This window comes from Moschus berezovskii, chromosome 3, assembly GCF_049115385.1.
Source record: "Moschus berezovskii isolate FMDL1 chromosome 3, NW_MosBer_1.0, whole genome shotgun sequence".
NCBI classification, from domain to species: Eukaryota; Metazoa; Chordata; class Mammalia; order Artiodactyla; family Moschidae; genus Moschus; species Moschus berezovskii.
Genome location: NC_142462.1, coordinates 60,676,973 through 60,821,151, shown reverse-complemented (window position 1 = coordinate 60,821,151; position 144,179 = coordinate 60,676,973). Strand labels below are relative to the sequence as shown.

Sequence of the window (144,179 nt, the reverse complement as noted above, 5' to 3'; positions counted from 1 at the left end):
GCTTTTTAATATGCTATCTAGGTTGGTCATAACTTTCCTTACAAGGAGCAAGCGTCTTTTCATTTCATGGCTGCAATCAGCATCCACAGTGATTTTGGAGCCCCCCAAAATAAAGTCTGACACTATTTCCACTGTTTCCCCATCTATTTGCCATGAAGTGATGGGAACAGATGCCATGATCTTCGTTTTCTGAATGTTGAACTTCAAGCCAACATTTTCACTCTCCTCTTTCACTTTCATCAGAGGCTTTTGAGTTCCTCTTCACTTTCTGCCATAAGGGTGGTGTCATCTGCATATCTGAGGTTATGGATATTTCTCCCGGCAATCTTGATTCCAATTTGTGCTTCTTCCAGCCCAGCGTTCCTCATGATGTACTCTGAATATAAGTTAAACAAGCAGGGTGACAATATTCAGCCTTGACGTACTCCTTTTGCTATTTGGAGCCAGTCAGTTGTTCCTTGTCCAGTTCAAACTGTTGCTTCCTGACCTGCATACAGGTCTCTCAAGAGGCAGGTCAGGTGGTCTGGTATTCCCATCTCTTTCAGAATTTTCCACAGTTTATTGTGACCCACACAGTCAAAAGCTTTGGCATAGTCAATAAAGCAGAAATAGATGTTTCTCTGGAACTCTCTTGCTTTTCCGATGATCCAGCAGATGTTGGCAATTTGATCGCTGGTTACTCTGCCTTTTCTAAAACCAGCTTGAACATCTGGAAGTTCAAGGTTCACGTATTGCTGAAGGCTGGCTTAGAGAATTTTGAGCATGACTTTACTAGCGTGTGAGATGAGTGCAAAATAGTGTGATAGTCTGAGCATTCTTTGGCATTGCCTTTCTTTGGGATTGGAATGAAAACTGACCTTTTCCAGTTCTGTGGCCACTGCTGAGTTTTCCAAATTTGCTGGCATATTGAGTGCAGCACTTTCACAGCATCATCTTTCAGGATTTGAAATAGCTCAACTGGAATTCCATCACCTCCACTAGCTTTGTTCATAGTGATGCTTTCTAAGGCCCACTTGACTTCACATTCCAAGATGTCTGGCTCTAGGTCAGTGATCACAACATCGTGATTATCTTGGTCATGAAGATCTTTTTTGTAGAGTTCTTCTGTGCATTCTTGCCACCTCTTCTTAATATATTCTGCTTCTCTTAGGTCCATGCCATTTCTGTACTTTATCAAGCTGATCTTTGCATGAAATGTTCCCTTGGAATCTCTAATTTTCTTGAAGTGATCTCTAGTCTTTCCTATTCTGTTGTTTGCCTCTATTTCTTTGCATTGATCACTGATGAAGGCTTTCTTATCTCTCCTTGCTATTCTTTGGAACTCTGCATTCAGATACTTATCTTTCCTTTTCTCTCTTGCTTTTCACTTCTCTTCTTTTCACAGCTATTTGTAAGGCTTCCCCCCACAGCCATTTTGCTTCTTTCCATTTCTTTTTCTTGGGGATGTTCTTGATCCTTTTCTCCTGTACAATGTCATGAACCTCCATCCATAGTTCATCAGGCACTCTATCTATCAGATCTAGTCCCTTAAATCTATTTCTCAATTCCACTATATAATCATAAGGGATTTCATTTAGTTCATATCTGAATGGTCTAGTTGTTTTTCCCTTCTTTATTCAATTTAAGTCTGAATTTGGCAATAAGGAGTTCATGATCTGAGCCACAGTCAGCTCCTGGTCTTGTTTTTGCTAACTGTATAGAACTTCTCCACTTTGGCTGAAAAGAATATAATCAATCTAATTTCAGTGTTGACCATCTGGTGATGTCCATGTGTAGAGTCTTCTCTTATGTTGTTGAAAGAGGGTGTTTTCTATGACCAGTGCATTCTCGTGGCAGAACTCTATTAGACTTTGCCCTGCTTCATTCCGTGATCCAAGGTCAAATTTGCCTGTTACTCCAGGTGTTACTTGACTTCCTATTTTTGCATTCCAGTCCCCTACAATGAAAAGGACATCTTTTTTGGGTGTTAGTTCAAAAAGGTCTTGTAGGTCTTCATAGAACCATTCAACTTCGGCTTCTTCAGGGTTTTCGTTGGGGCATAGGCTTGGATTACTGTAATAGTTGCCATAGTTATTTCTGTTCCCTTCTGTTCCATCACTCAGTCGTGTCCAACTCTTTGCGACCCCGTGGACTATAGCCTACCAGGCTTCTCCGTCCATGGGATTCTCCAGGCAAGAATATTGGAGTGGGTTACCATTTCCTTCTCCCGGGGATCTTCCCAACCCAGGGATCGAACCCGGGTCTCCTGTATTGGAAGCAGACGCTTTAACCTCTGAGCCGGTGCTAACTAAACATCAAGACCATCCCCGTGGAAAAGAAATGGAAAAAAGCAAAATGGCTGTCTGGGGAGCCCTTACAAATAGCTGTGAAAAGAAGAGAAGCAGAAAGCAAAGGAGAAAAGGAAAGATATAAGCATCTGAATGCAGAGTTCCAAAGAATAGCAAGGAGAGATAAGAAAGCCTTCCTCAGCGATCAATGCAAAGAAATGGAGGAAAACAACAGAATAGGAAAGACTAGAGATCGCTTCAAGAAAATTAGAGATTCCAAGGGAATATTTCATGCAAAGATGGGCTCGATAAAGGAAAGAAATGGTATGGACCTAACAGAAGCAGACAATATTAAGAAGAGGTGGCAAGAAGACACAGAATAACTCTACAAAAAAGATCTTCATGACCAAGATAATCACGATGTTGTGATCACTGACCTAGAGCCAGACATCTTGGAATGTGAAGTCAAGTGGGCCTTAGAAAGCATCACTATGAACAAAGCTAGTGGAGGTGATGGAATTCCAGTTGAGCTATTTCAAATCCTGAAAGATGATGCTGTGAAAGTGCTGCACTCAATATGCCAGCAAATTTGGAAAACTCAGCAGTGGCCACAGAACTGGAAAAGGTCAGTTTTCATTCCAATCCCAAAGAAAGGCAATGCCAAAGAATGCTCAAACAACCGCACACTTGCACTCATCTCACACGCTAGTAAAGTCATGCTCAAAATTCTCCAAGCCAGGCTTCAGCAATACATGAACCGTGAACTTCCAGATGTTCAAGCTGGTTTTAGTAAGGCAGAGGAAACAGAGATCAATTTGCCAAAATCTGCTGGATCATCAAAAAAGCAAGAACTCTCTAGTACTCTCCAGAAAAAGCAAGAACTCGCCAGAAAAACATCTATTTCTGCTTTATTGACTATGCCAAAGCTTTTGACTGTGTGGGTCACAATAAACTGTGGAAAATTCTGAAAGAGATGGGAATACCAGACCACCTGACCTGCCTCTTGAGAGACCTGTATGCAGGTCAGGAAGCAACAGTTTGAACTGGACAAGGAACAACTGACTGGTTCCAAATAGGAAAGGGAACACGTCAAGGCTGAATATTGTCACCCTGCTTGTATAACTTATATTCAGATTACATCATGAGGAACGCTGGGCTGGAAGAAGCACAAATTGGAATCAAGATTGCCAGGAGAAATATCCATAACCTCAGATATGCAGATGATACCACCCTTATGGCAGAAAGTGAAGAGGAACTAAAAAGTCTCTTGATGAAAATGAAAGAGGAGAGTGAAAATGTTGGCTTGAAGCTCAACATTCAGAAAACGAAGATCATGGCATCTGTTCCCATCACTTCATGGCAAATAGATGGGGAAACAGTGGAAATAGTGTCAGACTTTATTTTGGGGGGCTCCAAAATCACTGTGGATGCTGATTGCAGCCATGAAATGAAAAGACGCTTGCTCCTTGTAAGGAAAGTTATGACCAACCTAGATAGCATATTAAAAAGCAGAGACATTACTTTGCCAACCAAGGTCCGTCTAGTCAAGGCTATGGTTTTTCCCGTGGTCATGTATGGATGTGAGAGTTGGACTGTGAAGAAAGCTGATCACCGAAGAATTGATGCTTTTGAACTGTGGTGTTGGAGAAGACTCTTGAGAGTCCCTTGGACTGCAAGGATATCCAACCATTCCATTCGAAAGGAGATCAATCCTGGGTGTTCATTGGAAGGACTGATGCTGAAGCTGAACCTCCAATACTTTGGCCACCTCATGCGACGTGTTGACTCACTGGAAAAGACTCTGATGCTGGGAGGGATTGGGGGCAGGAGGAGATGGGTACGACAGAGAATGAGATGGCTGGATGGCATCACCGACTCGATGTACATAGATTTGAGTGAACTCTGGGAGTTGGTGATGGACAAGGAGGCCTGGCGTGCTGTGATTCATGGGGTTGCAAAGAGTCAGACAGGACTGATCCACTGAACTGAACTGAATTGCACTGAACTAAACATAGCCATTATTTTCATTACCTCCAGTATAGTTTGGCCTCAGGTCAAATAACAGGGAGGCAACACAGCCACACCCATCAATAGAAAATTGGATTAAAGATTTCCTGAGCCTGGCCCCAACCATCAGAACAAGACCCAGTTTCCCACTTGGTCTCTCCCATCAGGAAGCTTCCATAGCTTCTAATCCTTATCCATCAGAGGGCCAACAGAATGAAAACCACAATCACAGAAAACTAATCCAACTGATCACATGGACCACAGCCTTGTCTAACTCAATGAAACTATGAACCATGCTGTGTCGGGCCACCCAAAATGGACGGGTCAAGGTGGAGTGTTATGACAAAATGTAGTCCACTGGAGAAGGAAATGGCAAACCACTTCAGCATTCTTGCCTTGAGAACCCCATGAACAGTATGAAAGACAAAAAGATAGGACACTGAAAGATGAATTCCAGAGGTCAGTAAGTGCCCAATATGCTACTGGATATCAGTGGAGAAATAACTCCACTGATGAAATAACTCCACTTAAGAAAGAAGAGATGGAGCCAAAGTAAAAACAACACCCAGTTGTGGATGTGATTGGTGATGGAAGTAAAGTCTGATGCATAGGAACCTGGAATGTTAGATCCATGAATCAAAGCAAATTGGAAGTGGTCAAACAGGAGATGGCAAATGTAAATATTGACATTTTAGGAATCAACGACCTAAAATGGACTGGAATGGGTGAATTTAACGCAGATGACCATTATATCTACTACTGTGGGCAAGAATCCCTTAGAAGAAATGGAGTAGTCATCATGGTCAACAAAAGAGTCCAAAATGCAGTACTTGGATGCAATCTTAAAAATGACAGAATGATCTCTGTTCATTTCCAAAGCAAACCATTCAATATCACAGTAATCCAAGTCTATGCCCCAACCACTAATGCTGAAGAAGCTGAAGTTGACCATTCCTATGAAGACCTACAAGACCTTCTAGAACTAACACCCAAAAAAGATCTCCTTTTCATTATAGGGGACTGGAACGCAAAAGTAGGAGTCAGAAGATACCTGGAGAAATGGGCAAATTTGACCTTGGAGTACAAAACAAAGCAGATCAAAGTCTAACAGAGTATTGCCAAGACAATGCACTGGTCATAGTAAACACCCTCTTCCAACAATACGAGAGAAGACTCTACACATGGACATAAACAGATGGTTAATACCGAAATTAGATTGATTATATTCTTTGCAGCCAATGATGGAGAAGCTCTATACAGTCAGCAAAAAACAAGACCAAGAGCTTACTGTGGCTCAGATCATGAAATCCATATCAAAAAATTCAGACTGAAATTGAAGAAAGTAGGGAAAACCACAAAGCCATTCAGGTATGACCTAAATCAAATCCCATATGATTATACAGTGGAAGTGACAAATAGATTCAAGGGATTACATCTGATAGACTGCCTGAAGAACTCTGGAATGAGTTTTATGACCACTGTACAGGAGGCAGGGATCAAGACCATCCCCAAGAATAAGAAATGCTAAAGGGCAAAATGGTTGTCTGAGCAGACCTTACAAATAGCTGAGAAGAGAAAATAAAGGCAAAGGAGAAAAGGAAAGATACACCCATTTGAATGCAGAGTTTCAATGAATAGCAGGGAGAGATAAGAAAGCCTTCCTCAGTGATCAGTGCAAAATAGGAAAATAATAGAATGGGAAAAACTAGATATCTCTTCAAGAAAATTAGAGATAACAAGGGAAAATTTCAGGCAAAGATGGGCACAATTAAGGACAGAAATGGTATGGACCTAACAGAGCAGGTGTTATTAGGAAGAGGTGGCAAGAATACACGGAAGAACTATACATAAAATATCTTCATAACCCAGATAATCACAATGGTGTAATCACTCACCTAGAGCCAGACATCCTGGAATGCGAAGTCAAGTGGGCCTTAGGAAGAATCACTACCAACAAAGCTAGTGGAGGCGATTGAATTTCAGTTAAGCTATTTCAACTCCTAAAAGATGATGCTGTGAAAGTGCTGCACTCAATATGCCAGCAAATTTGGAAAACTCAGCAGTGGCCACAGAACTGGAAAAGGTCAGTCTTCATTCTAATCCCAAAGAAAGGCAATGCCAAAGAATGCTCAAGCTACCGCACACTTGCACTCATCTCACACGCTAGTAAAGTCATGCTCAAAATTCTCTAAGCCAGGCTTCAGCAATACGTGAACCTTGAACTTCCAGATGTTCAAGCTGGTTTTAGAAAAGGCAGAGACACCAGAGATCAAATTCCAACATCCACTGGATCATCAAAAAAACACATGAGTTTCAGAAAAACATCTGTTTCTGCTTTATTGACTATGCCAAAGCCTTTAATTGTGTGGATCACAACAAACTATGGAAGATTCTGAAAGAGATGGGAATACCAGACCACTTGACCTGCCTCCTGAGAAATCTGGATTCAGGTCAGGAAGCAACAGTTAGAACTGGACATGGAACAACAGACTGGTTACAAATTGGGAAAGGAGTACCTCAAGGCTGTGCATTGTCACCTTGCTTATTAAACTTATATGCAGAGTACATCATGAAAAATGCCAGACTGGGTGATGCACAAGCTGGAATCAAGATTTCCGGGAGAAATTTCAATAACCTCAGATATACAGATAACACCACCCTTATGGCAGAAAGTGAAGAACTAAAGAACCTCTTGATGCAAGTGAAAGGGGAGAGTGAAAAAGTTGGCTTAAAACTCAACATTCAGAAAACTAAGAGCATGATATCTCATCCTATCACTTCATGGCAAATAGATGGGGAAATAATGGAAATAGTGAAAGACTTTATTTTGGGGGGCTACAAAATCATTGCAGATGGTGAATGTAGGCATGAAATTAGAAGACTCTCTCTCCTTGGAAGCAAAGCTATAACCAACCTAGATAGCATATTAAGAAGCAGAGACATTAGTTTACCAACAAAAGTCCATCTAGTCAAAGCTATGGCTTTTCCAGTAGTCATGTATGGATGTGAGAGTTGGACTATTAAGAAAGCTGAGCACTGAAGAATTGATGTTTTTGAACTGAAGTGTTGGAGAAGACTCTTGAGAGTCCCTTGGACTGCAAGGAGATCCAACCAGTCCATCCTAAAGGAGATCAGTCCTGGGTGTTCGTTGGAAGGACTGATGCTAAAGCTGAAACTCCAATACTTTGGCCACCTGATGTGAAGAACTGACTCATTTGAAAAGACCATGATGCTGGGAAAGATTGAAGGCAGGAGGAGAGGGGGACAACAGAGGATGAGATGGCTGGATGGCATCACTGACTTGATGGACATGAGTTTGAGTAAACTCTGGGAGTTGTTGATGGACAGGGAAGCCTGGCATGCTGCAGTCCATGGTGTCGCCAAGAGTCGGACAGGACTGAGCGACTGAACTAAACTAACTAAACTAAACTGAACATATACATGGTGTTATGCTAAATTTCTTATGCACTTTCTCTGTTTTAGTCCTCACTAACAACTTAATGTTACACTCAGTCACTCAGTTGTGTTCGACTCTGTGACCCCATGGATTGTAGCCAGCCAGGCTCCTCTGTCCAGTGGAATTCTCCAGGCAAGAATACTGGAGTGGGTAGCCATTCCTTCTCCAGGGGAACTTCCACACCCAGAAATTGAACCTGTGTCTCCTGCATTTCAGGCAGATTCTTTACCATCTGAGACACCAGGGAAACCCAGCAACTTAATATGGTGGTTATAAGAATAGTTGCCAATTTATGCATTGCACAGAGAGATTAAGTGAATCCTCAAGTTTATACAACCCTTAAATTGTAGAGCAGAGACTGTTGCAGAAACCAGTACTGGAGAAACCAAGCACCACACTCGGAGAATTGTAGAACTCAGATTTATTACATCAGTGGCCCAGAGGAGTCAACACTCCAAGCTCTGAGCCCCGAACAAAGGGATTGCAGAGTTTTTACAAACAGACTGTATTGGGTAACACTAGCTGCTAATCGGAGAAGGCAATGGCAAGCCACTCCAGTACTCTTGCCTAGAAAATCCCATGGATGGAAGAGCCTGGTAGGCTGCAGTCCGTGGGGTCGCTAAGGGTCGGACACGACTGAGCGACTTCACTTTTACTTTTCGCTTTCACACATTGGAGAAGGAAATGGCAACCCACTCCAGTGTTCTTGCCTGGTGAATCCCAGGGACGGGGCAGCCTGGTGGGCTTCCGTCCATGGGGTCACACAGAGTCGGACACGACTGAAGTGACAGCAGCAGCAGCTGCAGCTATTAATAGGCTAGTTTAAACTAGGGGGTTTCACGTGCACAGGAACAGCACTCAAGATGGGGAGGGGGATGCCTGGCCTGGACAGGCATGATTAAGCAGGTTTGCAGGTGCTGGGCAATTGCAAAGAGCAGGACAAGGATGAGTGAGATAAACTCCAGTTCTAGTATTGCAAGTCCCCACTTTCTGAGACTACATTACCGACGTGATCGAGACTTTGCAAGGGGCAAGCTGAATTACAGAGGCAGAAGGAGGAGATTCTCTAAGACCCTTCTCAGTTTCTTCTCTACTCGATGAATGAAACCTGTCTGGAAAAATACCTAAAGTGACTGTGCACGTGCTCAGTCACCAAGTCATGTTCAACTCTTTGCAACCCCATGGACTGTAGCATTCCAAGTTCTCTGTCCCTGGGATTTCCTAGGCAAGAATACGGGAGTGGGTTGCCATTTCCTTCTCCATGGGATCCTTTCTGGCCAAGGGATCAAACCCATGTCTCCTGCTAAGCAGGCAGATTCTTTACCACTGAACCAACAGGGAAGCACCCACTTAAAGTGACTAGGGTTACTCAAAAGAGTTACTGAAACTAATAGGACCTAGTGGGGAGAATACAAATTGAAAAAGTAAAGTCATTCAAAACCTCAACCTGAAAATGGCGGAGGAGTAGGTGGATGTGGAGTGAATCTCTCTCCACAGATACATCAGGAATACATCTTCAGACACAGAAGTGCCTGCGTAACACAAGCTGAAAGCAGACAGAAGTACCTGAACAGAAGAAAAGAATATCAGTTCAGTTCAGTCGCTCAGTCGTATAGAACCACAAAAAACTCGGTAGGATGAAGGAACTAGGGGGAAAAACAGGAATGTTAGTAGGATTGGACCTGCCCTCAGCGGGTGGGGGAACAGAAGCAGGGGTCGGATCCCCATATCAGGGCAATTGTCCTAGTCACAGGAGAAACATTTAAGTCTGAGAGTGAAACAGCTGATCTGTGACAGCCTAAATAGAATGAGAATCAGACAGTCCTTGCAGCAACCATACATACCCCCGACAGGGTCCCCAGGAAGGCGCAGCAGCTGGGAGCTGGAGTTTGGGGAGTGTGGAGCGATCCCAGGGCGAGTGCTGCTGTTGACTGCAGAGAGACAGATCGAGGGGAGGTGAGGGAGGAGACTGATGGGAAATGCCTGTAGAAGAAAACCGGGCAGCCATGGAAGCAAGGCAATACTGCTGAGTCACATGTAGGAGGTAAAGCCATCACCATAGCCTCTCTCCCCCCACACGCCAGCACCAGCAGCTGAACAATAGAAAGTCTGGCCCATCAAACACTCCAGGCACTGAACTACAGAGCACCCCACCCAGGGTGCTCCTTTAAGTGCCTGACTTGAGAATCTACAGAGTAGGACCCCAGTAGGGGCGGCTCTATGTGCCTGACACACCGAACAACAGAGAAGGACCCCAGCAAAGGAGCCCTCTAAGTGCCTGAATGGGCAGAGCAGCAGAGAAAGACTGGCCAAAGAGTCCTTCTGATCGCTAGCTACAAGAGACTTGGAAAAAGACTCTGATAGGGCCATAATTCTTGTGGTGGAGGCAGTCCATGTCCTTGCACACTTGGTGCCGGCATGGTCCCCGCAAACTAAGCAGCTGCGCCACCTTCACACTCAACTCTCACTGGGGCAGAGCTGCCACAGGCAAAAAATGTTTTTCATCTATGCGCACAGGGTTGCTTCAGTAGTGTCCAACTCTTTGCAACCCTATAGACTGTGGCCTGCCAGGCTTCTCTGTAAGGGAGGGGGTTTCTCCAGGCAAGAATACTGGAGCATATGGGCCAATACTGGTTGTCAAACCCTTCTAGGGCACTATATTTCCTGCTGCCCTAGCCGCCAACTCCCCTGAGTGCCTGGTGCTGCCAGAACCCCTGCGACCCAAACAGCTGCACCACCTCCACATCTGGCCCTCACAGGGGCAGACCAAGTCCTCCAAGGCAGCCTCAGGAGTAAACCCCAGTGGAAAATCCACATGCAGATGTGGAAATAAAACCATAGTTGAAACCCAGGGGGTACTGCGGCTAAAGAAGCCTTCCCACAAAACTTCCCACAAGCTGTACAAGCTGCATATTAAATCCACATAATCAACTAGGCAGATTCTGTGTCTTTGGAATATAAAAAGGTCACTGAGAGCTCCCACAAAAGAAAACACACTAATTCTGATAGCTGTGGACATTGGAGGCAAGAACACAGAGGAGTAGGACCAGATTAGAATCTGAGCTGCCCCCACAGCAGCTCCAAAGATCAGCACAGTGTTGGAGGGCTTCCTAGGGAGGTGAGGTGGACAGTGACTCCCAGCAAGGGAAAGGACTCTGACAGCGGTGACTCAAGAAAAACATTTATTATTCTTATGTTTTCACTTGCTCTGTAGAGTCTTTTGGATTTTTTTCTTTTGTTTTTCCCTTTTCTCTCTCCTCTGTTGTAGTTGTCAATTTTATTGGCACTATGAAATCTAATTAAGCTTTTGAATTTTTTTTCTTAGTCATATTTTTTATTGCTGTTATAAACCTCTACCTCTATGTTGGGCTTTTGCAGTTCTGTGGAGTTTTCCTTTTTTTTCTCTCTCTCTTTTTTTAGTTTTAATTTTTTAAACCTATTATTATTTATTTCTACATTTATTCCTTTGGGTTTTTTCTATGGTTCTTTTCCCCTTGCAGTTAATCTTTAATATATATGTAAATCTTATTTATCTACCTCTATTTAACTTTGCATATCTATTCTTTCTTTTTCTTTTCTTTCTTTCCTTTCCTCTCAACATATTTGTTACTTTCATTGTCATTGCTGTATTCCCCAATTGGCACCTAGCTCTAGTTTTGTTTTCCAGTTTGTGCTTTAGTTAGGTTTGTTCTTAACTGATAAATACAAATTTAGATTTACTTTGTTCACCAGGTCAATCTACTGGACTTTATTTTTGTTGGACTGTTTTCACTTTGATCATGGGTGTATATGTATATATTCCATTATTTTAATTATTATTTGCCAGATTTTGTAACTGTCAGTTGTCTGGGGTTCATCTTTGGTTTCTTGTTTTTGGATATTTGTTTTAATCTCCCTTAATGCCATAATAAACCACTTGTGGAATCTTCGTTCCTGACCAGAGATCAAGCCCTGAGCCTTTAGAGTGGGAGCACTGACTCCAAGACCCCAGACTACCAGAGAACTAACCCTGCTGCTGCTGCTGCTGCTAAGTGGCTTCAGTCATGTCCAACTCTGTGCAACCCCATAGATGGCAGCCCAACAGGCTCCACCATCCCTGGGATTCTCCAGGCAAGAACACTGGCGTGGGTAGGGAGTATCAAATAGTGAGAACTCACACAAAGGAAACCACCTGAATACAAGACGTGGCATCACCCAACCAAAAGTAGCACCCTGTGCAGGACTCCTCATCTAAGCAACAAACAAAACAAAAATACAAGCCAAATCATCAGCAGACAGGATTACCACCTCACTCAGCCTTCCCCATTAAAGGAAAAATAAACAAAGAAACAAAAACTCAGTACAAATCTCACCCTATGTGAAGCTTACACAAACCATTGGACCAACTTAGAAGGGCAGAAACCAAAAGAAAGAAAGAATTCAACCTTGAAGCCTGGGAAAAAGACACCTCAAACACAATAAGTTTAAAAAAATTGAAAAGATAGAGATATGCTACACAAATGTAGAAACAAACTAGAAACATGGAAATCCAAGTAAATGAAGAGGAAATAGGCAAGCTACCTGAAAAAGAATTCAGAATAATGATAGTAAAGATGATCAAAAACTTTGAAACCAAAATGGAGAAAATGCAAGAATCAATTAACAAAGACCTAGAAGAACTGAAGAATAAGCATACAGAAACAAACAACACAATTACTGAAATTAAAAATACTCTAGAAGGAATCAATAGCAGAATATCTGAAGTAGAAGAATGAATCAGTGAACTGGAAGATAAAATGGTGAAAATAACTTCTGTAGAGCAGAATAAAGTAAAAAGAATGAAAAGAACTGAGGATTGTCTCAGACCTAAGGGACAACATCAAACACAGCAACATTCAAATTATAGGGCTCCAAGAAGAAGAAGAGAAAAAGAAAGTTAATGAGAAAATTTTTGAGAAGATTATAGTTGAAAATTTCCCCAGCATGGAAAAGGAAATAATCAATCAAGTTCAAGAGACAAAGAGTCCCATACAGGATAAACCCAAGGAGAAACACACCAAGACACATACTAATCAAACTAACAAAGACTAAACACAAAGAAAGAATATTAAAAGCAGCAAGGGAGAAGCAACAAGAAGCAACGAGTAACATACAAGGGAAACCCCATGCACTTAACAGCTGATCTTTCAGCAGAAAATCTGCAGGCCAGAAGGGAGTGTGGATATATTTAAAGTATTGAAAGGGAAAAATCTACAACCAAGATTACAGTACCCAGCAAGCATCTCATTCAAAATTGATGGAGAAATAAAAAGCTTTTCAGACAAGCAAAAGTTAAGAGAATTCAGTACCACCCAACCAGCTTTACAACAAATGTTAAAGGGACTTATATAGTCAAGAAATACAAAAGAAGAAAAAGATCTACAAAATCAACCCCAAACAATTCAGAAAATGGAATATATATATCAATAATTACTTTAAATGTAAATGGATTAAATGCTCCAACCAAAAGACACAGACTGTCTGAATGAATACAAAAACAAGACCCATATATATGCTATCTACAAGAAACCCACTTCAGACCTCAAGACAGGTATAAATTGAAAGTGAGAGGATGGAAAAATATACTCCAAGCAAATCTGAAGCAAAAGGAAGTTGGAGTAGCAATCCTCATATCACACAAAACAGACCTTAAAAGAAAGAAGATTATAAGAGATAAGGAAAGACACTACATAATGATCAAGGGATCAATCCAAGAGGAAGACATAACAATTGTAAATATCTATGCACCCAATATAGGAGCACCTCAATACATAAGACAGACACTAACAGACATAAAAGGAGAAATTGACAGTAGCACAATAATAGTTGGAGACTTTAACACCCCACTCATACCAATGGACAGATCATCAAAACAGAAAATTAATAAGGAAACACAAGTCTTAAATGATACATTAGACGAGATGGATCTCATTTATATCTTCACAACATTCCATCCAAATGCAGAAGAATACACCTTCTTCTCAAGTGCACATGGAACATTCTCCAGGATAGACCACATCTTGGGTCACAAATCAAACCTCAGTAAATTTAAGAAAATTTAAATCATATCAAGCATCTTCTCTGACCACAACACTATGAGACTAGATATCAATTACAAGAAAAAACTGTAAGAAACACAAACACATGGAGATTAAACAACACGTTTCCAAATAACCAACAGGTTACTGAAGAAATCAAAAGGGAAATAAAAAACTTTCTAGAAACAAATGACAATGAAAACACAACAATTCAAAACCTATGGAGTGCAACAAAAGCAGTTCTAAGAGGGAAGTTTATAGCAATACAATCCTACCTCAAGAAACAAGAAAAACATTGAATAGATAGCCTAACTTTACACCTAAAACAACTGGAAAAAGAAGAACAAAAATCCCCCCAAATTAGTAGAAGGAAAGATATCATAAATATGTGAGCAGAAATAAATGAAAAAGAAGTGAAAGAAATAATACTAAAGATTAATAAAACTAAAAGCTGGTTCTTTGAAAAGATAAACAAAATTGACAAGCCTTTAGCCACACCCATCAAGAGAAAAAGAGAGAAGAATTAAATCAACAAAATTAGAAATGAAAAAGGAGAGGTTACAACACACAATGCGAAATACAAAGGATTATAAGAGACTATTATGAATATGGCAATAAAATGGGTGACCTGGAAGAAATGGACAGATTCTTAGAAAAGTTAAATCTTCCAAGATTGAACCAGGAAGACATAGAAACTATGAACAACCCAATTACAAGCACTGAAATTGAAACTGTGATCAGAAATCTCCCCCAAAACAAAAGCCTAGGACCAGATGGCTTCACAGGAGAACTCTATCAAACTTTTAGAGAAGAGCTAATGCCTATCCTTCTAAAACTCTTTCAAAACATTGCCGAGGAAGGAACACTTCCAAACTCATTCAACAAGGTCACCATCACCCTGATACCAAAACCAGACAAAGACAACACAAAAAAAGAAAACTACAGGCCAATATCACTGATGAATATAGATGCAAAAGTCCTCAACAAAATTTTAGCAAACAGAATTCAGCAACACATCAAAAAGCTCATACACCATGATCAAATTGGGTTTATTCCAGGAATGCAAGTATTCTTCATTATGCACAAATCAATCAATGTGATACATCATATTAACAAATTGAAAGATAAAAACCATATGATCATGTCAATTGATGCAGAAAAACCCTTTGACAAAATTCAGCACCCATTTATGAGTAAAACTCTTCAAAAAATGGGCATAGAAGGAACCTACTTCAACATAGCAAAGGCCATATATGATAAACCTACAGGAAACATTATTCTCAATGGTGAAAAACTGAAAGCATTCCCCCTAAGGTCAGGAACAAGACAAGGGTGTCCACTTTCACCACTGTTATTCAACATAGTTCTGGAAGTCCTAGCGACAGCAATCAGAAAAGCAAAAGAAATAAAAGGAATCCAGATCAGAAAAAGTAGTAAAGCTCTCACTGTTTGCAAATGACTTGATACTATACATAGAAAACCTTAAATATAGTATCAAAATTACTAGAGCTTATCAGTGAATTTAGCAAAGTTGCAGGATACAATATCAATACACAGAAATCACTTGCATTTCTATATACTAACAATGAAAAATCAGAAAGAGAAATTAAGGAATCAATCCCAATTCACCATTGCAACAAAAATAATTAAATACCTATGAATAAACTTACCTAAGGGTGTTCATTGGAAGGTCTGATGCTAAAGCTGAAACTCCAATACTTTGGCCACCTCATGAGAAGAACTGACTCACTGGAAAAGACTCTGATGCTGGGAAGGATTGGTGGCAGGAGGAGAAGGGGACGACAGAGAATGAGATGGCTGGATGGCATCACCGACTCAATGGACATGAGTTTGAGTGAACTCCAGGAGTTGGTGATGAACAGGGAGGCCTGGCTTACTTTGATTTATGGGGTCTCAAAGAATCGGTTCTGACTGAGCGACTGAACTGAACTGAACTGAAGGAGACAAAAAGCTGTACACAGAAAATTATAAGACACTAATGAAAGAAGTCAAAGATGACATGAACAGATGGAGAGATATTCCATATTTCTGGGTAGGAAGAATCAATATTGTGAAAATGACTATACTACCAAATGCAATCTACAGATTCAACGTGATCCCTATCAAATTACCAATGGGATTTTTTACAGAACTAGAACAAAAATTTCACAATTCATATGAAAACACAAAAACACCAAATAACCAAAGCATTCCTGAGAAAGAAGAATGGAGCTGGAGGAATCAACCTTCCTGACTTCAGATTATACTACAAAGCTACTACATCAAGCCAGTATGATACTGGCACAAAAACAGAAATATAGATCAATGTAACAAGATAGAAAGCCCAGAAATAAATCCATGCCTATGGGAACCTTATTTTTGACAAAGGAGGCAAGAATATACAATAGACAAAGACAGCCTCTTCAATAAATCATTCTGGAAAACTGGACAGCTATATATAAAAGAATGAAACTAGAACATTTCCTAACACCATACACAGAGATAAACTAAAAATGGATTAAAGACCTAAATGTAAGACCATAAACCATAAAACTCTTAGAGAAATACATAGGCAGAACACTTGATGGCATAAATCAAAGCAAGATCCTCTATGACCCACCTCCTAGAGTAATGGAAAGAAAAACAAAAGCAAACAAGTGGGGTATGATTAAACTTAAAAGTTTTTGCACAGCAAAGGAAACTATAAGCAGGGTGAAAAGACAACCCTCAGAATGGGAGGTAATAATAGCAAATGAAACAACTGACAAAGGATTAATTTCCAAAATATACAAGCAGCTCATACAACTCAATGCCAGAGAAACAAACAACCCAATTAAAAAAGTGGGAAAAAGACTTAAACAGATATTTCTCCAAAGAAGACATACAGATGGCTAATAAACACATGAAAAGATGCTCAACATCACTCATTATTAGAGAAATGCAAATCAAAACTGTAATTAGATATCACCTCACACCTGTCAGAATGTAATCAAAAAGACTACAAACAATAATTGCTGGAGAGGGTGTGGAGAAAAGGGAACGCTCTCGTACTGTTGGTGGGAATGTAAATTGATACAACCACTATGGAAGACAGTATGGAGATTCCTTCAAAAACTAGGAATAAAACCACCATATGACCCAGCAACCCCACTCCTAGGCATATACCCTGAGGAAACCAAAATTGAAAAAGACACATGTATCCCATTGTTCACTGCAGCACTATTTACAATAGCCATAACATGGAAGCAACCTAGATGTCCACTAACAGATGAATGGATAAAGAAGTTGCGGTACATATACACAATGGAATATTACTCGGCCATATAAAGGCACACATTTGAGTCAATTCTGTTAAGGTGGATAATAGGTTAATAGGATAATAGGTGGAACCTAGAACCTATTATACAGAGTGAAGTGACTCATAAAGAGAAAGATAAATATCATATTCTAACAAATATACAGAATCTAGAAAAATGATACTGAAGAATTTACTTACAGGGCAGCAATGGAGAAACAGATGTAGAGAATAGACTTACGGACATGGGGAAAGGGGACAAGAAGGTGAGATGTATGGAAAGAGTAACATAGAAATATATTACCATGTGTAAAATAGATAGCCAACTGGAATTTGCTGCATGGCTCAGGAAATTTAAACAGGGGCTCTGTATCAATCTAGAGGGGTGGGACGGGGAAGGAGATGGGAGGGAGGTTGAAAAGGAAGGGGATATATATATATATATATACCTATGGCTGATTCATGTCGAGGTTTGACAGAAAACAACAAAATTCTGTAAAGCAATTATCCTTCAATTAAAAAATAATTTAAAAAACCCTCAACCTTCTTTCTTTCCTCTTCTGAGTAATTTAAAAGAAAATAGACAGTCTTTGCTTTTTATTGAAATGATACATCTTCATCTTGTCATTATCCTTGTTTGCTTCCTCTCCCCCTTTCCCCTTCTCCTTGGCCATCCCTCTTCTTTCTCCGTCCTCTTTTACTTCCTCTTACTTTTAGCTCTTCCATCCTTCTTTTCTCTTTTTTCCTTTTTCTGAGACCTCATTCATATCTATAACTTCGAATATCAAGTCTACTACAAGCAGTGTTCATCTCCTTGATGCTCTATTCAGTGATCTAAAAAAACTATTCCTATTTCACTGTGCTCACTGATGATCTATCCGTACCACTCACACTACTCTAAGTTGAACACCTTAAAAATCCCAGTTTACATAATTATTATTATTTCCTCATTTTTAAAATGTAAGAGCTTGAACTAATTATTTACTGTGTATACCTTCATGTACTGACAAATTCCAAGTCATATTCATCCAGTAAACTTTTATTGAGGAAATAATTGTATTGCAAGCATTGCATCGGTTGCTCCTGTAGCTAGACTGGGATTCTACAATATGAGTAATAGTACATTGGTCTGAAATCAACTGACCTGGGATTCTAACCCTACATTTGGTTCTGTGATGTTGACTGGTAACACAACTTCTATCTCAGTTAAGTACTGTTTGTTAAGAAAATGATGAAGTCTCATCTCCTTCTGACCATAGCTTGGAAAGGTTCTCTGGTTTAAAGGATCAATATAACTAATCTGGGTCCACTTAGAAAGTGATCTACCATTTTAAGATCCTTAATTTAATCATATCTGCACAGTCCTCTTTGTCATTAAGATACTCACAGGTTCCAGGAATTGGAATGCGGACTCTTTGGCAGGAGTGAGCCATTATTCTGCCTACTGCAGGGTCTTAGCTAATGTTTATATCAGGGTGGAGATCTAATTACTTCTGAGAATATCCCTCCAAATAAGTATACATATCTACTTCTGTTTTGCTTCATTTTGCCTTTCTTGTCTTCAAACAGGAAAGTAAGGACTGTCCCTGACCAAAGGGATTGAAAACCAAGATTGCCAACAGTGCTATGGGTGAATGAAGAGAACGAAAATAGAGACAACTGGGTCAATAAACTTTTAATATAAACATACCACATGTCTTAAATTGTCGACTAAATGCATTTATATGCTTCACAATATAGAAAAAAATAATACAAAGATATGTAGTGAAAGTACCCCCAGAGCTGCTCCACCTTTAACACAGGCATTAGGTTCTTTTATGTCCTTTAATGGCTTATTTTCACATATAGAGCAAATATAAATACATATTCCTATCTTTCTCTTTATCACCTAAAGGAGAACATTTCTATGCATGCAATATGTATATAATACACACGCACATATATATATTACTAAGTAAAAACTGTTTCCTTTATATTTAATACCAATATGTACTTAGGCTTATTTCTATGCTTTGGATTGTCTGTTTACTCATGTCCAAGACCACAGAATTTTAAATAATCAGACTGAAAGATATGTTTTAATATCTGGTAGCCATTGTCTTCCAAAATTGCTCTTTTCTCAGATGTTTCCCTTTTTTTTCTTATTTGTTTATCTTATAAAGTTTAATATCAACCTGCTTGGTTAACGAAAACCTATTTGGTTTGATGAAATTTATAAATTTGTTTAGGGAGAATTGAAAACATTATTAAATTGAGTCTTCCTATTCAAGGATATAGTATACCTTTCTATTTATGTGTCAATAGTTTTTGCACTAGGTTTCTTAAATAAAATGTATAGAGTATTAAGGGTATTAAGGGCTTCCCCAGTGGCTCAGTGGTAAAGAGTCTACCTGAAATGAAGGAGACATGGGTGTGATCCCTGGGTTGGGAAGATCCCCTGGAGAAGGAAATGGCAATCCATTCTAGTATTCTTGCCCGGAGAATTCCATGGACAGAGGACCTATGTGGGCTACGGTCCCTGGGGTTGCAAAGAATCAGGCACAACTGACACGACTGAGCACACACACACACAGATTAATAGAAAGAGGCATGGTGTTATTGGGGATTGTTGGGCATTCATAAACAGTATGGAAAAAGTATTAAAAAGGTAAACATAGGGGCTGCTATATGTTTAAAACTAATAAGAAAAAGATCCCTCTGGAAGCTATTTGAGAACAGTATGCCTCAGTTTACCATCTCAGTATACTTCTTCCTCCCACAACTCCTCTTCACATAAACACACAGTAAGTGCTTTCTTATACTGGGCAGAGGAAATGTCCTCTGACCAAATGCCTGAATAACTTGTGTCCTGCTTGATAAAGAAGTAAGACTTTAAGGCTAATTACTCCAAATAAATCTAAATTGTCTAACCTCAAAGAGTTATAGCAAAAGCATTTATGAGTTCTCTAAACTAATCATAGGAGTCTGACTGATTGCCTCTACTTAACGAATCCCCCCGCTTCTCTTTCTCACTTCCCCTTCTTGAACAAGGCCAGCCCCCACATTGCCTTTAGATCTCAGGTTTCCTGAGGCTGGTGCAGATACCCTTACTGCATGGGGTGCAAATAGACAAGCAACTGAACTGAACTGAACTTTGCTTCCATAGCACACTTAATCTTGCCAGCACAGCACATACTACACCTTATTGAAAGATCATCTTTTATAGTCCCCTTATCAACAACCACTGTTCTTTGGGGAGATATTTACTAAAGAAAGAGTGAATAAGTAAGTGGATGGATTCTAGAGTAGAACATTTCTCTATATCCATTGTTGTAGCTTTTGATATTATTTTTACTTCTGGAACACATTTTTTAATAAACTGAAAGAACACACATACTTATCTCACTGCAATTGAAAGAACTGACAAAGAGAGATTGGAAGAGATGCACTTCAATGGATGGTCACAGCTTTGAGTGAGCACCATATCATTATCTGAAGAATCTGACACTTGCACACTTTCTTTACCTACAGTTAACCATCACTTAATCATTTATTAATAAAGCAGCATGATAAGCAAGACACTGTTTTAAATAATGTGAGATACAGAGAAAGCTAAAGTATAATTTTTGCTTTCAATGCCCATTCATCTACTGAAGAAAGCAATATATGCATGGCTATGAAAAGCAGCAATACAAAGATAGATTTTAAGTAGCAGCTAGCTGCTATAGCCAGCAAGGACCATGACAATGGCAACGGTTGATTGGGGTGGTGAGCAAAACTCTTGAAGTAGAAAAACCTTTCTGCAAACAATACCATAGTCAAGATTATTTGCTGACACAAGAGAAAGGTGATGCTATAGAAGTTGGAAGAACTAACTTTATTGATTTGAAGGCCTAGGTAGAAAAGGCAATTCATGTACTCAGAAAAAAATATTAAAGAAAAGTTAATACATATGTATCTGCTTTTTATATCTACCAATGAATAAGTAGAAATTTAATGCCAGAATGAATAAAGTCTCAGGGGTCCCCTCTTCCTGTCCTTAGGAATATTAGAATGGGTTTTATACAACTACATACTACTTCTAACATAGAGTGATTATAAAGTCTTAAAGGACTTAGAAACCTACTTGTTCTATGTAATTATATGAAATAAGTATTTTTGAAGAGAGAATCATATAACTCAAATACTATTTTTCTCCACAGAAACACACAGCATCACCTTTCACTTGTGTAAGCAAATAAATGATAATCTTGACTATGGTATTGTTCGCAGCAATTTAATTTTTTCTGAATATAGTTCTTATTCTATTATAATGCTTGAATGATTCACATGCACTGTTTCCAATCCAGTTTTCTTGGCTTGTGAAACTTTTTAAGGAAATGTTAGCATTTGCAGGCACCAGATGTTTTGACATAAGGGGAAGCAATATGTAAATTTTAATCCATGCTAGGAACAATAGCCTGCAGGCACCTTTTTCTTATTACATAAATTATATACTTAACCACATTGTGGTCGATCCTATCAAAATCATCACTATCTAGAATGCTGTACTCTTGTCTTAATGGTCTTGCCAATTAATTAAACTGATATATATTTAACATGATGTGTATCCAGTGCTTAACCAATAAACCTTATTGTATTTTACCACTTAACCAGCCCACAGCTAGAACTCTGCAGGTGATGATAATAATAACTTTTTAGGTAGGTTTCAATATTCCTTTTGGTGGTCAACAAAATCAATGCTTGTATTATATCTAAGTTGTTTGAGCCGCATATCTCACTTAACAAAAATGTTAAAACATGTTACAAATTTCTTCATCTTTTCCATCTTTTTTGATTCAACTCTGCATAAGGAGTGTGTGTGTGTGTGTGTGTGTGTGTGTGTGTGCATGTGCGCGTGCGCACGTGTGTGTGCATCCCTTTCGAGAAGAAATCTGGGGGGCTTCCCAGATGGGGCAGTGGTAAAGAATTTGCCTACCAATGCAGGAGATACAGGAGACACGGGTTTGATCCCTGGGTCGAATGATCCCCTGGAGAAGGAAACAGCAACCCACTCCAGAAATCTTGCCTGGAAAATTCCATGGACCGAGGAGCCGGGTGGGCTGCAGTCCATGTGGTTATAAAAGAGACAGACATAACTGAGTTGCACTACTTTTCTTCTCTGTCTCAGCTGTTGCCTAGCTGTAGGCTCCAATAAAAAGTAACAGGGGGCTAGTGATAAAGAACCCGTCTGCCAATGCAGGAGACTTAAAAGAAGAGGGTTCAATTCCTGGACTGGGAAGATCCCCTGGAGAAGGAAATGGCAACCCACTCCAGCATTCTTGCCTAGAGAATCCTGTGGACAGAGGAGCCTGGAGGGCTGCTGTCCGTAGAGTTGCACAGAGTTGGACATGACTGAAGCGACTTAGCATGCATGCATGCATTGGAGAAGGAAATGCAACCCACTCCAGTATTCTTGCCTGGAGAATCCCAGGGATGGAGGAGCCTGGTGGGCTGCAGTCTATGGGGTCACACATAGTCAGACACGACTGAAGCGACTTAGCAGCAGCAGTAGCCTGGAGTAATGACAACCCATTCCAGTATTCTTACCTGAAAAATTCCATGGACAGAGGAGTCTGGTAGGGCCACATAGAGTCAGTCACAACTGAGCACACACACACACACACACAAGAATAAAATGTTCTTATATGTGGAGTCATTCCTAATATCAAGAGATTAGAAAACTTTTTTATAAGCTCCTACATAGGCAGAGATGCACTTGTACTCAAATACACTGCATATGTACATATACATACAATAAACAATCAAGTATAGAACCCATTCAGTTATCCTTTTTTCAGTCTATACAGTGTCAAAAGATCATCCTAAATTACCTTTACCTCATTAGGTTGGTTATTACTTTCTACACAGAAATTATTATATTTTTGATCAGTATTTTTAGCATTGATAAGGCATTAAAAAATCTTTATTTGATATAACATTTTTTAAAAAATCAATGCATATATATTTGAACATAGAATAGCATTTTTATAGTCAACTCAGAGCCATCCTGTTTTATTATTTTTTAGGCAGGTATGTAGAAAAAATTTATAAACATGGTATTAAATATTAGAAGTCTTAACATTTAACTGAAATTCTTATTAATTTCATTATCAAGGGATAGGTCTAGTCAATACCAATTAGCAGTTTTAAAATGTTTTACATATTAAAGTACAGTATTCTATTTATCCTAGATTGTCTGGGGACTATCTAGTATATTAAAAGATTTTGCCGGGTTTTTTAGTAATTTCATTGCTGCAATTATGCCTGCTAGCAATTTTGCAACATTTTGATAAATATTTTCTGTAAATCAAAACCATAACAGCATGAAGAAGCAGATGGTAGGAAACTATATTGAAAAATGTAACAATTACTTTCATTAATAAGGAAATATTGGCTTACTGTTTTCAGCATGGACTATCAAGTAAGCAGTTGCCAGTTGTGAAGTCTCATGGCTGCTAAGTATCCTTTTAGATGATTACATGCAAATAAAATATTGGTTCATTTTTTACAGTATGTATACAAAGATTCATGTACATATCAGAGAACACCAGTACTATTTTCTTAGAAAATAAGACATATTACTTTGCTATTAAAAATGAAAAATAGCAATAGTTATAAATTCTAGTCTTATTATACTAACAATGTTTTCTTGATCTAACCAATGTTAGATCAAAATTATAGGACTATTATTTCAGTTATTCAAATATATAAAATCCTATTAAAGTCAAAGATTTTTAACTACATTGTTATTATTAAGATTAAATAGCTGAATTAATTTTAGCATTTTACGCCATAAGCAACTTCAATGCTCTTAGGTAAGATCCTTGAATTTAGTTAGCTTTTAAACTTCAGTATTCATGTAATAAAGAATAATATAACTGATTGCATATAATTCTTTCAGCACATTTTGCATATTTTCTATTTTATCTGTTATATATAATCACCAGCTTTAAATGTCATACAAATAAAATTTATTTCTGTGGAAAAAACAGCATTGAGAATACAGAATTTTTTGAAATAAAATGGTAGTGCAGGAATAGGAGAGGTAGAATTGGAAACACAAAAGTCTTTAACTTTAATCTTGAAGCATTTAGATAAATGTAGGGAAAAAGACAAGTAACTGAAGATTTCATCAGTAGAAAACTTAATAGAAATTTGAATATGTAGAAATACCTACACAAATCCCTTTACAACAAAAAGATAAAAAGTTCCCTTTTATGTATAAAGCAGCAGATAAAGTATTTCATCATTAAATTGGTTGAATCCAGTGGGAAGTTTTTTAATGAAAATAATTATTTTTAGATAATCTCTTATATACTAAAATACTCTATGACTCTCACAGAAAACAAAGTAGCACAGAGAAATTTTAAGAAAATCATTTTTAACAGGTTTTAATTACTTCATATACAAATTAGAAATCATACAAATGATAAAATATTGATGTATACAATGAATAACGATTACAGGAAGGTTGTAAGATGCATTAGATATGCAACACTCTAAATTTTGTGTTAAGTATTTATTAAGTAAATGTAATAAAATTGCTGTATATGTAATTTACACTAAATCAAATTGATATCTTGTACTTATCAACAAGCTGGGCATCAGAAGGGCAAATGATGTAATTCCATGTAACAGATATAGACTGTGCCATAATCAATACCAAAGCAAAATTCAGTTCTTAGGTATTTTCAAGAGATCCAGATGGCTGATCTAATGTTGATAACATAGCAAAATGATTAATTGATTCCAGTTTTCATCTACATTTTAGACCTTATAAGGTAGGTAAATATCAGCCTAGAGACATTATAAAATATCAAAATTCCACAATATCATAAGAGTAAAAAGTATTTTCATGATAGTTTGAAGTATAAGAAAATTCCAGAATGACTCAATCTATCAAAACAAAGAAAAAATAAATTATATTTTACCTTGTGAAACCTAACTTCTCCCTTGACATGAAGGTAAATGACCATACCAAATCAAAAAACTCATTTGTTTATTTTTTAAAGAAAGAGCTACTATTTTATTTACAGTGATGTGAGTGGCAAAGAATGAGTTTAAAAAATAGAGGAAGGCTGTTTCTCAATGTTCCCAATCCATCTGGCTAATTATTATTTAACTTTTGCACTCACACATAGAAAGCGATAGTCACTGACTTCACATCTGTAAACTGAGGAAATATTATCTGTATATATATATTCTCCAGTTATGGGGAAAATTCAAGAAGAAAGGACACTAAAAAGAAAAAACATACAAAAAGCTACATCTACTTATAAGCGGTCCTTGTTATTTTAAGAAAATTAGGAGTTGGAAAGGTTGTTTAATGTGATTTCAGGGAAAGGAAGCCAATACTTCAGAGAAAAAAGATTGCATGGGACCTTATCTTGAAACATAAATAAAAATAATTTTTAAATTGTTTTATTTCATTTTAGCAAAGTTTTTTATTATGATAGCAATTATATAATTATTTGCATGAACAAGACTTGGTTAAGTTGTGCATTAATAGTCCATTGATAGCTGATGTTTATTGTGATAAAATTATTTTAGACAATATATCTGTTTTACTGTTGTATATGGGCTTCCCTGGTGGCTTAGAGGGTAAAGGGTCTGCCTGCAGTGCGGGGAACCTGGGTTCAATCCCCAGGTAGGGAAGATGCCCTGGAAAAGGAAATGGCAAACCACTCCAGTACTCTTGCCTAGAAAATTCCACGGATGGAGAAGCTTGGTAGACTACTGTCCATGGGATTACAAAGAGGTGGCACACAATGGAGCAACTTCACGTCTCCTAAAGCAGACATACGATTGTATGTCTCATTTCTGCAAAAATATTATAGGCATCAATTTTCCCAAGGATCATTTTTTTTGATTCTTAGATAGTCAAATAATTTGCCTGTGAATTAATATTATCTCTGCTTTGATAAATATATACATATATAACCTTAAAATATCATTGCCAGATACTTGCAACATCTAATTATCACAGAGAAACTGTGAGCCATAATGTGTAAATATATGACAGAGGCATATATATAACAGGAGTTGTTAGAAAGGGTGTATTTTATAAATGAATTCACAACTTCTTTAGTGAAAGCAGCTAGTGTTTGGTACACTTTCACTTACCAATGCAACTTTATCATTTCTGGAGCTTGGATAATGATATTCAGATAACTAGGGCTCCCTCTTCTCTCATTACATATGACATTACACTTTGCTCTTGATGTGAGAATTTTTCATCTGGGATCCAAGGAGATATACAGGAGGTCCCACAAAACTCTTAGTGCATATAAATTTAGGGCTGCATATATAAACTGTATTTTTTGAGGGGGGGAGAAGGTCTATAACTTTCCATAAATTCTCAAGGCCTTCAAAAGTTAAGAACTAAAATTAATTTTTTAATCTACTTTAGTTGACTGTGAAAAAACACTATCTTTTACTCTGCCTTTAAAATTCCATTACCTATTTCACAATCCCCTAATAGCTATTATAATCTGCAAGCAGCAGCAAATATTTCCTCTAACAGAACTCTCTCATCCAGACTTTACCATCTTGTGTTAAGCCATTCACTAGCTGAGATTACGAGAAATGGCTTTCAGGGCTGAGTAGGAGTAGTTTAGCAGAATGGAAAATGGTGACAAATAATGACATCAATAGTGTAATTTTTCTAGAATATGAAGAAATTAGAATAACGTATAAAATTATACAGAAATTAGCCTCTGTCTAGAATGATGTGTTTTGCATTGACTCTAAGATATATTCCTTCTCTATGATTTGCAATGTTAAATTATCAACTCAGATAATAAAGTAGAATTTTTCAATAAAGTATATAATGGCATCACCAATTTAATGGACATAAGTTTGATCAAACTCCGGGAGATTGTGAAGGACAGGGGAGCCTGGCTTGCTGCAGTCCATGAGGTGACAAAGAATCAGACATGACTTAGCAATTGAATATAATGTTCTCAAATTCTTGAGGAAATGTATCTTATTCTTTCTTTCACATGACCTATTTCAGATGAATTTATCCATCTGACTTTGATGACTATTCCTATAATTAAGAGTTTTTTCATGTCAAAAAGTGAAAATTATATCAAATCTCCAAACTCTGAATTGATGCTATAAACCAAGCCTGAGATAATTACTTCACCATAAGGATTTAGTTTGTCCACTTTAATTAGCAATGTCTCAAATTTTGTGATGACGTATTTTTCATGTGAGTAAAACCTGAAACACCCTTTCAAAAATTTATCCCAAAGTTAATATTCATGAAAGACTACATCTCAATCATAGTAATACACAGAAGCATTTTAATTTTTAGACTTATTCCTCCTGGTTAAAAAAAATATATATTTCTCCTACATTATTTCATCTTGGTTTTCAAAGAAACTTTCATAAGTTTTTGTCAATAGTTTTCAAAATTCCCAGTAGACATCTTCTAGATCTCTCTAATGAATGTCTCATGAATATACTTTCCCAACTTATTCTCATTTTATAATTTAGTTGATGTTATTCTCCTGTATAGCCTCCACACCACCAAACATATGCTTTTTAAAAGAAGTTTTAAATTCTGCTCTTCCCACACACTTTGGGGATTCTCCAACCTTCAATTTTATTTTTTCTGAACTTCGGTATTTGCAGTTTATACCGCACCATGTAGACTTTAATTTTAAAAGTCTTCTATCTTTTGTTGTGGTTTCTTACGCAGTCTCGTTAACTCCCTGAGGAGTAAGACCATATCTTGCTCATCTGTTCTATATTTTCATAAAACTTATTGCAGTTCTCAATATCTCTCCCTAAATACCCATTGATCAGATGATTATTCATGAAGGTCTAACACAGAGCAATATTCCTGGTGAGTCAATTCCCAAAGCTTTGAAGAAGCTCAAGAGAGAAAAAATTGAGTAAATCACCATAGGTATAAATGTTCTTAATAAATGCTGACAAAGGTCATAAGGTACTTTAAGTACTTATAGGAATAGCACTATATCTTCTACTCAGAGCTGAATGTAATAAGAAAGCTTTTCTGTTTTACTAATTATTTTGTCAGTTGGTAATCCAATTTTCAATATTTCATGAATTCAAAGGAAAACTATCAACTAATTAATTTAAACCCAGTTTTTGAAACAGTGATAAGTGTTATTTAACAAATTAACAAACTGTCTTATTAGGTGGACTTTGTATATTTTATTTGCTGAGACTGATTATCCAGTATCTCTTCTCGATGAAGCAAAACTGATTTAGTATGTAATTTCAGATGCTGATTAGAAAATCAGAGGAATGAAGGTGAATAAAGAACATATATTTCCTCCATTTTGTACTTTTTGGGGGGAGTATATTTGTGTGAAGTGATACGATACAATTCCAGCCAATATTCTTGAGGAAAAGATTCATTGTGTTCCTTTTCTGGACCATGTGTGTCTTCTCTATAAATATGCAAAGAAGCTTTTAGAATTTGTGCAATTGAACTGACAAAGGGAATTTGAGTCTTTAGAATCCAAAGCTTTTATAAATTTTCTGTTTTATTGTGGAAAATTCTAGAGTTTATTATAGATTTACTCTTCAATTATAAGTGTTAGATAATCTGTCTTTTATTTAGTTTCTCTTCAAGGCTTGAACTTTAGACAACATATCCACCAGACAATGGAGAAAGGCAATGAACCACCAGATTGTTGATCTTGATTCTTGAAAACTAATGTAGTCAGAGCTTGAATAGGAAAGAGAGGAAAGTAAGGAAGAAAATGTTTGCATGTTTCAAAAGGAAGAAAACATTTGTATGTTTCAGGTTTATTCTTGCAGTCTGTTAGTTCCAACAGCACACCATCAAGTGACTACTTTTAAAACATCAGTAGAGAGCTATTTATCATCTTGTGCCTCTTTCCAGAAAAAATTTAAGTAGATTTGGACTTAGTGGTCAAAGAGGAAAAAAAACTTTTTTTCTGTCAATAATTCTTCAACACCGTGTTTGTTTTTCCTGTAAATTCTGCTGTTTCTAACCAATCAGTGTTTCATGACCAATATAGTCTTTTCAGAAAAATTAAGCGAGAGAAATGTACGAAACAAGAATGTAATTGCATAGCACCAGCACAAAATTTCTTCCTAGTTGGTCAATTGAGCCTGTTTATTTTTTTATAACTCATCACCATCTTCTGAGCTAAAGCTACTTCTTCTACTGCTCTCTTTAGAAACTGCAGGAGAAGTGGCAGATAGCAGAGGATCGGTTCCAAACGGAGATACTGTGTCATCCAGTAGCATGTTATCCAATCTTTGTTCCTCTTTCAAAGCTGCACTAAATGATAAATCTGTGAAGTGTGACAAAGGATCAGAGAAGGCCATAGCTTGATCACAGAGTTCAGGGCTCGTCCCCTGAGACAGAACCAATTGTTGGCAATAGTCTCCTGAATTCTGCTCTAGATGGGTCTGTTGTTTGGTGATGTGAGCACCTAAATCAACTGTGACAAGTGAAGCCAGGGTTGGCAGACCATGAGCACGAGCCTGTATTTCTAGTTCCTGCAATATCAAACAAGAATAGTTAAATAATGACTTTGATAGTAAACTCAACTCTAGAGAATAAGTCAGAAATAGATCTAACAAGCACTCAACATGAAGAGTAGTATAAAATAGAAATATTCTTTGCAAATAACAGCATGGTATGTTTCTAATGCCTGAAAAATAATCCTGAGGAAAATACTCAGATTTCTAAAAAAATTCCTCCTCCATTTGTTCGTTAAAAGAATACATGATACATAATGGTCTCACAGTGGCTCATACTACAAGACAACTATTTGGACATAGTGGAAATCTTTTAGTCATTCTTCCTGATTAATTTCTCAATATAAGACCATTTTATGGAAACAAATGTTTTACCTGGCAATAAGCTTGTTCACATATTAAAGAAAAAAATCTTGAGAGTTATGAAAACTTATATTTTGAGATTTTGTGTCACATAAGAAGATGAGGAGTGACAATATAAACTAGCACAATATGCCTTAAGGTTACAAAACCCATAGCAGTGTTACAAAACAAAAGAGGGAGAGGAAAATCTAATATCCAATATTATCCAAAGAAACAAAGATCCTATTTACTATTATTTTTTGACTGGGATAATATTTATGTTTATAAAATTTGTTCTATTTTATGCATTTTCAACTAGCTATTGTCATTCCCTATATATTTTTAAAGCCAACTTCATCCGAGATTTCTAATCAAAACCTAATTGAATCAGTCTAATTTGTGAACTTCTAAAAGGCAATGAAAATTATCCTTGAGAAGGAAAAAAACAATTATTAGTAAGAAAAAAAAAAACAAGACCAATGAATAGAACTGATGATGGATAAGTCTTATGTAAGGTACATGGTTCATGGCAACGTTCTTATGAAAACCTGAATGCGGAGTAGAAGGCGCCTGTTAGCCTGCTCTAATTTCTTCTGTCTGTGTTCTAATTCTTGAGCTCTCTGTTGTTCTTTTTGTAGCCACTTGATGTACTCCACTGATGCTTTTAGAATGGTTCCTTTGTTCCAGCGCATATCACTGTAGAACGGAGAGATAACCTTTTCACAATTGTGCATGTCAGCAGAATTCATAAGAACTTACAAAATCTTTTACATTAATATGAAATAATGATTTACATGACTATTATTCACTCTTAGATATTATTGCTTCTGAATAGAAATTTTAATAGAATAGTTAAGAAGCCCTTATATAGTAAAATTAATCCCAGAATGAAAATAAGTGTCAAAAGAAAGTAATAAAGTGACTTTTTGTGGGAGAGCTAAATGCAATATCATGATTCTACCATTACAGTTTTTATATTTTTAGTGAAAATTGCTTTTATTATTAACTCTGAGATTAAAATCTATGTGCAGTATTTCTGCATTAATGAACTAGGAAATGTACATTACTGAAGACTTAAGCCTAAATTTTTTAAGATCATTTCATATGTACCAATCTTTTAACCTACTTTCTATAAGGTTGCTTTTATGCTTCTAGGGAAAAAAAATAAGGTCCCATGTCTGTCCTGAATGGTGATCCTGAGTAACTGTGAAACAAATCATTTTGGCAACTTTATGCAATAGAGCAAAACTTTCTAGATTCATAAGGCAAATTTTTCCACACAAAAAGCATCAATACATTTTTTTATAAAAAGCTATATATCTATTTTTAAATAAGTTTATGATGCTGCTACTGCTAAGTCACTTCAGTCGTGTCCGACTCTGTGCGACCCCACAGACGGCAGCTGACCAGGCTCCACCGTCCCTGGGATTCTCCAGGCAAGAACACTGGAGTGGGTTGCCATTTCCTTCTCCAAAGTTTATGATAAGTAAGTACAATTAAATATTGCTTATAATCCTCAGGCTGCAGCATAGAAAAATATTTTATTAAAACTTATTTTTAAACACAAAAAATGATAAATCCAGAATTATAGAACTGGCTACTTATTTTAAGGTCTAAAAACATATATCAATCAATTTAATATTATCTGACAACTGGTAATATGTATGGAGAATAAGGCCAAGCTAATTGCTAAAAGTTAATCAAAATAGTTGAAAAATCTGGGTGAATTTTCAACTTAGAATAATGAGATTTGTTTTGATACAACAGAAAGTAAGCTTGTAGAGAAATTTTTTAAAGACATTACACTGCATGTGATTTAGTTTATGTGATCTATGTGAAATATATGCAACTTAATATGTATTTACTAAGTACTCAGAAGTAGAAAAATATAGTTTGAAAAATCTGACTGGTATGTGCCTCATAATTTTGTTTCATTTCTTCTCGTGGAAAGAAAACATTAGAAGGACAGAAGGAATACGATGAAAACAATATCCTAGTCAGCTTTGAAATTTAAGGTACTGTTTATTTAGGTCTAAAATAAATATTCGAGGTTTTGGTAGAAAACACACAATGAGGACTTCCTAGGTGGTCCAGTGGATAAGCAGTCCCTTCCAATGATATGGGTTCAATCTCTGGTCAAGAAACTAAGATCCCACATCCTGTGGGGCAACAAAGTTCCACACACCACAGCTGAGACCTGATGCAGCCAAATCAATAAAAGTGATCAGTTGCTTCAGTCATGTTCGAATCTTTGCAACCCCATGAACTGTGGACCACCAGGCTCCTCTGTCCATGGGATTCTCCAGGCAAGATTCTCCCAGGGTTGCCACGCACTCCTCCAGGGGATTATCTCAACCCAGATATCAAACCCACATCTCTTGTGTCTCCTTCTTTGCAGGTGGATTCTTTACCACTGAGCCACTGGGGAAGCCCAAATCAATCAATCAATATTTTTTAAAAAGGAAAACATGCAAAGGGTTTTCCTACAATATCTATTTGTTGTCGTTTCACTAAATTTTTAAAAGTTCACTCTATTTTAAAGCCATTTTAATGTATGAGATTTCATCCTAAAATATTTTGTTTTCCAAATATATTAAGGAGATATATTATTTATACCTCCCAAGATAATTTCAAGCAGTTAGGCATTAAAAACATTATATATGACAGTATAATATAAACACATTGCCTAAGGAGTGAATGTTCATACTGGTTTATTTTCTACAAAATAATTTATTTTGAAGAACTTAAATCTTTGGGGAAGTTAAAACCTTGAATGTCTGTAGGGCTAAAGCAGGTATTAGAAATATGTAAGTTAGAGTAGGAATGCAGTCAGGCAAAACTATGGAAATGTATGATCTGCTGTTATCTTAGGAGTACATATCCGCTTAAAAGCATTACAAAAATAAAAAAGAAAGCAAACATCATGAGAGGTCTGATTCTTCTTCCTTTGATCAACATTTTATAACTTCTGATTTAGAAAGTCTTGTTAGGTCTCATTTACTACTTCAACTGCCATTCTTACATAAAAGCAGAAGAAAGTTTGACTGTAGAAGATAAAAAAATCAGTTCAGTAGAAAAAAAGCCCCTTAGGTTTATATCTTAAAAAAGTAGAAAAAGTACTTTAAAAAAGTAGAAAAAGTAATAATTTGATAGCACAATGCATACCCTGCTGCCATTTTTATATTTACAAATATGATTTTTGTAAATATGATTAATAAAAAGCACATATAAAGTAGATCACTACCACACATCTGTAGAAATGCTTCACCTTTTTATTTGTTAGTTCTGTTTGGTTTTATTTTTCACTAATGGTTCAGATATTATCATTCCCTGGTAGTGTGTTTTTCATTTCATTTTCTCAACATATTCATCTCAACTATAACTCTTTACTATTTGTTTCCCTTCTGACCATACTATTTTGATCCAGCAAAGAAGAAAGAAGGACAAATTTCTGAAAGTTTTGATACACAAAAATGGTAACTTCATAGAATTCAAAACCCCTTCAGGTATTAGCTTTCATTTCCTAAACCAAGTGAAAGTGAAAGTCAGTCGTGTCCAACTCTGCGACCCCATGGAATACAGAGTCCATGGAATTCTCCAGGCCAGAATACTGGAGTGGGTAGCCTTCGCCTTCTCTAGGAGATCTTCCCAACCCAGGGATCAAACCAAGGTCTCCCCCATTGCAGGCAGATTCTTTACCAGCTGAGCCACAAGGGAAGCCCTTCCTAAACCAAATCCTAAATTTATTCCAGTCATGAGCTGGAAAGGCATTCAGAGCCATTTTAGAACTGCAGGCTAGTTAGAAGAGGGAAACAGGGCCCAAAACGGCAGTCCAAAAGAGCAGTCAAAAACAGTTATGGGAGAACATACTGACACTCCTTTCCCTGATTCGACCCTGAGGTCATGCTTCATTTGCATAATGTCCTCTTCTTACCCTCTTCCCGGACTGGTATCTGGTTCATGCCTCATTGGCATGAAGCACAACCAATCAAGCCCCCAGAACTACCAAAGAGGAAGTAACAAAAAAAATGTAAAGAGGGAAACTGAGCCAGATCTAGACCACTCCTACGGGGGTTGGTCCACTCTCACGTCTGGAGAGTGGACAACAAGATAAGAAACGAAGAAGAACTGACCCAGTAGAATCAAAGCTTCAGAGTTCTAAACACATGCATTTGGAAGTTGGACCCTAGGTCTCCTCTCTCTATTTAGCACTGTTTTTTCAAATTTGCGGTTTTCCCACCCTTTAAAATGCATCTGCCATAAGAAATGTGTTTTCTATTGTGACCTAGTGCATTCTTTGTACATAAAACTGCAACAAAGCTTTCATGAGGTATTACTATCCTCCTAATATGTATAATATATAATACTTTTATATTTCCAGTGCCTACATATGATAGGATATAATAGAATTAAAACAATTACTAATTCTCCTTTCTGAAATCTACAAAGAAGAGAAAACCACTTAAGAAGGCTCACAATGAAGCTTCCCCAACTATGGTCCCTTTCAGATGTGATTATGGATAAACTGATTTTCCTTATTCTAGGTCAGCCCACAGCCTACTTTTGTCAATAAAGTTTCATCAGATGTAGTCATCCTCTTTCATATACATATTGTCTATGTCTGCTTTCATGCTACAATGGCAGAGTTGAATAATTGGCAGATTTTATGCTCACAAAGTTTGAAATAATTACTATCTGACCCTTTAAAGGAAAAGTTTGCCATCCTTTGGTCTTGACAATGAAAATTTTGCCATCCCTTGTTCTTTTTCTTATTTTTAATTGGAGGCTAATTACTTTACAATATTATATTGGTTGGTTTTGCCTTACATTGACATGAATCCACCCCGGGTGTACATGTGTTCCCCATCTTGAACCCCACTCCCACCTCCCTCCCCATCCCATCCCTCTGGGTCATCCCAGTGCTCCAGCCCCGAGCATCCTTGTTCTTGACAATGAATTAGAACCAGAGAGGAGCCATTTTATAGCCATAGCTACTCTATAAAAATATAGAGTAATAATTACCCCTCACATAAGCGTTATCATTTTTGAGGTTATACATATTATTTTATTTTTATAAAACTCCATCCATAATTGGTGCTTTATAGGCATGGTGATCTCAAAAGATGTTCAGTCAGGCTTCATAGTTTAATCTTCCCGTCTTATCGCTTGTTTTCTGCATATAACCTAGCCATGGAACTGTGGGTTAGCTCTATCAGTTACAAGAGAAGCTCTCTTAACTGACTTTTATCTGATCACTTTCAGGATTAATTAATGTTCTTCATTCCCTTTGTGATGCTCACTGACTGTTGTCAGAACAAAGTAGATAATAGAGGCCACTAGGCTACCTTCTGAGACACCCAGGTACTTCTGTTATCCTTCAGGTGACAGTGCTTATTGACAGGCTGTTAAATGAAAGTCCACTGTACTTATTATTGTGATAATATAATTAAATTATGTATGTTAACTAATGAAATATGAATACAAAATAAGAAAAAGCATTTATAAAAACAGCTCTTATATTTAGCCCTTGTATATTAAAAACCTCAGAAAAAAATAAAGTAAAATGTCACTAAGATAGTTTGCTAAAAATATGCTGTTACAAATTAGGGTGCAATCATTTAAAAAAATCCATCTACACTTAGGTGTTGGCACTTAGGTTTTTGTTTTATCTATAAGAAATTAAAATAGACTATATATTTTTGTGCAGTTTATGTAAGACAGAAAATTGAAAACATATTCAAATGACAAAGTCTTGACCTTATATCAAATGTTTGGTGAATAAATGTGCATTCATGTTTTAAGTGTTAAAGTTTTATCTGGAAAATGGGTGTTCTGTTCTGCTAATAGAAAGAGTTGCATGCTGAGAGACTTCAAAAGATTTGAAAAGTTAGTGGTGGATCCTAGCCAAGATTAAGCTCTTCAGACTCCACACCCAGTGTTCTTTCTGTCATTCTACTCAAGAAGCTTCATTATCTACTATGCCCATAAGAATAAATATATTGCATTTCCTCCGTTACGAATGATTGAATCTTCCAAGTGAATTAGCATATTTGCATTTAGGGAAAGAGTACTTTCACTTTTCACAAAAAACACTGTATCAAACCTCATCATTTCTGAATAATGGATAATGCCAGTGTTTGGAGAGTCCAGTTCTGTCTGAACAAAACATTTTTTTCAAGTCCTTATTAATGCTACAATGTTTTCATGGTTTTAGAGAAACATGGTAAATTGACATTTTGATTAATCAACTATTTCTTGAAATTTACAACCTCAAACATCTAGTTCAACTGACTTTGTGACTATATGGTATCAAAACCTAGCTGAAAATTTAATTACAATAACAAATTATTGATAAATATCAAGAAGTACGTTTCTACAATTCTTATTTTTTGCTTGTATATTTTTTGCTTGAATTTTGGAACCTCTGAGAATTCAACATTCCAATTTTCATGTACACATAAATCTTAAATTGGAAGAATTGCTAAAACTATAAATTGAAGATTCCAGTTGATATCATGAAAGTATGTTACTATCACTAAATTTGCAAATATTGGTGCCATACAGAAAGATTTGTTATGTACTAAGAAAAAGTAATTTACTTATTTCCTAAAGCTCAATAGGATAAGTGTTAGTAACAATTTTGATATCTGATGTTTAATAACTATCAGCCTTGAATAGATATTTTAAAATGACACCAGTAGTAGCCTTGTCTTCACCATAAGCTGCTTACTTTACTTAGCATTGGTTCACCCCTCCACCTCTTCCCTCCCACCTGTTTTGTGTAGTACTGAAACCATAACATTATTAAGAAATGATTATTGAACTCACGGATCATTAGACTTTGGAATAAGAGTGCCAAGCTCCTTGATTCGGTAGTTAATATTATATCTTCTTCTTCTTTCAACTATTAAAAAAGAAATAGTATTGATTATTCTCATTAAAGCACAATTCACTTTTGGTCAACTGTAAACCTCCTTAATAATCTCTGAAAAACAATGAGCAAAAAATTTCCATTTAGTCACAAGTGTACTTCTCAACAATAAAATATAAATTCAAATATATTTTATTCTAAAGGTAAAAAATAACAATATTAGAATTGTGATTCTATTATTCACAATGATTTTAAATCATTTTGAAGCATTTTCTCTCAAAAATAACATTTTTATCATTCTTTGAAATGCTATATTTACTCATACTGATATACGTATATATATATATATATATATCTCAGGGTGGGTATATATATATGTGTATATATATATTTATAAAAATACATATATGTGTGTATATATAAACTTTTTCTTCTCATATACTCCACTGAAAAGCTAACACAAAGCTTGGCTCATGGTAGGTATGTGTGCCCAAATAGACTATGACCTCTTTGAGGGCATGGACCATTTCTTACTTCATTCTGTATACCCAGAGGGGTTGAGATGTAAGAGGTGTTAAATAAATGTATGCTGATTAGACCATAAATATATTTTTCTAATTTAACAACTTTCAATAATACACAGAACAGTGATTCTTAAGCTTTGGCATGCATCAGCTACACCTGGAAGGACTGTCAAATAAATAAAAATAAATTCGTACTCTGCACCTAGAAATTCTGATTTTAGTAGGACTAAGTTGGGACCCAAGAATCTCCATTTCTAACTAATTCCCAGGTGTTGCTGATGCTGCTTGTTGAGGGCCCACACTTTGGGAGTGACTGATATAGATTTTTATTCAGAAATAATTCAGAAATTATTATTGCTCTGTCTATATTCTCATGCATCCATTGCCTATGACAATGGATATGCATCTAATAAATGTTCAATAAATGTCAAATATACAAATAAGCAGAGCTTTCTATATTGACCCTTACCTAAAACCAGTTTTATAGAGCACAGAATAGTCGTATAATCTACTCTATACTCGCAGGATCAGGAACCACGACTTATATATAATCCTTTTTCAATAGGTAACATTTTTAAAGCTTTTCAGGGAAATGAAGGAAGTCAAAAGTCACAAAGAAGAAAAAAACTGTATGTTGAAACATTAAACAATACATGTTTGAAAAATACAAACTGCTACTGGAAACAAAGAAAGTCCTAAAAATTATAAATTGTCTTGGTGAATCTACTCTGTGAAGCAATTTATCGTGAATGAACTTGACCTTCTGGAATAATACACTGGGATTCCTCTGAAATTAGGATATAATTGATTCTTGGGAGAGATTATTTTCCTTCTTTGCCAGTTTTGTTTTCTCCGTGCAAGTAATTGAAAAAAACTGACACCGTATAGAAAATAAACAAAGGCAAAGCTGAAAGAAATACATTTATATTTTATAGTGAGAATTTATTAATAATTCTATGTTCACACATACTCTCATATTATAAAACAGACTCAAATATAAGATGGAGATCAGCTATGAAAGATGTTCACATTTCTGTCTCAAAATAGGAGACTGGTGTAGTCCTATAATGTTTTTTCAAAATATATTATTTAAATGTACCTTATGTAAAATATCAGAAATTCCTGCTCTAACCTTATGAGATTGTGCTCATAAAATTTTAATGGTTAATTATAATGAGAAGTTTGTTTTCATATCCAGTACTAGTTGTTTGTAAAGGAGTCAAGCTTTAAGAATTTACTAAATCACTTCATGTTATAGGTGATTTCACACTTTACAAAGTTTTTGATATATTCATTCATTCCTGTCCTTAGAAACAGGCAACAGGTGCCTCTTTCCCAGACTCCATGCTTGAGGGCCCCCTTTGTCTTCTCTTACCACATCCATCCTCACTGAGCAAGGCAGCCACAGGGCAAAGGGATCTCCCTTCTAAACTGCACTCAGGGTAATTTACACCAGGAATATTCTCCCAAATGCCCTGAGCCTGTGCTGGGTATGTCCCAGGTTCATCCTCCTGAAGGAAGATCATGACACCAAGGTGCTCACCCCAGGCCCAAGATGCAAACAAGGGCCAATTGTTTGCAGATATGTATGGAACTTGAATATACAAGATAAGGGGTTCACACTCATGTTTGAGGTCATATGCACCATAGAATGTAATAGGGCATAAAAAGAGAAGTGATAGGGGCCATTGAGTAAGGGCTGACCTTGTTCCACCATGACTTTCCCACTCAAAATTCCAAGGATCAAGTGGAGATACAGTAGCCCAATCCATGAGTGGCGCAGTACTTATACAAAATTCTGAGGAACTGAGAACTCATATTTCAAACCTGGCCTTCCTATCTTTAGGAAGAATAGAACATAATTTAGTATTTCTAGCTTGAGTTATAGCTTTTAAGTATTTTGACATCTGTTAAGTGGGACCTTATTTGTCCTCTAGCCATGATCCTCTCAAATGTTAGGGGATATTTAGATTCATACTTAAAATGTGATATTAATTTTTGGTAACATTGATAGCTCCAAAAAGTAAAATCAACAAGTAATCCAGATTATTAGTAGAAAATACTTCTATAATGATCATGTGTGTGCGTGTGTGTGCTCAGTCAATCTGTGTGTCTGACTCTTTGCAACCCTATGAACTGCAGTCTGCCAGACTCCTCTGCCCATGATATTTTCCAGGCAAGAATACTGGAGTGGGGTGCCATCTCCTCCTCCAGGGGAAATTCCCAACTCAGGGATTGAACCCATGTCTTCTCTGCCTCCTGTAGTGAAGGTGGATTCTTTACCACTGAGCCATCTATAATGATCATACCAGGCACCTATCATACTTTATATTAAATGGCCTGTTATTTAAAGTGCAAACATAGAGGAGAGAAGAAAGGAGAAAGGAAGGTAATAGCAGCCTTAAAACTAAGAGAGAAGGCTTTAGTTCCTTGATGTGTTACTTCTTTCTGTTAACAACTAGTTCTGTCCTTCAGGTTCTTGTCTCATAAAATGCACCAGTGCTTCTCTGCTCTGCCACTATGCAATCAGAAGCAAATCATTTCCCTTTCCACAACTACTCTAAGGACTGTTACAACCATGGGTTAGCCCTCTCCTCCTTCATATAGTCAACCTACCCTCTGATGAAGACGGGTACTTTATGAACAGATAGATGCAGGTTTCACACACAATTCAGTTCAGTTCAGTTCAGTCGCTCAGTCATGTCCAACTCTTTGTGACCCCATGGACTGCAGCACGCCAGTCCTCCCTGTCCATCGCCAAATCCCTGAGTTTACTCAAACTCAAGTCCACTGAGTCTGTGATGCCATCCAACCATCTCATTCACTGTCATCCCCTTCTCCTCCTGCCTTCAATTTTTCCCAGCATCAGGGTCTTTTCTAATGAGTCAGTTCTTTGCATCAGGTGGCCAAAGTATTGGAGTTTCAACTTCAGCATCAGTGTTTCCAATGATTATTCAAGACTGATTTCCATTAGGATGGACTGGTTGGATCTCCTTGCAGTCCAAAGGACTCTCAAGGGTCTTCTCCAACACCACAGTTCAAAAGCATCAATTCTTCACCGCTCAGCTTTCTTTATAGTCCAACTCTCATATCCATACATGACTACTGGAAAAACCATAGCTTTGACTAGACAGATTTTTGTTGGGAAAGTAATGTCTCTGCTTTTTAATATGCTGTCTAGGTTGGTCAAAATAAACATCTTTTAATTTCATGGCTGCAGTTACCATCTGCAGTAATTTTGGAGCCCCCAAAATAAAGTCTGCCACTATTTCCATTGTTTCCCTATCTATTTCCCAGGAAGTGATGGGACCAGATGCCATGATCTTTGTTTTCTGAATGTTGAGCTTTAAGCCAACTTTTTCGCTCTCCTCTTTCACTTTCATCAAGAGGCTCTTTAGTTCTTCTTCACTTTCTGCCATAAGGGTGGTGTCATCTGCATATCTGAGGTTATTGATATTTCTCCCGGCAATGTTGATTCCGGCTTGTGCTTCTTCCAGCCCAGTGTTTCTCATGATTTACTCTGCATATAAGTTAAATAAACAGGTGACAATATACAGCCTTGAAGTACTCTTTTCATTATTTGGAACCAGTCTGTCCAGTTCTAACTGTTGCTTCCTGACCTGCACACAGATCCCTCAGGAGGCAGGTCAGGTGGTCTGGTATTCCCATCTCTTTAAGAATTTTCCACAGTTTGTTGTGATCCACACAGTCAAAGGCTTTGGCATAGTCAATAAAGCAGAAATAGATGTTTTTCTGGAACTTCTTGCTTTCTCCATGATCCAGTGGATGTTGGCAATTTGATCTCTGGTGCCTCTGCCTTTTCTAAATCCAGCTTGAACATCTGAAAGTTCATGGTTCACATACTGTTGAAGCCTGCCTTGGAGAATTTTGAGCATTACTTTCCTAGTGTGTGAGATGTGTGCAACTGTGTGATAGTTTGAGCATTCTTTGGCATTGCCGTTCTTTGGGATTGGAATGAAAACTGATCTTTTCCAGTGCTGTGAGTTTTCCAAATTTGCTGGTACATGTAGCATCAATTTCAACTAACCAAATGTAAGGAAATTCCTGGTTTTAGAGCTTTAAAGATTTCATTTATTTTCATTGCATTCTTTTCTCATTTTTTATTTGGTTCTCAGAACAAAAATGCTTCACACTCAACTAGTCAAGCTGACTTAAAATAGTGCTTAACTATCTTAAGAGACATGAAAAAGCACTTTAAAGCTCACCTTGCTCCTAAACAACTTCCCCTGAACGCATTTACTCACCTCATGTGATCAGTATTGAAGGCAAATGGACCCCCAGGCAGGCATCATAGTCCCCCACCCCAGCTTTTTTTGCAACTGTAGTAGAATTCAGCAATACAACATAAGCAGTATTTTTAAATAACCGATCATTAGGAAATGAGCAGACTGACATAGAACGATAAGAACCTGGTGTTACATTTCTAGCTATTTAAATGGCGTACATTTTCTTTTTTTTTATTATTTATTTTAATTGGAGGCTAATTACTTTACAATATTGTAGTGGTTTTTGCCATACATTGACATGAATCAGCCATGGGTGTACATGTGTTCCCCATCCTGAACCCGCCTCCCACCTCCCTCCCCATCCCATCCCTCAGGGTCATCCCAGTACACCAGTCCTGAGCACCCTGTCTCATGCATCGAACCTGGACTGGCGATCTGTTTCACATATAATAATATACATGTTTCAATGCTATTCTCTCAAATCATCCACCCTTGCTTTCTCCCACAGAGTCCAAAAGTCTATTCTTTACGTCTGTGTCTCTTTTGCTGTCTCACATATAGGGTCATCGTTACCATCTTTCTAAATTCCATATATATGTGTTAATATACTGTATTGGTGTTTTTCTTTCGGACTTACTTCTCTCTGTATAATAGGCTATAGTTTCATCCACCTCATTAGAACTGATTCAAATGTAATCTTTTTAATAGCTGAGTAATATTCCATTGTGTATATGTACCACTGCTTTCTTATTCATTCGTCTACCAATGGGCATCTAGGTTGCTTCCATGTCCTGGTTATTGTAAACAGTGCTGTGATGAACACTGGGGTACACGTGTCTCTTACAGTTCTGGTTTTCTCAGTGTATATGCCCAGCAGTGGGATTGCTGGGTCATATGGCAATTATATTTCCAGTTTTTTAAGAAATCTCCACACTGTTCTCCACAGTGGCTGTACTAGTTTGCATTCTCACCAACAGTGTAAAAGGGTTCTCTTTTATCTGCACCCTCCACAGCATTTATTGTCTGTAGATTTTTTGATAGCAGCCATTCTGACTGGTGTGAGATGGTACCTCATTCTGGTTTTGATTTGCATTTCTCTGATAATGAGTGATGTTGAGCATCTTTTCATGTGTTTGTTAGCCATCTGTATGTCTTCTTTGGAGAAATGTCTGTTTAGTTCTTTGGCCCATTTTTTGATTGGGTCATCTATTTTTCTGGAATTGAGCTGCATGACCTGCTTGTATATTTTTCAGATTAAATCTTTGTCAGTTGCTTCACTTGCTATTGCTTTCTCCCATTCTGAAGGGTGTCTTTTCACCTTGCTTTTCACCTTGTGCAAAAGCTTTTAAGTTTAATTAGGTCCCATTTGTTTATTTTTGCTTTTATTTCCATTATTCTGGGAGGTGGGTCATAGAGGATCCTGCTATGATTTATGTCAGAGAGTGTTTTGCCTATGTTTTCCTCGAGGAGTTTTATATTTTCTGGTCTTACATTTAGATCTTTAATCCATTTTTAGTTTATTTTTGTGTATGGTGTTAGAAAGTGTTCTAGTTTCATTCTTTTACAATCAGTTGACCAGTTTTCCCAGCACCACTTGTTAAAGAGATTGTCTTTTCTCCATTGTATATTCTTGACTACTTTGTCAAAGATAAGGTGTCTGTAGGTGTATGGATTTATCTCTGGGCTTTCTATTTTGTTCCACTGATCTATATTTCTGTCTTTTTGCCAGTACCATACTGTCCTGATGACTGTAGCTTTGTAGTACAGTCTGAAGTCAGGAAGGTTGATTCCTACAGTTCCATTCTTCTTTCTCAAGATTGCTTTGGCTATTCGAGGTTTTTTGTATTTCCATACAAATTGTGAAATTATTTGTTCTAGTTCTCTGAAAAATACTATTGGTAGTATTGAATTGAATTGAATCTACATATTGCTTTGGATAATATACTCATTTTCACTATATTGATTCTTCTGATCCACGAACATGGTGTATTTATACATCTATTTGTATCATCTTTGATTTCTTTCATCAGTGTTTTATAGTTTTCTATATATAAGTCTTTTGTTTCTTTAGGTAGACTTATTCCTAAATATTTTATTCTGTCATTGCAATGGTGAATGGAATTGTTTCCTTAATTTCTTATTCTGTTTTTTCATTGTTGGTATATAGAAATGCAATGGATTTCTGTTAATTTTATGTCCTGCAACTTTACTATATTTACTGATTAGCTCTAGTAATTTTCTGGTGGTGTCTTTAAGGTTTTCTATGTAGAGGACCATGTCATCTGCAAACAGTGAGAGTTTTACTTCTTTTCCAGTCTGGATTCATTTTATTTCTTTTTCTTCTCTGTTTTCTCTGGCTAAAACTTCCAAAACTATGTTGAATAGTAGTGGTGAGAGTGGGCACCCTTGTCTTGTTCCTGACATTAGGGGAAATGCTTTCAATTTTTCACCATTGAGAATAATGTTTGTTATGGTTTATCATATATGGCTTTTATGTCGTTGAGTTATGTTCCTTCTATGCCTGCTTTCTGGAGGGTTTTTTATCATAAATGGATGTTGAATTTTGTCAAAGGCTTTTTCTGCGTTTATTGAGATAATCACATGGTTTTCATTTTTCAATTTGTTACTGTGGTGCATCACATTGATTGATTTGTGAATACTGAAGAATCCTTGCATCCCTAGGATAAAACCCACTTGGTCATGATGTATGATCTTTTTAATATGTTGTTGGATTCTGTTTGCTAGGATTTTGTTAGGGATTTTTGCATCTATGTTCCTCAGTGATATTGGCCTGTAGTTCTCTTTTTTTGTGGCATCTTTGTCTGGTTTTGGTATTCAGGTGATGGTAGTGTCATAGAATGAGTTTGGAAGTTTATCTTCCTCTGCAATTTTCTGGAAGTTTGAGTAGGATAGGTGTTAGCTCTTCTCTAAATTTTTGGTAGAACTCAGCTGTGAAGTCATCTGGTCCTGGGCTTCTGTTTGTTGGAAGAATTTTTACTACAGTTTCGATTTCCATGCTTGTGATGGGTCTATTAAGATTTTCTATTTCTTCCTGGTTCATTTTTGGAAGGTTCTACTTTTCTAAGAATTGGTCCATTTCTTCCAGGTTGTCCATTTTATTGGCATATAGTTACTGGTAGTAGTCTCTTATGACCCTTTGTATTTCTGTGTTGGCTGTTGTGATTTCTCCATTTTCATTTTTAATTTTGTTGATTTGATTCTTCTTTTTTTTCTTGATGAGTCTGGCTAATGGTTTGTCTATTTTATTTATCTTCTCAAAGAACCAATTTTAGTTTTGTTGATTTTTGCTATAGTTTCTTTTGTTTCTTTTTCATTTATTTCTGCCCTAATTTTTATGACTTCTTTCCTTCTATTAACCCTGGGGTTCTTCAGTTCTTCTTTTTCTAGTTGCTTTAGGTGTAAAGTTAAGTTATTTATTTGATTTTTCTCTTCTTTCTTTTTTTATTTTTTTAGGATACATCTGTAATTTTATTTTAAAACCATTCTTTTGGCATTAGTTGGTTACAGTGAAAGCACGATGCTGTGAGTGTGGCAGAGCAGCTCTAACAATTGCATTCCCTGCTTTCTGAACCGGAAGGTAAGTTACTTATATCCTTTACATACCTGCAAACATTAACGCTGCAAATCCTGACACACAAACAATTTAGGGAGGAGTTGATTCTAAGGGGTTAGAGTAAATGTTGATAAGACTACAAAAGTTCCTTTATGGGACTTTCTGTTTCCTCTCCCTCCCGAATAGCAGCAGCACCCGAGGAGCATCACATGTAGTTAGCTCATTATCCCAAAGTTTAAATTCCTGAATAACCCACTGTCGGTGTTGCCAGGCATGGTAATTCTTGTCATCCTGAGTAAGAATATCCGCAATAAACTCAAGCTCCTGTGATGGGTCTCTCAGCCAGTCCACCAGCACTCGCCTATGATACCAAACTTGATAGTTTGGGGGCTGCTCCTCAATTATTGCTGAGATGTAGTTCATTTCCTCATGTAGATCTTTCTGAAATGACTCTAACAGAACTCTCCGGAAATGCCACACTGTGTAGTTGGCTGCATTTAACTCAATAGCATCTCTGGTTAATTTAAAAGCCCGCTCACTTCTCTCATCGTGCTGTAGGACAGCCTGGAAATAATCATAGACGTCCTGAAATTTCTCACTATAAATGATCTAGACCACTGGATTGGGGCCATCATTCTGCGGCACTGGATCTATATCAGCCCATTCTGCTCTGTCCCTGTACAGGACGTAGGTGGGCTAATCCAGGCTCAGGAGCCCCTCGTCCATAGGGGACGCTGCCACCGCCACCTCATCCTGAGGCGGCTGGGGAGGCGGCACAGGAGGCTGCGGCTGAGAAGGCGGCGCCGCGGCTCCGGCTGCCCGGGCTCCCTGCCCTCCGCGGCCTCCCCGACCGGCGGCCGCCATCACTGCTCTCCCTGAGCTGAGGAGGCAGCGGAGGCCCTGGCCCCGCCCCTGGCCCCCTGATTTTTCTCTTCTTTCTTGAGGGAAGCTTGTATTGCTATGAACCTTCCCATTAGCACTACTTTTACTGAATCTCATAGGCTTTGGGTTGTCATGTTTTCATTTTCATTCATTTCTATGCATATTTTGCCACCTCATGCGATGAGTTGACTCATTGGAAAAGACTCTGATGCTGGGAGGGATTGGGGGCGGGAGGAGAAGGGGACAACAGAGAATGAGATGGCTGGATGGCATCACCGACTCTGTAGACATGAGTTTGATTGGACTCCGGGAGTTGGTAATGGACAGGGAGGCCTGGCGTGCTGTGATTCATGGGGTCGTGGAGAGTTGGACACGACTGAGCGACTGAACTGAACTGAACTGATGCATATTTTGATTTCTCTTTTGATATCTTCTGTGATTTATTGGTTATTCAGAATTGTGTTGTTTAGCCTCCATATGTTTGTGTTTTTAATAGTTTTTATTTTCCCATACTTGACATCTAATCTTCAGTTCAGTTCAGTTCAGTTCAGTCGCTCAGTCGTGTCTGACTCTGCGACCCCATGAATCACAGCACGCCAGGCCTCCCTGTCCATCACCAACTCCCCAAGTTCACTCAAACTCACGTTCATCGAGTCAGTGATGCCATCCAGCCATCTCATCCTCTGTCGTCCCCGTCTCCTCCCACCCCCAATCCCTCCCAGCATCAGACTCTTTTCCATTGAGTCAACTCGTTGCACGAGGTGGCCAAAGTATTGGAGTTTCATCTAATCTTACTGCATTGAAATGATTTCAAATTTTTTTAATTTATCAAGGCTAGATTTATGGTCCAGGATGTGATCTATCCTGGATAAGTTTCCGTGTGCACTTGAGAAAAAGGTGAAATTCATTGTTTTAGGGTGAAATGTCCTGTAGATATCAATTAGGTCTAACTGATACATTGTATCATTTAGAACTTGTGCTTCCTTGCTAATATTCTGTTTAGTTGATCTATCCATAGGTGTCAGTGGAGTATTAAAGTCTCCCACTATTATTGTGTTACTGTTAATTTCCCCTTTCATGCTTGCCAGCTTTTGCCTTACATATTGCAGTACTCCTATGTTGGGTGCAAATATATTTATAATTGTTATATCTTCTTCTTGGATTAATCCTTTGATCATTATGTAGTGTCCTTCTTTGTCTCCTTTCATGGCCTTTATTTCAAAATCTATTTTATCTGATATGAGTATTGCTACTCCTGCTTTCTTTTGGTCTCCGTTTACGTGAAATATCTTTTTCCAGCCCTTCACTTTCAGTCTGTATATGTCCCTCGTTTTGAGGTGGGTCTCTTGTAGACAGCATATATGGGGGTCTTGTTTTTGTATCCATTCAGCCAGTCTTTGTCTTTTGGTTGGGGCATTCAACCCATTTACATTTAAAGTAATTATTAATAAGTATGATCCCATTGCCATTTACTTTGTTGTTTTGGGTTTGAGTTTATAAACCTTTTCTGTGTTTCCTGTCTAGAGAAGATCTTTAGCATTTATTGAAGAGCTGGTTTGGTAATGCTGAATTCTCTCAGCTTTTGCTTGTCTGTAAAACTTTTGATTTCTCCTTCATATTTGAATGAGATTCCTGCTGGGTATAGTGATATGGGTTGTAGGTTTTTCTTTTTCATAATTTTAAGTATGTCTTGCCATTCCTTTCTAGCCTGAAGAGCTTCTGTTGAAAGATCACCTGTTATCCTTATGTGTTATTTGTTGCTATTCCCTTGCTGCTTTTAATATTTGCTCTTTGTGTTTGATCTTCGTTAATTTGATTAATATGTGTCTTGGGGTGTTTTGCCTTGGGTTTATCCAGTTTGGGACTCTCTGGGTTTCTTGGACTTGGGTGGCTATTTCCTTCCCCATTTTAGGGAAGTTTTCAACTATTATCTCCTCAAGTATTTTCTCATGGCCTTTCTTTTTGTCTTATTCTTCTGGGACTCTTATGATTCAAATGTTGGGGCATTTAATATGGTCCCAGAGGTCTCTGAGGTTGTCCTCCTTTCTTTTAATTCTTTTTTATTTTTTCCTCTCTGCTTCATCTATTTCCACCATTTTATCTTCCACCTCATTTATTAGCTGCCTCAGTTATTCTTCTGTTGGCTCCCTCCAGAGTGCTTTTGATCTCAATTATTGCATTATTCATTATTGACTGACTCTTTTTTATTTCTTCTAGGTCCTTGTTAAACATTTCTTGTATCTTCTCAATCCTTATCTCCAGTCTATTTATCTGTAACTCCATTTTGTTTTCAAGATTTTGAATCATCTTTACTATCATTATTCTGAATTCTTTTTCAGGTAGACTCCCTATTTCCTCCTCTTTTGTTTGGTTTGGTGGGCATTTATCATGCTCCTCTACCTGCTGGATATTTCTCTGCCTTTTCATTTTGTTTAGATTGCTGTATTTGGGGTGGCCTTTCTTTATGCTGGTTCCTCTTTATTGTGGAGGTTGCTCCCTGTGGGTGGGGTTGGACTAGTGACTTATCAAGGTTTCCCAGTTAAGGAAGCTTGTGTTGGTGTTCTGGGGCGTGGATCTGGATCCCTTCTCTCTGGAGTGCAATGAAGTGTCCAGTAGTAAATTTTGAGGTATCTATGGGTTTGGTGTGACTTTTGGCTAAATGGCATCCTTTTTCTAAAGTCACTTTGATCTCTTTAAACTTTGGAGTCAATTGAGTTCAAATGTAACTCAGTGCACTCATCTCCCTCATTAGTATTCTTTTTCAGAGATAAAATGATCAAGGAGAGAACTTGAGATGTTTCACTTCATAAAAATGTCTAGCTTTTCTGAGAGTTTGCATTGTCTAAATTGCCCCCAAAATAGCTCTACTAGTGAGTGTGTACACTTAATTTTGGTCATCTGATTTCAAAATATATACGGGCGACAATAAAACACCACACATTTTAACCTCCTTGCATTTCCTCTTGCATTCATTCATTTTGCTTAGAAAAAAGGAAAATATACTCACTGAGGTTGTGATTGTCCTTTTTTTGTCTCTCCTTTGCCAAAGCTCGAGTATCTGTTTCTGATCAAAAGGAAAATAATTGAAACAGTACTTATTTCTACCTTACAATCTTTCCAGTCAACAAAATTAAGAAATACAAGTGAAAATATAATATTACTTACTTATTTAGAAATTTGAAACAACATATTAGTAAGAAAGCAGTGGCAAAACCTATAGGATTTAAATAGTAAAACCTGAATTTGTATTCTAATCCTCAATTTAGTAGCTTTGGGGCCTGTTACCTAAGTTTTCATCTGTGAAGTTGGTATGATACCTACTAAATATCATTGTTATGATTAAAAGAAGTAGAGCATACAGTAAATATTAACCTGCTTAATCATTTTTACTAGAATTGTTCTCAGAACTTTAAGATTCTTCAAAATTAATTCAGACTAAATTTTCACAACCTACATTTTTTTATAAATAATTATGATTTCTAAATTCAAACAATTGGAACTAACTACATTTCTCATATTCCTATCAAACAAATCTATAATTTAAGTAACAGACAATCCTATTCAGTGTGGAAGGGAACCATCAAAAGTATGACTATCATGAATGAGAATCATGGCAGGCCATTTTGGAGTCTGACTATCACAAGTGCTTACAACCACACTGAATAGGATTGATCTGTGAAACTGATGTAATATTGTAGAAATGATTAGTGTGGCTTTTAAGACTAGGTCATAAAAGACATTTTCAGCTTCCCCCTTTGGGTGTTCCTTGAATCACTACTTGTCACATCATAAGGACACTTGAACAGCCCTATGGAGAGTTCCACATGGTAAAGAACCAAGCAGCACTGACTAGGAAGATGTATGAGTGAACCATCTTGGGAGTGCATCCTCCAGCCTGTCAAGTGGCAAATATCTGTATCTTTAGCCAACATCTTGACTGCAACCTTACACAAGGCTCTGAGCTAGAAGCAATTTTATAAATCACCCCTGGATTTCTGAAATATAGTGATTGTATGAGATAATTAACAATTATTATTTCAACCTGTTAAGTTTGGGGTACTTTGTTATATAGCAATAGATAATTAATGCAATGTTCTTTGAATTATTCTAGTTTTAAAATAGAACTATGTAAATATATTTATTAAATTTTCACTATTTAAGATTAAATTAATTAATTTTACTCTAAATAATTTGAATGCATAGATATTTTTGAGTCATTTGTTAGATTCCAAGAATAGAAATATTGCATTTATTAAAAATGCTGATATTAACTAAAGAAAAATAGTTAAAGATCAATGTTTGAGTGCCAAACTAAAAACATGTTACAGAAATTTCTATTAAATTGTATTTTATTTTATGGAGAAACTAACACTAGACTTGTAAGTCAGGAGATCCTTCTGCTTTTGATCAACTTCTGTTTCTAATCAGATGTATACCATTGAGAAATAACTCCTCTGACTATATCCTCATCTACCTATTGAAGGAATTTGAAAGAGCCCCTGTAATTCCTTTAAGTTGTAACAATTTTGGAATTTATTATTGAAAACAGAGGGGTTTTTACACACTTGAGAAAGTTAAATGTGAATCATGAAATCTCTGAAACAAGCTGAAAAGAGGAAAATCTATTTTTTCCTAATCTATTAATCTGTTATTTTGCAAACATGTTAATAAATTGAATATTTACAATATCAAAATGAACCTATATTAAGTGAAAGTTAGCGAAATCATTCAGTCATATCCAACTCTTTGCGACCCCATGGACTGTAGTCTGCCAGGCTCCTCCATCCGTGGGATTTTCCAGGCAGGAATACTGAAGTGGGTTGCCATTTCCTTCTCCAGGGGATCTTCTTGACCCAGGGATCTAACCTGAGTCTCCCACACTCCAGGTAGACTTCTTACCATCAGAGCCACCAGGGAAGCCCAAAGTGAAAGTCGAACTTAGTCAAACTGTCATATACATATGACTAGAGGTTATGTGTGTATATTTGTATTTGTCCAATTCCTAAAATCACTGAGTTGAACTGTAAGTTATACTAACTTGTTGCTTGGTTGTTATAAAGGAAAAAAAGGTAAATTTACTCTTGAAATGTTTCCCATTTTAACTACATTAAGTGTCCTACCTATGAATGAGTTCCTTTCCAAGCGTGCATTCAAAAGCCCAATTTGTTTTATTAGCCTAAGTACCCAACTAACACAATCAGCCATATAGTACTGTACTGTAATAGTTTAAAAATATTTTTCACACAAATAATGCACAAAAAAACACAAAAATAAAGAAAACATTTTTAATCTTATAGTACAGCACCTTGGAAAATACAGTAGAACAGTACAATAATTGGCAATTCTTAGCAGTACCAGCTAAATCACACTGCTTTTACACTTGCTTTCAGACATTCTGGACTTGAAATAAAGATACTGTACTACTGTCCTCTATACAGTACTGTACAGTAAAGTACACAGAAGCACAATCACTTGAAGAGGATGCATGCTTGTGACAATGTATTCCAGACAAGTGAACTAACTTACATGACTGAACATGTAAACGCATGTTCACATCTTTGATAGGTTGCAGTTTGAAGGTTCATACATAGAAGACTTACTATAACTATTTTGATAATATTTCAAAAATTGTCTTTAGATTGGAATTATATGTCACTCATGTCTTACAGAGTTGATTTTTTTTTTTTTAAAGAAAACTATAAAAGCAACCTTACCTGCAATTTCTCTTTTCATTGGTAGACTACTTGGACAAGAAGCACTTGTAAGGCCCATATTAACTGATGAAATGTCCTGCTCACCACTATACACATCCAAAATACTTCCAGATACCTTTAAAAGAAAAAAGTAGAAAAGATCAATCAAATCTTTGGTGAATATTGATATATTTAGTTGTATTATCTTAAACTGACCAATTGTTAATTGTAACTTGCAATATATAGCATTTTTAAATTTAAACAAAAATGAATATGCATTAACTTTGGAAAATCTTTGGGGAATGCTTGTGGATAAGATATGTTGAAAAAAGCTATTTGTACTTAAGAAAATGGAGAAATTAGTTCACTCATGAAGAAAAATTTTTATTAATATTTACAAAGTTATGGGAGTTTGATCCAGCACATTACATGGTTATAAATGAATATGATTAAAAATATCACTTTAGATAAAAAATCAATATACATATTAGTAAAGTTTGAAAATTCATTACATATAATAAATTAGGCATAATAGTTGAATATTTTGGAAACCTTCTTAATACTATCAGTGCTACCAGCAATTCACAGTCAAGAGGTGTTTTATACTGTTAATTAAGTGAGAAACTTTCCTTCCTGGAAGGCATACTTTTCTCATTGTACACTTAATGTTCTAGATTATTATAAATATCCAGCTGGTAACCAAAAGTAGTGTAAAACTGCTTTGCCTCAAGTGGATATAGGGTATATCTAATTATAGCAATAGTGCAATTCTTAAAGTGCTCCTTGGGAGCAATTTTTCAGAAAGTTAAGATGCTTTATACACAATTCAAAATTGTTATTGAAAATGTGCTTATTGATTGATCTCCTAAGAAAATCAAATTTAAATAATATTCATAACTCAAGTTAATATTTATTATTCTAGAACAACCTACATTTAAAATGCAAGATTTGAATATTTAAAATATTTCCATTCTAATTATCTTTATTTCATTTCTGGGAAGTCAATCAAGAGCCGAATAAGCAGTACCTATTTTCTTTCCTTTAAAAAATTATCAAACAAAGCTATATTTAGATTATTATGGAGACTCTAACTCTTTATTCTCATTTTTTGTAGAACTCCAAGCAGAAGGAAATTTTTTTAATACTTAAAAATCAGACTGAAAATAATCGTGAAGAAAGGACACATGAAGACAAAAGTCAGTTTCTGAAATAATAATCTATTAAATTATGTGATTAATATTGTATATTTCTGAGGGAAAGATACCTGAAAATACAGTGGAAATCAGGCTAATACACAAGTGTATATGCATATCAACAAGAACATTAGAGATTGCATATGGTATTATGATGCATGTTTTCATATATTAGTTCTTTTCATTGTTTACTCTGTCAGGACTCCTCATCTTTATTTTATATAAATTCATTGATTACATAACAATGAAGGACAGGGAAGTCTGGAGTGCTGCAGTCCTTGGGGTTGCAAACAGTTGGATATGACTGAGCAACTGAACAACAACATCGTTTTAAAATGTGTTTTTGCAATTTGGATACTAGAAGTGAACTACTGAGATATTTATTCCATCTCAATTTCCTTATCTGAAAAATAGGGACAACAAAACCTATCAAATTGGATAAATGAGTGTAAGTATCAGAATAATACAATTAGAAAGAAATTCTAAAAGCGCACATTTCCCTAACATGTGAGTCATTTATCTATATATGTAGAATTTTAAAGCTTCCAGGTCTTTTTTGAAAACCCTGTTGATTATAAGTGGAGGCATCACCAACCTGAATTGTACATTTGCACTGTGCCTTTAAGAAACATAGTGACATGCTGAACAAAAAGACAGGGAGTGAGGGAGAAAGAAGGGGGAAAGAACTAGGAAAGAGGCATTTTTCTCTAAAGAGTTTGAAATCAGATAGATTCAATGCAGCAGTAGCAAACAGTAGAAATGTTTAAGAGGAGCCGTATTCCATTTGCACTGCAACAATAAAGTGATAGGTTCCTAGCTAAAACATTTCACTGGGTTAATATTACTTGGTCAGATCGTACCCAATGCATTTTTCTGTAGAAATGGGGCTGGAGTTCTGATAATGAATCAATCCTGCCTAACTGTGGGTCTATTACATCTTCTCCCGGCCTTCCATTGTTCTTCAGTTGCTCCAGTAGTGTCTGACTCTGCAACCCTGTGGATTGCAGCATGCCAGGCTTCGCTGCCCTTCACCATGTCCTGAAGTTGATCAGACTCGTGTCCATTGAGTCGGTGATGCCATCCAAACATCTCCTCCTCTGTCATCCCCTTCTCCTCATGCCTTCTATCTTTCCCAGCATCAGGATATTTTCCAGTGAGTCACCTCTTCGAATCAGATGGCCAAAGCATTGAAGCTTCAGCTTCACTATCAGTCCTTCCAACAAACATTCAGGATTGACTTCCTTTAGGATTGACTGGTTTGATCTCCTTGCAGTACAAGGGACTCTTGAGAATCTTCTCTAACACCACAGCTCAAAAGCATAATTCTTTGTTGCTCAACCTTCTTCATGGTCCAACTCGCACATCAACACACAACAACTGGAAAAACCATAGCTTTGACTAGATGGACCTTAGTCAGCAATGTCTCTGCTTTTTAATACACTGTCCAGGTTGGTCATAACTTTCCTTCCAAGAAGCAAGTGTCTTCTAACTTCATGGATGCAGTCACCATCTGCAGCGATTTTACAGCCCAAGAAAATAAAGTCTCTCACTGTTTCCATTGTTTCTCCATTTGCCATGAAACGATGAGACTGGATGCCACGATCTTAGTTTTTTGAATGTTGAGTTTTAAGTCAACTTTTTCACTCTCTTTCACTTTCATGAAGAGGCACTTAGTTCCTTTTCACTTTCTGCCATAAAGGTGGAGTCATCTGCCTATATTAGGTTATTGATATTTCTCCCTGCAATCTTGATTCCAGCTTGTGTTTCATCCAGCCTGGCATTTGTATGATGTACTCTGCATATAAGTTAAATAAGCCAAATGACAATATACAACCTTGATGTATTCCTTTCCCAATTTTGAACCAGTGTATTGTTCCATGTCTAGTTCTAACTGCTACTTCTTAACCTGCATACAGGTTTCTCAGTTCAGTTCAGTTCAGTTCAGTCGCTCAGTCGTGTCCAACTCTCTGCGACCCCATGAATCACAGCACACCAGACCTCCCTGTCCATCACCAACTCCCGGAGCTCACTCAAACTCATGTCCACAGAGTCGGTGATGCCATCCAGCCATCTCATTCTCTGTCGTCCCCTTCTCCTCCCGCCCCCAACCCCTCCCAGCATCAGAGTCTTTTCCAGTGAGTCAACTCATCACATGAGGTGGCCAAAGTATTGCAGTTTCAGCTTCAGCATCAGTCCCTCCAATGAACACCCAGGACTGATCTCCTTTAGAATGGACTGGTTGGATCTCCTTGCAGTACAAGGGACTCTCAAGAGTCTTCTTCAACACCACAGTTCAAAAGCATCGATTCTTTGGCAATCAGCTTTCTTCACAGTCCAACTCTCACATCCATACATGACCACGGGAAAAACCATAGCCTTGACTAGACAGACCTTGGTTGGCAAAGTAATGTCTCTGCTTTTTAATATACTATCAAGGTTGGTCATAACTTTCCTTCCAAGGAGCAAGCGTCTTTTAATTTCATGGCTGCAATCAGCATCTGCAGTGATTTTGGAGCCCAAAAAAATAAAGTCTGACACTGTTTCCACTGTTTTTCCATCTATTTCCCATGAAGTGTACTCTGCATATAAGTTAAATTGCCAAATGACAATATACAACCTTGATGTATTCCTTTCCCAATTTTGAACCAGTCTATTGTTCCATGTCTAGTTCTAACTGCTACTTCTTAACCTGCATACAGGTTTCTCAGGAGGCAGATAAGGTGGTCTGGTATTCCCATCTCCTTAAGAATTTTCCACAATTTTTTGTGATCCACACAGTCAAAGGCTTTAGTGTAGTCAATGAAGCGGAAGTAGATGTTTTTCTGGAGTTCTTTTGCTTTTTCTATGATCCAGTGGATGTTGGCAATTTGATCTCTGGTTCCTCTGCCATTTTGAGAATTCAGCTTGAACATGTGGAAATTCTTGGTTCACTTACTGTTGAAAGGCTAGCTTGAAAAATTTTGATCATTACTTTGCTAGTGTGTGAAATGAGTGCAATTGTGTGTGTTTGAACATTCTTTGACATTGTCCTTCTTTGGGATTGAAATGAAAACTGACCTTTTCCAGTCTCGTGGCCACTGCTGAGTTTTCCCAATTTGTTAGCATATTGAGTGCAGCACTTTCATAGCATCATCTTTTAGGATTTGAAATAGTTCATCTAGAATTCCATCACCTCACTAGCTTTGTTCATAGTGATGCTTCCTAAGGCCCACTTGACTTCCAACTCCAGGATGTCTGGCTCTAGGTGAGTGATCACACCATCGTGGTTATCTAGATCATTAATATCTCTTTTGTATAGTTCTGTATAGTCTTGCTACCTCTTCTTAATATCTTCTGCTTCTGTTAGTCCCATACCATTTCTGTCCTTTATTGTGCCCATCTTGGCATGAAATATTCCCTTGATAGCTCTAATTTTCTTGAAGAGATCATTAGTCTTTCCCATTCTATTGTTTTCCTCTATTTCTTTCATTGATCACTGAGGAAGGCTTTCTTATCTCTCCTTGCTATTCTTTGAAACTCTGCATTCATATGGGTATATCTTTCTTTTTCTCCTTTGCCTTTCACTTGTCTTCTTTTCCCAGCTATTTGTAAGTCCTTCTCAGGCAACCATTTTGCCATTGTGCATTTCTTTTTCTTCGGGATGGTTTTGATCACTGTCTCCTATACAATGTCACAAACCTCTGTCCATAGTCCTTCAGGCACTCTGTTCTATCAGATGTAATCTTGAATTTATTGGTCACTTCCACTGTATAATTGTAAGGGATTTGATTTAGGTCATACTTGAATGGCTTAGTGGTTTTCCCTACTTTCTTCATTTTCAGTCTGAATTTTGCAATAAGGAATTCATGATTTGAGACACAGTCAGCTCCCAGTTTTTACTGACCGTCTAGAGCTTCTCTATCTTCCACTGCAAAGAATATAATCAATCTAATTTCAGTACTGACCATCTGGTGATGTCCATGTGTAGTCATCTTATGTGTTGTTGAAAGAGGGTGTTTGCTATGACCTTGGTTATTGTCTAATTTATGCCTTGAAGCATAATGATTAATATCCTATTAAATTTTATGTTGTAGGTACTACTCTATTTCATGTAAATGGCTAATTACTTTTTAGATATCATTAGACAATTGGTTTCAATCTCAAAATATGTAATATATTTCACATAATCTAAAGAGTCTTTTCTTCACTCAAAGATATGAGTAAAATGTTAGTGAAAATTTAAAGATTATATACATATTAGAAAAAGCTTACAAGCCAAAGTTATAATCTACTTAGATATTACAGTCTAAGTCTTGGCTTTACCTTACAGACTAGTAGGCAACTGGATAGATATTTTATAAAGAAATATTTATTATTCTGGTTAAAAATCATTACTATTTTTCAGAAAAGCAAAATCACTGACATATCTATAGGGAAATATAATTATTAGAAACAAACTCACAAATTTTAAAAACACCTAGTAAAGAATTTATTATAAAATATTTTCAGCAAGGTAGAACATACCTTGTCTTTTCTTAAGACAATTTTTTCTTGTAGAAAAAAGTGAACGCTTGATCTACGAAATTGTTTTGAAGTGAGAAGTGACCAACAGTGATTCCTGGTGTCCAAAATTTGCTACCCTAGATTTTTCACATCTCCCTAGTAAGGTCATGGAGACCGAAATGGACTGGGAACTGGTCTTCCCATACAAACACTACCTTTCACAGTAGCCAATATTCCCTAAAGAAAATGAGCTTACAGGTCAAAATATCAAAGCATTCAAGAAAAATGATTATTTTAAAAGTTAAGCAACATGAAATGCTAGAAATAACATCAAAAGCAAAAATTTTAGAAATAAAAAGGAAAAGATTACATGAAACAAAGTTTTAAAAATTGATCTAATACATACTCTAAAGAAATAAAGGATGATGTTTGCAATAATTTATAATCCAAAATGGAGCTTCCCGGTGGCTTTGTGGTAAAGCGTATGCCTACTAATTCAGGAGATATGGGTTTGATCCCCAGATTGGGAAGATTCCCTGGAGAAGGAAATGGCAACCCACTCCAGTACTCTTGCCTAGGAAATCCCATGGACAAAGAAACCTGGTCGGCCACAGTCCATGGGGTCACAAAACTGTCAAACACTACTGAGTGACTAAGCAACAACAATAATAATCTAAAATAAGAACAAGTAAACATAAAAATGGCCAAAGTGATCATGAAGAACTAGGACACATGAAAATATAATAACTGAAAAAAGAAGAAAACCATAAAATGGAAAAATAGCATAATACATAAACTGAGAAAGAAATAAAGGAATTAGTATATTATAAAAACCAAATTAATCTCTCAGAAGGATGAAGGACCCAGAAACCAAACATATAAAAGAAAATCTAATTAGTATGAAGGACAGAATTATTACAACTAAAATATAGATAGGTATTAGGAGACTCAGGGAGAGAAAAAAATAAAAATTGGAAGGAAGAAAATACTTTAAGAAAGAATAGACACGTATTCCAGAATTAACACTAAATCAAAGATGAAACTCTTGTCTTTAATCTTGCCTTATTTTATTGTTTTATTTTGACTTAAAAATCAAAAGGCCTATAGAATATCAAAGAAGAAGAACCTACACCCTGAATCTTTATTTAAACTTAGGAATGTACAATGACAAAAAGAAAATGTAGAAGCATAATAGTAAGAAGAGATTAGATTCAAAGGAATAAGAATCTTATTAACATAAACATTTTCAATAGCAAAATGAATGAAAAAAGAAACTGAATGAAAAGATCTTAAAACAGAGTTTTATATCCAGCCCAATATCATACATGTGAGGTCATGATAAAAAATATTCTGAGAAATATAAAATGCTTAAGAATGCTTACCCACAAACACTGAAGAAAGTTTGGGATGAAGTAAATATGATATAAATAAATAAAACATGTTATAAATAGAATATTAAATATATTGGTAAAGTGGCTGTAATCTAAAAGAGAATAGGGGAATCAAGATAAAAAATAAAATAAATTATATAACCACCTGACCTGCTTCTTGAGAAATCTATATGTAGGTCAGGAAGCAACAGTTAGAACTGGACATGGAACAACGGATTGGTTTCAAATAGGGAAAGGGGTACGTCAAGGCTGTATATTGTCACCCTGCTTATTTAACTTATATGCAGAGTACATCATGAGAAACACTTGGCTAGATGAAGCACAAACTGGAATCAAGATTGCCGGGAGAGAGAGGAACAAGATGGCAGAGGAATAGGACGGCGAGACCACTCTCTCCTCCAAAAATTCATCTTTAAAAAGAGAGAAGTTTCCAAACACCAGGAAACATTCTCACTGGCGATTCTGTGGCGAGCCTTGGAAGCTCAGAGGGCCACATAACCCTCTTTTTTTTTTTAAGATTTTTTTAAAACCCATAGATTACCCGCCAAACAGTAACTCCCAGCGGAGAAGCAGCGCAGACGGGGGCGCATTAGCAAGCGGGGGCTGGGCAGGGAGGAGCCGGCTGATCTGCTCAGAGAGAGGACTGGGCTTGAATGCCGCGAGAACAATTTGAGAGAACTGGGGAGAGCAAAGCAGACTGTGGGATAGCTTCCCCACGAAAAGGCGGAAAGCGCTAACCTATGACTGGGCCAACCCCGCTCACAGAATAAAGGACTGAGCAGAGTGAGGCGGCTGCGTTCGGCCCATCCCCCATTCCCCGCCGAGACAGGCAGGGAGCGCAGCCAGAGCTGGAGCGGGCAACCGCGGCCCCAGAAAGGCATCCGATACAAACTGCAGGCAGGCTTGTTGCTATTCAGGACTTCTTGGGCTCGGGCCGGTCGATATCCCCCTGAGAAGGTGCGCTGGTTGTACACCCAGAAAACTGAGTGGCGGGGACTGGGGAGGCGATAAGTCGCAGAGACCGCGCTCGCCAAACACCTGGTCCCCTGAGCTGCTTGGACTGGGGAAGGCACAAAACGCAGGCCCAACCAAGTCTGCGCCTTTGTGGAGTACCTGAGAACCTGAACTTGAGCCGCTCAGACCTGGGAAGTGCATACAACCCGGTGCCGGCCTCGGACAGTTCCCGGCAGAGCAACCTAGAGTCTGTGCAGTGTAGACTGGGACAGCATACGTGCTGTGAGCGGGGGCAAACCCAGTGTGGCCGAGACGCTGCGAGCACTCCCCACAGAAGCCAGAGATAATCGACTGCAGCGTTCCTCCCTTCCCAGAACAAGACTGAACAACTGAGCCTTAAAAAGTGTCCACCCACCCCCTAGTATCAGGGCGGAAATTAGACACTGAAGAGACCAGCAGACAGAAGCTAAAACAGAGGGAACCACCTTGGAAATGACAGATAGAGACGTCTAGAGACTACTCCAAGAATAAGACCAAAAACCAGAGGCAAGAGGCTTAAGCCCGAATCCTGAGAACACCAGAGAAGTCCTGACTCCAGGGAACATTAATCAATAGGAGCTCATCAAACGTCTCCATACCTACGCTAAACCCAAGGGTCAACAAGTTCCAGAGCAAGACATACCACGCAAATTCTCCAGTAACACAGGAAACTAGCCCTGAGCTTCAATATACAGGCTGCCCACAGTCACTCCAAACCCACTGACATCTCATAACTCATTACTGGACACTTCATTGCACTCCAGAGAGAACAAATCCAGCTCCACCCACCAGAACACCGACACAGGCTTCCATAACCAGGGAACCTTGACAAGTCACCTGTCCAACCCCACACACAGCAAGGAAACTACATAATAAAGAGAACTCCACAAACGGCCAGAAGAGGGAAAGGCCACCCCAAGCAAAGCATTATAAGCAAGATGAAGAAGCAGAGAAATACCCAGCAAGTAAAGGAACAAGATAAATGCCCACCAACACAAACAAAAGAGGAAGATATAGGGAATCTACATGAAAAAGAATTTCAAATTTTGGTGGTGAAAATGATTCAAAATCTTGAAAGCAAAATGGAGTTACAGATAAATAACCTGGAGAAAAGGATTGAGAAGATGGAAGAAAGGTTTAATAAGGACTTAGAGGAAATAAAAAAGAGTCAATATACAATGAATAATGCAATAGATGAGATCAGAAACACTCTGGAGGGAACAAACAGTAGAATAACAGAGGCAGAAGACAGGATAAGCGAGCTAGAAGATAGAATTGTAGAAATAAATGAAACAGAGAGGAAAAAAGAAAAACAAATTAAAAGAAATGAGAACAATATTAGAGACCTCTGGGACAATGTTAAACGCTCCAACATTCGAATCATAGGAATCCTAGAAGAAGAAGACAAAAAGAAAGACCATGAAAGAATACTTGAGGAGATAATAGTTGAAAACTTCCCTAAAATAGGGAAAGAAATAATCACCCAAGTCCAAGAAACCCAGAGAGTCCCCAATAGGATAAACCCAAGGCGAAATACTCCAAGACACATATTAATCAAATTAACAAAGATCAAACACAAAGAACAAATATTAAAAGCAGCAAGGGAAAAACAGCAAATAACACACAAGGGGATTCCCATAAGGATAACAGCTGATCTTTCAACAGAAACTCTTCAGGCCAGGAGGGAATGGCAAGACATACTTAAAGTGATGAAAGAAAATAACCTACAGCCCAGACTACTGTACCCAGCAAGGATCTCATTCAAACATGAAGGAGAAATCAAAAGCTTTACAGACAAGCAAAAGCTGAGAGAATTCAGCATTACCAAACCAGCTCTCCAACAAATGCTAAAGGATCTTTTCTAGACAGGAAACACAGAAAGGGTGTATAAACTCGAACCCAAAGCAAGAAAGAAAATGGCTACGGGATCGTACTTATCAATAATTACCTTAAACGTAAATGGGTTGAATGCCCCAACCAAAAGACAAAGGCTGGCTGAATGGATACAAAAACAAGACCCCCATATATGTTGTCTGCAAGAGACCCACCTCAAAACGAGGGACACATACAGACTGAAAGTGAAGGGCTAGAAAAAGATATTCCATGCAAATAGAGACCAAAAGAAAGCAGGAGTAGCAATACTCATATCAGATAAAATAGACTTTAAAACAAAGGCTGTGAAAAGAGACAAAGAAGGAAACTACATAATGATCAAAGGATCAATCCAAGATGAAGATATAACAACTATAAATAATTATGCACCCAACATAGGAGCACCGCAATATGTAAGACAATTACTAACAAGTATGAAAGGGGAAATTAACAATAATGCAATAATAGTGGGAGATTTTAATACCCCACTTACATCTATGGATAGATCAACTAAACAGAAAATTAACAAGGAAACACAATCTTTAAATGATACAATAGACCAGTTAGACCTAATTGATATCTATAGGACATTTCACCCCAAAACAATGAATTTCACCTTTTTCTCAAGTGCACATGGAACCTTTTCCAGGATAGATCACATCCTGGGCCATAAATCTAGCCTTGGTAAATTCAAAAAAGTTGAAATCATTCCATGCATCTTTTCTGACCACAATGCAGTAAAATTAGATCTCAATTATGGGAGAAAAACTATTAAACATGCCAACATATGGAGGCTGAACAACATGCTGCTGAACAACGAACAAATCATAGAAGAAATCAAAAGAGAAATCAAAATATGCATAGAAATGAATGAAAATGAAAACACAACAATCCAAAACCTCTGGGACACTGTAAAAGCAGTGCTAAGGGGGAAGTTCATAGCAATACAGGCACACCTCAAGAAACAAGAAAAAAGTCAACTAAATAACCTAACTCTACATCTAAAGCAACTAGAAAAGGAAGAAATGAAGAACCCCAGGGTCACTAGAAGTAAAGAAATTGTAAAAATTAGGGCAGAGATAAATGCAAAAGAAACAAAAGAGACTATAGCAAAAATCAACAAAGCCAAAAGCTGGTTCTTTGAGAAGGTAAATAAAATTGACAAACCACTAGCCAGACTTATCAAGAAACAAAGGGAGAAGAAACAAATCAATAAAATTAGAAATGAAAATGGAGAGATCACAACTGACAACACAGAAATACAAAGGATTATTAGAGAATACTATCAGGAATTATATGGCAATAAAATGAATAACCTGGAAGAAATGGACAAATTCCTAGAAAAATACAACTTTCCAAAACTGAACCAGGAAGAAATAGAAAATCTGAACAGACCCATCACAAGCACGGAAATTGAAACTGTAATCAAAAATCTCCCAGCAAACAAAAGCCCAGGTCCAGACGGCTTCACAGCTGAATTCTACCAAAAATTTAGAGAAGAGCTAACACCTATTTTACTCAAACTCTTCCAGAAAATATCTGAGGAAGGGAAACTTCCAAACTCATTCTATGAGGCCACCATCACCCTAATCCCAAAACCTGGTAAAGACCCCACAAAAAAAGAAAACTACAGGCCAATATCACTGATGAACATAGATGCAAAAATCCTTAACAAAATTCTAGCAATCAGAATCCAACAGCATATTAAGAAGATCATACATCATGACCAAGTGGGCTTTATCCCAGGAATGCAAGGATTCTTCAATATCCACAAATCAGTCAACGTAATACACCACATTAACAAACTGAAAAATAAAAATCATATGATTATCTCAATAGATGCAGAGAAAGCCTTCGACAAAATTCAACATCCATTTATGATAAAAACCCTCCAGAAAGTGGGAATAGAAGGGACATACCTCAACATAATAAAAGCTATATATGACAAACCCACAGCAAACATTATCCTCAATGGTGAAAAACTGAAAGCATTTCCCCTAAAGTCAGGAACAAGACAAGGGTGCCCACTCTCACCACTACTATTCAACATAGTTCTGGAAGTTTTGGCTACAGCAATCAGAACAGAAAAAGACATAAAAGGAATACAAATTGGAAAAGAAGAAGTAAAACTTTCACTGTTCGCTGATGACATGATCCTCTACACAGAAAACCCTAGAGACTCTACCAGAAAACTACTAGAGCTAATCAATGATTACAGTAACGTTGCAGGATATAAAATCAACACACAGAAATCCCTTGCATTCCTATACACTAATAATGAGAAAATAGAAAGAGAAATTAAGGAAACTATTCCATTCACTGTTGCAACGAAAAGAATTAAATACTTAGGAATATATCTACCTAAGGAAACAAAAGACTTGTACATAGAAAACTATAAAACACTACTGAAAGCAATCAAAGAGGACACTAATAGATGGAGAAATATACCATGTTCATGGATTGGAAGAATAAATATTGTAAAAACGAGTATACTACCCAAAATAATTTATACATTCAATGAAATCCCTATCAAGCTACCAAAGATATTTTTCACAGAACTAGAACAAATAATCTCACAATTTGTATGGAAATACAAAAAACCTCGAATAGCCAAAGCAATCTTGAGGAAGAAAAATGGAACTTGGGGAATTAACCTGCCGGACTTCAGGCTCTACTACAAAGCCACAGTCATCAAGACAGTATGGTACTGGCATAAAGACAGAAATATAGATCAATGGAACAAAATAGAAAGCCCAGAGATAAATCCACGCATCTATGGACACCTCATCTTTGACAAAGGAGGCAAGAATATAAAATGGAGAAAAGACAGTATCTTTAACAAGTTGTGCTGGGAAAACTGGTCAGCCACTTGTAAAACAATGAAACTAGAACACTTCCTAACACCATACACCAAAATAAACTCAAAATGGATTAGAGAGCTAAATGTAAGACCAGAAACTATAAAACTCCTAGAGGAGAACGTAGGCAAAACACTCTCCGACATAAATCACAGCAGGATCCTCCATGACCCACCTCCCAGAATATTGGAAATAAAAGCAAAAATAAACAAATGGGACCTAATTAAAATCAAAAGCTTCTGCACAGCAAAGGAAACTATAAGTAAGGTGAAAAGACAGCCTTCAGAATGGGAGAAAATAATAGCAAATGAAGCAACTGATAAAGGATTAATCTCCAAACTATACAAGCAGCTCCTGCAGCTCAATTCCAGAAAAATAAATGATCCAATCAAAAAATGGGCCAAAGAACTAAACAGAAATTTCTCCAAAGAAGACATAAAGATGGCTAACAAACACATGAAAAAATGCTCAACATCCCTCATAATCAGAGAGATGCAAATCAAAACCACAATGAGATACCATTTCACACCAGTCAGAATGGCTGCTATCCAAAAGTCTACATGCAATAAATGCTGGAGAGGATGTGGAAAGAAAGGAACCCTCTTACACTGTTGGTGGGAATGCAAACTAGTACAGCCACTATGGAGAACAGTGTGGAGATTCCTCAAAAAATTGGAAATAGAACTGCCATATGATCCAGCAATCGCACTCCTGGGCATACACACCGAGGAAACCAGAATTGAAAGAGACACGTGTACTCCAATGTTCATTGAAGCACTGTTTATAATAGCCAGGACATGGAAGCAACCTAGATGTCCATCTGCAGACGAATGGATAAGAAAGCTTTGGTACATATACACAATGGAGTATTATTCAGCCATCAAAAAGAATACATTTGAATCAGTTCTAATGAGGTGGATGAAACTGGAGCCTATTATACAGAGTGAAGTAAGCCAGAAAGAAAAACACCAATACAGTATACTAACACATATATATGGAATTTAGAAAGATGCAAATGATAACCCTGTATATGAGACAGCAAAAGAGATACAGATGTATAGAACAGTCTTTGGGACTCTATGGGAGAGGGTGAGGGTGGGATGATTTGGGAGAATGGCATTGAAACACGTATGTTGTCATATGTGAAACGAATCACTCGTTCAGGGTCAATGCATGTTATAGGATGCTCGGGGCTGGCATGCGGGGATGAACCAGAGGGAGGATAAAGGGAGGAGGGAGGTGGGAGGGGGGTTCAGGAGGGGGAACTTATGTAAACCCGGGGCAAATTCACATCAATGTATGGCAAAACCAACCAATATAATATTGTAAAATAATTTGCCTCCAATAAAAAATAAATTAACTACAATAAAAAAAAAAAGATTGCCGGGAGAAATATCAATAACCTCAGATATGCAGATGACACCACCCTTAAAGCAGAAAGCGTAGAACTAAAGAGTCTCTTGATGAAAGTGAAAGAGGAGAGTGAAAAAGTTGGCTTAAAGCTCAACATTCAGAAAAGTAAGATCATGGCATCTGGTCCCATCACTGTGGCAAATAGATGGGGAAACAACAGAAAAAGTGGCAGACTTTACTTTGGGGGCTCCAAAATCACTGCAGATGGTGACTGTAGCCATCAAATTAAAAGACGCTTGTTCCTTGGAAGAAAAGTTATGACCAATCTAGACAGCATATTAAAAAGCAGAAACATTACCAACAAAGGTCCGTCTAGTCAAAGCTATGGTTTTTCCAGTAGTTATGTATGTATGTGAGACTTGGACTATAAAGAAAGCTGAGAGCCAAAGAATTGATACTTTTGAACTGTGTTGTTGTCGAACTCTTGAGAGTCTCTTGGACTGCAAGGAGATCCAACCAGTCCATCCTAAAGGAAATCAGTCCTGAAAATTCATTGGAAGAACTGATGCTGAAGCTGAAACTCCAATACTTTGGCCACCTGAAGCGAATAATTAATTGACTCATTAGAAAAGACCCTGATGCTGGGAAAGATTGAAGGCAGGAGGAGAAGGGGATGACAGAGAACGATATGGACTCAATGGACATGAGTTTGAGTAAACTCAGGGATCTGGTGATGGACAGTGAGGCCTGGCGTTGCTGTAGTCCATGGGGTCGCAAAGAGTTGAACACGACTGAGTGACTGAACTGAACTGATATAACCATATAACTCCATATTAAATCTAGATAATATCAGTATGATAGGGTTGGAGTAGTAAGGAAGTGAGTGAATATAAAAGTGGTAAAAAGGAAAAAAGTACTAAAGAAAAACATATTAAAATATGTGACACACAAAATAAAATTAAAGTAGAAAAACAGGTGAAAAATATCAATAGTGATAATAAATGTAAATAGCTAAAAGTTTGACAGTTCAGTTAAAAAGATAGTGTTTAGATCTACATAGCTTACAAGAGACACACAAGATTGAAATTTAAAAGATGGGAAAAGATATGCCCAGCAAATTATAGCCATAGGAAGCTGATGCAGCTATATTAATATCAGAGAAAATAGACTAAAATTAGAAAAATTATTAGGGGTAGAGATAGTCATTATCTAAAAATAAAGAATTCAATTCTTCAAAAAGGCACAGCAATTATAAGCAGATGTGTACCTAATAAAATAGGGAAGATTGTAATATTTTCAGGAAACATCTGTCTGAATTTTGTACAAATATTTCCAGACAGTAGAGACAATAGGAAACATAGTATTGGAAGCAAAAATGAAGCAGAATGTTTGAACTACAAGGAGAAATGAATAAATCCATCAAAGTAGTGAGAGATTTCAAGACATTTCTTCCTGTTTTTGAAAGGTCAAGTAGACAAAAACAATCAGTAATGTTCTAGTTTTGAACAATAAAAGTGAAATCTTCTAGTAGACATGTATATAGTTCTCTATCTAAAAATTACAGAATACACAATATTTTCCAAGTACATACAGAGCATATATAAATATTGATCATATACTTATCAACAAAAACAAAAAAATGAAAAACTTCAAAAATTTCATTGAGTCCTTGATGACTTAAATATTTAGAACTTTTTTAATGTTTCAAGAGTAAAGACAAAATCACACTGAAATTCAAAAATAAATGAAAGACACAGAAAACACATGTAAGAAAATTTTGGAATATGGCAAAGTAATGTTTTGAAGGAAATTTATACCCTTAAATATGAGAAAAAAATAGATAAAATTTTGAAATTTGATAGACTAAGTATATTTCTCAAGAAGTCAGAAAAATTGCCAAAAGAAAACCAAAGCAAGTAAAACAGATAGTAATATAAGATCATAAATCAGTGAAAAACAAAACAATGCAAAAGACAAAATTTTGTTTTGTTTTTTCAGTTAGCAAACTTGACAGGCCTCTTGTAAGACTAACTAAAGGAATAAAGACTAAACAAATGATATTTTAAATCAAAGAGGGATATAATCACAGTACAACTTAGATTTATATTTTTTCCTCAAGGATCAGGAACAAACAAGACTGGGATACCTGCTCTCACCACTTCTTTTTACCATCGTATTGGAAATCCTCGCCACAACAATTAGTCAGGGAAAAGAAAGTCATCCAAACTGAAAAGGTATAAGTAAAAATATCTTTGTTCACAGATGACATGATCTTACATTTAGAAAATCATGAGATTCACACACACACACACACACCAGTATGAAAGCTAATACATGAATTCAGCAAAGTGGCAGAATAAAAGATCAACATGCAAATATATGTTGCATCTTTATACACTAACAATGAACAATATGGAAAGGATATTAAGAAATCAATTTCATGTACAATAACATCAAAAAGAATAAAATACTTGGGAATAAATTTAACCAAGGAGGAAAAGACTTAGATACCAAAAACTAAAAAATACATCGCTTAAAGAAATTAAAGAATACATAAATAAACGGAAAGATATCCCATGTTTTTTGATGAGAAGACCTAGTATTAAGAGGGCAGTACTATCCATAGCAATCAACAGATGCCTCCAATCCATATTAAAATCCTAACAGTGGTTTTTGCAAAACTGTAAAAACCCACACTAAAATTCCTATGAAGTCTCATAGGACCCTGAATAGTAAAAATTACCTTGAAAAGAACAAAGTTGGAGGGCTTAAATTTCCATATTTCAAAACAAAGTGTTTATTACAAAATGTTTATTACAAAACAATTGTAATCAAAACAGGGTGGCACTGACATAAAGACAGACATATAGAGAGTGGGATAGAGAGCCCATAAATTATTACTCAAATATACGGCCAGATGATTTTTGGTAAGGGTACCAAGGCTATTCAATGGGGAAAGGACAAATTCTTCAACAAATAATCCTGAAAAAACTAGAGAGCCATATGCAGAAGGAAGTTGGGCTCTCAGACCATAAACAAAATTTACTCAAAGTGGATCAACAACTTAAACATATGAGTTAAGGCTATAACATTCCTAGAAGAAAAGATAAGGGAAAATCATTAAAAATTTGGTTTGGTTGTTGCAACAGCAACAACCAAAACAGATAAACTGGATTTCATAAAATTTAAAACTTTTGTACATTAAAGGACACTATCAAGAGAGTGAAGGGAAAACCCACAAAATGGGAGACATTATTTACAAATCATGTCTTTTAAGAGATTAATATCTAGCTACATAAAATAAACTCCAATGGCTCAAAGAAACAGCAACAAGAGCATTCCAATTTAAAAAATGAGCAAAAAGCTTAAATAGACATTTCTCAAAAAAAGACTTCTAAATGGTCAATAAGGACACTGAAATATACTCAACATCATTAGTCATTAGGGAAATATAAATCAAACCCACAACGTTTTACCACTTCACCCTCATTAAGATGACTATTATGAAAAGAAAGGAAAACAAGTTTTGGTGAGGATGCAGAGAAACTGTTAACCTTGTGCCTTGCTGCTGAGAATGTGAAATGGTGCAGCCACTGTGGAAAATAGTATGACGGTTCTTCAAAATTTAAGCATAAATTAGCTTATTATCAGCAATTTCTCATCTCTAGGTATATACCAGTAACAGTCGAAAGTAGATTCTCAAACAGATACTTGCACACAAATGTTCATAGAAGCATTAAATAGCCAAAGGGTAGTAACAATCCTAATGAATGAATGAATAATGGATAAATGAAATGTGGATAATGGATAGATGAAATATTCCATACATATTATGGTATATTACTCAGCCATAAAAGGGAATGAAGTACTAATACATGTTACGATACTTATGAATCTTGAAAACATTATGCTAAGTGAAATAAGCTGATAGGAAAGGACAAATATATGATTCCATTTACATGAGATACCTAGAATAGTCAAATTTATACAGATAGAAAGGAGAATAAAGGTATTAAAGTCTGGAGATAAGAAAAATAGGGAGTTATTACTTAATTGGTGACATTTTTTAATGTTTTCTGTTTGGAAGAATGAAAAATCTCTGGGAGTGCATAGTGATAATGGTTGCACAACATTGTGAATCTATGTTATGCCACTGAATTGTACATTTTAAAATGTTTAGGATGGCAAATTTTATGTTAAACATATTTTATCATAATAAAAAAGTAAGAGAGATTACCTACAATAATTTTCTAATAACTGTGAATGCTTAGGTGAAATACATAAATTTCTAGAAAAACATTATTTAGTAGAACTGGCTACATAATAATTAATAGCTTGAATAGTCTTATGATTACTGAAGAAATAAAAAAATAAACATATTACACAAGAAATATCTGGATTAGACAGTTTTATGGGCAAGACTGTCACATTTTCAGGAAACATGCCGTCTCAATTTTGTACAAACATTTCCAGACAATAGAGACAAGACGGAATATGCTCCAATTCATTGAGACTGAAACCATATGTAAACATTATAAGAAAAAATATTACAGACCCATTTTATTCATGACTATAAATCTTAAGCAAAATATTATTACTTATTTAAATTCAAGAGAATATAAACAAGGTAACTTGCCATAATCAAATTGGGTTTCCCATAAATATATTTTATGATGTTAAGAGAGAAAAAAAACCATATGATCACCTCAATAGACTTAAAAAACTATGTGATAAAATTCAATCCCATTTATTAAAAATTATTAGTTTGTGAGAAGGGAAAAACTTTCAATAATAGAAAAATATTGCTTTGCCTGTTTAAAATCAGTACTTCCCTATGAGAATTAATTGTTCATATATCCATTTACTCTCATCAGGCCAAATACATTAAGTTCAGTTCAGTCTCATCAGGCCAAATACATTAAAGGACAACATAAATGATCTGGCCTAAATTCCACATATGTTTTTTTCTGTTTGTCTTCTTCCATATATTAGATCCAATCTATTACCCAGCTATGATATTTTTTTCTTTTAAGTTATTTTGTTTATTGTTATTCAATCACTAAGCTGTGTCTGACTCTGCAATCCCATGGACTGCTGCACACCAGGCTTCTCTGTCCTACACTAACTCCTGAAAAGTGAAACTGAAAGTCACTCGGTTGTGTCCAAATCTGCGACCCCATGGACTACAGTCCATGGAATTCTCCAGGCCAGAATACTGGAGTATGTAGCCTTTCCCTTCTCCAAGGGATCTTCCTAACACAGGGATCAGACCCAGGTCTCCTGCATTGCAGGCGGATTCTTTACCAGATGAGCCACAAGGGAAGCCCAAGAACACTGGAGTAGGTAGCTCCCTTCTCCAGTGGATCTTCCTGAACCAGGGTCTCCTGCATTCTAGGCGGATTCTTTACCAACTGAACTATGAGGGACACCAACTCCTGGAGTTTGCTCAAATTCATGTTTATTGAGTGGGTGATGCTACCTAATCATCTCATCCTCTGTCATCCCCTTCTCCTCCTGCCTTCAATCTTTCCCAGCATCAGGGTCTTCTCCAGTGAGTTGGCTCTTCACATCAGGCAGTCAAAGTATTGGAGCTTCGTCCTTCCAACGAATATTCAAAGTTTATTTTTTTTAGTACTGACTGATTAAATCATTGGTCAGTTTAAATTTTCTTCCATATTCTCACATCTCAAGATCCTCAAGGCCTTCAGCCTAAATTATGTCCTTCCTTCCAGCATCCCTCCATTTCTCTCAATTAGTTCCCAAATGCTCCTCGCAGACAAACATGTTTTGAAATACAACTTTCTTCTGATCTCTCCTAGCTCAAAAACATGAAATCTAAGTCTTTCCCCTTTAGCTCATATATTAAGCTCAAACTCATGTCTGGTTTTCAAAAACCTCATTCAATGGTCCCACATTATCTAGTCAATATTATTTACTGCTACTAACAAGCTCTGAAAGATTTCTCATCACCACATACAAATATGTAGACTATGTCCAAAAATAGATTTTCCACTCCAGTGGGAGGGAGGAAGAAAGAGGATAGAATGTTGTCAAATGGAAACTATGAATCCACATGTGAAGAATTTTTTAAAGATAATAAAATACAAGCATTATCATAACATATATATGCAAAGTCATAGATACTTGAATTTTAATTATATGCCTGATATTCAGCTAAGCATATCTCATAGTAATAACAAATAGCAGAACTTCAAGTAATCTTTATAACAACTTTATGAGTGAAGTCTCATAGTTCCCATGTTAAATATAGATAATTAAAAGTCTGAAAAAATAAGTAATTATCTCAAGATCATACAGCTGTAATAAATAGAAGACTTGGGGTTAAATTTTAGGTCTAACCCAGAGGCTAGATTCTTTACTACCTATCCGATTGTGGGAGGGACCCTGCCTTAACATTTGTAATTGTAAAAATTATTTTGAAAACTTAAAATGTTGGAAACCATTGGAGAATATTTATCTCAGTTTTATTCTTTGCCACTGCTATTTTCTGAACCTCAAATGTCCTCGTACCTTCTTTAAATATCAAAATATAATCTGCAGGCTCAATTTAAGATTCAAACCGTCTCCAACACTCTCCCTAATGGCATCATGGTTTAATATTTTTCTTAACCAAAACACTATAGTACTGGAAAAGTTGACTACAAATTTAATAATTTGTTTTTATTGTTTCACCCCTCTTCATTTACAATCCCTCAGCAAGGGAGAGGGTACCATAGTATATACTCATCATGTTTCTGAAAATTGATTATTTATCTAAAACTGATAATTTTCTGGAGATAAATACGTGCGCATTTCTGTGTGTATAGATACATATATATACACATATATACAATATGCATATATGTATTATATATATTATATATGTGTGTGTGCATGTTGTGTGTATGATGTATCTGTCTCTCAGATAATCTCATTATAAATACAAAAAAAGAAAGAAAGTCATCTGTATACTTACATATTATATTTCCAGATAACTTTTCAGAATAAATACAAAAAGAAAAAACTTATAAACCCATACATAGATGTGCATGTGTGATATCTATATTTCCATATCTATATCATATATTTAGTGGGAGTTTCATGGGAAAATGAGGGGAAATTTAAGTTGTTTGGATACCCTATTTTGCTTTTCTCTGAAGACATTTATTGTGAATGCAAAATGGCAAAACTGAACATTAGCCTATTCGATAGAATAACTGTGGGCATAGAAAGAAGATAAACTTCAGGAATAAAGAGTGAGCACTGTAGGACCGCATATATCACACAATGTAAGCACACATAAAAACTGGCACTTAAAAGATTATTTTATTTCCTTTTGTGTGTTTATTCATTTAAACATGGTAAACTAGATTTTTCCAGTTTTAGGACACTCACAATTGATCTTTCTCTGACTTTATTTTCTTTGTTGAAGCAGGGCTATGAGGTTTGAATGATAAACATTGAAAAGAGAAGTCCCACTGAGTTATTATTTTTTTGTTCTATTATAAGTGAATAAAAATAATCTGTTGGGCGGGAGTGGGAGATTCCTGTCCTTGACCAGCTGGCTCAAAACACAAATAGAAAAGATAAAATACAAAACAGAGAATGGTAACATAGAAATTGCTTTTGCATCATATATTTCTTATGTATAGGGAATCTATTTTATATATATATATATAAAATCTACTTAGTACTAAATCAATGAGAACAGTAATTTAACGTAAACACTACAAATAATTAATAGAACCCTCACACTTTTTGAAAAAAAGTTCAAATAAAAGAGCATTTTAAACAATTTTTAACTAGACTACAAAAATATTTTTGATATAGCCAGAGCATTAAAAAACTATCTTGTAAGAAAACAAGCTTGTCAATACAGCAGATCATAAATTACACTTTCAAAGCTCAACTTCTACATACTTTATTTTATTGACTATTAGTATATAAAGTTTAAATTCAGTATTTAAGGTGGTTTCATCTCCAAACATTGAAAGAATTCCAAAATGCACTTGCTCACCAGTTTTAACTTTGAAGTTTCTATAACCTTCACAATAGCAATGGTTTTCTCTTTCTCCTTCATCATTTTCTTTTCCTTACACTTGCAAACAATAACTGGGAGAGCTGTGCAGAAACTTCTAAGGTGAACTTTGGTTCTTCCTTGGACTTTAAGTCTAATCTGGTCTAGATTGTGATTGACAAAAGCTTGCTTGCTGGTGTTACGCAGTCCTTTCAAGTTCCAACCAAGCACAGGGGGTTGTTAATATTTACTCAATCTCTGTCTCTGAAATAGTCTTGAACTATAATAGTTTACTGAGATTGCCAAGTGCCACCAGCATTTACAAAGTTATGATTGAAAAATACCCATCTATGATAAAATAAATGTTACTATGCACAACCATCTTTGAAAAGAAGAGGTGAAATGAAGACCAAAGGGTAGAAGTTATAGAGATACAGGTTTCAACTCAGAAGCTAACAATTCTTTGGCTGGAATATGGCAGAGGGTCAGATCAGGCTAAGGTGCGGTCAGATCCTAAGATTTTTACAGTTCTATGAAATGACTTCCTTTTGAAGCTGCTAGTGCCGCAGAGTGGGTAAGATTGTTGCATCTGGTATCACACAAGATTGCATTCAAACCACTACCCTGACATTCACTAACTGTATGAACTTGAGTGAGTTACTGAACTTCTCTAAGCCTCTTTTCTTATTTGTAAAATGCTAATAGGTAATAGTTTCTATCTCACATGTTTGTTGTAGTAATTAAATTTTCATGAAAAGTATTTTACACAATTCTTGTCCCACAGCAAGTACCCAAGGCATCAGTTCAGTTCAGTTCAGTCACTCAGTCGTGTCCGACGCTTTGTGACCCCATGAATCACAGCACGCCAGGCCTCCCTGTCCATCACCAACTCCTGGAGTTCACTCAAACTCATGTCCATCGAGTCGGTGATGCCATCCAGCCATCTCATTCTCTGTCCTCCCCTTCTCCTCCTGCCCCCAATCCTTCCCAGCATCAGACTCTTTTCCAGTGAGTCAGCTCGTCGCATGAGGTGGCCAAAGTATTGCAGTTTCAGCTTTAGCATCAGTCCTTCCAATGAACACCCAGGATTGATCTCCTTTAGAATGGACTGGTTGGATCTCCTTGCAGTCCAAGGGACTCTCAAGAGTCTTCTCCAGCACCACAGTTCAAACGCATCAATTCTTCAGGTACCCAAGGCATAGTAGCTATCATTACTACTGTTATCCTTATTGCTGCTTATGGCCATTAAAAAAATTTTCTAAATGGTAATGCATAATGGAAACAACTTTTAAAAATATTATGTGTGAATTTTAAAATATTTATTTGAAGTATATTTGCTGAGCACCTATCATTTGTTAGGCATTGTACTGGGTGCTGAGAATTAACTAATGAACAGGTTACTCTCTCAGCTTTAGGGACACAGCAATGAATAAGGCAGACAAAATGACCAACTTCAAGGAGTTCACATTCTAGGGGTGGGAGTAGAATTATTGGTGAGATAAATACATGTGCATTTGTGTGTGTTTAGATACATATATATACATATGTATCTAAACACACACAAATTTATAAATGGGTAAATAATATAATAAACCAAATAATTTTTGCAACTCTAATTCTAACCATCAGAGGGAATTAAACAAGATACTGATGTAGGATGTGTGGGATGGGGTCTTTCTGCTAGGGTTATTGCAGAAGGCCTCTCTGACAAGTTGATATTGACGAAAATCTGAGGCATAAAAAGACAGTCATGCAAAGATATGGGACAAAACCATTCCAAGCCTAAAAAGGAAGTTCAATAGTCCTAAAATGATAACATGCATGTCACATTCAGTGAGCAGGAAGAAGGCTATCAAGACCAGAGCCTCAAGTTAAAGGGAAGTGCTGAGTATGAAGTGTCTTGGTTATACTCTGAGGATTTCAGGAAGTTAGCAGAATGTTAAGCAAGGAGAAACCGGATCTGATTTTTGCTGTGTGAAGATCATTCTGGCTGCTGTGTGATCCACAGCTGTACGGGGGACAGAAGTAGCAGAGAAATTAGGTTGGAGTCAGTTTCTGACATTTAAGTAAGAGACGATCATACCTGGAAAAGGGTTTCAGTAGAGCAGCTGATAGGTTGTGAGATTCAGGAAATCTTGGATCCTGATTAATGTGGGGATGTGGGAGTAAGAGAATGAAGAAGAGTGACTTTTTTTGAGAGAGAGTAGTTCTAGATAGGCAGGGAGGGGAACAAAAACTTATTTTCAGTCATATTAAGTTTAAGATCTCTGTTGGAAGAACAAAAGTTGTTGGGTAGTAATAAGACATGTGAATCTAGCATTAGGGGAGAGAGCTAGGCCAGAGAAGGGTTGAGATTACCGATGGAATATACAGGTACATGAGAAAAGATGATTAAATTCTGAGCCTAGGAGCACTTTAGCATCTAGAAATCTATTAGAAGAGAAAGAGCCAGCAAGGTGGGTGAAAAGGCAAAAAAGAGGGTGCCACAGAATCCCAGTTAATACTTCAAGAAGGAGAAAGTGGTCAACCATGGCAAAGGCCACAAAGAAATCAAGTTTGGTGAGAATGGAGAATTTAATATTGGCTTCAGTATTGGTTGGTTTTAAGAGCTCTTTTGGAATTATAAGGGAAATAGCTGTACTGGACAGTAGAGAGGGGGAGGTGAGGAAATGGAATCAGGGTGAAAATGGAAGTAGAGACATTTGGGAAGGAGGTAGTGCAGTCATGAAATGGTGTGGTAGCCAGAGAGGAACTGTATTCAAAGGCAATCATTTGATTTGGTTTATTTTTGAGGAATCTTAATAAAGGCAAGTGTAATGCTAATATTTGTAATCCAACATCATAATAGACTAATGATATATGAAGAGCTGCTATTTAAAGAGGGAAGTATTTGTGAAGGTAAGAATTAGTGGGGTCTGTGGGCTGCCGTCTATGGGGTCACACAGAGTCGGACACAACTGAAAACTTAGCAGCAGCAGCAGCAGCAGCAGGACACTGAACTGAGTTGGACTGTGAAGAAAGCTGATCACCGAAGAATTGATGCTTTTGAACTGTGGTGTTGGAGAAGACTCTTGAGAGTCCCTTGTACTGCAAGGAGATCCAACCAGTCTATTCTAAAGGAGATCAATCCTGGGTGTTCATTGGAAGGACTGATTCTAAAGCTGAAACTCCAATACTTTGGCCACCTCATGCAACGAGTTGACTCACTGGAAAAGACTCTGATGCTGGGAAAGGTTGGGGGCAGGAGGAGAAGGGGATGACCGAGAATGAGATGGCTGGATGGCATCATCGACTCAATGGACATGAGTTTGAGTGAACTCCGGGAGTTGGTGATGGACAGGGAGGCCTGGCGTGCTGTGATTCATGGGGTCACGGAGAGTCGGACACGACTGAGCGACTGAACTGAACTAAACTGAGGACACTGAACTGAACTGAACTGAACTGAGGACACAAGTAGTTGGACCAGCTTTAGGTTATGAGCTGAGATAATTCTATTCAAATAGAAGGGATGGCAGAGAAAAGCAAAACAGATACTGGTGGTTTTGTAGAATTTGTGATACAAAGCTAACAAGTAAGTCCTAATCTGATTGCATATATTTTCTCTCTGAAATATATTGTAATAGAGAAATCAGCTGGAACATGGAGAATGGTGGAGATTTGAGAAGAGAAAGTAGATTAATGTTGTCTCATTTAATGAGAATTTTAACCAAGGAATAGCTGTAGTATTGTCTGGTAGTAGTGAAAGACCATATGATATTTTGGTGATGTATTGGAGGTGAGTACTATGAGCAAGGTAGTGAAATTTTATACATTCAGCTGCTCAGGTAAAGATGTGGAATAGATGAAAAATAAGTTTAGTCAGGGTTGGGCATTTGTTAGGAAAAGAAAATGAAGATAAATGGGGATATGTTAAGAGTGTTTGCAAAAGAAATAGTTATAGTGCTTAACCAAGAATAGGTTAAGGAAGAAATTTTCAAAATGTCATGAATGGGAAATAATAGCTATTGAAAAGAGTGATAGAGTCAATTAACATGGAGACTTCACAAGCTTGAGCCATTGTTGAAGTAAGAAATTAGACTAGGTGCACTGGAAAAAATGGTCAAAAAATATGAAAGAAAATGCTATAGAATAGAAAAATGCATAATGATATCTGGGATATCATCATGTGAAGGATGGCTGGATAGTGAGGAGAGAAATACCATTGACCCCAAGAAGACTGAGAAACTGGTTTAGTGTTGATGAAAGCACAGCTGATTTGGCTGAATGTTTCTTGCACTTTGGGTCTTTTCCATCCAATTTACACAATTGTTGCAGTAAGAACTAATTGGCAAGTAGCTAGCTCTCTTGTTTAAATAGAAATTAAGAGGTAACTTCTCTTTAACTATTCTGAATCTAGTCACTAATCGCACAATATTCATTTCTGTGTCAGAAATACTTGGACTAAGCTGAACTGTGAAAACCCTGAACTATTCCATTCAATCTGGGGAAATCTGAAGGACCACCACAAATGGTCCAAGCTACCCCAGAGCAGCTTCCAAGATTTCCACCAACAGAAATTAGAATATGAGTTAACTCATGTTAACTCATTTTAGTTAATCTTACTCTATGCTGTGGTCCTGGGATAAATCTTAGCTAAGTGACACCCAAGATTTTCTGTTTAAGTCACAGCAAAAGAACTCCTAAGTGACTAATAACACAGTCAATAGAGTGCCCCAGTTGTTGTTTAGTCACTAAGTTGTGTCTGATTCTTTTGAGACCCTGTGGACTGCAGCCGCCAGGTTCCTCTGTCCTTGGAATTTCTCATGCAAGAATACTGGAGGGAGTTGCCATTTCTTTCTCTAGGTGATCTGACTGATCCAGGGATTGAACCCCAGTCTCCTGCCTTGCGAGCGGATTCTTTACCATCTGAGCTACCAGGGAATCCTTGATTGCCTCTTGGACTTTGCAGTCTCTATGACAACTAGAGATTATATGTAAAATAATTGGCAATGTGCCTGTGGTATAGTAGGTGAGACATTAAGAATAATTATTTTTTAAAAAATAATTATTATTATTGAATTATGGTAACGATTCCTATACTCTTAGTTTTCCATCTTAATCTAGATAATTTATTTTGGCTGCTGCTGCTGCTAAGTCACTCTAGGGTGGGCCCAAGACCCAGAAAAATTGTCTGAGATGGAAAAGTGACAAAATTGCTCCAAAAAGAATTATCTCAGAGATTTAACTAAAACTAAAGAAAAAAGGAGCACTCCTCTTAAGCTTTTAAGTCTGACTGAATGTATCTATCAGTGTACATTTTGTTATGACAACCATAAAATCCTGACACAATTAGCTTACAAAATAAAGGAAAAAAATCTTACATGATGTGTGCAATCCATAGGTAAAGAATTCTGGGGCATATGAGCAGTATTTATTTGCATTCCTCTTGGATTTTCCTCTCTGTACCTTTTGTTTTTCCTCAGTTTATTTACCTTCTGGGCAATCAAATGACCACATAAGTCACATTGTCTTACAACATCATAGAGAGACAAAACCTTCTCTTTGGTGGGTCTCCTTTAAAGACTGAAGTAAATTTCCTAGAAGACGCCAGTAACCTGCTAAACCTCCAGAACTGCAACACAAGCTCATTCTTAAAACAATCTCTGGCTAAGGAAACAGGGCCACAAGGGTTGGCTTAAATTAATCAGAAACTTCCTCTTCCTTGTCAAAGAGTGGATGTCTAAAAAAAAAAAGCTGGGTTAGCAAGGACAAACTGTGTGCATGGCTAGGAATAAGCTGTGAGATTGTCTGTTCAATAGCTGAGAATAAAGCCAGTATAGAACAAAGGCAAACTTATGGAGGGATGTTCACATGTAATATTTCTTAGGAATTTATGGATGAGATGAGCCAACAAATTCCTTTCATACTTACATCCCATATAAGCCAGGTTCTATCATCTAAAACCAAAAGTTCACTGGCTAAAATGCTTACTCAAAGCATTCCTCTGAATCTAACAGGTCTTTATTTTTACCCACATGAACTATAAAAATCCTTCAGAATTTCCTATCTCTGTTCTACCAGCTATTCTTATACATTCTCTTTTTTCTGACTTCTTGCCTTTTCTTATACTGTCCTCTTTTCTTGCTACTTTGCTGCCTTCATATCTACCTCTTAAAATCTTAACTTTCCTTCATAACTATATTTCAAATGTCATCTTTTCCTAAAGTATTTCAGAAATGTCTCAATTTAGCAAGGTTTCTGCTTTACTCAAACTCCAGGGCAACTCTCTGACTAGCGTTAAATATATATATATATACATATGTGTGTGTGTATGTGTGTGTGTGTGATCTACTAAGATTTAATATAAAAACAGTACTGGCCATAAATACTTTTAATTATTCTCATAACACAGAAGAAAGTAAGGAAAAGTTAAGTGACTTATACAATATTTAGATGACAACTTGGGTTACTATTGAGATCCATATTCTTTCCTTCACGGTCTCTCGGGTAAACCTCACCTCACTGACTCACCATCATGTGGTCTCTTAAATAGTATCTCACTCAACTTTTAGTTTCCTATAGCACGTGTATGATGCTTTACATACAGCAAATATTGACTAATTTTTTGGTTAATTGAACTGTTTGGTTTTATATTTTATTTCTTGATTTATCAATAATTGTTGGTTGGCCAATAGCAGATACTTCTTTATATGAATACACATAGGCCAGTAGTATCTATCTTTTTAGAAGTACATTCTGTACGCTGCACTGTGCTGTGCTAAGTCGCTTCAGTCATGTCCAACTCTTTGCGACCTTATGGACTGTAGCCCACCAGGCTCCTTCTGCCCATGGAATGCTGCAGGCAAGAATACTGGAGCGGGTTGTTGTGCCCTCCTCCAGGGGATCTTTCCAACCCAGGGATCAAACCTGTGTCTCCTGCATTAGTTGGTGGATTCTTTACCACTGTGCCACGTGGGAAGCCCACATTCTGTTTACAAAAAACAAATTCCCAATCATCATTGTCACCAGTTTGCACTGAATAAGCAATCTATGCAACCACTGCAAAACAAGTAAGATAATTTGATAAAGAGAATGTTTCAGCATACAATTTCAATGAAATAAGTACCACATACAAGGAAGAGAAGATTGAAAGAAATTAGTATCATTTCCTCAAACCCAAAAGTTGAATAATGATTAAGAAAATAGTAAGCTTATGCTATGGGATTAGATGGAGAAAATTAGTATAAATAACATATTTATTTAGAGAATTAGTCAAATTTGTTGTAAATATACTTCTTGAAATCTGAAAACAGAAGAGGTAAAAAGAATTGTCACTTCATTCAAACAATAAACAAAGAACTCACAAAAAATTAAACTTTCAATAAAAAAAAAAAAACTAGATTTTTAACCTCATTTGATGCTTTTGAACTGTGGTGTTGGAGAAGACTCTTGAGAGTCCCTTATACTGCAAGGAGATCCAACCAGTCCATTCTAGAGGAGATCAATCCTGGATGTTCATTGGAGGGACTGATGCTAAAGCTGAAACTCCAATACTTTGGCCACCTCATGAGACGAGCTGACTCACTGGAAAAGACTCTGATGCTGGGAAAGGTTGGGGGCGGGAGGAGAAGGGGACGACGGAGAATGAGATGGCTGGATGGCATCACCGACTCTGTGGACATGAGTTTGAGTGTACTCCGGGAGTTGGTGATGGACAGGGAGGCCTGGCGTGCTGTGATTCATGGGGTCGCGGAGAGTCGGACACGACTGAGCGACTGAACTGAACTGAACTGAACTGATCTTTATCTGATAATACTGGTGTTAGTGACTTGTTATAAAGTGGAAGTCTTTTGTACCAGAGAAAAGGAGGAAAGATATAATTCTCCTTTTTCGTAGTCTATTTGGGAATTAATAAATAGAAGAGGGATGCTTTCTCCAAACTTTTCTTAAAGTTTTAGGTTTAAAATGTCCATTATTAACATTAACACAACTCAGCCACTGATTTACTGATGAACAGTATCTACACTACACAATACAGTCAGAATTCACTTTCTTTAAATGAAATGTTTAAAGTAACAAATCAAAACCTTTCATATTTTTCCTCATTTTCTAAAAGCTCTAAACCCATAAATAAACCAACAATAACCCTTCAAAATGTGTAGAAAGAGCTTGCACACCCTTTATAGATTCTAGAGATTAATAAATGAACAATGAGAAGGGAACAGCAATCAAAGAGATATTATCTTATCTCTCCCTACTTATTATTCCAGGAATTTGTGATTTCAACACAGAAGTCTGTCTAAATGCCTTAAAGTAGTGTGAGGCCTCTTCTACCTTTCTTCACTTCATCTTTAACCTTTGATTTTTGTCTCAAAAGTAAAGTTATATTGTGTTATAATTTTTCCTTTCTCTATAAGGCATAGAGCTTCTGAATCTGGTAGCTGTTAGTAATGGTAAAATAGTTAAAATTTAGCCATGAACTCATGAGGGTATTATGATATGTTGTGCTTCAAATGGGAAATCTGAAGATTTCACAGAAAATGCTATGGCAGATAAGATATGTAATTAGATGAACGTTTATAGAGATTAGGTAGATAAGTAGGTAGGTAGATAGAATAGTATAAGCCCTATACAATTATGCATTTTTTCCTGCACCAATAAATATTTTTAAAATGTTAATCTATTCTGTACCAGCTTCAAAAGTGCAGAAGAAAACACCATTTACTAATCAAATGAAATTTCTTTTTTTATCATCAGGTGCTATTATTGATTTTAATCTCACTGACCTCCTCAGGTCTGGAAACACTTACTGTTCTTTGCATTAGCAGAGGAGAATCTGTTCCTTCCTCTTTAAAACTTGGGTCCATACCGATTATATCCTCAATAACGTCCTCCATCTAGCAAAATATAATGCATTTAGAATATTGTGCATAATGATAAAAGTTGCTCTTCAGTCTGAATTCGGAGAGAAAGATTTTAGCAATCTTTAAAAGTAATTTTTAGAATGTTTAAATTAAGGTTATATGTGTATCAAAATGCAGAATATTTTAGAATTCGACGTAATCCTAACACTATGATCTGTGTTGCTTTTCCTTACATTCGCTTCCACCTACCGGTTGGTGATGAGTAAACAAATCACCCTTGGCTACTCCAGTATCTGCATAAACAGAGTAGTTATCATGAATACCTTGAGTCAGAGTTTATATGTTTCATTTGCAGAGAGACGACTGCCTACAAATTTTATTTTTCTTTTAAAATATTTTGATAACATCTTATAAGTGGATATTCAAACTTCATCCAATTAGTCCACATGAATAGAAACTACATGGAAATGCATCATCCAACTTTCTCTAATGATCACTAGTAATAATAACTATAATACTATCAACAACAATAATAATTGTAGACACCATAAATAGTAACAAACACATATGATGTGGCAGGAGCTGTTCTAAATGTTTTGCACAATCAGCTCATTTATCTTCACAATGACAATATGAAGTATATACTATCATTGTCTTCACTATATACATGAGGAAAGAAATTCAGTAACCTGTTTCAGATTATATAGCTAAAGAGTGACAAAGGCAGAATTGAAATCTAGAAATCTGATTCTACAGTCTTAAATCAGTTTTTCACTTCCTTTCTCAACTCCTTTCTAAAACAACCTTCCTTTTCTTCTGTACTTCAGCTGGCGGGAATATTAAAGCTTATATTTTTAAATATACCATCACTTTCTCTCTCACTGTCTCTATCCCCCTACAGCTCTAGCTCTCCTCTCGGCTATTATATTTATTATCTTTACTGAAATTTTAAAATATAATGTAGGTTCAGAGATAGTAAGAATGTGGAATTTATGTAACTGTAATACTCTAAATTTCCCATGACATGTGCAGAAACAACAAGGAATAAACTCTGGGAGATATAAAAAATATTTTATGATTTTGTTAATGTTATCCTCTAAGCAAGATTTCTGAGGACCTTAGAGAATCAAATGTTCACAAACATCTGTTAAGATACTCCCAAAGGTTATATGCCAAAAAATTTGAATATTATTTATATATTTATTTAATAAATATTTATTATACAATATTTACTTCAAGACCTTGGTTTAGTACATGCTATAAAAGCAAAAAGCACAAAGTATCTGCCTTCATAGAACTCAAACTACTTCATACAAGAAACAGCTTAATAACAAACAGTGGTATGAAGATATTAAAGCAGGTTAGGAACAGAGCTTGATAAGAGTGAATGTTATTATCTGAATGAGGCAAAGATTTACTGATATTTGAACAAAGACAAGAATAACATGAGGAAATTGTGGTACTTTGAAAGAAAGCATAAAAGAAGACCTAAAGGTAGAAAGAAGCTCATGTCTTTGAGGAAGAGTTGGGGCCAAGGGGAATAGAAAAAAGTGAGCGAGAGGAAGAAAGAGTTGAGATAAAGATGAAATGTAGGTAAGGAATTTACATTGTAGAATCCTATGGACCAGTAGAGTCCAGCATAAATTTCTGTAACAGTAGGAATGTCCTATATCTGCACTGTCCAGTACAGTAGCAAATACAGATGGCTATGAGCACTCGAAATGTGGCCAATGTTACTAAGGAACTGAAGTTTTAATTTTATTCAATTTTTAAAGATCACGTTGAATTTGAATTAACTTTAAAAACAAACAAGCACAAACAAAAACACATGTCCGTTGGGAACCATACCAGAGTGCAGCTCTAGGCCCTATTTTGAACTTCAGATGATGTTCCATGTGCACTGAGTGATCTTTAAAGTATCGAGGAAAATAAATATGCATACTTTGTTTCCTTTGGTTGGTCTACTCTCTGAAAGTTTTCAAGTATATTATTGATTTCTACCAACCTCTAATTTCAGTTTTATGATATTTTTCTTATTAATATTCCACCATTAAATGGACAACAAATTTGTATTGAATAGATGTGAAAAAGGCCTGAGGAAAGAAGGATGCTAAACACAATTCATGATATATGGTTTACTTTGGAGTCCTTATAGTTTCACTAATAATTACTCGAATAATTTATCCCTTTCCTTCTGGAAGATTATAATATAAATGATCCAGTCTCTTACATCAGTGGGGGTTCCCAGGTAGCTTTCACGCTTAAAAACAAAAAATAACCCTGCTATCAATGCAAGAGACGTAAGAGATGTGGGTTCAATCCCTGGGTCAGGAAGATCCCTTGGAGGAGGGCATGGCAACCTTGCCTCCATGGCAGTTCCTGCCTGGAGAATCCCATTGACAGAGGAGCCTGGTGGGCTACAGCCCATAGGATCACAAAGAGTTGGACACAAGTGAAGTGACTTAGCACACATGCATGCTTACATCTATAATTTTTCCCTCTTGTCTATAAACATGCTCATTTATTCTATTCCAGATAGAAACCCTTCTTTTGTACATGTCAAAGTTCATCTTTCTTGGAGACTTTGATTTGCCTTTAATAACACCTCATTTCTGTCATCCACCAACATGACAATTATTTCACCTAATGATGCTGGCTTATTGGAGATGCTGGCTATTGGAGATGCTGGCTTACTGGGGATGCTGGCTCTTCTATTATCTTAAATTGACTTTAGAGTCTAATCTAAAGCATTGTTTCACAGCTTCCAGGAATCTTCAAAACGAACCATCTTGTAATCCAATTGTTATCTTAAGAAAGGCAACAAACACAACATTTTTTTATCAGATGAAACAGAGTTAACAGATTAGACAGAAGAAATCAGCAAAATAAGCACCATAAAAGTAATAAATGAAGATGATAAAATACAAAGGAACAACAAAATATTTTGACTAAAATAAAAATGGTGATAATAGGCATGGAAAGAATGAGACTCAAGGACAAAGGAAGAGATTTATAAGATTTGAAAGATTTAAAGTAAAGGTTTACAAAAGACCAGGAATTAAGCTTCTCAACAATTCTGGGAGCAAGAAGACAGCAGGGCAACGTTTGAAGTGCTAAAGATAAAGACTTTTGAACCTAGACATTTATAACCAATAAAATATTCTTTAAATATGTGCATAAGATAAAATTTTTCTTAGACATGAAAACTCAGAACTTTTAAGGCAAAAAAACCTTTGGAAAACACTCTTCTGGAAAGTACACTAGTCATATAATAAACTATGAAATCACTACAAAATACAAGAATGAGTGCTCATCATGTCCAACTCTTTATGATCCCATGGACTGTAGTCCACCCAGCTCCTGTCCATGGGATTATCCAGACAAGAATACTGGAGTGGGTGTCCATTTCCTCCTCCAGGTATTTTCTCAAGTCAGGATTCAAACCCATATCTCTTGTGTCTCCTGCATTGGCAAACGTATCCTTTATGACTGAGCCACCTGGGAAGCCCAACTAACAGTAAAATGTTTTGGGTCTAAATAAGAAGAATGTATGTATATATATATATTAATATTTGAATATATAAATTTATTCTAAAAATATAAATTCAGAATTATAGGTGAGAAGAAGAAGGAGATAAGATCAAACTCAGGGAGCTGTTTACCTATAGATATAACACAGATATTGCTAAATCGTGATACAGATAAAGACAAAAATATAACTATGTGTTATAACTAGGAGTAACAAAAAAAGAAAGAAATTAAACCTTAGCCAATGGAGGATAGGAAAAAAGATTGCAAATAAGGAAACAGAAAGCATAATAAATAAAAATGTGAAAAAAGATAACAATTAAATACTAATGCTAAAGTAACTATAAGAATGTAAATGACACCACGAAAAGGCAAAAAGATATAACACCAGAAGATGAGTCCACCAGGTAGGAATATGTCCAATAAAGTACTGGGGAAGAGCAGAGGACAATAACACCTCTATTAAGCAGAAACAATGCTCAGTTGTGGATGTGTCTGTTGATGAAAGTAAAGTCTGATGCTGTAAAGAACAATATTGCATAAGAACCTGGCATGCTAAGTCCATGAATCAAGGTAAATTGGACATAGTCAAGTAGGAGATGGCAAGAGTAAACATCAACATACAGGAATTGGTGAACTAAAATGGATGGGAATGGGCAAATTTGATTCAGATGACCATTACATCTACTATCGTGGGCAAGAATCCCTTAGAAGAAATGGAGTAGCCCTCATAGACAACAAAAAAGCCCAAAATGTAGTACTTTGGGAAACCTCAAAAACGACAGAGTGATCTTGGTTTCTTTCCAAGGTAAACCATTCAGTATCACAGTAATCCAAGTCTATGCCTCAATCATTGATGCCAAAGAAGCTGAAGTTCTATGAAGCCCTACAACACCTTCTAGAACTAAGACCAAAAAAAGATGTCCTTTTCATCATAGGGGATTGGAATGCAACAGTAGGAAGTTGAGAGATACCAGGAATAACAGGCAAATTTGGACTTGGAGTACAAAATGCAGCAGGGCAAAAGCTAACATAGTTTTGCCAAGAGAACATGCTTGTCATAGCAAACACGCTTTTCCAACATCACAGATAGTCAATACCAAAATTAGATTGATTATGAAATTTGCAGCCAAACGCAGAAGCTCTAAAAGAAAATCAGCAAAAGCAAGACCTAGAGCTGACTGTGGTTCAGATAATGAACTTCTTAAAGAAAAATTCAGGCTTAAATTGAAGAAAGTAGGGAAAACCACTAGGCCATTCAGGTATGACCTAAATCATTTCTGTTATGATTATACAATGGAAGTGACAAATAGATTCAAGGGATTAGATCTGGTAGAAAGAGTGCCTGAAGAACTATGGATGGAAGTTTGTAACACTGTACAAAAGCAGTGACCAAAAGTAACCAAAAGAAAAGAAATGAAAGAAGGAAAAATGGTTGTCTTAGGAGGATTTACAAAAACTGATTGCAGCCAGGAAATTAAAAGACGCTTACTCCTTGGAAGGAAAGTTATGACCAACCTAGATAGCATATTAAAAAGCAGAGACATTACTTTGCCAACCAAGGTCTGTCTAGTCAAGACTATGGTTTTTCCCGTGGTCATGTATGGATGTGAGAGTTGGACTGTGAAGAAAGCTGATTGCCAAAGAATCGATGCTTTTGAACTGTGGTGTTGAAGAAGACTCTTGAGAGTCCCTTGGACTACAAGGAGATCCAACCAGTCCATTCTAAAGGAGATCAGTCCTGGGTGTTCATTGGAAGGACTGATGCTAAAGCTGAAACTGCAATACTTTGGCCACCTCATGCAACGAGTTGACTCACTGGAAAAGACTCTGATGCTGGGAGGGACTGGGGGCAGGAGGAGAAGGGGAGGACAAAGAATGAGATGGCTGGATGGCATCACCGACTCGATGGACTTGAGTTTGTGTGAACTCCGGGAGTTGGTGATGGACAGGGAGGCCTGGCGTGCTGTGATTCATGGGGTCGCAAAGAGTCGGACACGACTGAGCAACTGAACTGAACTGAACTGAACTGACGAAAGAAAAGAAGCAAAAAGCAAAGGAGAAAGGGGAAGATATGCTCAAGTGAATTAATTCCAGAAAATAGCAAGGAGAGATAAGAAGGCTTTCTTAATGAACAATGCAAAGAAATAGAGGAAAACAATAGAAGGGGAAAGAGTAGAAATTCTTCAAGAAACTTGGAGAGATCGAAGAAACATTTCATTCAAGGATATTTCAAGGATAAACATTTCATTCAATAAAGGACAGAAACAGTAAGGACCTAACAGAAGCAGAAGATATTAAGAAGAGGTGGCAAGAATACACAGAAGAACTATACAAAAAAAAGGCCTTAATTATACAGATAACCATGATGCTGTGGTCATTTACCTAGAGTCAGACATCTTGGAGCATGAAGTAAAGTGGGTCTTAGGAAGCATTAATATAAACAAAGTTAGTGGAGGTGACAGAATGCTAGTTGAACTATTCCAAATCCTAAAAGATGATGCTGTTAAAGTGTTGCACTCAATGTGTCAGCAGATTTGGAAAACTCAGCAATGGTCATAAGACTGGAAAATGTCAGGTTTCATTCCAGTTCCAAAGAAGGCCAATGTCAAAAAATGTTTAAAATACCATACAGTTGCACTCATTTCACATGCTAGCAAAGTTATGCTCAAAATCCTTCAAGTTAGGCTTCAGCAGTACATGAACCAAGAACTTCCAGATGTACAAGTTGGGTTTTGAAGAGGCAGAGGAGCCAGAGATCAAATGGCCAACATTCATTGGATCATGGAGAAAGCAAGGGAGTTTCTGAGAAACATCTTCTTTTCCTTTATTGACTACACTAAAGCTTTTGACTCTGTGGATCATAACAAATTGTGGAAAACTCTTAAAGAGATGGAAGTACCAGACCACCTTACCTGTCTCCTGAGAAACTGAGACATCTATAAACGGGTCAAGAAGCAACAGTTAGAGCCAGACATGGAAGAACTGACTGGTTCAAAATTGAAAAAGGAGTACAACAAGGCTGTATATTGTCACCCTGCTTATTTAACTTATCTGCAAAATGCCAGGCTAGATGAATCATAAGCTGGAATCAAGATTGTGGGAGAAATATCAACAATCTCAGATATTCCAATGACACCACTTAATGGCAAGAAGTGAAGAGGAACTAAAGAGCCTATTGATGAGGGTGAAAGAGGAGAGTAAAAAAGCTGGCTTACAACTCAACATTCAAAAAAGCTAATATCATTGCATCAGGACTCATCACTTCATGGCAAATTGATGGGGGAAAAGTGGAAACAGTGACAGATTCTATTTTTGGGGGGGTTCAAAAACCACTGCGGATGGTGACTGCAGCTATGAAATTAAAAGACACTTGTTCCTTGGAAGGAAATCTATGACAAACCTAGACAGCATATTAAAAAGAAAAGACATCACATTGCTGACAAAGTGATAGTCAGAGTTATGGTTTTTCTAGCAGTCATGTCCGGAGAAGGCAATGGCAAGCCACTCCAGTACTCTTGCCTAGAAAATCCCATGGATGGAGGAGCCTGGTAGGCTGCAATCCATGGGGTCGCTAGGGGTCGGACAGACTGAGCGACTTCACTTTCTCTTTTCACTTTCACACATTGGAGAAGGAAATGGCAACCCACTCCAGTGTTCTTGCCTGGAGAATCCCAGGGACGGGGGAGCCTGGTGGGCTTCCGTCTATAGGGTCACACAGAGTCGGACACGACTGAAGTGACTTAGCAGCAGCAGCAGCAGCAGTCATGTACAGATGTAAGAGTTGGGTGATAAAGAAGGCGAAACACTGAAGAATTAATGCTTTCAAATTGTAAGTGCTGGAGAAGACTCAAGAGTCCCTGGGACTGCAAAGAGATCAAACCAGTCAAAATTAAAGGTAATCAACCCTGAATATTCATTGGAAGGACTGATGCTGAAGCTGAAGATCCAATACTTTGGCCACCTGATGTGAAGAGCCAGTCATTGGAAAAGACCCTGATGATGAGAAAAACTGAAGTCAAAAGGAAAAGGGAGCAGCAGAAGATGAGACGGTTAGATTGCATCACTGATTCAATGGACATGGATTTAAGTGAACTCCGGGATATAGTGGAGGGCAGAGGAGCCTGGCATGCTGCAGTTCATGGGGTCAACAAGTTTTGGAGACCACTTAAGGACTGAACAACAAAAACAACAAAAAATGTAACATACTGCTGGAGAAATTATTGTTCAAAATGGATTTTTTCAAAGGTATTTTAATATTTTGTCTATAAGGGACAAATTTAAAATAAAACAATGGGGAAAGTAGAAATAAAAGTGCAAAGGTATACTACAAAGATGACCAACAGTAGGAATGTTAATATTAGACTATATAAAATTCAAGATAAAACACTGAAGGAAAAATAATACCAGTGACCATGAATACATATGTACCTAAAAGAAAAAATCTATAGCAACATCTGTCAGAAATCTATGAAAAAAATCAATAATTATAGTTGAATACTTTAGTTCACCACTCTTCAAATCATAAACCTGAATTAAACTTTCTCTTCACCTATTCTATAGGCCATATCTGGTTCCTGTCATCCTCTATATCACACCACTTTTGAAATCTTAAATTCCATTATCTTACTCATCAAATGCAGTATTCCATTTAGTCCAATAGACTCTCTGTGACTGTTCAGCTGAAAATTTTTTATTTTATGACTCTCTATGCCTTTACCCTGTTATCTTTCTGCCCAATCATCATGAATATACCAGGGGTTCAATCTTTCCACTTCTGTTAACTCTGAATTCAAAGTAGAATGGCTCTTGCCCACCATCTTACTGAAATGTCTTTTGTTGCTATTCACTTTGACTACTTGATTAATCAGTTTGGTAGACATTTATCAGTCCTATTTTTTCACCACATTTGAGTGTGGGGGTCATTTCCTCCTTTAAATCAACTCCTTCAGTGGCACCACACTAACTATCCTTTAGTTTATCTTTACAGCCCTTTTCCTCTCACCACTCCTTAAATGTTGGTGATCCCCTCATTCCTAACCTTGATTTACTACTCTTATTGTATTCATGTTCTCCAGGAGCTTTCCTTCTCATTCAAATTTTTAAGTACTACCTACAGGCTGAAGACTTTTAAATCTCTTTCTCCCTCTAGATTATTCCTCCTCAAGGCAAACATGTTTATCTAGCTCTCACTATCATTTCTGCTTGATGGTCTCACAGATACACAGTTCTAACATGTTTTAAAATGAGGCCTCCTGAGAAATCTGTATTCAGGTCAACAAGCAACAGTTAGAACCATACTTGGAACAATAAACAGACTGGTTCCAAATTGTGAAAGGAGTACTTCAAAGCTGTATATTGTTACCCTACTTATTTAACTTGTATGCAGGGTACATCATGGGAAATGCTGGACTGGATGAAGCACAAGCTGGAATCAAGATTGCTGGGAGAAATATCAATAATCTCAGATATGGAGATATACCACACTTATGGCAGAAAGCAAAGAAGAACTAAAGAGACTCTTGACAAAAGTGAAAGAGGAGAGTGAAAAAGTTAGCTTAAAACTCCACATTCAGAAAACGAAGATCATGGCATCTGGTCCCATCACTTCATGGGAAATAGATGGAGAAACAATGGAAACAGTGGCAGACTCTACTTTGCCAGACTCCAAATTGGCAGACTCCAAAATCACGGCAGATGGTGACTGCAGCCATCAAATTAAAAGACACTTACTCCTTGGAAGAAAAGTTATTACCAACCTAGACAGCATATTAAAAAGCAGAGACATTACTTTGCCAACAAAGGTCCATCTGGTCAAAGCTACGGTTTTTTCAATAGTCATGTATGGATGTGAGAGTTGGACTATAAAGAAAGTTGAGTGCCGAAGAATTGATGCTTTTGAACTGTGTTGTTGTAGAAGACTCTTGAGAGTCCATTGGACTGTAAAGAGATCCAACCAGTCCATCCTAAAGGAAATCAGTCCTGACTATTCATTGGAAGGACTGATGCTGAAGCTGAAACTCCAATACTTTGGCCACCTGATGTGAAGAACTGACTCATTTGAAAAGACCTTGATGCTGGGAAAGATTGCAGGCAGGAGAAGGGGACAACAGAGGATGAGATAGTTGGATGGCATCACCAACTTGATGGACATGAGTTTGAGTAAACTCCCGGAATTGGTGATGAACAGGGAAGCTTGGTTTGCTGCAGTCCATGGCGTCGCAAAGAGTCAGACAAGACTGAGCAACTGAACTGAACTGAACTGAATATAAGGCCTCATTTCTCACTGTGGTGTGGAAATAACCTTCCCATTGGTCCCTCTCTCACGCCAGGCTTCTTCTCCTAACTAGCCGACAGAGTGATATTAAAGTCAAATCTGATTATGTCACCATAATCCCCACATTTGAGCCTTTCAAGTAGTTGGAATTACTTAACATGGAGTACCAGCCTTTCTGTGATTTATCTATTGCCCAGTTCTCTGGTGTCACCTTCCGTCAATTTTGCCTCTCATTTTCCCTCACTTCATGCTGTTTCTTTGCTCATGCAATCTTACTTAGATAAATTGCCCCACTAGTCATTTTCATCTAAGTCTACTTGACAGACCTCCAAATTGGAATAGTACTTCTACACTCCTACGTATACCATTGTCCTTTCTACATAATAGTATATTTGTTTCATTTTTTTCTCTTCCCTTCAACTTAGAGCTTTTAGAAAGTATAAAGGATAATAAAAACAAGACAAGGAATAACAAATGACAACCCACTCCAGTACTCTTGCCTTGAAAATTCCATGGATGGAGGAGCCTGGTAGGCTGCAGTCCATGGGGTCGCTACGAGTCAGACATGACCGAGTGAATTCACTTTCACTTTTCACTTTCACACATTGGAGAAGGAAACGGCAACCCACTCCAGTGTTCTTGCCTGGAGAATCCCAGGGACGGGGGAACCTGGTGGGCTGCCGTCTATGGGGTCACACAGAGTCGGACACGACTGAAGTGACTTAGCAGTAGAAGCATGTACTATAAAGATGCTATGATAAGAGCAATTTTTATCCATATGACGTAGCTATTGCTATGAAAACTCAGAGAATTAGGCACCTAATCCACATCGAGTATCTCCAGGGAAAGAAGAAACCTGAAATGATTTCTGAAGAGTCAGTTGGAATTATAAGTGGATACTGAATGAGTAGTTGGTAAAGAAAGGTTATAAGGAAGGAGAACCTGGCCACTGTGAAAGTCACAAGTGGACCATACAGTTGAAGAACAGAGCTCCATGCAAATGTGAAATGATAAGTTTGGGTCAGGTGGCAAGAATTAAATGTGAAAGAGTCCTGTGTACCCATGAGTTCAAATTTGAATTTTATCCTGGAAAGACCCAGGCTATAAAATGCTTATTTGACTTTATACTTGATTGTCTTACCTTTAATCACCAAGTTACTCTTAATTCCAACTCCTAAATAGTGAATCTGTGGATGCTCTCACAGATTTATTCTGTGTTAGCTTTGATTTCTGGGGTCTTATTTGAATTCAGGATGTGTTCCGTGATGTCACAGGAGGGTAAGCACAGAAGAAAGAAATACCAAAATTTGGCAGCCACCATCTCCTAAGCATTCACACTGCCCTTGTGTTAGAAACTTTTAAAATGTAAGTGGCATCACTAAGTGACATCACTAAGATGGAAACACAGATAGTTCCTGAATTCAATCCACCTTCTGAGAAGAACAGTTAATGTCTATTCAGAATCAAAACACCACTCAGAGAATCTAGAGCATGGGGGTGAGGCTGAAATACCCTTGAACCTCAGAGATCAAGGCAGGCTGCATTAGAAGCAGCTACACGTTGATCTCTTTGACCCTCCCCTAGTGACAAGGACAGAACGAAGGGACAAAATAGGTGATTAAATAGTTAATCCCACTAGGGGAATATAAGTAGAAAAAGATGGAAAACTCCTGTCAATTAAGCATTACTAGAGAAAGCAGGCTTGCTTAGCAATAAAACCTTGCAACAGAAACACGAGACATGCCCCCAAACAATAAAACAATGGTGGCATGAGACCCACATCCTTGCCAATAAGCTCAATGAGTTAATGAACCCCCCCAAACAGGCTCTGTGAACACAACAAACAATCGTTTATGGGAAGGTGACTTTTCAAAATGAAAGCCCCTCATTGTACTGAGACTTGAAAATATTTTTCCAAAGTGCTATGACAGTCCCACCCTAACCATATAGGAAGGGACAAGTAAAGTTCACTGCCCTGTGTGATGGAAGAACTAATGACGGAAACAAGATGTCTACTCAAGAAAGACAAAGAAGGTCTTCTCCCACTCCCCACTTTTCCTTTGGTTATAAAACTATAGCCCACTAAGTTCTCAGGTGCAACATTTCTCACTCACCAACTTGAAAGTCTCAAAAGCATCCTATTCTAGCAAATCTCTTCTCACCTACCACTTTGTTTTTGCTGAACTCTTTGCATTGAGACATAAAGGACTGTGGTGCCAGAACTCTTTGGAGCCCTGGAAATGACACCTATTGGTTTTACTAAAACAGTACAACGCTATGCAGAGAGGTCTCTGACCCCTGGTTGCTCCAGTGGGAAAAGAGAACCCAGCGGGGACAATCAGTCACCTTCAACATTGTGAAGTTGCTTTGTGGGAGCCCCTACTTTGATTTCTTACCAGGGGAATTGAGAAGAATCTATGGGATCCAGTCACTGAGAATCTGACTATGATAGAGAAGCAGGGAGGGCTTGTAACACCAACATGCAGATCTTGGCAGACAGTCCTTTAATGCCTGAGGAGCAACCCCAACCAGCAGCTTCACTTGTCAGCAGAACCAAATCAGGGGTACACTCTGACCAGATAATTGATTAGAGGGGATCCAGATTTGACAGATTCAGATCCTCAAAGGAGTTTTATCAATTGTAGAGCCCATTTGCCTATACCCAGGCAAGATGATGAGTCAGAGGCCCCTGTCAGCCTCATCTGACCAGAAGAGCTAGGGACAACTCCTGGAAGCTGTGTGGTACAGTGGTGCTCAAGCCAAGAGGCAGGTGGACAAGCAGAGAAGATCATCCCCAGAGCAAAGACAAACCAGTCATGGAATCTTCCCATGAAGGCACAGGCAGGAAGATTAATTCATAGCCAAGGCTGAGGGTAGCTCCTGGCCTCTCTCTAACCTGAGAACTTCTTTGAAAAATTGAAAATAGCCTGGAGGGGTCCAACCCCCTCCCTCCCAGGCATAGGGGCTGAAACATAGTCTCACCCACTGTGAATAGTGTCCTCTGACTCCAACTGATCAGAAGGGCTAGCAGAATTACCTGAAAGCTGTACAGCACAGCCACACTCAAGCTGAGCAAAAAGCAAACAGAACTGGAGAGCAAAGCCAGTGGTGCTGTTCAGCCAAGGAACTTCGATGTGGGTCAGATTGAGTTAAGTTCACAAAGAGCTTTACTGGTTTTAGAGTAGCTTCTCTTACTGTCTGGGCAGGGAATCTAATTAATAGTCTTGCTCATCATTGAATACAGCCTTCAACCTATCCTTCCAGAGAACTGAACCAGAGCACAGGGGAAGATGCATGTCCCATCCAATAGCCCCACATACAGTGGCACCTGAACAGAGAACACAACCCATGACTTACCCCTGTAGAGCAAAATCAGTGGCCTCACCCGACCAGGAATTCAGTGCATACTCAGGTCTTATTCAGGCCCCCAGACAATGAACTGCATAGGCCCAGGGCCCTGGCCTGCTTCTCTGACAGGAGAGCAAAGCTAATTCATAGCCCCATCTGCTATATCTGCTACATTCCGTCCCAACTATTTAGTTCAGTTCAGTTCAGTTCAGTCGCTCAGTGGTTTCTGACTGCAACTCCATGAACCGCAGCACGCCAGGCCTCCCTATCCATCACCAACTCCTGGAGTTCACCCAAACCCATGTCCATTGAGTCAGTGATGCCATCCAATCATGTCATCCTCTGTCATCCCCTTATCCTCCTGCCCTCAATCTTTCACAGCATCAGGGTCTTTTCAAATGAGTCAGTTCTTCACATCAGGTGGCCAAAATATTGGAGTTTCAGCTTCAACATCAGTCCTTCCAATGAACACCCAGGCCTGATCTCCTTTGGAATGGACTGGTTGGATCTCCTTGCAGTCCAAGGGACTCTCAAGAGTCTTCTCCAGCACCACAGTTCAAAAGCATCAATTCTTCGGTGCTCACTTTCTTTATAGTCCAACTCTCACATCCATACATGACCACTGGAAAAACCATAGCCTTGACTAGATGGACCTTTGTTGTAAGCCTGATCAGAGAATGCAAGCAACCATGGAGCCCATTCAACAGCCTCACTTGTGTAAGGAACAAAGCCAGCAGTCCTATCCAGCTGCTCTCAGCTGATGGCACAACCCCCAATCCATGTCCCCAGTTGCCTGGCAAAAATAGATCATAATAACAGGAATTACATGCACAAAGACTTTAGTGGCAGACTCACCCAGAAACCAAAACTGAGCAGCCTGGTGAAGAACTGTCACTGACAAAGCAAGCCTGTAAAGTCTGCAAGGGCAGCCCTATTAATCAGACGCACAGAAACCAACACAAGGAACTAAGGATCACAAAAAGTCAGGTAAATATGATACCATCCAAGGAAACCAATAAAACTCACATCAGTTCAGTTCAGTTCAGTCGCTCAGTTGTGTCCGACTCTCCGACCCCATGAATCACAGCACACCAGGCCTCCCTGTCCATCACCAACTCCCGCAGTTCACTCAGACTCATGTCCATCGAGTCGGTGATGCCATCCAGCCATCTCATTCTCTGTCGTCCCCGTCTCCTCCCACCCCCAATCCCTCCCAGCAACAGAGTCTTTTCCAGTGAGTCAACTCGACACATGAGGTGGCCAAAGTATTGGAGTTTCAGATTTAGCATCAGTCCTTCCAATGAACACCCAGGATTGATCTCCTTTAGAATGGACTGGTTGGATAGCTAACTCTAAATAAATGGAGACCTGTGAACTGTCTGATAAATCAATAAAGAATTCAGAATAATCCTTTTAAGGAAGTTTAGTAACCTACATGAAAAAAAAAAAAATGATGTCCTTTTTATTATAGAGTACTGGAATGGAAAAGTAGGAAGTCAAGATACCTGGAGTAAGAGTCAAATTTGGCCTTGGAGTACAAAACAAGCAGGTCAAAGGCTAACAGAGTTTTGACAAGAGTACACACTGGTCACAGAAAACACCCTCTTCCAACACCAGAGAAGACTCTACACATGGACATCACCAGATGGTCAATACGGAAACAAAAGTAAGAAATATAATAAATAGAATAATCTTTTATTAATAATCTGATACAAAAACATAAAAATTTTAACAGCAATAACTTAGGAGAAGTACAAAGAATATAAATTCTATTGAAGTTACTTGCTATCAATTTAAAATAAGGTATTACAAGCTGGATTTAGAAAAGGCAGAGGAACCAGAGATCAAAATGACAACATCTGTTGGATCATAGAAAAAGCAAGAGAATTGCAGAACAACATCTACTTCTGATTCACTGACTACACTAAAGCCTTTGACTGTGTGGATCAAACAAACTGGAAAATTCTTAAACAGATGGGAATACCAGACCACCTTACTTGCCTCCTGAGAAACCCGTATGCAGGTCAAGAAGCAACTGTTAAAACCAGATATGAAACAATGGACTGGTTCAAAATTGGGAAAGGAATACATCAAGGCTGTATATTATCACCCTGCTTATTTAACTTCCATGCAGAGTACATCACACATAATGTCCAGCTGGATGAAGCACAAACAGGAATCAAGACTGCAGGGAGAAATATCAATAACTTCAGATATGCAGATTGACACCAGCCTTATGGCAGAAAGTGAAGAGGAACTAAACAGCCTCTTGATGAAAGCAAAAGAGGAGAGTGGAAAAGTTGGCTTAAAACTCAACATTCAGAAAACAAAGATCATGGCATCCTGTTCCATCACTTTATGGTAAATAGATGGAGAAACAATGCAAACAGTGTCAGACTTTATTTTTTTGGGCTCCAAAATCACTGCAGATGCTGATTGCAGCCATGAAATTAAAAGACGCTTGCTCCTTGGAAGAAAAGTTATGAAAAAGCTAGACAACATATTCAGAAGCAGAGACATCACTTTGCCAACAAAGGTCCATCTAGTCAAAGCTACGGTTTTTCCAGTAGTCATGTATAGATGTGAAAGTTGGACCATAAAGAAGACTGAGAGCCAAAGAATTGATGTTTTTGAACTGTGGTGCTAGAGAAGACTCTTGAGAGTCCGTTGGACTGCAAGGAGATCAAAACAGTCAATCCTAAAGGAAATCAGTCCTGAATATTCTTTGGGAAGACTGGTGCTGAAACAAGCTCCAATACTTTGGCCACCTGATGGGAAGAGCTGACTCATTTGAAAAGACCCTTATGCTGGGAAAGATTGAAGGCAGGAGGAGAAGGGGATGACAGAGGACAAGATGGTTGGATGACTCAATGGAAATGAGTTTGACCAAATTATGGGAGATGGTAAAGGACAGGGAAGCCTGGCGTGCTGCAGTCCATGGGGTTGCAACAAGTCAGACACACCTGAGAGACTGGACAATGAACAGATTTTATGTAAGTCTCATGGAAAACACTGCAGGTGGTGCTAGAGGTAAAGAACCCATCTGCCAATGCAGAAGACATAAGAGACAGGTGTTCAATCTGTGAATTGGGAAGATCCCCTGGAGAAGGGCATGGCAACACATTCCAGCATCTTGCCTGAAGAATCCCATACCTGGTGCACTACAGTTGATTGTTGCAAGAGACTGAAGCAACTGAGCACATGGAAACACAGGGAAAATCTTATATTAATTACACAAAAGAACTTGATAAATAAGTCAAAGTATGTTGATTCCAAAAGGCAAAACAAAACAGAACAAAAAAGATAAGATACAGAGATTGTTGAAGCTACCAAACAACCAGAAAGCAACTAATAACATTTTGTTGTAGTAAGCCCTTACAGCTTCCTAGGTGGTGCAGTGGTAAAACATCTGCCTGCCAAGGCAGTAGATGCAAGAGACAGGTTAAATCCCTGGGTCAGAATGATCCCTCGGAGTAAAATATGGCAATTCACTCCAGTGTTCTTGCCTGGAAAATTCCATGGACAGAGGAACCTGGTGGGCTACAGTCCAGGAGGTTGCAAAGAGTCAGACATGACTGAGCACAAGCACACACAAGCCCTTACCTATCAGTAACTGTTTTAAATATAAACAGATTAAATTATCCAATTCAAAGACATAGTGTGAATGAGTGGATTAAAAAAAAAATTCAACAACCACTGTCTCTAGGAGACTCACTTTCACTGTAAAGACAAACAGATTGAGAGTGAAGGGATGGAAAAAGACATTTCAAACAATGGAAACTAAAAGAAAGCAGGAATGATTTACATTGATTACATCAGATAGAACAGACAAAACTAAAAATGTCCAAAAAAAAAAAGAGAGACAAGGAAAGTCATTATATAAAGGTAAAGGGGTCAATACATCAAACTGATATAACAATTTATGAGTCCAACATCAGAGCATATAAATATACAAAGCAACAACTAACAGAACTAATGAGAAAAATAAACAGTATAGTAATTATAAGCAATAATATTTGAAGACTTTTTACCACTCTCAACAATGGATAGATAATCCACACAGAGAATCAATAAGGAAATGGTAGATTTGAACAAATTCAAAGGATTATAAAGGGCAACAAGAACAACTATATTTTTCAAAAAACTGTGAAACCTAGAAGAAATGGAAAAATTCTTAGAAGCATAAAACTTATTAAGACCAAATCAGGAAGAAGTAGAAAATCTGAATATACCAATTACTAGTGGAGATTGAATTAAATTAGTAATAAAAAATCCCCCAATGAGAAAAACCCAGGACCAGATGGCTTCACTGGTGAATTTTACCTAACATTTCAAGAATTAACACCAATCCTTCTCAAAGTCTTCCCAAAAAATCAAAGAGGAGGGAACACTCTCAAACTGATTTTATGAGGCCAGCATTATCCTGATGCTAAAATTAGAAAATGAGATTACTAAAAATGAAAGCTACAGGCCAATATCCCTGATGAATATAGATGCAAAAGTTCTCAGTAAGATACTAGCAAACTAAACTCAGCACATATTAAAAGCATAATTCACCAGTGATCAATCTATGGAAAGGGAAAAAAAATGTTTGAAAACCATACATCTGATAAGGAGTTAATAACCAAGACCTATAGAAAAGCTCCTACAACAACAATAAAAATGCAATTTAAAAAATGAGAGAAGAACCTGAATACATATTTCTCCAAAGAAAATAAACAAAAGGCCAACAGATACATGAAAAGATGCTTAATGTCATTAGTTATTCAGTTCAGTTCAGTCGCTCAGTCGTGTCCGACTCTGCGACCCCATGAATCACAGCACGCCAGGCTTCCCCGTCCATCACCAACTCCCAGAGTTCCCTCAAACTCATGTCCATCGAGTTGGTGATGCCATCCAGCCATCTCATTCTCTGTCGTCCCCTTCTCCTCCCGCCCTCAATCCCTCCCAGCATCAGAGTCTTTTCCAGTGAGTCAACTCATCACATGAGGTAGCCAAAGTATTTCAAACCACAATGAGATATCACCTTATACCTGTGAGAATAGCAATCACAAAAAGATAAGATAATAATGCTGGCAAGGATGTGGAAAAAAGGTTACCCTTTTATGATACTGGTGAGATTGTAAATTGATACAGCTACTATAGAAAACAGTATTTAGGATCCTCAAAAAAAGTAAAAATAGAACTACCATATGATACCGAAATTCCACTCCTCGGAATATACCCAAAGCTAATAAAAACAATACCTTGAAAAGATATCTGCGGCCCCATGTTCATAGTATTTAAAAAACCACGATATGAAAGCAACCTGTGTCCATCCATCAGTGAATGGCTAAAGAAACTGTGAAATATATAAATAAGAATGCTATTTAGTCATGAACAAACAAGGAAATCCTATCATTGGCAACAACATGAACAAGCCTTGAGGGCATTATGCCAAGTGAAATAAGTCAGACAGAGAAAGACAAATAGTGTGTGATCTCACTTACATATGGATTATAAAACAAAAATAAAAAAACCTCATAGAAAAGATATCAGACTTGCAGCTACCAGAAGTGTTGTGGGGGAACGTGGTATGTAATTGGAGGAAGGTGGTCACAAGATACAAACTAAAATTATAGGATAAATAGCTACTAGGGATATAATGTACTACAATGTGACAATTATATTTAGCAATGTTATATGATATACAGGAAAATTTTCAAGAGGAAATTTTTTTTCTTCTTTTCTCTTTTTCTTTTATTGTGTCTACATGACAAGATGGATGTTAACTGAGTCTATTGTGGTAATCATTTCACAATATATGCAAATTAAATCATCATGCTATATGCCTCAAATGTATACAGTTATTATGTCAATTATTCCTCAGTAAAAAATAATTTAAAGTAATCATAAAAATAAAAGATCGCAGAAGTTCCCTGCAACCCACCCAGAAAATGTAAGTATCAAAAGAACTCTTCAAACTATAGAAATGTTAGTAAGAGAGGTTAAGGATTGAGACCCCACAACTAGTAAGTGGTGGTTTTAACCTCATGCTGATGACTCTAAAGACTGCACACTTTCTGCTTTGTGACAAGGACTTCTAGAATTAATCAAAGAATATCAGGAAATGGCAAAAAGTGGGATGTATCTTAGCTACTAAAGATAGCAAAACTGGAATTGATGGCAGTATGTGAACACGTGTCCATGATAAATTAAATTCAAAAACACATACATTAAAACTATAGCAGATGAAATAAAACTATGATTAACTGGACATTAATGACAGAAGAGCCTTTTAATACACAGTTTATAGAAAAATAGTTTAAAAATGAGAAAATGTTTATCTGCAGCCAGCGTGCACGTTGTCCCTAGACCACTGCACATATTGAAGCTTTCAACCCTTCCCAGCCATGCAACTCCTTTTGACTGACCACCCAAAGGACCTCTAAGATCAGGGAAATTTTTCTTATAATGTACAACCTTATTATAAAATAGAAGGAAAGCTGTGTTCCTAAGAAATAAAACTGCTTACTAAGAAAATTAACATATGTTACTCATCCTTTCTCATTTTTTAGAAAACATATTTCACAACACAGAGTGCTAATCTCTACACGATCACAGCATCATATTTCTTAAGGTACATAATCTGATCATTTTCTGGGTTTTGCCTAGAATCAACAGGCACATGCATATCTTTTGGAATTTGTTTTTTCCTTTGTAAATCAACCTTCCACACAAGGGCAAACTTTGAAAGGAGGTGGTTATAAGACAAATTGTATTGGGTGAGTTCTAATATTTACTGTACAGAAGAACAGATGATTCTCATCTTACATATATTTTTATGATCTTCATAGAGTGAACAGAGAATCTAGTTCTACATTTTTTTTTAAATCTTTATATATTTGTTACTGAAAAGTTTAAGTAAATATACATGTAGAGATTTATATTGTTTTGAATTTTAACTAGTCCTGTTTTGTGATGGCTTTATATTTTCTTAAACAATATACTAGATCCTTCCTCTTTTCTCTTTTCTAGATTAACATAAAATTTGCAAAAGAAAAATTTCCTCTATCATTTGGAATTTAAATACTGAGATATTGAGTATTATTCTTTTGCACCTGGAGACTATGCTGCTGCTGCTGCTGAGTCACTTCAGTCGTGTCCGACTCTGTGCGACCCCATAGACGGAAGCCCACCAGGCTCCCCCGTCCCTGGGATTCTCCAGGCAAGAACACTGGAGTGGGTTGCCATTTCCTTCTCCAATGTGTGAAAGTGAAGTCGCTCAGTCATGTCTGACCCTTAGCGACCCCATGGACTGCAGCCTACCAGGCTCCTCCATCCATGGGATTTTCCAGGCAAGAGTACTGGAGTGGCTTGCCATTGCCTTCTCTGCCTGGAGACTATAGACTTCCCTTAAAGCAGAGACCTAAATTCAGTAAAAATCACCAGGAATGTAGATTGGGAAATTAAATCTAGGAGCAAATAGGACCACAACTTCATCTAACTAATCAAATGGAAAAAAAAGAAAAGAATAGAAAACTCAGTTATTGATGTAGGTTTTCTACATTGAAATATTAAAGGAAGTCTTTTCCCCAGTTCTAGTTCTTTCCCACTTCTACTGATTTTTCAGGATTTTTTTAAGGTCCATTAACAAGCAAGTCACAATAATTATGAACTCCACAAAGCTAGATACTCATTCATTTTATATCTTCAGCACCTCAAATTTTCTCTTACTTAGTAAATGGAAAGCAAGTATTTGTTGAAAATAGAAAGGAGTGAATTATCAGTAATTAAAAACTCAGATTCAATGCTACAAAAAATTAAGTGGAAAAAGACTATTAGTCTCATTCTGATAAACATTTGTAGAGTAAATTTTTACTATTATTTAAATTCCACTTGTTTCATCTTAATGGGTACTTCAGAAAATGTTGATAAATGTTTTAACTAAAGCTATCAGAAAACCAGGCTTCCCTGGTGGCTCAGAGGTTAAAACGTCTGCCTCCAATGTGGGAGACCTGGGTTCGATCCCTGGGTCGGGAAGATCCCCTGGAGAAGGAAATGGTAACCCACTCCAGTATTCTTGCCTGGAGAATCCCATGGACGGAGAAGCCTGGTAGGCTACAGTCCACGGGGTCACAAAGAATCGGATAAGACTGAGTGACTTCACTAATCAGAAAACCAGTACAATTCAAGCTAAATTTTCTTAACATAAATTACTGATAGAACCTATTTGACTCACATTGATTCAAAACTGAAATGAAAATTTAAAAACAAATTGTTATATTTTATGCAGAATAATTCTTATGGAAATAACTAATTATTAAAAATTAATAAATTAAGACACACTTTTTGTTAAATAAGTTTGCATATAGAATGTTTACTATAAAAATGTTGACTTCAATTTCTTGAAGTGTTTTTTTTTTTAAAAAAAACTATATATTTTCATGTCAGTCATTAGACATACATGCCATTCCGTATTGTCATCTTCTTTGCCAAGAGTTAGCAACTTGGTGAAAGGATTCCCAGGGAGACCAGTGTCACTCTCGGGAGATGGGCGTCCATGCTGCACCAGAAGTTCACTGCTTGGTGTTGGAGGATGTGACCATTTAAAACTCTGGTTGAGAATCTGGTGGTCAAGGGTCATGAAGGGTTTTACTTGCTGTCGCTGAACCTTTTGTAGCTGAGTCCTTGCAGGACTTTCCAAGTGTGCTGGGACCTACCAAATAGAAACCAAACAAATGCAATGTGTAGCATCATCTGGTAAAGGAGCTCCATTTTTGACAACTGAATTATGATAGTAAACACTATAATCTCCAGTTTCTTTCTTAATTATGATCTATACATCTGTCATAATTTACATAAAATATTAATGGATTATAGTTTTAAGGAATAATTTAAACTTTACTAAAATATTTTAGTAAATATTCAAGGGATTAGATCTGATAGACAGGGATCAGATTCAAGGGATTAGATCTGATCGACAGAGTGCCTGATGAACTATGGATGGAGGTTCATGACACTGTACAGGAGGCAGGGATCAAGACCATCCCCAAGGAAAAGAAATGCAAAAAGGCAAAATGGTTGTCTGAGGAGGCCTTACATATAGCTGTGAAGTGAAGAGAAGTGAAAAGATAGAAGAGAAGAGAAAGAAGAGAAGTGAAATGCAAAGGAGAAAAGGAAAGATATGCTCATTTGAATGCAGAGTTCCAAAGAATAGCAAGGAGAGATAAGAAAGACTTTCTCAGCAATCAATGCAAAGAAATACAGGAAAACAATAAAATGGAAAAGTCTAAAGATCTCTTCAAGAAAATTAGAGCTACCAAGGGAATATTTCATGCAAAGATGGACTCAATAAAGGACAGAAATGGTATGGACCTAACAGAAACAGAAGATATTAAGAAGAGGTGGCAAAAGTACACAGAACTATACAAAAAAGATCTTCATGACCCAGATAATCATGATAGTGTGATCAGACATCCTGGAATGCAAAGTTAAGTGGGCCTTAGGAAGCATCACTACAAACAAAGCTAGTGGAGGTGACGGAATTCCAGTTGAGTTATTTCAAATCCTAAAAGATGATGCTGTGAAAGTGCTGCACTCAATATGCCAGCAAATCTGGAAAGCTCAGCAGTGGCCACAGGACTGGAAAAGGTCAGTTTTCATTCCAATCCCAAAGAAACACAATGCCAAGGACTGTTCAAACTACCGCACAGTTGCACTCATCTCACACGCTAGCAAAGTCACGCTCAAAATTCTCCAAGCCACGCTTCAGCAGTACATGAACCGTGAACTTCCAGATGTTCAAGCTGGATTTAGAAAAGGCAGAGGAACCAGAGATCAAATTGCCAACATCTGTTGGATCATCGAAAAAGTGAGAGAGTTCCAGAAAAACATCTACTTCTGCTTCATTGACTATGCAAAATTCTTTGACTGTGTGGATCACCACAAAATGTGGAGAATTCTTCAAATGATGGGAATCCCAGACCACCTTACCTGCCTCCTAAGAAATCAGGATGCAGGTCAAGAAGCAACAATTAGAACTGGACATGGAACAACAGACTGGTTTCAAATTGGGAAAGGAGTATGTCAAGGCTACATATTGTCACCCTGCTTATTTAATTTATATTCCGAGTGCATCATGAGAAATGCTGGACTGTATGAAACACAAGCTGGAATTGAGATTACCAGGAGAAATATCAATAACCTCAGATATGCAGATGACACCACCCTTATGGCAGAAAGCGAAGAACAACTAAAGAGCCTCTTGATGAAAGTGAAAGAGAAGAGTGAAAATGTTGGCTTAAAACTCAACAATCAGAAAACTAAGAACATGGCTTCTGGTCCCATCACTTCATGGCAAATAGATGGGGAAACTGGAAACAGTGAGAGACTTTATTTTGGGGGGCTCCAAAATCACTGCAGATGGTGACTGCAGCCATGAATTTCAAAGACACTTGCTCTTTGGAAGGAAAACTGTGAGCAACCTAGAGAGCATATTAAAAAGCAGAGACATTACTTTGCCAACAAAGGTCTGTCTAGTCAAGGCTATGGTTTTTCCAGTGGTCATGTATGGATGTGAGAGTTGGACTGTGAAGAAAGCTGATCGTTGAAGAATTGATGCTTTTGAACTGTGGTGTTGGAGAAGACTCTTGAGAGTCCCTTGGACTGCAAGGAGATCCAACCAGTCCATTCTAAAGGAGATCAGTCCTGACTATCATTGGAAGGACTGATACTGAAGCTGAAACTCCAATATTTTGGCCACCTGATGCGAAGAACTGACTCATTGGGAAAGACCCTGATGCTGGGAAAGATTGAAGGCGGGAGAAGGGGACAACAGAGGATGAGATCGTTGGATGGCATCACAACTTGATAGACATGAGTTTGAGTAAACTCTGGGAGTTGATGGACAGGGAGGCCTGGAAAGCTGCAGTTCATGGGGTCACAAAGAGTCAGACACGACTGAGCGACTGAGCTGAACTGAAAATATTTTAAATGTTAACCAACTGTTAAAGAACAGCCATTAAAATAACATGCGACTGGTACCAAACCTGTTATAAATATATCGGCAGCAAAACTTTTTGAGGTTCTGAACAGAATGACTAAAATAATAAAAGGAATATACAGCTAATTCACTATTATTAGGGATTTTTATATAATATATATCTCCTAGATTCCTTTGTATTACATACAAATATTACATTGAATATAATTATAATTATCTTTAATTAAAAATTTAAAAAATTATCCATGAAGGAACAGAGACTAGAAATAAATATACTAAATATTTTCTGATACTTTATGGGTGATGAAAACCTAGGTGATTTTTTTCAATTTTCTATATTTCAAGGTTTCGATACTGAGTTCATTTTCAGCTTTAAAAAATCTTAATTTTAAACCCTTCTGTATTCCCACTTTATAATAACAATACTTTATTAAAGTCATTATGAACTGACAGAAACAAAAGTATTCAGAGAAAAATCTAACTAGTGTCATGTGCCAACTAAGCAACTATCCAGTATTTTGAAATTCCTCTTTTAAAACATAGACTTAAAATTCTGGGCATCTTCAGTCTAATTATCATAGTTAATGATATACCATGATTTGTATAAGGACAACTTTAAGTATTTTAAGCTTTCCCTTTAAAAGCCTCTGAAAATAGGATTGCCCACCAGTCCCCGTTATATTTACTATGCTGCAATATGGCTTCTAATACATTTTCCTCAAGTGGCCTATATATAACCCTATTTAATATTTCCCTCATGTTAAACAATAGTAAAGATCGCTGTACAGTGCTTGTTTTTCCTTTTATTTCAGTTACACAATCTACTCCATTAATCCCTTAACATGCATTAGCTCAGATAAATAGCCTTTACAAAGGATTTTGCATTTAAATTAGCTGGTTTGGGTTACAATATTGTAGTAGTTACTTCAGTTTAATTCTGTTATGCTGACATTTTTAGCATTATTTTAATTGTACTACCATAAAATAATTTTTCAGTCATATAAAAAAGATTAAGATTGGTAATAAAGATTACACATATTACTAATTATATTGCTATGAGCTTTAAGTTGTAAAATAACATTTCATTAAAATGCCAGTGGTAATTTTTTAGGGGAGCTATTTAGATTATTCTACAGTTTTAAATTAATCCTTCTTAATCCACATTCATCTACAAAACATACATTATAAATAGCATTTTCAGATTCACAAGTCTGATTGATTTTCACACAATATAAATGAATGCACAAGAACACTATATTTTTATAAGAAAAGTATGTTGAATCAGAATATACAACTGTCATTAACTAATTTATTTTTCACTATTCATTCATTGATGCTAAAAGCATCATTAGAGTACTTATTGCATTTTGTGTTACATCAAGAGTCCATGGGAAGTCATAGTTGTGACCCCAGGGCTCTAGAAATTTACAATATACTTGGGCAATATTAATATAAACTACAGCAAAAATGACAATAATGATAAATATAGAAATATGCAACAAGTATCAAGCACTCTGCTAAGCATTTTATACATATTATTTCATTTACTTCTTGTTACAATCTTAGGAGATAGATATCAATAACTACATTACACCATATAACTGAAGACAATAGAACTTAGGTTAAGTGAGGCTGTCATCATTCCACTAGCAGGGAAGCAGTGGGAATACAGGGCCTGGCTTCCCACTACAGGATATAGGTTCCTGATTGAAATTACTGGAACACAAAGCAAAAAGCTCAGTAATGTATTGTTGTTGTTGTTGTTTACTTGCTAAGTCTGACTCTTTTGTGACCCCATGGACTGTAGCCTTCCAGGTTCCTCTGTCCATGAGATTTCCCAGGCAAAAATACTGAAGTAGGTTACCATTTCCTTCTCCAGGGGATCCAGGTCCACGGTTGAACCCACATCTCCCACTTGGCAGGTGGATTCTTTACCACTGAGCCACCTGGGAGGTAAACCATAATCAGAGTTTCAAAGTGTTCACCTATAAGGCCAGAGCAGTCACAAATTGTGAATTGGTTCTTTAGATTATCAAAGAGATTAAGACCACCCAGATTTAAGGAAGTTTTGCTATTAAAAATAATAAGTAAAATACATCTCTTGAACTCTAAATTACTCTAATAATAATAATTATTATTATTATTTTCATAATCTCTGAATTACGTCTAAACATTATCTCTCTGGAATGCTGTTACTGCAAACTGAAAATAATGATCAGCTTAAGTTCAAGACTTTGTCTATGTGCAGAAATCGTTTTATTTCATTTAAAAGGATTTATTTACTTTTATTCTCCCTATCTTCCAAAACATTGTAAATAACTATGGCTGTAAATGTGGTGTGGAGTAGGGAAAGGCAACCCACTCCAGTTTTCTTGTCTGGAAAATTCTATGGCCAGAGGAGCCTGGTGGGCTACAGTCCATGGGGGTCACAGAGTTGGACATGACTGAGCAAATGAGCACACACACATGTAAATGTGCTGAAAGGTATTTACACCATTAGATGTAGGCTGAAGATTAATATTGCAACTGAGTACCAAATTTACCCATGAGCATCCTGACAACAAAGGAAAAGGGAAAATTATTAAAACATATTAGGTGGAACCTTCTGAAATCACAGACACTTGACCATTTTGATCTATGAAATGTCTGTTCCATATTGTTGTTGAGCCACTCAGTTGTTTCCCACTCTGCAATCCCATGGACTGCAGAGGCTTCCCTGTCCTTCACCATCTCCCAGAACTTGACCAAACTTCTTGTCCATTGAGTCGGTGATACCATCCAACCATCTTGTCTTCTGTCATCCCCGTCTCCTCCTGCTTTCAATCTTTCAGGCATCAGGGCCTTTTCCAATGAGTCAGTTCTTCACCTCAGGTGGCCAAAGTACTGGAGCTTCAGTTTTAGCACTAGTCCCTGCAATGATATTCAGGATTGATTTCCTTTAGGATTAACTGGTTTGATCTCCTTTCAGTCCAAGGGACTCTCAAGAGTCTTCTCCAGCACCACAATTCAAAAGCATCAATTTCCCAACACTCAGCCTTTTTTATTGTCCAGCTCTCACACCCATACATGACTACTGGAAAAACCATAGCTTTGACTACACACACTTTTGTAGGCAAAGTAATGTTTCTGCTTTTTAATATGTTGTCTAGCTTTGTCATAGCTTTTCTTCCAAGGAGTAACCATCTTTTAATTTCATGGCTGCAGTCACTACCTGCAGTGATTTTGGAGCCCAAGAAAATAAATTCTGTCACTGTTTCCATTGTTTCCCCATCTATTCGCCATGAAGTAATGGGACCAGATGCCATGATCTTCATTTTCTGAACGTTGAGTTTTAAGCTAACTTTTTCACTCTCCTCATTTACTTTCATCAAGAGGCTCCTTAGTTCCTCTTACTTTCTGCCATAAGGGTGATGTAATCTGCATATCTGAGGTTATTGATATTTCTCCCATCAGTCTTGATTCCAGCTTGTGCTTCATCCAGCTGGGCATTTCACATGATGTAATCTTCATATAAGTTAAATAAGCAGGGTGACAACATACAGCCTTGACATACTCCTTTCCCAATTTTGAACCAGTCCATTGTTCCATGTCTGGTTCTAACTGTGGCTTCTTGACCTGCATACGGGTTTCTCAGGACGCAGGTAAGGTGATCTGGTATTCCTATCTCCTTAAGAATTTTCCATGGCTATAATTCAGCCTAATGTATATTTCTTAAAAGTAATTAAATCATGCCAGCTCTGAGGGAAGACATATATTTTTCAGAAAAATATCCAAGAATTTATAAGCTAGATTTTTTTCATAGAAGACATAAATGATAAAATTCTAGTAGCACATTTGTAATATGTGCAGTGAAATTCTTTACATGCTCAGATTTAAATATATACATATGTATATGTACATATATATATTTATTTATTATCTTAAACTGAGTCATCCAGGAACAACCTGAAATTTGACTATGGGAGGTTTATTGGGGGCTGCTCTCAAAACCAGTTAGACAGTAGAATGAGGGAAGCAGGATCAGATGGAAGAAAGTGTAATTCAGTCATGAAGGGGATAATGTTGGCCAAGCACCATAACACCCACCACATTTATTCTTGATCAAAAGCCCAAAGCATAATATGAATCAGCTCAAGTGAAAACCCAAACATAAAACTTTATACTGATCTGACTTGACCCTTAGATACCAGAGACCACGCTTAGAGCAGGTGGAACAATGTTTTGCAAACCAATTTATACAGCAGACTAACAATTTATAAGCACACTAACCTAGAGGATCAGCTGGTTAGATCATAAACCCAATATCAGTTATCTCAAGGTAGGCTTTTGATAGAAATTATGTTTTTTTTCAGAAGTTCCATTATTTGGAGTTACAAAAATGAAACAGCTTAAAACATCCAATTATTTTTTTTTAATGTGTTTCAAATGTAGCTAAGCTCTCATAATCTAATAGAGAGATGTGGATCTTTTTAAAAACTAGAAATGCATGTGTTGATATGCTATAAAAATGCTTACATTCATTAATAAGATAACCGAGGGAATGTACTTAATGGGTCAATTGAAGAATTTTTTTTTAATTAGAAATACACAAATCCCTGCAAGTACAAGAGGCTAAAGAAGTTGGTCAAGAAGAGAAAAAAAAAGCATTATTCTGGTTGTAGAAAATATAATCACTGGAGAATCACAAATGCAAAATGTATGTGTTTATGTTTTTTTTAATTTATATTCCTATTTTTAGACTAGAATAGATGCAAGAAAATTCTGATTATTGACAGAATGATGGAAATCCATGAGCAAGCAGGCCAATACTACAGACAAAAAATCAGATATTCTCTGACACAACAGAAGATGATTAAGAATATCTGATACCTGAGGTTTTTTTTAAATTCCAGAGTTTAGATCAGTCTTGGATCGTTTCACCTGCATAAATCAGTAAATATTAAGTTAGAAACTAAAACTAACAAAGTGTTATGTGGTCCCATTTGTGTTTGTATTTAAACTCTCCTGGTAGGTAGTAGCTGTGGAGCTGCAATACTTTGGCCACCTCACGCGACGAATTGACTCACTGGAAAAGACTCTGATGCTGGGAAAGGTTGGGGGCGGGAGGAGAAGGGGACGACAGAGAATGAGATGGCTGGATGGCATCACCGACTCTGTGGACATGAGTTTGAGTGAACTCCGGGAGTTGGTGATGGACAGGGAGGCCTGGCGTGCTGTGATTCATGGGGTCGCGGAGAGTCGGACACGACTGAGTGACTGAACTGAATTGAACTGAACTGAATACAGGCCAGGCAAGCAGTTCTGGGTAGAAGGGCTATGTTCCCATGAGGAGGCATTCTTATTCTCAGATACTGGTTTTCAAATTATGCTCTTAAATACATGATTTATCCCAATTTACATTTTATTGTTCCACATAGCCTTTTGACTTAGTCCTCAGATGAATTTCAGATCCTACCTAGTGGATAGCACCAGGAAGGGTATTTTGTGGGAGGAAATTTTAGAAACAATTGGGTGGGTGGTTGTACAAAAAAACACAAACTGTGAAGGACTTCACCAACCCTGTGATTCTCTGTCTATGATATTGTCTACTTTTATCATATATTCTTAAGTATTGGTACAAATCATATAAAAGCTTTTAAACATAATTCATATTTACACAACAATATAGCCTCTTTAAAAAGTTATCTTTTTACAGAGAAATCATAAGATAATTATAAAAGCCATCAGCTAATTCTTTCAACATTCACTCAGCAAACATTTAATGAGAGTATGCTCTTTGTTAAAGCCAGTCCCAAGGGAAAATCATTCCTTTCCAGAAAGCAGGTCTGTGACCCATGTGTCACCATCCACCTGGAGACCACTTATCTTAACTGAGGGCACAGAACCTGGGAGGAGATGAAACACCTTCTGAGTACTGGCCTTTTGAAATTCAAAACTAAAAAGTGGTGGCAAACATCACACAAGCAATTGTCTCAATAACAAGGCATTTTATCATCATTAATTTGACTCGCCAAAAAAAAATAAACACCAATCAGGCAAGACTATCTGCAAAAACAGAAACAGAAACATACTCAGCAAGACATATATTTATTTTATACATATTTACTATTTTGTCATAGTAAATAAAAACACATGTACTACCACCACACACACACACATGCATGTATATATATACACACATAAAAAAGCAAGACAGACCATCTCATTCACTACAACATGACAGTACTTATTTAATTTTGCTAATTTTGTACTAAGGTTGAATTTAATAAATGAAGTAAAAGCTTGGATTTCATGAGTAATAGGTAACTATTAATTATGTTCCCAGTAGCAGAAGTATATAAGAAGAAATCTATTTTGGGGAGCTTATGAATCTACTACCTCCTAGATACCTACTCATAAAAGCCACATGACATTTGTTAATATTCTCTAGCAAAGATTAATAACTCATTTCTTCAAATCTTACTTTCTTCACAGCAGTCTTTTGATATGATATGCCCATAAATCTCATCTTGACTAAACCTAAAATTATACAGTCGAGCTTGTCTGATTGAGATATAACTACTGAACAAAGTAGGCCGGGTTCATCAAAAGTTTTACTTAGATTCCTGAATAGCTGTCAGCATATTTCAGCTGAACATTATATAATCCAAAGCTATTTAATGGATAATAATATAAAATGTGATTGTAACATATTCCTTCACTCCCAATCATTTGAATTTGGATAATTCCAATGGTGTGTCTTTAGAAGAGGCCCACACTTAAGAGACTTTAAAAAAGCATGAATATTATTAAGCAGAGTTTTCCTAATTCAATGATATTCTAGCAGCAAAAATGCTTGCACTCCACAAGCCCTCATATTTTTACTGTAAAGTGTTAGTTTCCCTAACAACTCCATCTAGCTCCGTCTATACTTTCATTGATTTACTTTATGCTAGCATCTCAGAAAAATTACATTTTGTATCCCAGCTGGCACTAGTGGTAAAGAATCCTCCTGCCAACGCAAGAGACATACAGGTTCGATCCTTGAGTACAAAAGATCCCCTGCAGGAGGGAATGGCAACCCACTTCAGTATTCTTGCCTGGAGAATACAAATGGACAGAGAAACCTGGCAAGCTAAGTCTATAGGGTTGCAATGAGTTGGAGATAACTGAAGTGACTTAGCAGGCACACATGCATACATCTTTAAAAGAATTAGAACAAATGCCAGAAATGGCTGTGGTTTATTTGTTTTTTTAAGAATATGTGTATTTAGAAATTGAGAGCAATAAGTATCAACTAAGAATCACATCAGACGCTGACCACTTCCCACTAACTTCAAAATGACACAACAGCCACACACACATATTAAAGTCACCTTTCAATATCACCACTGAAACAATATGAAAAATGCAGATAACTTAAGTCATAATGCTTTAAAATACATACGACATTGCATTTACAGGCTTAGCATTCATTAATTCTACAGATATCTGAGTGCCTACTACACATCAGATTTTACACTACTGTGGTAAGCTCTGGGGATGTAATTATGAACAAAATAGATACAACCCAGTATTCAGAGTTCACAGTCTACTAGAAGAGATAGATAATTAAAATATAACACAATGTGATAAACCCTATCAAAGTAAAAGGTGTCACAAAATCAAGCAGAAAGGCCTCAATAAAAATAAATTTATTTTTATTTTATTTATGAGGGAATAAATCATTCAAATGATAGTTTCTGCTATGAATTTCACTAATCAATCACTTGATAAATATGTATATGCCTATATAGAGAGCCAGTTGTGTGGGAACAATGGTGAGTAAATTGAAACATGGTCCCACTCCTCATGAAGTTTATGAACAGGTGGAAGAGACAGATTTTAATCTGTACTTTCAAGTATTACAAGTGAGGAGCAGGAGAGATACACATGACTATGATCCTGTAGAAAAAGATAATCTATACAGAAGTTAGGGACAACTTCCCTAAAGAAGGAATGGTAGGGTTGGATCTGGAGGATGAGTAAGAAGGAAAGAGAGGAAGAGTATAGAAGGAAAAAAACATTCCATGGAGATAAAGAAGCATGTGGGAAGACCCTGGTGGGAAGAAATAAGATGAGAAAAATGCACTGAAAGGAGATGACATGACTAGAGCAGAGTGTGACACAAGGCTGGGAAGATCAGTAGGGCCAGTTCATCAATTCATGCAATATTTTCAGTATATAAAGATATCTTATTTTCTTTATCACAAGAAAGATGGCAGTAGCGGTTAAGTGGGATGAATTTTGGAGGGGCAAAATATGAGAATCTAGGAGAGAAAAAAGGGCTGCTTGAATTAGGGTCATGTGATAAGGGTTGTCAGTCACATGGAAACAAATATATGGAGTCAAGAGATGTTTAGAAATGGATTAAGAAATGACATCTGAGGTTGTGGCTTAAGCTACTGAATACATAGTGATGCTCTTCACAGAGAAAACTGGGTTTTGTGAGGGCAATAAAGAATCATAAGTATAGTTTTGAACACACTGAGTTCGTGATGTTTTGAAGGTACCCAAGAAGGTATGTGAAGTATACAGCTGCATATATGGGTCTGGAATTCAGAGGTAAGATATGGGTTGTGAATAAAGTTTACATAACATTTATGCTTAAATGATAACCAAGATGATCTTTGGAGGATGTACAGAAGAGATGTACATCTAGTGTCAAAGATGGTGGACTCACAAGTTCTAATTACACATAGGGAAATCTATTCTGATTTTAAATTTTAATTTTTCCCCTGGGTTCCATTAATTTCTTGTTCACATTTTGCAAAACGCTTATTTGAAGTTTGTATGTGTTACATTGTCAGGTAAACCCTCTTTAACGAAATAGTTATTAGTTTGCCCTATTTCAACTCTTAATGTTCAACCTCTTAATGTAGATACAGAGCTATTTTCCCAGTCCAGTTGCACTACAATTCTAATATTCTCAATTTCCCACCTCTTAACTACAATTCCAAAATCCAAAAAGTTCTAAAAGTGGGAGTTTTTTAAATTTAAGTTTGGCACCAACTCATTTGGTGGAAAATCAAACCTGAAATGAAACAAGGCTATTTAAAGTCTTTCTTTAACCCTCTCACAGCAGATATTCATGTTCACAGTTGAAGGTACAATAGTGTTTGATTATGGGATGCTGTTTTGGACTCTGGAGGCTGTGGTGGAATATAGTATCATAAATAAATACTCAGTTGGGCCTCTGCAATTATTTTCTAAAACTTCAGTACAATATTTAACTATTTATTTTCAGAAATTACAGTGTATCATAAATTAAAATTAAGCATATTCTCTCTTGGAGAAATAATAGATAAGGAAATATTCTTTCCAATTCAGTAAACTAACTGAATAAATGAAAGATGTATTCTTCCCTTAATAGGAAAGAATTATTCAGTTATGACATCTTATTCTGATACTATTAAACATTTAGGTTTAGTGTTTATGGCTATATTTAAGTCAATACTCCAGTTTATATTCTTTTTAGAAGTTTCTCATGCAATTAAATTTTTTTCATGTAAATGTGAAAATATACAAGTTAATTATTTAAACTAGATTCAGTAAAATAAGTTTTAAATTAAAAAAAACCCATTTATCTAAATTCATTAAGGCCTAAACATTGATATATATTAATAAAACTATTATAAAACAAAAGACATTTTTCTTCAGAAATCAACCATTGTATTTAGATGAAGCTTTATACTTCACACATACTTTCAACTTAAAACAAAGCTCTCATGTAATGCTTAAATGTACTATTTTTCATCCTCTGTATAGTGACATTTTGATATCATTTTCATGATGAAATTTTGAATGTTCTTTCAAGGATGCAGAAAATAAAGGAGAAACAAGACTGATTTCTTTAAAAGGTCGTATTTCAAATATCTTGGAAAGTCACCAATGCATTTTTTAAAAAAATTTATATGTTCTAAAATAGATCCAAAGTCATAAATAGGAATATCTGGGACAAAAATCCAAACTTCCCTATAATACCTGTTATCTCTTGTATCATTCTACTACAAAAGCATTATATTTTTTATTTTTAGTATATGTTAATGGTCCGTCTAGGCAGGGCTATGGTTTTTCCAGTGGTCATGTATTGATGTGAGAGTTGGACTGTGAAGAAAGCTGATCACCGAAGAATTGATGCTTTTGAACTGTGGTGCTGGAGAAGACTCTTGAGAGTCCCTTGGACTGCAAGGAGATCCAACCAGTCCATTGTAAAGGAGATCAACCCTGAATGTTCATTGGAAGGACTGATGCTGAAGCTGAAACTCCAATACTTTGGCCACCTCATGCAAAGAGTTGACTCACTGGAAAAGACTCTGATGCTGGGAAGGATTGGGGGCGAGAGAAGAAGGGGACTTCAGAGAATGAGATGGCTGGATGGCATCACCGACTCGATGGACATGAGTTTGAGTGAACTCCGGGAGTTGGTGATGGACAGGGAGGCCTGGCGTGCTGTGTGATTCATGGGGTCGCAAAGAGTCGGTCACGACTGAGCGACTGAACTGAACTGAACTGAATGGTACAATTTGGGATAAGATCAATACATTGCCAACTTATGCAGACCTTACAAAAGAAATTCACAGGCCGCTTAATTTTTTAGATTAATTCAAAGCAAATAAACATGTATTTTTGTAAGAATAAAAGGACCATAAATGCTTATTCCTAAAAAGAAATTCAAAATAACTCAGATTGGTTTATATTGTCTTAGGCTTGAAAATTTTTTATATTCCTTATCTACTTTATGAGTTGATATATGGTCATCAATTAATGAAGTCATTTTTATCATAATAAAATGTCATCATTAGAACTGCAGTATTCTAGCCTAACCATTTTCTAAAGAATATGATTGGGGCATTTTAGGTTGTTAAATATTAAAATAATCTAATTGAAAATGAGACTTTAAAATTATTCATTATGATTGACAAATGGCAGAAAATGGCTTTGTTTCATAAGTACATTTCATCATTCAAATTTTGTAGATACTACTAGTATTTCCAGAGGAAAAAAGAAGTAAAATTTATCTTGTCTTTGTTTTACCTAACTAGCACATAGAATTATTTTTGGCTCTCTGGTTTAAAGGCACCTGTTACTACATTATTTACATAAAACAAATTCCCCAAGTAAATGTGTTCTCATGTATGAAAGACCTTCAAACAAAGTTGTAGTTTTACATTCCCTTTGTCACTGAAGAGCAGTTCTCCTTTAGAATCTAAGAAATATAATTCCAACTTAAATTTTTTATTTTATAGTAAGTATATAGCCATGAAATACTAATTTGTTGAGAAGACTGATCACAGGACCTCATGGACTAGTTGAAAGTCCCAGAATGCGAAATAATAGTAGCCACAGTCACAAGTTGAATCAAACAAGTTGAATCAAACCAATAATTTGATTAAATACCTTTATCTTGATGAACGTGAAAGAGGAGAGTGAAAAAGCTGGCTTAAAACTCAACATTCAGAAAACTAAGATCATGGCATTTGGTCCCATCACTTCATGGCACATAGATGGGGCAACAATGGAAACAGTGAGGAACTTTATTTTCTTGGGCTCCAAAACCACTTCAGATGGTGACTGCAGCCATCAAATTAAAAGACGCTTGCTCCTTGGAAGAAAAGCTATAACCAATCTAGACAGCATATTAAAAAGCAGAGACATTACTGTGCCTACAAAGGTCCCTCTATCTATAGTTTTTCCAGTAGTAATGTACAGATGTGAGAGTTGTACTATAAACAAAACTAAGCACGGAAGGAGATCCAATCAGTCCATTCTAAAGGAGATCGATCCTGGGTGTTCATTGGAAGGACTGATGCTGAAGCTGAAACTCCAATACTTTGGCCACCTCATGCAAAGAGTTGACTCACTGGAAAAGACTCTGATGCTGGGAGGGATTGGGGACGGGAGGAGAAGGGGACAACAGAGAAAGAGATGGCTGGATGGCATCACCGACTCGATGGACAGGAGTTTGAGTGAACTCCGGGAATTGGTGATGGACAGGGAGGCCTGGGGTGCTGTGATTCATGGGGTCGCAGAGTCGGACACGACTGAGTGACTGAACTGAACTGAACTGAACTGAAGCACAGAAGAATTGATGCTTTCAAACTGTGGTGCTGGAGAAGACTCTTGAGAGTTCCTTGGACTGCAAGAAGATCAACCCAGTTGATCCTAAAGGAAATCAGTCCTGAATATTCATTGGAAGGACTGGTGCTGAAGCTGAAACTCCAATACTTTGGCCACCTGATACCAAGAACTCACTCACTGGAAAATACCCTGATGCTGGGAAAGATTGAAGGTGGGAAGAGAAGGGGACGACAGAGGATGAGATGGTTGGATAGCATCACGGATTCAATGGACAAGAGTTTGAGTAAACCCCAGATGTTGGTGATGGACAGGGAAGCCTGGCGTGCTGCAGTCCTTGGGGTTGCAAAGAGTAGGATACTACTGCTTCTCATTTTATGGATAAAGAAACGGAAGCTCAAACAGGTTATCAGACTTGCTCACGATCACAAGGCAAAAAAGTGAATTTGACTTCACATCTTTTGATTACAAGGAGGGTATTCTTTCAATTACGTGCTTTTTATTATCAGCATACAAGGATAAGCAAGTAAAACTCCATTCCCAGCATTAGGAAAAATGTTTCCCATATCTGCATATGAATCAGTTGACTCTACTCTAATGGAAAAACTGTTGGAGTTGCTTCCCCACTATTAGTTGAGTTGGCTTGATTCACTTTTAATTTTGTCTTATTTTGTGTTTCACTTCATCTGTCTTGTAACTACCATATGGTGCACGATATAGGTTTTCCATACAAGTGGTATAATAGTATAATCAAAATCTACCATCAGAAAATATAAATTCAAGAAGAGCGTTTCCTTTCTTAAGATGATTTTTCCACTTCAGTCTCTAGACATTTGTATTAAATATACACTATTCTGAAGAATCCTAACCCTCTTACCTAGGAGAAATTTTATTTCCTTTATATCATTTTACTGTTACCTTTCCTGTAAACACTTTGCTTCTTTTTAGAAGGGTTGGTGGGAAGGGAGCAGGTAGAAAAGCAAAACAAATATGTTCATTTTAGTTTGACTTATTCTAAATAAATATCATAACTATTCTATTCAGTATCTTTAAATTTCTTGCTCTGGGATAAATTTAAGAAATGAACAAATGCATACAAAATTTGGTAAGAGTTTAAAAATTTAAAAGTTCTTTGTAAGAGCTTTCTTTTGTGTCAATTAATTTGAGACATAAAGAAAAATCAAAGTGCTAGTTAATATTATAGCTTTAGAATATATGCAAAATATTTTTACTGAAACTTCACATATGAGGATATAGGATTCTATTCTCCACACTAATCTGAGCAGACAAACTAAGTAAAATAAAGCTGTTTCATTGAAAACTAAAGGAAGAAAACAAAAGTATATTTAAAAATATTTGCTTTAGCCTTTTAAAACATTTTCCATTATTTTTAATTATTACATGGTAGGTAAAATAATGTCTCCTTCACCAAAAACAGCTACATCCTAATCCCCAGAACCTGGTGGATATGTAACCTTACACTATAAAAGGAAATTTGTAGGTATGATTAAATTAAGGATCTTGAGATGAGGAAACTATTCTGGATTATCTGTAAGGACCCAATGTAATTTCAAGGCAGGGTCCTTATAAAAGAGAGACAGGAGTGTCAGAATCACACAAATCACACAAAAGGAGAGAGAGATGACTATGCAAGCATATATCACAGTGATGAGAATTAAGCCAAAGAATATGGACAGCCTCTAGAAGCTGGAAAAAGAAAAGGAAACAGACTTTTCCCTAGAACCTCCCGAAACAACATAAACTCTGGTGACACTTTTATTTTAGTCCTGTTAAAATTATTTCAGATGTCTATCTTGTAGAATTGTAAGATAATAAATGTGTATTGTTTAAAACCACTTTATGAAATTTTGTTATAGTAGAATTGGAAGCAAATATGTACTCTTTTTAAATTATGAGTTTTAGTTTCTCATTCTTGTAGCATTGCAAATTTTGATGATTGAAAATGTTGGTGTTATGGGATTCCTCATTTAGCTGAAGTCATTTGAGGAAAACCCTACAGAGTGCAGTTCCCCAAATCTCAGTTCATTTTGCAACCCCATGGACTGCAGCATGCTAGGCTTCTCTGTCCATCACCAACTGCCAGAGTCTACTCAAACTCATGTCAATTGAGCCTGTGATACCATCCAACGGTCTCATCCTCTGTTGTCCCCTTCTCCTCCTGCCTTCAATGTTCCCAGCATCAGGGTCTTTTCAAATGAGTCAGTTATTTACATCAGGTGGCCAAAATATTGGAGCTTCAGCTTCAACATCAGTCCTTCCAATGAAAACTAAGGACTGATATTACTTAGATGGACTAGTTGGATCTCCTTGCAGTCCAAGGGACTCTCAAGAGTCTTCTCCATCACCACAGTTCAAAATCATCAATTCTTCACGACTCAGCTTTCTTTATAGCCCAACTCTTACATCCATACCTGACTACTGGAAAACCAATAGCCTTGACTAGACAGAGCTTTGTTGGCAAAGTAATGTCTCTGCTTTTTAATATGTTGCCTAGCTTTGTCATAGATTTTCTTCCAAGGAGTGTCTTTTAATTTGATGGCTGCAGTCACCATCTGCAGTAGTTTTGGAGCCCCCAGAAATGAAGTCGGCCACTATTTCCATTGTTTCCCCATCTATTTGCCATGAAGTGATAAGACAGGAAGCCATGTTCTTAGTTTTCTGAATGTTGAGCTTTAAGCCAACTTTTTCACTCTCCTCTTTCACTTTCATCAAGAGGCTCTTTAGTCTTAAATTTCTGCTCTAAGGGTGGTGTCATCTTCATATCTGAGGTTGTTGATATTGTTCCCAGCAATCTTGATTCCAGCTTGTGCTTCATCCAGCCCAGCATTTCTCATGATGTACTCTGCATAGAAGTTAAATAAGCAGGGTGACAATATACAGCCTTGACGTAATCCTTTTCCTATTTGGAACCAGTCTGTTGTTCTATGTCCAGTTCTAACTGTTACTTCCTGACCTGCATACAGATTTCTCAAGAGGCAGGTCAGGTGGTCTGCTATTCCCATCTCTGTCAGAATTTTCCAGAGTTTATTGTGATCCACACAGTCAAAGGCTCTGGCATAGTCAATAAAGCAGAAATAGATGTTTGTCTGGAACTCTTTTGCTTTTTTGATGATCCAGAAAATGTTGGCAATTTTAACTCTGGTTCCTCTGCCCTTTCTAAAACCATCTGGAACATCTGGTGAACAACTGGAAGTTCACAGTTCACGTACTGTTGAAGCCTGGCTTGAAGAATCTTGAGCATTACTTTACTAGCATGTGAGATGACTGCAATCATGCAGTAATTTGAACACTCTTTAGCATTGCTTTTCTTTTGGATTGGAATGAACACTGACACTGCTGAGTTTTCCAAATTTGCTGGTTTATTGAGTGCAGCACTTTCACAGCATCATCTTTTAGGGTTTGAAATAGCTCAACTGGAATTCTGTCATCTCCACCTCCACCTCCATATCCATTGTTCATAGTGATACTTCCTAAGGCCCACTTGACTTCATATTCCAGGATGTCTGGCTCTAGGAGAGTGATCATACCATTGTGATTATCTGGGTCCTGAAGATCTTTTTTGTAAAGTTCTACTATGTGTTCTTGCCACCTCTTCTTAATATCTTCTGCTTCTGTTAGGTCCATACAATTTCTGTCCTTTATTGTGCCCATCTTGGCATGAAATGTTCCCTTGAGATCTCTAATTTTCTTGAAGAGATCTCTAGTCTTTCCCATTCTATTGCTTTCCTCTATTTCTTGGCACTTATCACTGAGGAAAGCTTTCTTATCTCTCCTTGCTATTCTCTGGAACTATTTATTCAAATGGGTATAGCTTTCCTTTTCTCCTTTGCTTTTCACTTTTCTTTTCACAGCTATTTGTAAGTCCTCCGCAGACAGTCATTTTTCTTTTTTGCATTTCTTTTTCTTGGGGATGGTCTTGATCCCTGTCTCCTGTACAATGTCACGAACCTCCGTCCATAGTTCATCAGGCACTCTGTTGATCAGATCTTGTCCCTTAAATCTATCTAACCTTATGACAGAAAGTGAAGAACTAAGGAGTCTGTTGATGAAAGTGAAATATTAGAGTGAAAAAGTTGGCTTAAAGCTCAACATTCAGAAAACTAAGATCACCGCATCTGGACCCATCACTTCAGGGGAAATTGATGGGGAAACAGTGGAAACAGTGGCTGACTTTATTTTGGGAGATCCAAAATCACTACAGACATTGATTTCAGTCATGAAATTAAAAGACACTTACTCCTTGGAAGGAAAGTTATGATCAACCTAGACAGTATATTAAAAAGCAGAGACATTACTTTGTCAAAAAAGGTCCATCTAGTCAAGGCTATGATTTTTCCAGTAGTCATGTATGGATGTGAGAGTTGGACTATAAAGAAAGCTGAGCGCCAAAGAACAGATGCTTTTGAACTGTGGTGTTGGAGAACACTTTTGATAGTCCCTTTGGCCACCTCATGAGACGAGTTGACTCACTGGAAAAGACTCTGATGCTGGGAAAGGTTGGGGGCGGGAGGAGAAGGGGACGACGGAGAATGAGATGGCTGGATGGCATCACTGACTCTGTGGACATGAGTTTGAGTGTACTCCGGGAGTTGGTGATGGACAGGGAGGCCTGGCGTGCTGTGATTCATGGGGTCGCGGAGAGTCGGACACGACTGAGCGACTGAACTGAACTGAACTGAACTGAACTGGACTGCAAGGAGATCCAACCAGTCCATCCTAAAGGAAATCAGTCCTGGGTGTTCATTGGAAGGACTGATGTTGAAACTGTAGCTGTAATATTGTGGCCACCTGATGAGAAGAGCTGACTCATTTGAAAAGACCCTGATGTTGGGCAAGATTGAAGCAGGAGGAGAAGGGGACGACAGAGGACGAGATGGTTAGATGGCATCATCGACTAAATGGACATGAGTTTGGGTAAACTCCAGGAGTTGGTGATGGACAGGGAGGCCTAGCATGCTGCGGTTCATGGGGTTGCAAAGAGTTGGACATGACTGAGCAACTGAACTAAACTGAACTGATCAGAGGGCAGACAGACTGAAAACCACAATCACAGGAAACTAACCAATCTAGTCACATGGACTACAGCCTTGTCTAACTCAATGAAAGTATGAGCCATGCTGTGTAGTGCTACCCAAGATGGACGGGTCATGGTGGAGAGTTCTGACAAAATATGGCCCACTGGAGAAGGGAATGGCAAACCACTTCAGTATTCTTGCCTGGAGAACCCTATTAACAGTATGAAAAGGCAAAAAGATAGGACACTGACAGATGAACTCTCCAGGTTGGTAGGTGCCCAATATGCTACTGGAGATCAGTGGAGAAATAACTCCAGAAGGAATGAAGGGATGGAGCCAAAGCAAAAACAACACCCAGTTGTAGATGTGACTGGTGATGGAATGTCCAATGCTATAAAGAGCAATATTGCATAGGAACCTGGAATGTTAGGTCCATGAATCAAGGCAAATTAGAAGTGGTCAAACAGGAGATGACGAGAGTGAACGTCGACATTTTAGGAATCAGTGAACTAAAATGGACTGGAATGGGTGAATTTAACTCAGATGACCATTATATCTACTACTGTGGGCAAGAATCCCTTAGAAGAAATGGAATAGCCCTCATATCAACAAGAGTCTGAAATGCAGTACTTGGATGCAATCCCAGAAACGACAGAATGATCTCTGTTCATTTCCAAGGCAAATCATTCAATATCAAGGTAATCCAAGTCTATGCTCTGACCAGTAATGCTGAAGAAGCTGAAGTTGAACGGTTCTATGAAGACCTACAAGATCTTTTAGGACTAACACCCAAAAACGATGTCCTTTTCATTACAGGGGACTGGAATGCAAAAGTAGGAAGTCAAGAAACACCTGGAGTAATAGGCAAATTTGGCCTTGGAGTACAGAATGAAGCAGGGCAAAAGCTAATAGAGTTTTGCCAAGAGAATGCACTGGTCGTAGCAAACACCCTCTTCCAACAACACAAGAGAAGACTCCACACATGGACATTACCAGATGGTCAACACTGAAATCACATTGATTATATTCTTTGTAGCCAAAGATGGAGAAACCCTATATAGTCAGCAAAAACAAGACCGGGAGCTGATTGTGGCTCAGATCATGAACTCCCCAAATCTAATATGTTTAATTAACCTCTCAATGTCGTTAAAATGCTCCAATAGCAGAAGTTATAAAAGCAAAATGTTGCTTTCCTACCCCCTTCCTCCGTTCCTTTCTTTCTTCCTCAATATGATCTGTATATAGTATGTGTGCATGATAAGTCGCTTTAGTATAGATGAAAACAGATGAAAATAGAAAACTAGGCAGAAGTCACCTCATAAAAAGGAATAAACACCACCCTAAGCTTTGTACTAACAGCCCTGGTGTGCCATACTGGACTTTTAGCAGGATAGTAAGATGATCAATTAGTATTTCATAAACATCCCTTAGGCAAAAATACGGAGACTGGATTATTGAAAGACCAGGGCACAGGAGAACAATTGGGAGTTTTTAGTTATGGCAATAGAGTTTTATATTTTAAAGATAGGTCAAATACTATCCATAATACAGAGGATAAAATTTTTAAAACATGTACAGGATTTCTTATTGATTTATAAATGTGGTGAAGGAGAAGGAAGATTCACCTTGATGCTTCATCTATAATGCTTCCATCTGAAATGAGAAATTGTGGAGAAGATGGCACTTATCAAAATAAAGAATAAAAGTGGAGACAAAAAATTAGAAGGAAAGATGATAACTTCAGTGTTAGACATAATGAAATCAGAGTGACTGTAAAGTATTCAAGAAGGAGGCCTAGTTAACAGCTAGATGTGTGCATTTATAGAAACAGACTTGGTGGCCATCTCAGAACAAATCACTGAATTAGGGTTTTACTTAAAATCACACCAAACAAAGAAATTAAATTAAAAAGACACAAGCCAGGTAAAGGACCCTTTCCTGCCCAGGTAATGGGCAGGAAAGACTAGAGAATACTCAAGAAAGTATAATGAAAATCAGGGTAGAATGATATAACAAAGCCAAAGTAGGATAGAATTTCAAGGAAAATAAGTGGTTAACAGAGTCAAATGCCACAGGGATAAGTGAACAGAAAGAGCAGGAGACACTGCTATTTTACCACTAATCTTCTTAATAAAGGCATGTGAGATAGCACCTAAGTCCAAAACATTCACAGAACATTTCCATGAGAAAAGGTAGATCTTTTTTAGGAGTGCTGAAGAGAGGCACATGAATGTCTTTCAAACAATAACAGGATATTTCAAAAACAGGATATTCTCCAAAAATGTATTAGGGTGTTCAACCAATGTAAACCAGACTTCAAAAATTTTTGCTTACAGTAGACCATAACTTCATTACGTTCTCCCATAATATCCCACATGATAATGAGAAAATAAATCATTATTTTCATCCATATAGTGTTGTTTCTGTCTTGCCCAAACCTGGGAGCTCATTTCAAAGTAAATTTCCTAAAGGTATATGCTGCTGCTGCTGCTGCTGCTAAGTCACTTCAGTCGTGTCCGACTCTGTGTGACCCCATAGACGGCAGCCCATCAGGCTCCCCCGTCCCTGGGATTCTCCAGGCAAGAACACTGGAGTGGGTTGCCATTTCCTTCTCCAATGTGTGAAAGTGAAAAGGGAAAGTGAAGTCGCTCAGTCATGTCTGACTCGTAGCGACCGCATGGACTGCAGCCTACCAGGCTCCTCCATCCATGGGATTTTCTAGGCAAGAGTACTGGAGTATAGATAGATAAAAAAAGGGCTTGCTTTTCAAAAGCAGCTCAAATAATGTTAACCAGATTCTCTTGCCTCTCATCAAAAGTTTGTTTGGTGTTTTGTTTTTTTCTGACTCTCATAAATTCTTAGAAGGGCTACTATTAGTGGCAAGGTCAACTTTGCCTTACCATAAGTCACTAATGACTGAATTGGTAACTTGATACCTGAGAAGTCTTTTGCTGTCATACATCTATCACCAGCTCTTCAGAGGAGTACAGAGAATATGATGCCTTACTAGGACTTGGCCAAGTTAGGGTAGAGTTTCAATCTTATTGAATTCTATATTGCATAGGGGAAATGTGATTGTTTTGTAGCCTATAAATATATTGCCAGGCTGTGCAAGTGGCAAGACAATCTCATTCTAGAAAGTCAAATGCTGCAATGTGTCACTTTCAAACTTCTCTCACTGGTCCCAGGAAAATATGTACAGATTTCAAATAAAGTTATTTAAAGTAGATTCTGGTATACAGACACCCACGTACTCCAAAGTTAAATTTTCCAGTTAGACTGTCTCCAGTCAATCTGACCACTTCAAAATGACAGGCAAGCCAGTCAAATAAGCAGTCATAGTGGGCCAAAAATCTGTCAAAATGGTTTGCTTAAATGGTGATTACTTTTTGACTGACTTGAGCAGTCAAGTTAATCAAAACAGTCAAACCAGCTTTCCCCTGTGAACAATCTTAGCTGTTCCTGTGTTAGTAGGTGTGCTCTGTTTATATATTTGAAGAGTTTTATTAAGCTACATTGTTTAAGAGAAACAAGTCAAAAAAGTTGTGAGTAATCAGTTTGACAATTAGGGCTCCCCTCAGAGTTGGACCACAACATCAGCACTGGGGAAGCAGGCTCATGGGGCCTGCTGAGGGCTCCAGAGGGTGGCAAGGGCATGGGCAGACAAGGGAAAAGCACCATGGGAGCAGGAAGAAGTCATATGCCCACCTCCTGACATTTCTTGGTTAGAGGACTGAGATGTGTTCTGACAGGGGAATGGGCTGGTTGTACCTTTTGAAATTAAATAAAAACACTTAGAAAGAATCCAAGGCAGGGTTTGGTGACATAGATATCACTGTTGACAACAGTTTTTGATTCTTGGTGTAAGTAATCATTTATGTCGGATGAAAGATAGGCTTTAAGAATCTCCTAAAGAATCTGCCTACAATGCAGGAGCCTCGGGTTCATTCCCTTGGCTGGGAAGATCTCCTGGAGAAGAGAAAGGCAAGCCACTCCAATATTCTTGCCTGGACAATTCCATGGACAGAGGAGCCTGGAGAGCTATAGTCCATGGGGTTGCAAAGGGTCGAACATGACTGAGCGACTAACATACACAAACAAGAATCTCCTTAATTTAAAAATGAGGATGAGGGTTATTTACTTTTTCATCTTGCACAAATGACAACCTTGAACTGCAGTCTGGTGTCTCCAAAGCAGTGTTAGAGGAGCTGTAAGGATTATAAGTTTGGGAATCAGCCTGCCTAATTTCAAAACTGTGCTGATAAGTTGTATGCCTTTGAGGATCTATTCTTATCTGTACACTGGGCACAGTGTGTGTGCTGTGCTTAGTCACTCAGTTGTGTCCAACTCTTTGCAACCCCATGGACTGTAGCCGGCCAGGCTTCTCTGTCCATGGGGATTCTCCAGGCAAGAATGCTGGAGTGGGTTGCCATGTCCTTCTCCAGGGGATCTTCCCAACCCAGGGATCGAACCCAGGTCTCCTGCATTGCAGGCAGATTCTTTACCTTCTGAGCCAAGAGGGAAGCTCAATTAATTTTCAGAATCATTCTGATTACTAAATGACTTAATGTGAGTAAAGCACTTTCAATAGGGGAAGGTAAGGAGAATTTGTTGTAGAGAAGTGTCTGATCAGAAGATGGTCCAGATCAAGTTCACCATAACCATGAAAGCATCTTATTCAAATAAAGGATTTTTATAAAGTACTCCAATACTTTGGCCACCTCATGTGAAGAGTTGACTCACTGGAAAAGACTCTGATGCTGGGAGGGATTGGGGGCAGGAGGAGAAGGGGACGATAGAGAATGAGATGGCTGGATGGCATCACCAATGATGGACATGAGTTTGAGTGAACTCCGGGAGTTGGTGATGGACAGGGAGGCCTGGCGTGCTGATTCATGGGGTCGCAAAGAGTCGGACATGACTGAGCGACTGAACTGAACTGAGACTTCTTTTAGTATTTTAATGGGCTTCCCAGTTAACTCAGCTGGTAAAGAATCTATCTGCAACGCAGGAGACCCTAGTTCGATTCCTGGGTCAGGAAGATACCCTGGAGAAGGGATAGGCTACCCACTTCAGTATTCTTGGGTTTCCCTGGTGGCTCAGCTGGTAAAGAATCCGTCTGCAACATGAGAAACCTGGGTTCAATCCCTGGTTTGGGAAGATCCCCTGGAGGAAGACATAGCAACCTACTCCAGTATTCTTACCTGGAGAATCCCCATGGATAGAGGAACCCAGAGAGCTAGAGTTCATGGGGTCGCAAAGAGTCAGACATGACTGAGTGACTAAGTACACAGCAGACTTCTTCTATACTAGGGCTTTACTTTTTTAAAAGTCATTTCCCAATTAATAATTTTATCATTTAAAATCTTTATAATTTCTAATAACAATGTTAATAAGCATATGGCTAAAGTCTCTAGGTCCCCATTCTATGTGGGCATTGAGCTGGGTGATTTACCTTTACTTTCTCACTTAATAATCCTGAAACACAATGGGGTGTATCAGGTTTACATATGAAGAAACTGAATTTCAGTCAAATTACATGACCTGTCTGAGATCACACAGCTAGTTATGACAAAGCTGGTTTTCAAACCTAGTCATTTTGCTTTATAACCTATGCTCATTCTAATAGATCATGTTTCTAAGAACCTATAGTATAATAAAAATCTCATTAGTAATTACATATTTCTGGTTCTTCCGGAAAAGAAGAGTAGCTGATGTTGTGGGTTTGGGACTTCCTAGAGAGAAACATTTGTCTCTTGGACCTCTGAAGTAAACTAGAAATCCTACCGGTCAATCCTGAAGGAAGTCAACTCTGAATGTTCATTGGAAGTACTGATGCTGAAGCTGATGCTCCAGTACTTTGACCACCTGATGTGAAGACCTGACTCATTGGAAAAGACACTGATCTTGGGTAAGGTTGAAGGCATAAGGAGAAGAGGGCAGCAGAATATGAGATGGTTAGATAGCATCACTGACTCAGTGGACATGAATTTGAGCAAACTCTGGGAAATGGTGGAGGGCAGGGAAGCCTGGCATGAGGTTGCAAAGAGTCAGACATGACTTAGCGACTGAACAACAATAGAGGAATCAGGATGATTGAACACTGACCTGGCATAACCAGATCCCATGTTCCTCCCACTTTCTACACTGTCAATGTGAGTTCCAAAAATTTTAAAAAAAAATTTTTTTTTAATGTCTGGAAGACAAAACACAGATTCCAAAAGAGTTAGAGCTAGAAGGATTTTAAAGATTGGTTAAATAAGCAAATAAGAGATAGAAGATCTCATTAATTGAAGATGGTTCAAGAATTAATTAATAGCCTGAAAACTAAGCAAGTCTATGCAATCATACTATTTAATGGCATATTCTTGGGTAAATTTTCTGTCATTGATAGAAGTAGTAACCTCAGAGAATAATGTACAAAAAGTCTAAACTCTGAAGGAGCATGAATGAATGATAGGTCTGGGGAAAGCCCAGCCTTTCAGCTAAAACTCAACATACAGATTGTAATCCAACATACAGGATTAACATCTCAGGAGACTTGCTCTAGGTCATTTCATCTCTCTGTGATGCCTTATTCTCTAGATGGAAATAAAAACAGTGAACTCTCTTAAATGTGCCCTATGGTCTGATTAAAGATTGAAAAGGTCTCTAAAAATCCACGGCACTCCCAGGGAAAAATGCTAAATATCATTATAGTTATTACACCAAATGCCATAATTTGGTCTCCTCAGATTCCCTTTTTATGAAGATTCCATCAAACTCTGACTTTTGACTTTTTGCCTCTCTGACCAAATCTCCAATGACAAAGCAAAGGGAAATGTTGAGGCAATTAGTGGGAAATGGAAGCAATTAATTCCCTTTTTTAGTGGAAACCTGGCCTCTGTGAACCAGTTTAACCAAAAATAATCAATGACCTTTCTCTGACCAAACTGAAGCATATCTACTTGATATTTGTCACTGGTTATCCATCTACTGCTTCAACATTAATGAGTCTCTTCACTTTGCCCCTTTCTTTTATGAAATAGAGCCATCTATTCTGGTCCCTTGTTACCTCTACAACTGGTATTTTTGCAAATTTAATGCAGTCAAAGACCTCATTATCCATGTTAAAACCTAGAAACCACTTTTAAAATAGCTGTGATTTCTGATTTCCTCCAATCCTTGTCCTTTGAACTATTTCCCCTTCTCTGCTATAAAGATGGGATCTTGTTCAAAACGAGTAAAGTAGAACAACAAAGATAAAGTTTAAATTTAAAAGTTCCCCAGAAAACACTATAGAATTTACTTAGGGAAGATTCCCTGAAGAAGGGAATGGCTACCTGCTCCAGTATTCTTGCCTAGAGAATCCCATGGACAAGGAGCCTGGTGGACTACAGTCCATGGGGTTGCAGAGAGTCAGACATGACTGAGCAACTAACACACACAAAGCCCATAAAGGATTAGATTCAGGTCGCTGCCCCATCACTTACCCACTGGTCACCTTGGGAAAGTTACCTATCCTTCACAAGCCTCACTTCTTAAGACCATATCAGGCTCAAATAAGGTGATAAAGTCTTTAGTATATGATGAGAGCTCAGTGAATGATAACTCTAGGGAAGAGAAGAGATGATTTCATGTACAATATCTGATTTTGATACTGCAAGGAGATCCAACCAGTCCATTCTAAAAGAGATCAGTCCTGGGTGTTCATTGGAAGGACTGATGCTAAAGCTGAAACTCCAATACTTTGGCCACCTCCTGCAAAGGGTTGACTCACTGAAAAAGACTCTGATGCTGGGAGGGATTGGGGGCGGGAGGAGAAGGGGACGACAGAGAATGAGATGGCTGGATGGTATCACCGACTTGATGGACGTGAGTTTGAGTGAACTCCGGGAGTTGGTGATGAACAGGGAGGCCTGGCGTGCTGTGATTCACGGGGTCGCAAAGAGTCGGACACGACTGAGTTACTGAACTGAACTGAAAACTCCTACAATGACTGAACTCAAGCATAAGTATTACAGCTAATATTCTACTGTCTTTCTTTTATCCCTCAGAAGAGGTCTTAATATTTGAGCTTATGCATTTATTTTATAAATTCTTTCCTTCTTCTAGCATATTATGGGATATTTTACTTGTCATGTTGTCCTTGTTGCTATTTGTTTTGTCTTTGGACAAATACATCTTAAGTAATTGGTTAAAGGTTGTGCTATCTATTTCCCTGGGTATGTTCAGTGGGGCTGAATCTAAAAGAATTTAGTGAAGGGTCTCCTGAAACAAATAGAAATGAGAATGAATTGACAGTATATTTTTGGAAAATACGGAAAAGTAGACATGACCTATGACGAAAAGGCAAATTATGTAAACAGTTGCTTTGTTCTCTACTTTGTTTTGCTCTGAGAGCTCTGTTCTAAAGCAGAGTCCTCCAAGGCTATTTTCATAGGAGAAGATATATGAGATAGTAACCCCTGGTTATGTTTTGTGCTCTATAAATCTGTCATAAGTGTGAGATTAGGGATCCCATAGGGAGAAGCAGACAAGTCCTCCCTTTGGGTTGTGACCTAGATTTCCAGTCTTAGAGCTCTCATGACCAATCTAAGTTTGATATCCCTGGAATAAATTTAGAATTACTCCTCAAACACAGGAGATTTAAACTTTAACACCACCAAACCCCTCTTCCTTCCCACTCAAGCTCAGCCTCAGCCCTTCATTCACTCTCCACACTACATGTTAATTCAATTTAAAACATTCAGCAAACACTCCCCCTTCCCAAACACATAGACTTATTCAAAGTCACATGGCAAGTTAGTAGCAAGCTAAAAATGCTGAACTGACTTCCTATTTTACAGTGTGTTCTATCAGCTCTAAACCAAGCAACCACAAAGAAATCACTGAATCATTTGCAAATATTTGCTTGACCCACTATTTGGGAACTAATTCATGTTCAGTTTAAGTGGTTACTTCTACAGTGGAAAATGACAGTTCATCACCTTTGATTTTCTTACGAAGTAAGTTCTATCATATTTTTAACAAAGATCTTGTCTTCTGTTCTTGCCAGAGGTACAAACAACCACTTTACAAAGTATTACCTAAATACTTGTCCTTGCTGGCTTAAAATACAGGAAGACTCTGTAAACAAAATCTAAAACTTATGACATTGGTCTTTTGTCCCACCAATCCGTGTTCCAAACGGCCAGAGATAATCTTGCTTAAAACACAATCAGATCAAGTTACTCTTGTTAAACTCATATAACCCTTAAAAGAATACCTCTTATGATCTGCCCCTATCTTAATTCTCTAGCTCTTCTTTATGCTATTCCCCACAATGATTCCAAGCTCTAATCAAAGGCCCCTGAATATGCCATGCTTTTCACATCTCTGCTCTGATGGAAAGAGCAAATCATCCATCACATGAAAAGTACCTTACATATGTGCAGGACAAACAGAAGCAGGACAATTTAGGTGAGGACAAGTGATTGACAAAATGGAGAGAAACATTTGAGAGAATGACTAGAGGATCAGATGTTTCTTAGCCTAAGACTAACTAAGGAGAAGGCTAAAAGTTTATCAGACCTTAAAATCTAATGGTAAAAATTCTACTGACAAAACCTGTTGCAGACTTCAGTAGTTCAGTTCAAATCTCTTTGAATTTGCACAAGATCAAAGGTAGAAGAGAATGTCAAAATCCTAGCTGTTGAGTAATTCCCTGCAAGCACTAGCTGAGAGGACTACCTGTCTATAGGCAGATTTTCAAGACAAATAGGTAGTGGTCTAGATTTTTGTAGCATATGGAAAGATGTTTGATAAAACAAGTTTTCACCAGTGGAGGTAAAATAAGATACAGTTAAATGCCTGATTGAACAGATAACCCTGGCTCAAATTCTTATTTGGAAATACACCTGAGGAAGCTAAATATCTTTCAAAAATTAATTTTTCATGTATGTATAAACTTCTGTATTAGAAACATTTTCACAAAAGAAAGAATAAAGAAAGGGAGGAACAGAAGGATTATTTGGAAGAAGCTAGAAAGTGAATCACAATCTGCTCCAGTCCATTGGCTAAGGAGGAGTGTTTCAGGAAAGACAAGAAATGATTTGGAAATATTCTTCCATGGTAACTCTTGGGAATGAAGTAAGGAGACATGGCAATTCGAATTAAAATTCAATCTCTTTCCCAGACTCATTCCCTTCAATTGCCTTTTTTAGTTCCACATGTTCTTTCAAACTTAAAGTGATAAAAATAAAAACAGCATCCTAATAGGCTTTAAGGTCATTAGGCTCAACTGTATCCTGCTGTATCCTAAGAACAATAGCAAAATTAGAACCTAGGACTTACTTTTCTTAACCAATCTGTTCTTAAAACTGGTCATCTAAAGATTCTAAAACCTATCTTACTATCTCACTTTTCAATAACACAGATCCCTCAATTCTCTTAATGTTTAGCAGATGTGCTAAGTTGCTTCAGTCTTGTATGACTTTCTGTGACCCTATGGACTGTGGCCTGCCAGGCTCCTCTGTCCATGGGATTTTCCAGGCAAGAATACTGGAGCAGATTGCCATATCCAACTTCAGGGGATCTTCCCAACCCAGGTATCGAACCCACGTTTCTTATGTCTCCTGCATTGGCTGGCATGTTCTTCACCACTAGCTCCACCTACAATACATTTGCATACCATTCTTGTTTGCTGATAAGCAATGGGACAAGATTTCCATGCACCAATAGACACAATTTAATGGAATTGCAAAATTATCTATCATCAGCTAAGTTCTCACAAGCAAAATCATGTCTGCCAATTTTGGTATATTGCCAAACACCTACACACTGACTTACAGATTCCTTAACAGGCTGGAAATTCATATCTACATAAAATTAAGAATATTTTTGTACATTATTAATATTCATTTTTCTACAAAACTACTGTTAAAGTCTCCTCTCACAGGTTATGTATTTAAAAACACTTGTGATTCTTACACTTCCTTATACATCCTCGGCTATCTATGCTTCACTGACTCTTCTTCCTGATCTTGGTAAATATAATCAATAAAACCTGAGCAACTATTTTGCATTATTCATTTTCACTATTCATTTGTTTTGCCAAATAGTATAAATTTTGCAATCTGCTATTTGTAAACATCACTTCTCTGGATCTGCTATCATTCCATTGCTTAATCTAACATTTTTTACTATAAAGAATTAATCAAATTTGCCTCTGTGAAGAATCTGGCATGTTGAGTGAATTTCATTTTGTACATTTATTTTTAGAAAAATAAAACTGAATTTTATTTACACACTGATTAATAATCAATGATTATATTTCCACACATACGTTTACTACTTTATTAGTATCCATAGTTATTCTCTAGAATCATATTTCATTAGTTTGTTTGAAACTATTGTATAAGAATATTTTATTTATTTCAGTTTCTCCTTTTCTTATTTCTCCTTTCTAACTATTCAAACCACTGTTTTCAAAATTATTTCCACTTTCAAAATTACTGCAATTTCTGAAAATGTCACTAATGCTAGTATATTCTTGTCTGGAATACTCCATGGACTGAGGAGAAATTTCCATCAGATTTAAATATCTCATATTATTTTGGTTATCTAAAGCATAATAAATCCTTGTGTCACAGTCTTTAAAATTAAGCTGATTTTGAATGAACTTTTTTCAGTTTGTTTCATTTTTGACATCAGCAGTAACTTCCAGTTCAACAAAATTACACATACTTTTAACTATTCTACTCCTTTGTAATGAAATAGAAATCTTTTAAGAAAAGTAATGGTAATCAAACCAAAGACATATACAACATGAAAATTATATCTATTCCATTTGTTTTATAGCTAAAAAAAGTTTTTATTCTCAAACTGGAGATTACAAAGTTTGGCCTATTTAAGGTAGCTTCTACCAAAAAAGTAAAAGATTTAGTATTAATTCAAAAGTTACTTGAAAGTGTAAAGCTAGACTCAGATTCATCTAAAGAAGTGAAGTGGAATTGTCTGAATAATCTTGATAGAACTCCATATTCTGCTTCACTTTGTTTTGTTGACACAGTCTGAATAGGGAAGAACTGTGAAGGTTATTTTAAAGTCTCTTAACTTTAAATGAATTTCTAGTAAATAAGTTACTAAAAAGATATCCAAAATGAATTAAAGATTATCTCAGGTTTATTTTCTTCTCAAAATGTCTATTCCTAATTAAACATTTTAAGATGTTACTAAAAGCATGGGTTATAATTCATATAAACAAATATATACAAAATATATGTATTTATGTGCATATATATACAAATATATATATAATCTTCCAGTCCCTACTACAACTCTGCTAATTATTACAATTAAAAACTATGACTAATAAAGTAATTGAAAGCTATTAGAATAAAAAGTTATTACTTCGGGAGGTTTGACATCTCCTATACAAATTTTTCAGATTCAAATTTTCATAAAAAACAGAACAACTTTTAATGCTTGAAAAATAACGTATGCTAAAGTGCTATCTGATATTATTTCTGCTCTGAAGAGTACTCATATTTTCCTACCTTTAAAAGCCAATAAAATATATATTGCTAAAATGTAAACAGAAATTAACATTTACTCATAAAATAACATATAAGATGCAATAAAATGTCAAATCATGTTTCAATTTAGTAAATAGAATATTAAACTGAAAGAAGAAATTGCTTTGGTTATGAAATAAAACAGTGATTTCTACATCTTGATTAAAATAAGACATTAATAGAGTTTTAGATATATTTTACCCAAATTACAGAAAATCACAGCTCAACTACTATAACATCCTGATACCCAGTGATCATGCAAGATAAAACTATAATTATCAGTAAGCCACACATATCAAAGTAAAGCAGGTATTGATTAGACTTCTCTTTCACAGTTTAAAGTACAGAAAATTAACCTGTCGGTTTGGTTACCTACCAGCAATGATTGGATTCTATCAGTGTTATTACCTTTACAAACAGCAACAAATTATAATCACTCTTCCCATAACGTAAGCACCATGCTAAACGAGACAACCAAACTAAACGACCCAATCATGAATAATGAATAGTTTGGGCTGGTTGGAATCCACTTAGTTGAGGAAAGAGAAAAGAGAAGTGGCTCATTAGGGCATTTCCTGAGCCTTGGTTGGAATTTCAGTTAAGGAAGAAGAAATGACACAGCAGTTTCACATTGGGGACTTCCTTTCTTTATCTGAAATATGCTACCAACTTGAGAAACAGCACTCCAACAAAAGTACTCCACAGCAATGTGGTCAGAATAAAAGCTCTCATTGATCCCATTGCCCCATAATCAACATTTCTTCCCTGAATATGCACAAGCAATAAATGGTTGTTATCAAAGTAGACTAAGATCCCATACTTTTTGAAACATATTAAGTCTCACATTTAATATTTCTTGAACAGACAAACCTGCACTGATTTCCAGTTTTTAAGAATTGCAGTTTTGTTGAGAGTATTAATACATCTTGAGTTGTTGCTTTAGACCATCAAATTTCCCTTATTGCGTATAATCACACTTTCCCTACATATGATTTTGCCCTCAAATTCTAGGATAATTTTAATCTTGTACAGGAATATTTTATCTCCCTGTGTGGATGGAAGATAATTAATTCAGCTTACAAGATTTCTAATTTTCTATTATTATTATTAATATCCCAATGTGATCTATATTTTTAAGGGACATGAGTACCGGTTCCACACTCACTGCCTTTTATAAATGAAACATCTAAAGAAGTCTCATGTCCTTTATCAGTTACCTACATGAAAGTAAAAATCTAAAGATACATCTTTGTTCCTACACTACAATTTGCACTATGAAATTTTGCATTTTATAATAGTTACATCATTACATATAGTATAATTACTGAAGTTTCATGCAAAGATTACATTCAAATTCCTCCTACCCTTGTGTTTTATAAAAATCATGCAATTAAATTGACATTTATGTTTATCAAACAGTGAAGGTTATACAACAATGTCTCAACACTGTGTTGAACTGCAAAACTATTGAGTAAAAATTTTAAAAGTTCTCTCATCATCAATAATTTTTGAGCCGTTTTACAATTTCTGATGATGTTCTGATCCATTTAAATCTCTTAAGGTGATGGGAAGGAGTAAATACTTATTTCAAAGTAAAACTGGTTAAAATTAATTTTGGAAATTAAGAAACACTTTACAGAAAGAGAAACACTGAGATTTTGTCATATCAGAAACTACTTTAGATTGAAATATAGTTTAAAACACATTTGTGGGATTCATAAGTGCTGAAGCTTTATTACTATAAAGGCATACATTTTGGTTTTGAAAAGTTAGAAATGTATGGATACATACACCTGAAGCAAAAGGCACCAATGTGTTAATGGTGCTTATATATTAATGGTGTTTCAGTGGAGCACTTAGATATTTTAAAATTTTTTGTTTACCTATAGCTTCTACACTTTATATAATAAATAATTTTGTTACTTATATTAAAATATAGTTTTAATTTTAAAAATAATGTGTGCACCAAAATGTTTAGGGATAATATGCTACTATGTATGATACTGTGATAGAATAAGAAATAAATATTTGGACTTCATTCATGGTTCCTAACAGGGATGAGAGAACACCTTTTATTAATCATAAAAGCCCCTCTCAACCATACATGAATTTATGTTGAAGAGGTGATTTCATAGTCCCCAAAATAGTTTCTGGATGAGGACTGGTTTTCAGTGGAAGCAACCACATGATTGTGCTTAGTTGCTCTGTCATGTCCAACTCTTTGTGATCCCATGGACTGTAGCCAGATGCCTCCATCAGTGGGGATTCTCCAGAACACTGAAATGGGTTGCCACGCCCTCCTCCAGGGGATCTTCCCAACCCAGGGATTGAATCAAGGTCTCCTGCACTGCAGGCAGATTCTTTACCCTCTGAGCCACCGGGGGAGCCAACCACATGATTAGTCTTTCTAAATCACAGATTTGATCAGTTTATTCTCCTTAGTGGTAATCATCAGAAACTTCCAACTGCCTAAACGATTCCCACTCCTCTAGAATAGCATATAAAAGTCCTCACAACCAAATCTAAACCTGGATTTCAAGCTTCATCATAAACTTCCTTCCTTCCTTCTACTTGAAAGTAAAAGTGAAAGTCATTCTGTTAGACTCTTTGCAACCCCATGGACTATACAGTCCATGGAAATCCCCAGGCCAGAATACTGGAGTGGGTAGCGTTTTCCTTCTCCAGGGGATCTTCCCAACCCAGGGATCAAACCCAGGTCTCCTGCATCGCAGGCAGATTCTTTACCAGCTGAGCCACATGGAAAACCCAAGAATACTGGAGTGGGTAGCCTATCCCTTCTCCAGGGGCTCTTCCTAATCCAGGAATTGAACCGGGGTTTCCTGCATTGCTGGCGGATTATTTACCAGCTGAGCTACCAGGGAAGCCCTACTACTAAGAATTCAATGAATTACTTCTACTTAGAATGTCCTAATGCAAGACTCTCCTTTTTTTCAAAGTCTAGATTGTATCTGACCTCCTGTCTATAGGCTTTCTTTGAAACATAAGAGTTAAATGCTCTTGAGTGGGTGAAAAGATGGAACTTTACACATCGAATAAGTATTAAAGTCAGTATATTTTAATTCCAAATAAATTTATAAATTCAATATAATATCATTCAAAAGTCTAGTTATATTCTATTGGTATTTTTATTATTTTTACTAAAAAAAATGAAAAACATAGCCAAAATATCTTGAAAATCAAAAATTATGTGAAGAAGGACTTGACCAATGAGATACTGAACATACTGTAAAACTACACTAATTAAAACAGCTTGCTGCTAACATACAGTAGAATAGAAAATTCAAACCTAAATTTTTAGAAATTTAGTATATATTGAAGATTGTATTTCACATCAGTAGGAAACATATTTCTCAATAAATATTTTAAGGGTAAACAGCTAACAATGCGTTTAAAGAGGTAGAAGTAGACAGAGACCCATACTTCTACTACACCAAAAATTTAATTTCAAAATATTAAAGATACAAATATAAAATTTTAAAAATCGCCCTCCAAAATGTGACTATTTGGTAACCCATAAAGTAAAGAAAAATATCAAGAAAGTCTAACATATTTGAGCACATACAGATTAAAACCTCTCTTAAAAAAGAAATATTTTTTAATGACTAACAAAATAAAAAAAACCTGGGGAAATGATTTTTTTCCATAGTTTTTAATCATATAGTATGTAGGTAATTGTTACACTGTACTATCAAGATTTGATAGTTTATCTTCTTACCTGAAAATATATTGCTGAATTGGACCATAACATTCTCTTCTTTGTAGTAGTAATTCTTAGTTTCATGACACTGAAAATTATGTAAAACGCTTAGACTTATTCCAGGCAGGGAGAAAAGAACCTGGGATATTTAAGTGCAGTTCAGTACAGTTCAGTTGCTCAGTTGTGTCTGACTCTTTGCGACCTCATGAATCACAGCACGCCAGGCCTCTCTGTCCATCACCAACTCCCGGAGTACACTCAAACTCATGTCCATCGAGTTGGTGATGCCATCCAGCCATCTCATTCTCTGAAGTCCCCTTCTTTTCCTGCCCCCAATCCCTCCTAGCATCAGACTCTTTTCCAGTGAGTCAACTTGCCGCATGAGGTGGCCAAAGTATTGGAGTTTCAGCTTTAGCATCAGTCCTTCCAATGAACACCCAGGATTGATCCCCTTCAGAATGGACTGGTTGGATCTCCTTGCAGTCCAAGGGACTCTCAAGAGTCTTCTACAACACCACAGTTCAAAAGCATCAATTCTTCGGCGATCAGCTTTCTTCACAGTCCAACTCTCACATCCATACATGACCACAGGAAAAACCATAGCCTTGACTAGACGGACCTTGGTTGGCAAAGTAATGTCTCTGGTTTTCAATATGCTATCTAGGTTGGTCATAACTTTCCTTCCAAGGAGTAAGCGTCTTTTAATTTCCTGGCTGCAATCAGCATCTGCAGTGATTTTGGAGCCCAAAAAAATAAAGTCTGACACTGTTTCTACTGTTTCCCCACCTATTTCCCATGAAGTGATGGGACCAGATGCCATGATCTTCGTTTTCTGAATGTTGAGCTTCAAGCCAACCTTTTCACTCTCCTCTTTCACTTTCATCAAGAGGCCTCTGAGTTCCTCTTCACTTTCTGCCATAAGGGATATTTAGATCTCCTTAAACCCATTAGTCACTAGTTTTAGGCTGTCTCCATAGGAACATTAAATCCCAAGCATACACTGTCCAAGTTACACCTTAGCAAAGTGGAATCTGTCATGCTGAGGGCCGCCTTCTGATAAACTTCCCTTGCAGATGGTTGAAAGACTGAGATGAAAAGTAGTGTATGAGAGTATAGACAGAACATGGACAGCATATGCTCTAAGTACTTAGAATTAGTCCTGTTACACAGTCCTGTAGACAATATGTGTTAGGTACTAAGAATATTGTGTTCTTCACAATAGCTTCTCCATCAAAATCAGTACTTTATATATTTATTCATTACTCACTAATAAGCTTCTACTGACTGTCTACCTGGAGAAGGAAATGGCAACCCACTCCAGTATTCTTGTCTGGAGAATCCCGTGGACAGAGGATCCTGGGGCTGCTGTCCATGGGGTCATACAGAGTCAGACACGACTGAAGCGACGTAGCATGCAAGCATGCATTGGAGAAGGAAAAAGCAACCCACTCCAGTATTCTTGCCTGGAGAATCCCAGGGACAAAGGAGACTGGTGGACTGCCGTCTATGGGGTCGCAGAGAGTCAGACACGACTGAAGCGACACAGCAGCAGCAGCAGCAGACTGTCTACCATGTATCAGGCAGTATGCTACACAGACAAGCTGCTGAGATCCTTATTCTCAAGGAGACTAAAAATCAAATAGAATTTGGAAGATAAATTTTCCACTATTTAAATTAAAGGCAGAAAAACAGCAATATATGAAATAGCAAACAAAAATGATGTAAAGAATAAATGGATTGTTTTCTTATACCTGATTTTATGACGGAACGGGATATTGAAAGGAGAAATGCCACAAATGTAGAGAATGCTTGGTTTCTAAAATCAAACATATTTGGGGACACTAAGGTAACAATAAGCAATAGGGAATATCTAAAATAGTATTTAAGTTAAAAACATATAAGTAGATCATAGAGGGAAAAAAATGCTGTTTGCCAAATGGCAGCTAATGTACTTTTTGGAAATGGACTCAGAAAATAGTTCTACAAGTAAGCAGAAAGCAGACAAGAAGTTAGCATACTAGCTCTTCAAAAAGGAAAAGGAAAAAGAACAATGCATTCATTGTAACTTCAGCTTGCTTTCATAGAAGTCTCAAAGATAAAAAATTATTAGTAAAAATTATTTTCAATGGCAACTGATTTTATTCATATACACCATTACTCCCACAAGTGTCTTTTTTCTTACCAACAAGTACCCTAGTTTAAGACAATTATTAATTTTTGAAAAACTTCCAGCCTGATAAACCCTGAAGAAATCTAACTTCTCCCTTAAAAAGCTAAATTCAAAGAAAAGATATAACTCTCCTAAGAAGTTTGGAGAAAATTTTCAGAATCAATATTACCATAGAAAATAAACAACATCATATATGAGTATATAAAACTGGAATTTATATGTCACTCATAAATAGAAAATTTCCTTTTACAGAGACTAATATTATTATTAAGTCATTTGCGAAACAATTACTGATTATTTGAAAGTCAGATTTCATTACCAGTTTGGAGAAGTGCATAAATTAGGAAGTGAATGGTCCCTGGTTTTTTGTGATTACTCCAAACTTTGCCTTTATAGCACTTTAAGATAAACACTAAATATCAAATCTGATCTTAAATTCCAATATCATTTAAGAATTACAGACTACCTAACATAGGAGTTCATCCCACTAAAATATAACACTGAAACGTATCTAGATTTCTATTGCTTCACTAGCACACTAGCAAGTGTAGCATATATAAATTTTTAATATATCTTTTAAAACTGCATTTAAGTTTTATTCGGTGAAAGCTACGATGTCCTTAACAAGAAACACACCAGGCACAAGGGTTGTGAAACATTGTAAAATCAATATAAATATACAACTGTAATAGTTGTGCTTTTTCAATTCTAAAATGCTCTTCGTCTACTTCAATGGACCTCAGAAACTAACTCATCATTCCACAGTGTTAGCAGAAGTGCATGAATAACATTGCTCCATGAGAAATGGAGAATCAAATGCCTTTCACAAGTTTTTATGTCCCCAACAAATCAGTTTTGAAGAACAAGGAGTCTCTAGAAACTTTTAAGGCAGTAATATAATTTAATTCTATGATGCCAAGGGCTTTAAGATTTCTCTAGAGCTTGGCAAACACTAGAGCTTTAAACAAGAGCCAGTTCGTCTAAAAATTATGAAGTAGGCAAAATTTGTCTTGAACATGCAATCTCTATGTCTTTTCTCCCTTTTGCCAGACAGGTGCCATGATCTCTTATCATCTCTCTACTTTGCCACCATCTAAAACTATTTTCAGGAAACTCTCTTCTTATTTCATTATGTACTTTATCCACCAAGGTGTAAATGACTAACAAGACTTAAAATATTCTCTTTCTCCAAAAATTTGCAATTGGAAGGTAATAAATCCTTAAGGTAAAGAGGGAAGACAAATTCAAAATTGGGAAGGGAAGAGTACATATAAAATTACAGAAATCAAAAATATTCCATGGAGGCTACCATTTAGTCTATACTCAGACAATACAATGTATTTATTATCCATGAAATAAGTAAAAGTATAAAGCTTCTTCCTTTGTAATGTTAAGGAGTTCCAAATGAGATGGTATTTCCCCTGATTGACACTATAGCTCCCTAGAGACAAGAGAAACAACAATTCTTTTACAGTCTGCAAAAACTGTACAGTTGCTCTCTGCTAGACAAGGGAAGAAAGATATGCTGTGGTAACAAATAACTCCAGAGTGTTAAAAACAAAACATTATTTTATACTGTCTGTGGATTGAGGCTGGAGTGGATATGGCAACCCACTCCTGTAATCTGTCCTGGAGAATCCCATGGACAGAGGAGTCTGATGGGCTACAATCCATGGGGTCGCAAAGACAAGGACACAACTGAAGCGGCTTAGCACACACGTGGATTGAGGGAAGAGAAGGGGTGGAGAAGGAGGACTCT

General features: G+C 37.1%; 1 protein-coding gene and 1 pseudogene across 4 annotated transcripts; both read right to left on the bottom strand.

The window, feature by feature from the left end:
* Positions 1-22,965: 22,965 nt before the first annotated feature.
* TFEC (transcription factor EC) lies at positions 22,966-137,058 on the bottom strand. Of its 4 annotated transcripts, none has more exons than XM_055420828.2 (8): positions 136,941-137,058; positions 104,327-104,578; positions 82,674-82,760; positions 51,747-51,861; positions 49,040-49,096; positions 36,763-36,838; positions 30,483-30,630; positions 22,966-29,610 (listed from the first exon to the last, which is right to left on the bottom strand). In XM_055420828.2, exons 2-8 carry the CDS (start codon positions 104,504-104,506, stop codon positions 29,230-29,232), a joined length of 1,044 nt encoding a protein of 347 aa, XP_055276803.2. In that variant the 5' UTR covers positions 104,507-104,578; positions 136,941-137,058; the 3' UTR covers positions 22,966-29,229. The 4 variants fall into 4 exon arrangements, with proteins under 4 accessions (XP_055276803.2, XP_055276802.2, XP_088690626.1 ...); XM_055420827.2 differs by having other exon boundaries at positions 136,909-137,044; XM_088834500.1 differs by lacking the exon at positions 136,941-137,058 and adding an exon at positions 108,729-108,791.
* Positions 45,301-46,013, bottom strand: LOC148778335 (protein farnesyltransferase/geranylgeranyltransferase type-1 subunit alpha pseudogene; annotated as a pseudogene).
* Positions 137,059-144,179: the final 7,121 nt, after the last annotated feature.

What these genes read in the sequence shown, in the direction of transcription:
- TFEC (XM_088834500.1), bottom strand. An exon ending in CTCTGCTAATGCAAAGAACA is followed by an intron (nt 51,862 to 82,673) that starts GTAAGTGTTTCC and finishes TTTCTTTTAAAG; the next exon opens with GTATCTGGAAGTATTTTGGA. An exon ending in ATTCCAAAGTCTAATGATCC is followed by an intron (nt 30,631 to 36,762) that starts GTGAGTTCAATA and finishes TCCGTTCTACAG; the next exon opens with TGATATGCGCTGGAACAAAG.